The 132,782-nt window shown below is 35.8% G+C and overlaps 1 protein-coding gene across 2 annotated transcripts; it reads right to left on the minus strand.

The window, feature by feature from the left end:
* Nucleotides 1-11,212: 11,212 nt before the first annotated feature.
* LOC149577285 (uncharacterized) lies at nucleotides 11,213-121,214 on the minus strand. 2 transcript variants are annotated; one of them, XM_089830336.1, is made up of 3 exons: nucleotides 120,750-121,214; nucleotides 57,339-57,441; nucleotides 11,213-12,434 (listed from the first exon to the last, which is right to left on the minus strand). In XM_089830336.1, exons 1-3 carry the CDS (start codon nucleotides 120,978-120,980, stop codon nucleotides 11,389-11,391), a joined length of 1,380 nt encoding a protein of 459 aa, XP_089686462.1. In that variant the 5' UTR covers nucleotides 120,981-121,214; the 3' UTR covers nucleotides 11,213-11,388. The 2 variants fall into 2 exon arrangements, with proteins under 2 accessions (XP_089686462.1, XP_089686416.1); XM_089830290.1 differs by having other exon boundaries at nucleotides 11,213-12,440; nucleotides 120,750-121,168.
* Between the last annotated feature and the right edge of the window lie 11,568 nt (nucleotides 121,215-132,782).

Here is a 132,782-nt window from a genome sequence, read left to right on the forward strand (position 1 = left end):
GCAATAAGAGAAGGTCCCCAAACCAAAAAACCATAGAGGAATATCGGACGAACCAAGGAGTCAAAAAGGGACAACTTGGATGAAATATCCTGAAAATGATGCCTAAAGCATTGTCTCTCCAACAAAGCCAAGGAGCCCATACCCTTACTGACTCTGGACTGAATAGCAAGTCTCAAACTTAAACGTGGTCCTGAGAACTTCACACCAAGATACATGTAAGAGGGAGTAATCTCAACCTCCTTCCCCTAGAAAAAGAAATGGAGATGAGAGGTCTTTAAATAGTTAAAGACCATAACCTGTGTCTTAGATAAATTGACCACAAGCTGTCGCTGAGTATAGAAAGAAGCAAGACTATCAAGGAGTCTCTGTAAGCTATCGCGAGAAGAGGCCAAAAGAACGACATCATCAACAAAGAGGAGAATAGAGATCAGAACTTGATGTAAATAACACCCATCTCTTGGTTGAGAGGATTTCATAAGGAAATCCTCCAACTCATCAATATACAAGCCAAACAGTGTAGGGGAAAGAGGACAACCTTGCTTCATGCCAATGGTGCTCTGAATCGGATCAAAAAAGCCCTCTGGAGTTATGAGCCTACCAGTAACTGTCTCATAAAGTCTCAAAATAGCAATCTGTAACATATCTAAAATTCCAATCTCCTGAAGCCGCTGAAATAAAGCCAACCTAGGAATAGAATCAAAAGCCTTACAGAAGTCCACAAAACAACAATAGACCTTCTGAGAGCGGTGTCTAGCCTCCTCAATGATAGCTCGCAGTGTAAAAACATGATCCATAATCTGGTAATTTTCCTGAAAGCTAGCCTGACCTCTCGCCCTACATCCCCGTCTATCAAGCTCACTAGATAACATTGTGTTCAGAGCAGTGGCATAAAGTTTGGCAAAAGTATGACCAATCATAATAGCTTTGTAATTTCTTGGATCAGAAATAGGTCCAGACTTGTGAATAGGATAAACATGTCTAGACCAGGAATCAAGAAACCCAGTGCAAACCACTCTATTAAAGAGTGTAGGAAGGTAAGATCAAAGAATTGAAGCACCAAGTTTGAAAAGTTCTACCTAAAAACCCTCTTCATCAGCTGCTTTGCTACATCTCAAAGATCTGATGGCCTCTATAATGCTAGAATAGGTGAACAAATGGCAGTGGGGAGGTGGAGTGGAATAGAGAGGAGGTCGCCCAAGAATGTCATAAAGCATCATGATATGGGAGCTCAGAGAACGATAGTCGAGAGTGGAGGTTGGCGGGGAGCAATGAGGGAAAAGGGTACGCTAGAAGATCTGGGGATTATGGATAAGCATGGAGCAAAGGGTTCTGCACTAAAAAGAGGCAAAGGAACATTTCTTATGACGAAGAAAACACAAATAAGAAACATGCAGATGGGTAAAGGCAGGAGACTAAGCCTCAAAGGCGACACGAACAGAGCGATGGAAAGCTTTGCAGTCAGCATCAAAACATTTATTCATAGGACAGGTATTTCAACAGTTAGCTGTGAGAGAGAGAGGGGAATGATGGGGAATAGAAAGGAGAGCAGAATCCCATATGGCAAAGGCAAGCGAATCAAACATGTCTGAGGTAGCCAACGAGTCATCAAAACTAGCAGGTGACAGAAGACGCCTAAGGTGATAAGTAAAGAGCTCACCATCACTCTCAAGGTAATGGAAGCGAGTAGGAAGGGAGATGGTACTAGTCAGGCAAAGCAAGGGAAGGGAAGGATGGGGTGAAATGCAAATAGAAATGCTAAGAAGAGCATGATCGGCTAGCGAAAGACGCGAAATGGTGAAACTGCAAATGAAAGAAATGAAAGAAGGAGAGGAAATGACATAGTCAACAACACTCGCACCACCACAGTGCGGCCAACAGGTAAAGAGGTCTGATCCAGGAAGGAAGGATAAACCATTCAGGATCAACAACCCAGAAGACTCACAAAGCTAGAGGAGGTGGCAACCATAAACAAAGAATGGCCCAAGAACATCCTCCGAAGTGCGCTGCAGGCCCATAGTAGTCAGATTTAACTCAGAAATGCAGTTTGAATCAGAGCCACGATCATGTAAAGGGATTTGACGATCCTTGGTATGAGCATTGAAATCACCAAGAATAACAATATCTCCTAAAGCCTTAAATTGTGAAATACTCTCCTGAAGGTCAAAATAGGGATCGCCATCCTCCAGGTCATGAATAGCATAGGGAGAAGAGGTCGGAGGAAAATAACAAACAACAATAAAAATATCTCTTTGTCTATATTTCCGCCGACCAATCTAGACCCACATAAATCTGGCAAAGGCATCAAAGTGAACAACCGACGTAACCCTGAAAATATCATCTCGAACCAAACAAGCAACACCCCAGACCCATGGACCCCACCAGACGTCCGAACCTCATCCCTACACACTGATAACCATTGATAACCATGATAATCTGGAAGAGGATGCACAGGGCTCTCGTGAGTCTCAATAACAGCCAAAATATTTGAAGACCCCACCACATCTTGAAAAAGACCAGGTAATGACTATAAAGAGCCATTACTATTCTAGCAGTTGACAAGAAGAGAAGATCTCTTCTTGTCAGACTGCTGTCAGAACTGTCACGCCGATTTGGAGGTTGTCCTCTCTACCCAACTAGCAAGAGGAGAATCACAGACCACTGCCTTAAGATTCTAAATAACAACCCATTTTCCAGCACGTCTAACCTTTGCCACAATACCCCGAGCCTATTTAAGTTCTACAACTTGTGCCTTAGTAAGATCTTCATCCAGATAAATTTTTGAGGGGAGAGAGAGAGAACAACTTTCTCTTCGCTCTAAGGGCACGAAGCCTATCAAAAAAAGAGAAAAATATGATAAAAAAAGATGTCCCTCGTACCAAACCAACATCTATCCAAGGTGATGTCCGAGATGCCAAGTTGCTTAGAGAGAAAGGCATGCCCAACAGCAGCAGGGTCAAAAGTGGGTGAAAGACCCTGAACGCGCAAGTTGAGCTCACGTGCCCACCACACTCTCTCGTCATCAATCTTACCTTGAACAATCTTGTCTATGCTCAATCTCGGAGTAGTAGTATCAGTATTGATGCAAATTGAAGCCCATGATTTCACCTTATGTTTCGTTTCCGCAACCATTTTGGTATGTTGATCCTTGATTTTATCCAGTCCAACAAGTTGTTCTATAACTACCTCAATATTGGATTTCAACATTACTGTTTCGGAGATGAACGTATCTGCAAAATGTTTGATATTCGATTCAGTTGACTGTTTGAGATTTATGAGTTCTGTCGTCAGGTTCCCAATCTGATCTCTCAATATGATGTTGTTAGCTTCTAACTTGACCACCCTGTCACAAAGCTTAAGAGAGAGCGAAGATGCGTCAACAACAATGTCCTTTAGGGCTACATTGTCACTCTTTATTTTCTTCATGCGGTCAAGTAACTGTTGGATAGTGATTGGGTTGGGTTGGGAGTTCAAAGTGGACAGGCCAAGGTATACCATTTTGTGTTTAAATCTACCCAAAATTAATATAAATAAAGGTTTGACATTTTGTCAAACACTTCCCGTGCAATCATGATAAGATCCAGTAGTAGAGCAAATTCCCCCATTGGTTGCAAATCAATTTGGAATGCATGTGAAGCACCAAGAACCCTTCAAGGGTTTGCGTCTACAGTGTTGTGGGTTTACTGCTGGAAAGGTGAAATAGCAGCATGATGCCCTAGCGATCACCCAAAAGGAGGATCTCCAAACGCAAACGTAGATTAGAAAAACCAAAACTAAAGAACGGTACCTCTATCAAACACTTCCTGTGCAATCACGATAAGATCCAGATAGCATAGCAAATTCCCTCACGGGTTGCAGAGCGATCTGGTAGCGCCCTCTTGCATTACTCTGAAAGCTCTGGGTCTTCAGCATATGCCTGCATTCGAGTTGGTAGTGCTCTGGCGCCCTCATGTCTTGTGCCCTCCTGCCCACCTTCAATATAACATAAAGCCAACTCACATCTTATAATTTGTCAATCAGACTAAGGTATTCCTCTTGTGAAATATCAATTTCTCTACATACTCTCATTCTGATATATATATATATATATATAGAACGGTAAACGCAGACGCAGATTAGAAAAACCAAAACTAAAGAATGGTACCTCTATCAAACACTTCCTGTGCAATCACGATAAGATTCAGATAGCATAGCAAATTCCCTCACGAGTTGTAGATCGATCCAGTAGCGCCCTCTTGTGTTACTCTGAAAGCTCTGGGTCTTCAGCATATGCCTGCATTCGAGTTGGTAGTGCTCTGTCACCCTTGTGTCTTGTGCCCTCCTGCCCACGTTCAATATCACATAAAGCCAACTCACATCTTATAATTTGTCAATCAAACTAAGGTATTTCTCTTGTGAAATCTCAATTTCTCTACACACTCTCATTCTGATATATATATATATATATATATATATATATATATATATATATATATATATATAGTATCCCAGCCTCATTCTCAATTCAAGAAGTATCTAGGAAGATTAAATAAGAATGATTTAGTTGGTTTCTTATCGAGATTCCTACACGGTTTCATCCCTTTGAAATATGTTAGGATTGGGATTATTTCCAAAAACAAATGTTGGCTTAAAACATTCCTACGCTTTATTAATTTTGAGGATTAATATCACTATCCTAAGTTATATTGCTTATGAGTGACCACAATATATATGTGGAAGGAGGGCATGGATAAAACTTAAGGAAGAAAGTTATTTACTCAAAACTCAAAGAGTTTTATCATACCAAATTAGCAAATTTATGGCTAAATAATATAATTGGTGACGTTTTCAATGTCAAACTTGAGTACAAGGTTCTAATTGAAAATAAATTACATTTCTAGAATAATTTCTTGTGTATTAGCTACTTTGATGATAAATGGGTACCAATGGTCATAAGAAGATTCTATGATACTTTTTTGTGGTTAGATTGACCTCACATGATTAGCAAAGATGTGATACAAATTATTATTGGGTTAAATGAAACTAGTGCTCTTCTGGCACGAAGGTCCTAAAAAACAAGGAGGTTGAAACCATAACTAAAGTTATTTGATGGTAAGTCTTTAACAGTGCATATAATTACAATTATGGTTGGAAGGCATGCTTCTAGGAAAGTCGTAATAAAGTCTACTACTCCAACCAAGAACATTTCATTTCTCCTATTATTATCTACACTATGTATAACATGGTAGTGAATGGGATAGCCTATAACATGTGGGATCTCGTCAAAGAGCAATCTCTTGAGAATTTGAATCAATATGAGTGAAGTAAGAATGTTGTGTACCAAGTTGGAAACCTTACATTCTATTTTCTATTCAACTTCATGTAAGAGATTACTTTTGAGAAACCAGTTGCTCATCAAATTGTTGAGCAAACGAGAAGGCATGCTAACACCACTCCTCAAGAAATGGAATTCGCTTCATCGTTCTCTAGGATAGAATCACCAATTCTATAGTTGAAAAATACAAAGATGATATCACATTTATAGTCATTATTAACAAGTGTTTAATCGGAGCAACAGTTGTATCATGAACATGTTGGATACCCAAATCAGGATATGAGGCATTTAAGAACATGTTGAAAGACTTTAATTTAAAAGTTCTTTTGAAGAGTTTGGTAGATGCCTCACGAGTGACATCTGTTATAGTAGAGGAAAAGAACAAAATCAAGACAAATCCTAAATTTATAAACCATTCCACAAATAAGAAAGCAATTCATAAATAGAATAATTAAAAGGTGCTCCAATGAATTGGGAGTATCATTGCCTAAAATTGAAAAACACTTTTGAATTTGATGTCTACCATATGTAACCTTTATGTACACTCAATATGCCATTATTTGTTCAAAGTTACACTTGTACTTTGTAGTTTGAATGATAAAATAAAAGTAGCAAGAAATGAATATCTTAGTAGTAGCTATGACTACATTTTTTTTAACAAATGCATATCCATACTCTTTAATTTTCATTATTGAGTAAAATAAAAGAAAAATAGCAAAAACACGACAACTAAATGAATTTCCAATCTTAAAAAGTTTAAAAGGAGATTGTATACATCCATTAAAGAAAAAAAACTTCACATAGGTTTATACTAGCATTTGCACCAAAAGGAAGTGGAAAAGTTGAGCCAATTTATCAAATACATTTGATTCTATGACTATCTTATATACTATGTTTTGCTCTGTAAATGTTACAATTGTCCTCTCTCTTCTTAATTTCACAATTGAAACGATTAATAAATTGTAAGAAATTATTATAAACAAATACAATACAGTACTATTCCCCATTTATTAATTGATTTAAAATAATAGAACATCTCTTGAAACTTTTGTTTCACAATTTGATATATTGTTAGTTATTTTACACAAATAAAATTTAACTACTCTTTATGTAATTTTATAAGTAATTATTTATTAATTTATAAATCTATTTTAAATTTTATTCTTCACATATTTCTTTTTATTAGTCTAAAATGTAATCTAGAATATATAATCTTATATAACTCTTCATGAAAAAATTGTTAATTTGTTTTTAATATCAATATTAAAGATTAACTTTGTATCTTAAATATATATTAGATTCTATAATTATAGAAATTTTAAATCATACATATTTATAAAATCTAATATATTAAAATAACTATTATTTAATTTGTCACATAACAATAAATCTATTTCAGGTATCTTCAAAATTATTTAACTTTTTTAAAACTAAAAAGCCTTTAACTTTTTTATAACACATTAAACATTTAGATAATCTATGCATGGAACTATTTGATAGAAAAGATTTTAAAGATTTTATCCATTATCTAATTGATTGGAAAAATATTTAAAAGGAGCATAGTTTCTAGGAACATGTCCACACTTAACTATCCTAGAAGACACCATTGCATTTATTTAACATTGGTTGATAAGCTATCAACTTTTTTTATATCATCAAAACAAATTTCAATATAATATTTAACAATTTTATTTTGATTGGGATAATCAAATGACAAGCATGATGACAATCTGAAGGAACAAACAGGTCCGAAAATAATTTCTAGTTAGACATGGCATTGTACAATTATAGTTTTCGAAGAATGTGATGTCTCATACTAATAAATTTAGAGGACAGTCTAATCTCCAGACAAAATGCACTAAAGACAACAAAGTCAAACTACATTTTTTCCAGATTCACCAAAACAAAATGATTTTTTCCCAAAATTTTTGTTGTTTTCAACTACAAAATATGCAAATCATGAAATCAAATGTTGAAATGTTCGGAAAAATCCATGATGTTTTTGATTTTTTGAAAATTGGTCAATTGTACAATTTGTAGGGAGGATAGCCACATCCTAAATTTAGAGGTTTCCAAAAAAATTTGAGTGGAAAAGACAATTGAATGTTTGAAACCTAGGATACCGATTCGTGGCTCCCAGGCGTGGCATCCGCATCGGAGGTGGATAGATTCCAGAGGCGCCTGGAAGCCCTGTGGGTGCTGGCCGGAAGCCAGCTGCAGGCTACCCGATGCGCGTGGAATCTGAGGTTGGCTTTTGGCCAACACTTGCAACGCTTCTAGGCACATCCAAGAGCATCCACAGGCCCCGCGGCTTGCAAACCAAAAAGGAATAAAAAACATTATTTTATGACTTGAGTGTCTAATATGACGTGATGGAATGATTTTTTAAAGTTTTTTTTTCACTATGAAACCCTAAAATGACCCTAAAAGTCAATATTGAAGCATTCACAAGAGTCATTTTAGAACTTTGTTTGCACCTACAGCCACTCCTTCATTGTGAAGCTAAGTTCAGCATTTTTGAAGACGATTGATCGAAGAGGGAGAGATAGCTTTCTCAAAGGAGTATAAACCATTCAAGATAAGTGATCAATCCTTTTCTTGAGTATTTAGAGAAATTTTTGAGTTTTTGATGATTTATTTCAAGTTCTTGAAGATTTTTTTAAAGTTTGTTTTCAAATTATTTTTTTGAAAGATATGTAGAAGCAACTTTGGGTATCTATTTTAGTAGTTTTTCTCACTTCTTTCCACTTGTATGCATGATCATGATGTTCATAGTTGTTAGGAACTAATTAAAATTTATTTATTTTCTTATAAAACAAGTTGCAAAAAACTAGGCAAGAATGGATACCGGTGGTAGTGCTAGTCAAAGTTCAGTGGGAGACCAAGGAGGGGAAGGGACTAATAATTTCAAAATTGATGTAAGTTCTCCTTCGTGGAGACATACAACACAGATATCACAGATTTCAAGAAGTGGCTCATACTATTGGAAGTGCAATTATTGTCAAAGTAAGAAAGGAAAACCTTTCAATAGCTCATATTTTCGAGTGAAGCTTCATTTTATGGGCCCTACTGGCAAAGGATTTGGAATGTGCAAAGGCAAAAATGTTACTGGGATGACTAGTGCAGAAATACTTTCATTTGCAGGAGAACAAGAAGCTGTTGATGCATTGATCAATAGATTAAAAAAAAACTACTATCAAGGTCCTTCCTCAAAGAGCAAGCTATAGACACCCACTGAACCAATTGCATCCTCCCAACACCCATTCTAGCAAGTACCTGTGCCAGGAGAGGATGAGGAAAAAGTAGAAATTTCAACCCGCAAAAGAGGGGTCCATTGCACACTGCATTTAAAATGGAGGCAAGAGACTGTGCTGATGAAGTTATTGCACGTTGCCTCTATGTGAATGGGCTTCCTTTCAACTTGGTGAGATCGCCATATTGGAAAGAAATGGTGGCAACAATCAAAAAATCACCAACTGGCTACACAAGCCCAGGGTATGAAAAGGTGCGTACAACTCTACTGCAACAAGATAAGGCACATATAGAGAAAGACCTTCAACCAATCAAAGAATCTTAAAAAACTTTGGGTGTAACTATTGTGTCAGATGGTTGGAAGGATACAAGAAATCGGCCACTGATTAATGTGATTGCAATTTTTTTGAAGGCTATTGATTGCGAGGGGCAAGTGAAGGATTCTGAATTCATTTCTAGAATTCTCATCAAGGCCATCGAGATGGTGGGTAGTGAGAATGTGGTATAGGTGGTCACAAACAATGCCAAAAATTGTTGGGGTGTGATTGCTTTAGTTGAGTCGGTATATTTTTTAGACCCCATGCACTGTTCACTCCCTTAACTTGATCATGCAAAAGATTGGCACTAAAGTAGGTTGGATGAAGAAAATATATGAAGAGGAGGACGACGTACAAATGTTTGTGACCAACCACCACGTCACAATCCATTTTTAGAACATACTCCAAATTGGAGTTGCTAAAGGTAAATTGATTTTTTTAAATTACTAAGTTTCATGGTTTTGTAATTTAGTTAAAAATTAAAATTTATAATTATATTGTCAATTGACATTGTTAATTTGCTTGGGTTGCTAAGACCCATTTTGCATCTCATACAATTGTTATGAGACGACAACTCAAGGTAAAAGATGCATTGGGCCAAATGGTCATTGGTAATCAATGGGGTGTATGGAAGATCTCAAATTCAAAAAGAGTACAAAGGATCAGGGATTTGATTTTGAATGAGAGTTGGTGGGCTCGTGTGGCATATGTATTGTATTTCACCGAGCCCATCATGATTATGCTTTGTTTTGTTGATACAAATACACCTTGCTTGGGGGATGTGTATGATGGCACGAACACTATGGTTGAGAAGGTAAAACATTCTATACAAGCACATGAGAGTGACCCCACACAATGCGAAGCCTTATGCAAACGAGTGCAAGCAATTATCCACCATCGCTAGAATAAGATGACCACCCCATTGCACCTCCTTGCATATGCCTTATCTCCTAGGTACTATAGCGAGGAGGTAGTTGGTATGCTAGGTATAGTTGCACCATTTGCAGATGAGGAGGTTGCTGAGGGGTGCCACAAAGCTCTTACAAGACTCTTCCATTTGGAAGAATTGCATGAAAAAGTGAGGGAAGAATTTGGGTTGTTTGCTTCAAGGTTAAGGCATTCTCCATTTGCACTGAAGGACCAAAATAGAATGGGAGCTATCATATGGTGGTACATGTATGGTCAACCTTTCAAGCATCTTCAACCTCTTGCAATCAAGGTCCTATCACAAGTAAGTTTTTTATTTTGTTTTGTAAATTTGTTTTGAGCTTTTATGCTTACACTTGCATTCTATAAAATTAATTTGCTTTTCATTTGTATGTTTTGTGACAACTATATAGGTTGTTAGTTCTTCTACTGTTGAAAGGAATTGGAGTACATACTCCTCTATCCATTCAGTGAAGCGCAATCGGTTGGGCTCCAAAAAAGCTGAAGACTTGGTCTTTGTCCACACCAACTTGCGTCTTTTGTCCCGTAAGAATGATCATTACAAGGAAAGGGCAACAAAGCTTTGGGATGTAGCCCCTGAGTGTGCAGATTTGGATGCAACTCTTCATGATCTTGTTACAGTTGGAGATGGTGGTGACAATAGTGTGGCACATGGTGCATCTAGCATAAGTGGAACCATGCTTGGTTCAAATGATCTTTCAGCAGTTGGAGATGACAATGAGAATGCAAATTTTCTTGCAAATCCCTATGATTTAGAGTCAGACTCTGATTGATTGAATCTTCAGACTTCAATCATTAACTATGTTTTTAAATTTTATTTTGTTAGAATCTTGAACATGACCTATTTGAACTTGTTGTCTAAGAGTCAAGACTAAACACTGATGTTGGACAAGCACATATTGATATTGATATATCATATGAATTTTGAAATATCTTGAATTTTGATAAAGGGTTAACTGTTAAGTATCATAGATTCATAATCATATTATCAAATGATTTGTTTTTGTATATTTCTTGCATTTCTTTGCATGTGTGTGTGTGTGTGTATTTCCTCTCGCATCCACATCCAAAAAAAAAATCCCCACATCCCATATCCGCTTCAGGAATCCGCTTCGAAATCCGCATCCGAATCGGTAACTTAGTTTGAAACAGCTGGTACACAGAAGAAGGCGAACAACAATAAAAACATTGACTAGAGCGAAAGAACTTGTAGTTGCATGAATTTCCAGCATGATACAATTTAAAATGTAATTGTATACAACCACTAAATCAAATACTTCACATAGATTTATATTATAAAAGACACCTGTAAAGATACTATATAATGAACAGTACAGATAATACACATGGATTAAGAATAACTTAAGCAAATCAAGACCAACAATGCTGTCAAAATGACAAATTTAAATTATTAAGGACAGCCATTTTTTGCCTCATGGCTCAAAATGCACTATCTAGGTAACAGGTATGAAATAAGTTTAAGAAGACAAACAACAATAGTGCTGTATACATGCCAGTCCCAGAAGCATCTCTTGCAATCACAACCAATGTCAAATGTTTTCAAGACTCATTAGCAGCTTCTCCAAACCAGCGTCTTCTTAAAGCAAGTATTATATGTACCAATAAAAGTAAAACTGGAACCTCAATTAAAGGTCCAATAGTTGCAGCTAGGGCTTCCTGAGAATCTATACCAAAACTTCCAACTGCAACAGCTATTGCTAGTTCAAAGTTGTTACTTGACGCAGTGAAAGATTGCGTGACAGACTGGGGATATGGGATTTTCAGAAACCTGCAAAAAGTAACAGAGGAAAAGAAAACTATTGCGAAGTACAGTATAAGGGGTACTGCAACACGAAAAACCTCACCAATGTTGCTGATTATTTGATGTGCTTGAATAGAAAACATCACAAATATTGTATAGAGAAGCCCAATAAGTGTCCATGGTCCAATGAAAGGAATAAACTTGACTTGGTACCACTGCTTCCCAAAGATGTATTGTAAAGAGAATCTAGTAATAAACCCTGCAACAAGGGGTACTCCAAGAAAAAGTAGTACACTTTTTGCAACATCCCAAGCATTAACATGTAGGGTATGTCCCCTGGAAACTACTTTCAGATAGAAAAGGGTCACAGGAGTAAACAAGATGATTTGTAGAATAGAATTCACAGCCACAAGAACAGCACATAGTTGACTGTCCCCTTTTGCTAGTTCATTCCAGATAAGAACCATTGCAATGCATCTTGCAATACCTACTAAAATGACACCAGCACGATATCCTGGGAGGTTAGGCAGTGTTGCCCAAGCTAAACCAGTCATAAGGGCTGGGCCAATAAACCAATTCATGACCACACTTAATAATAAGTTTCTGCCCATTTCCCTGCTCGTCAACATGTTTCCAATAAGTTCATACCGAACCTTGCATAAAACAGGGTACATCATTACCCATAGACCAATGCATATAGGTAGAGACACTGAGGCAATTTCTGCCACTTGAAAAGATTCCTTTATTCCCTTTACATAGTAACCAATAATTACTGCCAGCAACATGTCTATCAGTATCCACACATAAAGGAAGCGATCAAAGAATGAGAGGCGATGGAAAAGACCTGTCTCTTGAAATAATTATTGCATAGGGTAAGCACCAAATATAAACTTGATACTACAGTAAACATAAAGGAAATTAAATTATGACCGAGTACTGCTCCAGTTTAATTAAAGAAATATATACAGTTCTAATCTCTGGAACAAAACACAAATTGCCTTGAAAATCTTGAATTCAGGTTAGCCAACCATACTTTCAAAAACGCTATTCAAAATTTTAAATCTATTTCACAAACCTGAGCATCAGAGACAAAACTAGTAACAAGCAAAATATGCATTGGTCAAAATCAGTTACATAACAATTAAAGAAATGATTATATTTATTATCTGGGAAATCAAGTAGGAACTTTAAAAAGTGTGTGATGATTCATGACACGTAAAAATTTAAGCTGACATTAATAACTATTCTTATGGCACATATGGTAGATCAGGAATTGGTAAATTTTATAGCTAGGTTTTCTTACCATTGCTATAAAATAACAGATCATGACTGCAACAACTACAGTTCTTGCTACAATATCATAATTACACGAATCAATCATAAAAATGGAATATTTCACAAAATCAGTTTCTAGTCTACTTAAAATAGCATTCCTTGATCAGGTATCAATCTTCTTCGTTCATCCGATACTCAACATGTCCTATTGTAAATGTCAAAGTCAATTTAAATAATAAGCATTTTCAAGTAACTTGTAGACCCTGAAGTTTTACCAATAAGTAATTCAAGGACAAGCTTTGCAATCAAATAAGCCATTGTTATGGCCAAAATGATTCTTCAATGTTACCAAAAGCATCTTAAAATGTATAGCAACTTAGTGGTATGCTTCAAAAAATAAATTCAAAATGGACACACTCATAAATAGAATTACTTTAAAATAAAGCAAAGTTAAAATGAATTAACACCATGGTCGCCAAGAGACAGACATTGGTACTGGTACAAGAGACTAGTATTTGGTATCAGTATTGTTTTTTTAAGAAAAATAGGAGATAGGTACTTGCAGATGCCATTTTTTTTTCATAATTTATTAATTTACTAAAATTAAAACTGAAAATATTACGACTTTAAATTCTCAAAAAAAGAGTACTGGTAAAGTATAAATTTAAACACACAAATATCAAGTCAGAGTGTTCAGACTACATATTAAATACAGAAATTCAGAAATTTGATAGTCTAAAAGGTTGATGCATACAAAAAGCCAAAAATAAAAAATAAAAGATCTATAGAACGGGTTGGGGACTGTGCTCAGATGAGGGGAGATGAGATATAGATATAGATATAGATACAGATATAGGGCCTCCCTGATATGCCCGCCATATGGATAAGGATCTATAACGTAATGAACAGGTCGAGGTGCATGCAGAAGTCCTCGTCTGAGTGCCAAGATACAGTAGGGCCATTGGTATCCTTTACATATAGATAGAACATATATACGATATACTTCTATGTCATCCATTTCTAGGTCCTGGGTTATTATGCTTTCCAAATACTCATCACTCTAAAGCTCAAGCTCCTCTATTGCTAGAGAATTTCTGGGTAAATCATTGAGGTTGTCTGCTTCAACCATTTGATCCACAAAAGCTGCAAAATTTGAACTTCTGTATCAAACCTCTAATAATTGTGGTCAGGCAGTGAAGCTTTTGTCAAGCCAATTCAACTATAAAATAATGATGCCATGTGTTATATGCCCATCATTAGCTTCATCATATCTGGAGTGTCATACATGATTGGATTAATGTTCAAATGTGTGCCTAATTGAAGAGTTATCCTCCATTAGTAGAGATCTTGAAGCCAGCCATGACAATGTGGCAAATTACTAATAGAATATGGTGCAGAATCCTTTTTCTGGGCGTGTTCCTGAAGGCATTACACCAAATGCAGCCAATTTCCACATCGACCCACCTCTTGGATTCCAAGATATCAAGGTTTTGATCTTTGTCAGACAAATCATGGAAACTATTATTTTAAAGGCTTTATTTACTCAAAATGGATTTATATTTTTGGTTTTTAGTTGTAATCACATCTTTGTCAACCTGACAAAATTTCGTGATAAATTTTTTTTACAATAAAAAATTATGGATATTTTCTATCTTGCAGCTTCAAACGATTAGCAGAAAGCTGGTTAGTGGGCATGCAAATATAAATAAAATCCTTTCAGAAGCATAGCATTTTTAATCAAATGAATGTTTTTTTCTGAGCAAGTTAGAATTTTGGCCTTTGCTACAGACATTCCCCTTCATGCTCAAGTGTTCTCAAATCCTAACTTTATAACCCCAAAAAGAATTTTGGCCTTTGCTACAGACATTCCCCTTCATGCTCAAGTGCTCTCAAATCCTAACTTTATAACCCCAAAAAGTCTCAAGTGCTCCCAAATCTTAACTTTCTAACCTTTTGATTTTTAAGCATTTAAAAAGGAGGTTAGCTCTGTTAGAAAGTAAAGTCCACCAAGATAGTTGAGAGGGGGAACGGAGGAGGGGGGCAAAAAATCAGTTGTCAAATTAAAACAACTCCCAATATCTTTATTAATTGTTAAACATATAAACAATAAGTGAAACCACCACAGAAAGATAATCATACACACTAACACCAGATATATTAACTAGGGAGACCCTTGATCAGAAAAAAAGCCTTTGTGGGGATGGTACCTGCTAAATGATATACTAATATAAAAGTTCCTTGTAAGAGGATAGAACCTGTTAGGAGATTCCAGCGCTGTTAGGAGTTGATGGAAGATAAAAGGACCCACTATCCAAACAGCTTTAGGGCAAGACCACCGAACTCACTTGTCCAACTGGCCTTAGTACTATCCTTCTCAGAAAAATACCAGTAAATAACTGTCCAAACACAACTTCTTTGCCAAATACAGTCTCTTTGTTTGCTCACCATGCCTCAACTACACCAAACACTTCTCCGATCAAAAGATATTCAATATCAGGTTCACTGGATCTTACATACAAGTTTGCCTACTCGCATTACACACTCACCATAAGGAAATAACCTTTCCTTTATACCAAGTCCTATATCTAATTATTGAGTCAGCCTTGGGGCTTTCTCAATTTACAATAATAATATAGGACCACTTTAAGATATTACATTTACACGTTATATTAAATTTTTTACATCTTTTCACAATTATATAAAATTATCGGTTTGCAGTCTTCATAACTCTTCACATGTGTCACCTTTGACTTTGCTCACTTGACAAGGCCATCTTCAACATGACTTCTTCCTCTATCTAAGTGCACTCAACCAGATTCTATCTCTTTTAGGAGATATAATCCAAACATCAGCACTTGCTCCTCCAGAACTCTGTCAGAATGCTGCCTTTACCAAAAACTTCTATAACTTGAGCCAATCTTCATATTTCCGTACAAGCACACAATTGTACCATCTAGATATTGTATAGAACATGTCCTAAATTATGCATAGCCTCATCTTCAATCCATGAGCTGCACTGAACCAATATCTATATGCTGCTCTACCAATCTTTACAAAATAACTAGTATGTTGACGTCAATGACAAACTCTGCCATGAATGCAACACACAATCTTTGAATCATGTCTCCAGTAATGCTAGGATACTCCCCCATAGGAATACCAACAACATTCATGCTACAGTCCCCCCCTTTGGCATTGATGGCAATATAGATGGAAAACATCTAAGCTCCATGAATACCAAATATATCTCTGCTACAATTGCTTCCCCATTCATGCTGCCCACGAATGTCATAATGATAAGTACATTCATCTTTTCAAATCCTCTTCATCAATCAAATCTCTATTAATCATATATCTCTATTTAATTCCTGAAATATCGACTTAAATCAAATCATTAGTCTCTTAATCACGATATTTTAGGAATTAAATAGGAGCCAATTTCGGTGCATTAGTCTCAAATCATCAATCTCTTAATCAACAAAGTCCTATTTTACTAGGCATTTTTGACCACTTGTCTCTGCTTGATCCAAGTGCCAAATTGCAAGAAAACCCTTAATTTGCAATAATCATATATCTCTATTTAATTCCTAAAATATAGACTTAAGTTGGCTAATAAACCCTTCTGATTGAATTAATTTAATTATAGGCCCTAGTGCATTTAATTAAATTAAATCACCCCTTTAGCTAAATACACATGACAAAACGAATTAATATATTTGGATTAACTGAATATCCTTATTTCAACTATGGAATTTAATTATTCAATTAATTGAGAATATTCAAATATGAGGTCATATTTAATTAATAAATCAAAAATTCTCTCCAAAATCCTCTCTTCAGTTTAAAAAAGGAAACATTGAGTTAAGTTTAATAAGAAAAGAAAACAAATCCAGTTAACTCCTCATTCACTTCAAACTCCTACAAACATGGAAACTTTCCAACTAAACTAAACTCTCATCAAATCTTCACCGTCCATCTAATTCAATCTCCACCGCTGATTGGTTTTGGGAGTCTATAAAAGGAGAACTTATGTCTCTCATTAAGAAGGATGCAATTTTGTGAGTAACAAAACTCTATCGGTTTGAGTATTCATATTTGTGCATTCAAAGCTTTCTCATATTTACTTGCTTTATTATCTCATTTTAGATTAATATGCATATATTTAGTCTAGTTTGTTCTTTCTTTCAATAGATTAAATCTGCATTTCATATAGCTTGAAGTCATATATTTGAATAGAAAATTGTAATGTTCTTTCAATCCATACAAACTACTCTTAACAATCTCTTTCTTTGATTCTGGAAGGCAGTACTAGTGGTGGCGTATGCCAACTGGAGGCCGTATGGGGTCTATATGAGAGGACGAAATGATGGAGTAGAGATGGCAAGCAGCCGTACACCCAGGATGGAAGGCCGTATGGTGTGGTGAACAGTGGAGTCCGTACGGGGGATAGGCCGTATGAGAAGAGGATACAATGGACGTACGGAGGTCGTCGTACGGTAGGAAGAGAGGGTCATACGATAGGCCTAGATGGTCGTACGATAGGACTATGTGGTTGTACGGGAGGGCTATGTGGTCGTACGGGAGGGGCTATGTGGTCGTGCGATGGCGGAGGAGCAACTGGTGCAACGGCGTATGTTGTAAGTGATGTATCGATCTGTTTAGCGATTGTTCTGGAGTGCGGAAGGATGAGGAGGTGTGTGGACGGAAGGAAACTTAATAATGCAAGCTAACTTTAGAGATCCAAATTCATCAGATAGTACCAAACAATAATGAAAAATAGAACACAAAACCTTTAATGAGATTTGCCAAAAGATGATGCTCTGATTTGCCAGATGCGAGCGAAGAGTTACATGCAACAACGGAATAGAGTGAGGGTTGAATCCCACTGAAACTGCATGAGCCAAATAGGGAAGATTTTTCACTTCTGAAATGGCGAACAATCCAAAACTCCATCAGGAATTCGCTGTACATAGAAATAATCTAAATCGCATGCATAATGACAACCTACAAGCCGTGCTTAAATACCCATTGGGGAAAACTTTTTGAGGGTGTAAAAAGATAGTTGACGACAAGACAAACTACAAAAACTAAAATAAAAATGGGTCTGAGATATATTAAATCAATCGGCCCATTAACAATAGTTTGATTAATGATTTATTTTATAACAGGAACATTACAGTCCTCCCGTCCCAAATTTTGCTTGTCCTCAAGCAAATGCAATGCCAGGTGTTGGAGAATGTGCTTGCCCTCCCACGTCGCATCGTCCAATGGAAAGTGTTTCCAACACACCAAATATTCCTTCACCATGCAGTTTCGCAGGGTCTTCTCACGTACTTCAGTGATCTCAACTGGTTCCAATATGAATTTTCCTTCTTCATTGAGCAACATAAGGTCTGTGGCTACTATGACGTTCTGCCCCACGGCCTTTTTCAGGCATGAAACATGGAAGATGTTATGAGTAGGGCTTCCCTCCGAATTTTCCAACTCGTAAGCGACTTCGCCAATGCAACGAACTATGCGATAGGGGCCATAAAATTGCGGCTTCAATTTTTCTTTTCCCTTTTCCTTCAATGAAGATTGTCGGTCTGGCTGGAGCCTGAGATAAACCAAGTCCCCTACTTCGAAACTTTTCTCCATTTGATGTTTGTCAGCGTACACCTTTTGTTGATTCTATGCTCGTTGCAAGTTTTCCTTTAGGTATCGTAGGATGTCCTCTCCCTCCTGAAGCCAATCCCTCACCCTTGGTGCACAGCTCTCTCCCAGTACTATGTCAATGCAGGAGAAGGGTTCGTACCCATACAGAGCTTTGAATGGTTTCATCCCAATGGACATGTGATATGTAGTATTGTAACAATACTCTCCTAGGTGTATCCATTTGACCCACGCACGTTGTTGTGCCAAAACATAGTTTCCACTTGTTCACAATCTGAATTTTGTCCGTCTGTCTGTCGGTGGTAACTAGTACTTGGTAACAATTTTGTCCCTTCCAATCAGAATAGTTTGTCGTCGGTAGAAGCTATGTAGCCGACGGGCTCATGTTGTCGGTAAAGATTTTGTAGCCAACGAGTAGATTAGTATTGTTATGTAGCCGACGAAACCCTTCGGGAAGGTTCGGCAGGAAGTATTTATACCCCATTTGGAATCATTATAAATCATCTTATCATCTGTATGTAATCTCTTGGCATATGCGAATAATACAAGATCTATTGTTCTTGTTCATTGTCTGTGTGCATTAATCCATTGATCTAAACCATGAATTTGGGATATGAGGCCGAACCAGGGAACATACTGGTGGGAGATAATTCGGATCTAGTACTGAAAGCAGTGGCATTCAAGATATTTTTGGAATACAAAGATGTATTCGCATGGACATACAAGGATCTAAAAGGAGTACTGTCGGAATTGTGTGTGCATCGCATCCCACTGGTCAAAAGAGCAATACCCGTACGAAAATGACCCTACAGGATGAATAAGAACTATGCGGCATGGGTTACAGAAGAGATCAATCGGATGCTGGAAGCTAATATTATTTTCAAGGTGCAGACAAGTGAATGGGTGTCACCCATAGTAATCTCATTAAAAGACACCACCCAAATCTGGGTATGCGTTGATTTCAGATGCCTTAATGCAGTCACAATCAAGGATCCCTTCCCGATTCCATTTACAAACAATATATTGGAGGAGGTCACAGGACATGAAATTTATTCCTTTATGGAAGGGTTCTTTGGATACAATCAAATTTCTATAGCAGAGGAAGACAAACTGAAAACGACATTTGTCATAGAAGATGGGGTGTACGCATACAACCAGATGCCATTCGGCCTCTGCAACGCGCTGGCTACATTCCAACAGATCATACTACACATTTTTGACAAAATGTCCATCGGCAACTTCAAGGCATTCCTGGATGATTGGTCTGTATTCAACGCCGGGGACAAACATCAGGCAGCGTTGGGCAAATGTATGGAGAGATGTCAATGGGCGCGACTAGCCCTGAATCCGAAGAAATGCAAATTCATGGTTCTGCAGGAAAGACTGCTCGGACACATAGTCTGTAAGGAGGGACTGAAAACAGATCCGGACAAAGTCAGAGTCATATTGGAAATGCGACCATCCACCAATGTGACGGAGGTAAAGTCTTTCCTGGGACACAGGCTATTACAGAAGGTTCATCAAAATTTTTGCCAAAGTATCCTACCTACTGGACAGGTTAACATGCAAAGGAGAATTGTTCAAATGGGAGAAAGAACAGGATGAAGCATTTGAAAGGCTAAAGGTACGATTGGCTACGACACCTATCTTGGCATATCTAGATTGGAACAAGGAATTCCATGTTCACGTCGACGCATCCAACTATGCGATCGGAGCAACCATGGCGTAGACAGGTGGCCACGGGTTGGATCACCCGATATACTTTTCCAGCCGACTGTTATCAAAAGCAAAACAAAACTACAGCACAACAGAACGGGAAGCATTGGACATGGTTTATGCGGTACAGAAGTTCTAACACTATTTGCTGGCGACACCGTTTGTATTCTATGTGGACCATCAAGCTTTATTGTACCTAGTAAATAAACTGATCATCCAAGGAAGAATCAATCGGTGGCTACTTTTGCTACAAGAATTCACCTTCAAAACCATTGTATGGGCCGGGAAGAAGCATGTAAATGGAGACCATCTGTCACGGATTAAAATAGGTGAACCAGCGGATGGAGGCGTGAATGATAATTTCCCTGATGCACAACTATTCCAAATTGCAGTACTACCAAAACGGTATACCAGTATTGGGGAGTACCTGTCCACGGGACAACCACTGAGGGAGATGCCAGAGAATGAAAGTCAAAAATTGGGATTAAGGAGCTGTACATTTCAATTGATTAATGGATTGTTGTACAAAATGGGGTCTAATCACATCCTCATACGATGTGTGTTGGAGGAGGAAATACCAAAAGTATTGAAAGAAGCACATGAGGGACCAGCAGGTGGACGTATGAGACCCAACAGCACAAGAAAGATACTACTGGCAGGACTACGATGGCCAACGGTGTACAACGACGCGCGGGAATGGGTCGTCGGTTGTGACACTTGCCGACGGGTCAGGAAGCTACTGAAGAGAGACTTTATGCTGCTTAACCCCTCACAAGCACAGGAACTCTTCGAAAGATGGGGATTGGATTTCATCCAATCTCTGAAGGTGAGCAAGACTAGAAGGTGTTGATACATTGTTGTCGCAACGGAGTACCTGACCAAGTGGGTGGAGGCACGCACACTACCAAATAACTTAGTGGTCAACAAAGCAAGATTTATTTATGAGCAGATCATTACCAAGTATGGGATTCCATTACAGTTAACAAGTAATAGGGGTGGACACTTTGATAACCATGTTATCAGACTGTTCACCACTACATTCAAGATTTATCATTCATTATCGAGCCTCTACTACCCAAGAGCAAACGGACAGGCCGAGGCTACAAACAAGATCCTGGTATCAATTATCTACAAGTCTTGTGCAGTTGAAGGTGAAGACTAGGAGGTAAAAATGCCCTCTACCCTTTGGGCATATCGCATGACGTACAAAGTGACAACGGGACACACTATTCCAATTGATGTTCGGACAGGAGGTAGTTGTACCAGTGGAATTCATGATATCGAGCCTAAGGATTGCACTAGAAAATAAGTTAGGCGACATGGAAAGCCTGAGGGAACAATAGCATAATCTAAATAAGCTCGAAGAAAAGCGGCTACTAGCACAATGGACCACAGAGGTGACACAGAACCGACGCAAAGCTTGGCATGATAAGCACCTGAAACTCAACAGGTTTCAGCCAGGGCAGTTGGTGTTGAAGTATGATGGACAAAATGAAATCAAACCAGGAAAGTTTAAGGTCAGATGGGTAGGGCCATACCAAATCCAGGAGGTAGGTGACAATGAAGCAATAAAACTATGGACTTTGGACAGACAAGAAGTGCCTCAAACAGTGAACGAGTCGAAGCTGAAGATGTACCATGCCAGAAAGACTTCCTCATTGTCGCAGAATGGCGAAGTTTGGAGTGAAAATTGAGTTTGTTGTAAAAAATAGAGGGAAAAAAAAGAGAGATGATTAAAAAAAAAAAAATTTTAAAAGAAAGAGAAAAAAAGAGAAAAAAAAATGTGAATGGAAACGAGAGAAGCCCCGCGGACATCTGTCCCTCAGACAGAGTGTCCCACGGACACCTGTTCCGTGGGCAATGTGTCCTGCAGGTGGGTCCACGGACAGTCTTCCACGGATGGCCTTAAATTTCCCCACAGATTGGACTTCATTTTCGCGACTTTCCTTTTTCCTTCCGCAGGCACCTATCCTTTATTCCCCCGCGTCTTGCTTTCTGCGACCTTACTCTTCTCTCCCACGGTTGTCTCTTGTTTCTCCGCAGAGCTATTTTCCTATCCCGCGAACGAAGAAAGTTCCCTAGTTCATTTGATGAGTTGGAGAGCAGTCGCTTTACCCAACGTGACAAGGTTTTGGGTTTTGTTGGACGCGGAGTTCCAACTGGGTGTATTGTTTAGGACGGCTACAATAATTGTTGGCTTTATGAAGGAGCTGTATTCCATTAACTGTGTGTGCAATTTCGAGGATCCTACTTGGGGGCAACGGGTAGAACTCCTCTTCTGCAGATAGTCCCCGCGCGCTTTTTTTTCTAACCACGGCTTGCATTTCTTATCTCCCATGGCATGTCTCTTCTTTTGTGTATGTTTCCGTGGAGGTGTTGTGAGTCTGGCAGCCCGTGGCTTATATTATAACCCCCTCTCACAAATGCATTTTTTAACTGGTGCAAGCAACAGGTGATGCGGGCAAGTGAATGCAAGTCAGTAATCTTCCAGTCGTGGTTAAAAGTTAACTATCGGGAAAGGAAAGCGGCAACAGAAAGGAGAAAATTATAGGCATATTCTCTGCGGGAAGGCAAAACCGGCAGGAACCCTATATTATAAAGGCAAGAAAGAAGCTGTTATTATGGAATCAGCAAGAAAACGGAAGCAGTGGAAGAACTAGCTGAAGACAAGTGTAGAAAAGAATGCCAAAGTTTTAGCTTCTGGAATCCGAGTTGTATGGCCAACCGCTTCCAGCAGTAAGAAACAAAAAGTAAGGGCCGAACTCACACATCTTACTGTTCAATTTGAGGGACTCATGGCAGCGAATGCCGAAAATGGTGGCAAGAAACTCTGGACTCAGAGGTAATTAAACAGATTTTGATATGAGCACAAGTGCATTGGGCCATCCAACTTCCAGTTTTTTCCATTCGATTGTTTAAATCAGTTTTGTGACTCATGATAGAAGCATATAATCAGCATAGCAGAACCAACACATTTTTGTAAAAGAAGCATCAGATGACAGTTTCTTTTAAACCTAAGGATTTCACTAGGATTTTCGACATCCCTAGCCTAGGAAGTCGAAAGGTGGAAATCAAGAACCATAAGCTGTCTCAGGAACAAAGAGAACATTGGATACGATTAGTGGGCCGCAATCTTACGCCCGAGGAGATGGAGTCAGTGGTTAAGGGGTCTAAATGCAAAGGGCTTCGATGATATCTTATTCGGGAGGGCCACTGGAGGTGCATTATGGATGTCATCAAGAGCAGGTTGATAGGGGCAAGTCGGGCTTCGGATATAGCGTTGTCATAGATTGTATTCATGAATGGCATCATGAACGGCACGATGTATGATTGGGCTACAGTTCTTGCCGACAAGATGGAGAAGTTCATGACACTTCAACACTACACATTGTTTATACCACACCATGCCATCGGCTTGTTTCTGGAGGCAGCAGTTAATTAGATACCAGTGGATGATTTTGAGGCTCCACCGCGGGGCAAGTTGGCACAAGGAGACCCTCCAATATTCTATTGGAGACATTTGGACACGAGTGGAACAACAGTGAGGTAGAAGAATTTATTGCGATGATTGGACACTTACAAGGACACGGACAGCGAACGGGAGGACACTTCAAAGAGCAGTGGGGCTGAGTACGAGGAAGAGAGTACTTCGACGAGAGTTAGCAATGAACCAGCAGTTAGCAAGCCCACATTTTTCACCCTGCCGCAATTGTCAACTTTGGCGCACTTCTCCGTCAACACTTCACACATTCCTCCGTTTGGTCAGCGTCATGCACCGGTCGTTATTACCCCACTGATGGTGGCAAATGTACAATAGCAAATGTCCCATGGGCAGTGGCTGAGGGTGTCCTACCGATGACAGATGTTGCACTAGCAAACCCTCCAGGAGTTGCTTTCTCCACGACCGTGGCAGATGTGTCTCCTATAGCTATGACCAAGGGCTTGCCTTCCCAAGATTGTACACCAAACCCTGTTGCACCAGCAAAGCCAGAGTTGATAGAGTTGCCAGCACCAGAGCCTGAACCCCAAGTTTGTTTGGATGTGATTGGTTCAAATGCTGTGGTCACTATTTCATCTTCCTTGTTGACGGAGGCACAATCAGCACAGCCAGCTCGATCAGAGCAGCCTGAGAGAATGGAGGTAATGGATAGAGCGAGCACATTTCTACGGCAGCAGTTCCAACTCATTCCTGCAGAGGTCAGACTGTCCATTTAGTCCCCGAGTCATGAAGGAGTCCCTCCAGGACCAGCAGCCATATCAGAGCCACGAGAGGTGGCAATTCCACAGTCCGAGGATGTGCCCAGGAAGGAGGCAGCACCAGATTTGGACATGGTTACCGCAGCAATGGCAGAGATAGATAGTGATGGGGAATGGATGATGGATGATGTGTCAAAGGAGGATTATGGATCAGATGAGGATAGATGCAGAGACTACCTCAGGGCTATGTGGGTTGCGCTACAGAAGGGACACAATGTGGCATTGCAAGCTATGACTCGACGGAGAGAGTGGCATTTGGTTCAGGCTTATATCAGAGGGATTTGTCCTCAACGATTCTGTTCATGTTTTTAGGATAGAGGATGGCCAACAGTTGAGACACCGTAGATGTTGGTGGATTGGGCCACCGAGCCGAAGTTAGGACCGTGCAACACTCCAATGGAGAAGCTAGCACACGAGATAGTAGGATTGTACAAAGAAGTCTACCATGCTCGCAGGCATGCGGTGGCGGACAAGGAAGCAAACAAGGTCATAGCTAAGAGGCCCCTAGTAGCAGAGAGGGAGGCTAGAGAAAAGGTAAATGCGAATTTGGCTAGCCAGCAAGCAGCATGGGCAGCTGAGCATGCAGCACTTCTACAGGATAAGGAAGCGGCTGAGCAAGAATTGTAGTTAGCAAAGACCTGGGCTATGGATGCAGCGCTTCTTCTGAAAGAAGCCGTAGATGTTAACACCCGAATTCAGATGGATTTGAGCATCAGGACGGAGCAAGTCTATGAATTGCGCCGGCAGCAACATTCTTCAGGATCACAGCCTCCTCTCTAGTGTATATTCTTTCTCTATTGTATTTTTTGGTCTCCTATTTTTGTTAGTTTTGAAGTCGCTAGGAGATGACTTTTCTTTTGGGGGGGATGATGTCGTCAGTAGAAACTGTGTAGCCGACGGACTCATGTTGTCGATAAAGATTTTGTAGCCAACGGGTAGATTAGTATTGTTATGTAGCTGACGGACCCCTTCCGGAAGGTTCGGCAGGAAGTATTTATACCCCATCTAGGATCATTGTAAATCATCTTATCATCTGTATGTAATTTCTTGGCATATGCGAATAATACAAGGAGATCTGTTGTTCTTGTTCATTGTCTGTGTGCATTAATCCATTGATCTTGCGGTAAACATAGTTCTATCCAGAAGATACTAATGAATTGCCCATCCCGATCACTGACAATGTTTCAGGGTAACCCATGCAGACGAAAGACTTTTCTAAAGAACAACTCGGCAACTTGTGCGACCTGAAAATTTGAGCGAATGGTGAAGAAATGTGCATAGTTTGTCAACCTGTCAACCACCACGAAAATACAATCCTTTCCATTCACCTTGGGAAGCCTTGTTATGAAATCCATTGAAATACTATCCCACTTATGTTTTGGAACAATAACCCGACAGGTAGAGTACGTTTGGATTTGTTTTGCTAGCAAACCGCACTCTCTTACATACTACAATACATCTCCTTTAAGTCCTTTCCATGAAAACCTCCCCCGAAGACTTATGTATTTTTTGAGGAAGCCCAAGTGTCCTGCCAAGGGTGAGTCATGTACATCCTTCAAGATTTTCTGCTTCAATTTAGATTCAGGCACTAGGAATATCCGACTCTTATAGTAATGATGTCATCTACCACTTTGTACCGATCATCCTTGGTGATGTCATCCATTAGCTCATAGGAAAATGTGTTTTTGGAATATTCTACCAACAAATGTGCTTTCCAGTCAGCTGAAATTTGGGTTAGTAAGTAGACGGCAGGTTTTCTGAACAAAGCATCTACAACGACATTGTTCTTTTCTTTTACATATTCAATGTCAAAATCAAAGGCATGAACCTTGCTTACCCATTTTTGTTGCTTCTCATTCAAATCTCGTTGCTCCAGAAAATATCTCAAACTATTGTGATTTGTGCGGACGACAAACTTGGCACCTACCAGATACTGTCAGAACTTGGTTAGTGCATGTACGATGGCCAACATCTCATTGTTGTAGATGGAATAGAGGTGTTCTGTTTGTGTAAGCTTCCTGCTCTCATAAGCTATGGGGTGTCTATCCTGCATCAGTACCACACCAATGCCTTCTCTGAACACATCGCACTCCAAAATGATTAGTCGAGTGAAGTCAGGTAATGCAAGTATGGGACAAGTGCTCATTGCCTCTTTTAGCTTATCAAAAGTAAGTTGTGCCTTTCTGTTCCACTGGAAAGACCCATTCTTTGTCAGATCTATTAAGGGTGCGCTGAGCTGAGAGAATCCTTTAACATACCTCGGGTAATAACTGCACAGCTCGAAAAGCCCTCGCAAATCCGTGAGTATTTTTTGGGAAGGCCAATCAAGGATAGTCTAAATCTTCTCCTGATGAACTTGAACTCCATATTTACTGACAACATGCCCCAAGTACAATATATCTGTCATACCAAATTCACACTTGGATTGCTTGGCGAACAGAGACTGCCCCTCCATGATCCTTAGGACTTCATCCAAATGCTTCAGGTGCTCCTCTCATGTCCTACTATAAATAAGATCATCAAAAAATACCAATAAGTACTTACGCAATTGTTTGTTGAAGATGTGATTCACGCATGATTGGAATGTAGCAAGTGCATTTGTCAATCCGAATGGCATGACCAAAAATTCATAATGCCCGTAGTGACAACGAAAGGCCATCTTTTCTACGTCTACCTCCCTCATGCGGATCTAATGGTATCCAGAACGGAGATCTATTTTCGAAAATTAGACCACGCCATGCAATTCATCCAACAACTCATCTATCCTTGGAATGGGATATGTGTTCTTTATCGTTTTTTTGTTCAACGCACGGTAGTTCACACACATGCACATCGTCCAGTCCTCCTTTTTGACCAATACTACTGACAACACGAAAGGGCTAGAACTAGGACGGATCCATCCTTTCTCTAGCAGTTCCTGAATTGTCTTTTTGATCTCATCTTTGAATTTCTTGGGATAGCGATATGGTGTGGTTATGACCGGCTTGGCCCTGTAATGAACCCGTTTTGGGGGTCATTTGTTTAGTTCAACTTTTTCTTTATTTGTATCCTTTTGCTATATTTTTTCTTGATGTATCAATATAAACTGTGCAATGAACCTCCTTCTATAGGCATCAATAAAGCTATGTGGTGCCATGTCTGATATATCGATATAGCTATGCAGTTATGAATCCACTGCTATTTCTGATATGTTAATATTGATTATGCAGCTGTGAATATGCTGTGATGTCAGATTTATTGATATGAATGTGCAATGCTGGAAGTCTACTTGCTTGTGTCCATTACACATCAGCTTGTCTTAATCTTTTATTCACCATTTTGGTAGATACTTCTATATCTTCTAATACTCCGTGAAATTTGTGAATGGTATACTGGCATCCATCCTAGCTGCTTACATTGTTTTTGCTCTTTGTAGACTGTTCAATCTGATTGGTTACCCAGGTCCTGTCACTGTTCACAGTGGATATTTATTACTGTGGTGCCAATATTACATTGTTTACATATGCTTCTTCTTAACGTTATCCTCTAGCTTAAATGCTACTGTCTGCTGGCACTTCCTCTATGCTTTTCTACTTATGTTCTTGTCATGGTGCATGAATCCCTCCTGTAGGAGCCTACATTGCACTATCTATTTTGTTGCCGATCACCCATCAAATCATTGCAACTCTTGAGAGTAAACGTTAGGTCCTTTCGTGACCATTGCTAATCATACAATCATGACGGGTTCTATTAATATCCTTTCAGTATAAATATCAATTTGTTATCTCCCTTAATGAGTCCTCTTATAGTCTTACCAACTGTTACTAAGATATGGATTACCAACAAAAAAAAATTGATCTCCTACCTAATATAATATGTTTGATCATACTCATCGATTATTATGCAATCCACTTGACTTAGTACCTCCAACCATTGTTTAATTACTTCATTATCAACCTTCACCCTTGATCAAATATTAATAGATGAGACATTAGTCTTAACCATTAATATTTACTCTATATTATTTATAATAATATTTATTTCTCATATTTTTAAATAATATATTATTCATATTTATATTACAATTATAATATTATTCTTGAATATGTTCATTTCATAATATAACCCATGTAGGTAACGTTATAAAATTATTATTGGTATTTGATATCATTTATAATCAAAGTATTTATTTGATATTAATTTTATTTAACTCATTAATATTATAATTATAATATAATATTTTACATTACAATTATGCTATAATCTTATATATTGTTTTATTTTTATATAGTCAAATATATCACTATTATATAATAGATTATAATATTATTATTCTTAATTATTATCATTGTATAATATGTTATTTGAATATTCATATATCCTTTTAATTTGGGCTCATGACAGGCTTCTGCTTCCAATTCCATTGTATGTTCAAATCCACGATGCGGTGGTCTGCCAGGAAGAATTTCAATGAAAATTTTATCATGTTTACTCAAAATATGCTGGAGATCATCATCTTGGGGAGGTGTTTGTTTCTCTTTTATAGGTTTCGCCGAGACAAAACAATGTGCAGCCCACACAATGTCGTCACGCCAAAAAAATTGCCTCCATCCTATGTGCAAAAACTTCCTTCAGACCTTCACTTGCCATTCCGTGGAGAGCAACCTTCTTTCCATCGACAACAAAAGTGAAGTCCATCTGTTTGAAACTCTAAGTGTATTCATCAAGTGTCTCCATCCACTGTATGCCTAGAATAACCTCCATATCATCAAGGTCCACTGTGAAGAAATCCTCGCTCACCGTGTGATTCGCCATTGTGATACTTAGCTGCGGAACAAGGTGTATGCAAGGCAGGAGGGTTCCTCTGGCAACATTGACTTAAAATCTTGCATGCCTCTCCGTAGGTAGACCTCTTCGTTTCACAAGACAGGAATTTGTGCACGTAGCTCTCCTATCGAGCATCACCATAACCCTTTGTTCTTGAAGGGTTTCCCATATACAAAACACTATGCACCTCAAGCTACCAGCTAGGGCGATAGTTTCTCTGCATCGTACCAATGCCGCAATCCTTTCTATACGGTTCAAACTAACCATGTTGGTGTCGTCGTGATGTTGGTTGTCTTCGGCAAGTGTTTCTTCCTGTTCGTCCTCATCATAGAATACGACCTCAATGTAGTGTATTCTCCTTTTTAGAGGCATCTGTGTCCAAGTTCCCTTGCAGTTGAAACATAATTTCTTCCTTCGGAGTTCCTGTCTGGTAGCTTCATCAAATGACAGCTTCCTGGGCGGAGATTTATTATCTTTGTCCCTCAGAAACGTCGTCGGTTTGGGGTGTGAGTAACTTCGAGAGGACGAAGTCGTTGATGATACCATGCTCTATGCCTTCTTAATAGTTTCCAACAGGGTGGTAGGATTGAACCCCTTTACCCAACCTTTTAGTGGTTCTGTCCATCCATCCATGAAGAGCACTATAAGTCTTCTTTCAGAAATGTCTGTGACCAACACGGGGATTTTCAGAAATTCCGCAATGTACTGGTTGACCGATCCAATTTGCCTCCGTTGTGTCAAATCTTTGAAATTGAGTTCTGGATCTTTACCATCAAATTGATCTATCAATCTCTCAGTGAATTCTGCGTAAGTATTTATTTGATCATGACCCAGTGTGATGGTGTCGTGATGCCACCATTCATGTGCAATTACTTCCAAGTGTAATGCCATGAATTTAATTGCTTCTTCTGGCATAGGATTCAGCTGAAGTAAGTATCAGTCTTCATTACCCATGCTTGCGCAGATATGGATTCGGATCCATCAAATGGAGATAGATTTACTTAACTTTCTTTTGAGATCATTGTTAAAACATCCTCGATTTCTGACTCCCGAATATCTCATTCTCAAATCCGCGTAATCTTTGTAGGATATATCTTCCTCCAAATTCACATTCTTTCAGTCTTCTCTCAATCGTTCTTGCATCTCTTCAAAGGTTGGTTATTTCCCTTCGTGAGGTGCCTCCGTCCATGGGGGAAAAGACGACATGGAAGATCGAGAGCGTGTTGGATGAGAGTTTGATTTACCCGATACAGTCTGCACTGTAACCATTTTGTTGTCCAAATATTTTATTGTCTGCCAACTTTTTGATAGTCTCTTCCATGAGACGCTGAGTACCAATGATCTGTCCCTGATTCTTGGCAAGTTCTCTCAGTAGTGCCACAAGTTCAGCAGCCATTAAATCAACGGAATGTGTCCTCTTTCGGCTATAAACTCTCATTCACTGTCCACAGGCTAGCAGGAACAAAGCACTCTGATACCATCGTAATGTTCTGACCCCCACAAACTACTCTTAACAATCTTTCTTCGATTCTGGAAGGCGGTACGAGTGGTGGCATTGACGTACGGATGCCAACTGGAGATCGTACGGGGTCTATATGACAGGATGGAATGATGGAGTGGAGATGGCAGGCGGTCATACACCTAGGATGGAAGGTCGTACAACATGGTGGATAGTGGAGTCCGTACAAGGAATAGGGCATATAGGAAGAGGATACAATCGGCGTACGAAGGAGGTCATACAGTAGGAAGAGAGGGTCTTACGGTAGACCTAGATGGTCATACAACGGGACTATGTGGCCATATGAGAGGGCTATGTGGTCGTACGATGGTTGTACAGTGACGGAGGAGCAACTGGTGCAACAGAGTATGTCGTAAGTGATGTATCGATCTGTTTGGCGATTGCTCTGGAGTGCAAAATGATGAAGAGGTGTGTGGACGGAAGAAAACTTAATAATACAAGCTAACTTTAGAGATCCAAATTCATTAACACAAAACCTTCAATGAGATTTGCCAAAAGATGATGCTCCGATTTGCCAGATCCGAGCGAAGAGTTACATGCAACAATGGAATAGAGTGAGGGTTGAATCCCACTGAAACTGGATGAGCCAAATAGGGAAGATCTTTCACTTCCGAAATGGCAAACAATCCAGAACTCCAATAGGAATTTGCAGTACATAGAAATAATCCAAATCGCATGCCTAATGACAACCTACAAGTCGTGCTTAAATACCTGTCGGGGAAAACTTTTCGTGGGTTTACAAAGATAGCCGACAACGAAACAAACTATGGAAACCAAAATAAAAATGGGTTCGAGATATATTAAATCAATTGGCTCATTAACAATAGTTTGATTAATGATTTATTTTATAACAAGAACAATACAAAAATCTATAAAACTCTAGATTAAGCTTGCATCTCATACTATCAAATCCTTTGTTCTAGTTGCTCTGGTTATTGGACTCTTGATTCTAAGAGCACAACTCTAAGCCTAACAAGGTCTGTCCTCTTACAAAGAACTTTTATATTAGTACATCATTTTGCGAGTACCCTCCTCACCGGAGTTTTCCCCTTGATCAAGGGTTTCCCTAGTTAACATATCTGGTGTTATTGTGTATGATTATCTTTCTATGGTTGTTGCACTAATTGTTTACATGTTTTAGAATTAATAAAGATATTGAGAGTTGTTTTAATCTGATAGTTGATTGAACACACACCCCCCCCCCCCAACTCTCAGTTATCTTGGACTCTACTTTCTAACAGTTGGTATTTGTAATTAAAGCATCAGTTGCTTGAAGGAAAAGCTTAACAACTTAAGGGATCTATGTCGAGTCATTTCAAAAAAGAAAGTCCGAAGTTTGATGGAGTTAACTATGAGAAATGAAGACACATTTTCTATTCATTTTGGTCATATTCTTGTACTGAACCTCAGAGAGACAAGTTAATTTGTAATATGCTTGCTAGAGAAACACTCTTGACAGCTCTTTCTGAAAATGAGTATAGTTAGGTAAAATCTTTCAATTTAACTCATGAAATTTAGAAAGCTTTGGAATCTACAATTGAAGGTGATAAACATGCTAGAAAGGTTAGATTGTAGAATTGGATATGTTTATTTCAAGAAGCTAAAATGATGGAAGATGAATTTGTAAGAAGTTACTTTGGTAGAATATCAGAGATTGTTGTAGGAACTAAGGCTTGTGATGGAAAGAAGGATGAAGATGAAATTATATGGAAGATCTTGAAAACTTTGACACTTGCATATAAGCAAACATCATAGATGACTGAACACGTCATATCTTGCACATAAAATTTAACAAGAGAAACTCTTCTTGGAAGATTGGAATCAGCTGAGATAGGAATGAGACAAAGTGGAGAATTGCCTAGAATTGAGATTGCCTTCAGTGCATTAAGTGTTTGACCTACATTGACAAGAAGTGCAAGTACAAGTGGAGATTATGCTAGTAATAGTCGAGGAAAAACAAAATAAGATAAAAGGATTAAGGAAGGACTTGCCCTTCTTATTAAAAGATAACCTAAAGGTATGAAAATCTTTAAATGTTGTACATGTAATGAATATGTTCATTATTCTTCTAAGTGTCTTAAGAGAATAAAAAAGTATGAAAGAAAGCCTTATAAGCCAAGAGAATGTATATTTGCTAATGGGGATGAAGAACTTGATGCATGTGTGAAAAGAATTTTCAATGAAAGTGATTATGATGAAATAGGAATTGTTGCTATTAAAGAAGAAAGCCCTGAAAAACAAGAAGTTAGAGAAGAAAGAGCATTAGTATCACAAGTTGAAAAGGAAAAAATCTGATTGGATTATAGATAGTGGTTGTTCTCATCATATGACTGGAAATATGAATAAGTTTGTTGAATTCAACAGTTAGGATGGAGGAATTGTCAAAGTTAAAAATAATACAGCTTGTCATATTAAAGGAATAAGATCTATTACACTTGATGGAAAGACTAACACTAATGATGTTTGCTTTGTGGATGGTTTGGAACATAATCTTTTGAGTGATGGACAGCTAGTTGACAAATGATATTAGTTGCACTTACAGAGAAGACATGCATTATCAAGGATAAAGATGGTAAACGAATTGGTACTGGTACAAGGACAAGAGGTAATGTTTATCAGTTGAATCCTATTGAGATGACATGAGTAGTTGCTAAGATGGATGATCGTTGGTAATGGCATAAGAGATTTTGTCATGTAAACTTTGATAATATTGTGAAAGTAAGTACTACATCTGTTGTTAGAGATTTGCCTGAGATTGTGAAGCATACTAACATGGTATGCAAAGAATGTGTTATGGCAAAGTAGACGAAAAGTTCATTTCAAAGCAAGAAATTTACTACATCTGCAAAGTTGGAGATTGTACACACAGATTTGAGTGGTCCTACAAAGACGAGCATTCTATGGTGAAAGACAACTTTCAACACCTAAGACACCTAAGCAAAATGGTATGGTAGGGAGAAGAAATAGATATGTAATAGAGGCAACAAGAGCTATGATGTTTGAGAATAATGTGGGGAAGATATTTTGGAGAGAAGAAATAAATACAATAGTATACACTATGAATAGAGTACAAATTAGACAAGGTATTAAATAAGGCTTCCTATGAACTATGGTTTGGACATGCACCATCAGTTAAATATTTCAAAATCTTTGGAAGTAAGTGTTACATTAAAAGGGATGATGACATTGGTAAGTTTGATTCAAGGAGTGATGAAGATATGTTCCTTGTTTATTCATTGAAAAGCAAAGCTTATAGATGTTTCAATAAGAGAACTAAAACTATTGTTGAGAGTGCAAATGTTAGAGTGAAAGAAACGTTTAGAATTTAGGAAAGAATGCTTAATTATAATTCTGATGAAAAGACTAATTCAAGAACTAATCAAGAGAATGTTGGGTTGTTTTATGAGTCTAATACTGAATTGCAGGATGAAGTTCAAGTAGTGGAATAGAGAGAAGAACCTAGGACTGAACCTAGAGCAGAAGTTAAGAGTTGAGACAGTGACATAGAACAAGAATTTGACAAACAATCACCCTACTGATCAAATAATTGGAAGCAAGGACAAAGGAGTTATGAAAGTGCTGATGAAGCTAGTAAAGATGACTTTTGGATTAAAGCTATGAAAGAAGTACTAGATCAGATTGAAAAGAATAACACACATGGGAACTGGTTCCTAGACTTAAGGATAAAAATGTTATTGGAACTAAGTGGGTTTTCAGAAATAAGAGGAATGAACAAGGTGAGGTTGTCAGAAACAAAGCAAAATTGGTGTTGGTTCCCAAAACCACAAATTGGAAATCTAAGAACTTGCCACTTCTTCGATAGGATTTCTCAATCAGTTCTGGCCAAAGAATGAGAATCACCTTGATTCCCCTTCACTACAAGGTTCGCTACACCTAGGCGGGTAAACCTTCACTCCAAACTTGATCATTTGATATGAAGCTTTTCTACAACAAAATTAAGCTTTGTGAGTTTGCCAACTGGCAAGGACTTCAAAATCGATCAAAATGAGATTGATTTTTTAGAAATAAGAGGAATGAACAAGGTGAGGTTGTTAGAAAAAAAAAACAAGACTAGTGTTGGTTCCCAAAACCATAGATTGGAAATCCAAGAGTTTGTCACTTCTTCAATAGGATTTCTCAATCAATTCTGGCCAAAGAACGAGAATCACCTTGATTCCCCTTCACTGCAAGGTTCGCTACACCTAGGCGGATAAACTTGATCCCTTGATCTGAAGCTTTTCTACAATGAAATTAAGCTTTTCGAGTTCACCAATTGGCACGAACTTCAAACTCGATCAAAATGAGATTGATTGCTGAATGTTTGAATTGAATGAATGTTTTTGTATAATATTTTTCAATAATGGATTTGATGCTTGTAAGGAAGATATACATTTTCTAATTTCAAATATAAATCCAATAATAATACTTGAATGATTCAAAAAATTAGTGCCTTTGCTTATTCGGGCAACATAGTCAACTGTAATGAAGATTACCACATACAACTTTATAAAGTTCTATGCATTTAAACTAGAAATAATTTAATAATTCAAACATGACAGATCAAGTATATATATGCAATTTTAAACTAGTCTAGATTGCACTTTAACTCCTAAGGTAGGGAGATAAACTGAACATAGATATGGAAACAATTTAATATTTCACTATATCTAGTATGATCGAGCTTAAAATGTCATAAATGACCCAGTCCACTTATCTGACATTCAAATGGCTCACAAAATTTAAAGATGATTATAAAGGCCTAATCAACTATAGTTTAAATCTTCATGCCTTAAATATAAACAAATGGCTTTTTATTTATCATTAAAATATTATATTTGAATTTTGTATTACAAGGCCATATTTTTGCTCCTTATTCCTCCTTACAAGTGAATGTAAAATACTTTTTCTTGTCTTGTAAAATACTTTTTCTTCATTACCCAACTTTAGAAAAGATTATTTCGATGATATTCATAATTAGTCAATAAATTTTCTTCATTACCCAACTTTAGTATTAACGATTCATGTCTTATTTTGTTTGAACTAGTGTTACCAGCCTCCAACTCGGCTCGGACTCGATTAGGCCAAAAATGGGCTCAAACTCGGTCTCGACAGTCGGACTCAGCAAATTAAAAACCCCATGAAATTCAAAATTTTTTAAGGATTTTAAGTCTTTTTCATGTATCATTTAGCCAATTAACATCAAATACCACAATAATTGAGATAAATAGAAGCTACTTTGCACACATACAACTTTTCATAAATCATGTAAAGTATAAATGCAAAGTTTTGAAAGAAATTACATAAAGTTAAATTGAATAACATAATATAAATCTGAAATATAGTGTAACTATCAAATATCTACAATATGTCAATATCCATGGAATCAAAAGTTCAAAATAGATATCAAAAGAAAGGCTCATAACAGCCTATGTCTCCCTACAAGTACGCTTAGTGCCTAAGATAGGTCATGGAAGCCTCTATAGCCATCCTCTCTTCCTAGATTAAGAAATGTATCAATATGGATTTCTATGAAATTTGTGTGTATGGAAAACAAAAGAGAGTTAATTTTGTGAAGAGTGGGAAGGAAAAGAAAAATAAGAAATTAGAGCTTGTGCATATAGATGTATGGGGACAAGCTTAGGTATCTTCCCTTAGTGGCTCTCATCATTATGTTACATTTGTTGATGATGCAATTAGAAAAGTATGGGTTTATTTCCTTACACAAAAAATATGATGAATTTGTAACTTTTAAGAAATGGAAATGTTTTGTTAAGAATGGGACTAGTAAAAAGCTAAAATGTTTCATATCTGATAATAGAGTGAGCATTGCAGCAATTAATTTGAAGATTATTGCTTCAATAACGATATTCGTACACTAGAAAAATTGTTCCGAGGACTCCACAAGAAAATGGAGTGGTCAAACGCATGAACATGACAATAATGGAGTGTGCATGGAGTATGAGGTTGCATGCTAGGCTACCTTAAACATATGAGCTAAGATTGTCAATACTACTGTATATTTGATCAATAGAAGTCCCTCTACCCCTTTGAGTTATTGTATTCCAGATGAAGCATAGACTGGTAAGAAGGTGAGTTATTCTTTTCTCATAACCTTTGATTGTGAAGCATTTGCACACATTGATTTCGAAAATAGAACCAAGCTAGAAGCTAAGTAAAAGAAATGTGTTTTTGTTGGATATGACATTGATGAATTTGGTTATAAGCTTTGAGATTTTGAAAATTGTAAAATTGTTAAAAGCAGGAATGTCATATTCAATGAGAAAATGTTGTACAAAGATCTGTTGCAACAACATGAGAAAAGAAAAAATGATTATGTAGTGTTAGATGATACTCCAAAAGATAATGTTCCAGCAGTTCCTCATGTTCCGGAACAACAAATACCACACACCCTAGTGAATGTTAGACCATCAACAAGGCTAAGTAGACCTCCATAAAGATTTTCTCCCTATTTGTATTCTATTTTATTAAAAGATGTTGGTGAACCTGAACGTTATGATGAAATTGTGCAAGTAGATACAAAGATTCAATATGAGTTTGTAATGAAAGAAGAAATGGACTCCTTGCTCAAAAAATCAGACATGAGATTTATGCAAGTTGCTTGCAAGTAAAATGGCTTTACAAAATAAATGGGTTTATAGGTTGAAAGAAGAGGATGGAGGTAAGAAAAGATTCAACGCTAGGTTAGTGGTAAAAGGATTTGCACAGAAAAAAGGCATTGGTTTTGATGAAATATTTTCTCGTGTTGTTTAAATGACTTATATTCTGTAATGAGAGAAGAAATGGACTCCTTGCTAAAAAAATCAGACATGAGATTTATGCAAGTTGCTTGCAGGTAAAATGGCTTTACAAAATAAATGGGTTTACAGGTTGAAAGAAGAGGATGGAGGTAAGAAAAGATTTGAAAGAAGAGGATGGAGGTAAGAAAAGATTCAAAGCTAGGTTAGTCGTAAAAAGATTTGCACAAAAAAAGGGCATTGATTTTGATGAGATATTTTCTCGTGTTGTTTAAATGACTTCTATTTATACTATTTTAAATATTGTGGCTACTGGAGAAGCTTGATATTAAAAAAGTTTTTCTTCATGGTGATTTGGATAAAGAAATATATATGGTACAACCACAAGGATTCGAGGTCAAATGTAAGAAGAGTTTAGTGTGCAGATTACAAAAAGTTTATATGGCTTAAAGCAAGCACCTCGACAATGGTATATTAAATTTGATAGTTTTATGAATGAGCATGGTTATACTTAATGTCATTCTGACCATTGTGTTCATTTTAAGAGGTTAGATGACAGATACATTATTTTATGTTTATATGTTGATGATATACTTGTACTTGGGTCTAACATGGATCACATGAAGGAATTAAAAGAACAGTTTGCACCTAATTTTTTAAAGAAATTATATAATCTTAAACTGAATATGAAAAATAGTGGAATTGTCAAATATCTACAATATGCCAATATCCATAGAATCGAAAGTTCCTATGTCTTCCTATGAGTACACGTAAGATAGGTCATGGAAGCCTCTAGAGTCATCCTCTATCCCTGTATCTAAGGTTGAACCACAATGACATGATCATCCTCCTCATCCTCATAATCTTGATCATCAGAGTCAGATCCATCACTCTTGGCATCAAGGTCAAGCACTGGGTCTCCTCATGCTCTAGCCTCCTCCACTGCCACTACCTCTGCCTCTACTCTCGGTCAAACTGATCAACCCACTCCAAGTCTTCATCACTAAAGACATGATCATCAACCTCTATGTTCCACTCTGCTTGTATATCAACCTTCTCTAATACAATGGGAGATGTGTTTGTGCCCAAAATTTGTTTGTGGCGGAAGCGAAGGTTGTAGTGAACAAAAACAAGATCAATCAACTTTTTTGTTAAGTCAACCTGTTGCACCTCTTCGACTATATATGCTCGAACATACTCCAATTGTGTTTGCATCCTAAAGCACTAGATGACTGGCTTAAGATATGAACTACAATCCTCTATAGATTTGGCACCTTACTGCCAAATATCCCCCACCATACATCCAAAACAAAAGAATTTTAAGTCAATTCTATAAATTTGACTTTATCAATCTAGATTCTAGATTCTAAAGTGGTCATAAAACAAAATTTTAGAATTTGAAAACATATAATTTTACTAGGCATCAGTTTTGTTTGTTTTTTCTTGCAAAAGTCTCATGAAAATAGGTCTCCTAATGCTTTCTTATACATCTCTATCTCACAAACTATAATTGTTCCAACAATTGTATCAGACATAGTTCAACTTCTCGCCGATTTTGGGGGCTGAGATTTTGCACTTCTCGCGGCAAGAAGTTGGCTAGAAATCGGCGATATATCGCCAATTTCTCACGATAAATTGCAAACTTCCTGCAGGCGGCGTCTAGTAAATACCTACACACAAAAAACGTCATTTTATTGTTTTGTTTGCTGTTGTGTTTAGCATCTTGGGTGGAGAAGGGTTTCGAAGCAACACCTAAGAGTTTGGAATTGATTTGTACTTGTAGTGATTTCAAGTGGATTAGGAGCGGAACTTTAACTACTGGGATGGGGAAGAGGAAGATGTAGATTAGTTCCATATTGAACTTGACATTTGTATTTGCTTATATTTTGGCAAAGACAATTCGATATTTACTATTTGTAGCTTGTTTCAGAGTTCAAAGTCTATGACTACATCAACATTCCACATGAGCATGCGATTTTGTTACTTATTTCATTTATATATATCTAAATCAGCTTGTTTGGTTTATTTACTCATTTACTGATTCAATACATGCATCTACTTATTGAATTTTGTGAAAAAAATGCATTTTTAATTAAATTAAAGTCATTTTTAAAATTCTCAATATTTTCTCGAGAAGTTGCCGATTTTTCTCCAATATTTGCCTAGAAATTGTTTTTTGGCCTCACCAAGAAGTGGCAGAGAACGAGAAGTTAAACTATGGTATCAGGTGACATTCTCTCTATAACATCATCGAGACCACTCAACACCTCTTCATCAGCCTTAAAATTTGGGTTGAATTGGTATGCTGGATTAAGAAAGTGGACAATTGCATGTATAGGCCTATGAAGTAGATTGTGCCATCTCTTATCAATGGCATCCCATATGGGACCATATTTTTCATGATTCCTTGCATAAAAAGCTTGAATGGCCTCTTTTGTACTATCCATGACCTCATAAATGTAACCCGTTGAGGGATTCTCTCCATCAACAATCCGTAGGATAACAATAAGAGGCTCTATGAATTGCAATTATTGTGAAAAACAAAACATTAAGCTTTAAGTTTTCCGTTTAAAAATGAACAATGTGAAAGTCAATAAACATAAACAAGTGTTTAAGACTTTAACAAAAATAGTGAAATGAAATGGAAGTGAGCACAAAAATAAAAATTATCTCCACAATGTCCTTGGTGGGTTTCCAAAAGCCTCTATCATCTGAAACTCGATCAACCACCTCAATTGCTGCATTGAGCTTTGAATATGATGAATTTGTCCACTCCTTACGTACAAACATACCTTTCAAATCAGCCTTTGCGTTAAGAAAAGATTTCAGCATAAGAAAGTTTGTTGCAAATCTAGTGACCGTTGGTCAAAACAACTTTTTATTCTTTGTGTGTCACCTCATAAGGTTGAGGAAACAAGCATGATTATATATAAACTTGCAAATATTCTTTGCTTTCTCTACACATTTTTTAGTCCAAGTAATTTTACCTAGAGGTGTAATGTCCCTGCTCAAATCTGATTGAAAACTTCTAATATTTGGCCTTGGTAATTTTCTCAAACACTTCACATACAAGGGTCATATGACTAATATAGTATTTCAATTTGCTTTAATGACTCTCTCTTCAATTTGCATCAATGAGAATCTTTTGCTAGAAGACTCAAAATTGACTACACAATGACTTAACATGAATGTGCAACTTATTTTGACAATATTCAATGCATATATGTACTAAAAACTACTTGCAATATGCTGTTACAGCAAATAGTAATTATGACAAACACTTTGGATGCAACCTATGATGGTGTTAATGCACTTATAGCCAAGTGGCATTAATACAAACACTTGGTATGCAGAATTATAACATTATTTATGCTAAAAAGAGAACCGACAGCCAACTGACATTTTGTCAAACAATTGGCATGCAAACTAATAAGCTGATCATGAATGATAAATACATATTCAAGTACACTATATCAGACCAGCAACTTATGTCTCCTTTATTGCACATAAAATGTCAACTACAATGCTAGTATGAAATGGCCAAAACTCTTGGCTTACATCCGCAAGAATAATGCTTAAATCTGTTACAAACTTTCACCTACAGCCTTACCCTCTAATATGCATCTAAATGATAAGAAAAATGCATGAAATATCCAAAGAAACCTGATTGTAGATGGCTGTAATAATTTTCACCAATGCTGCATTTCCGCTTTGCTTTTTCAGATCTGCTTTTCCGCTTTGCTTTTTCAGATTTACTTTTTTAGATTGCTTTTTCAGATTGCTTTTTCGGATCTATTTTTTCGGACTGCTTTTTCGAAACTGTTTTTTTCTCAATGTAGCACAAATAGAAGATTTAAGTATCTTCCTCCCAACTGCAATAATTCAAGTGATATTTCACACCCTCAAAATTGCTATCAATAGGAAGTTTTCGTTTCCTATGACAAAGAAGTAATCTACAGAAACCCTAGGCTCCACAAAGTGAAACAACAACAACAACATCAAATCTGCCCTTGTGAGAATAAAGCCCAAGATGCCTATTTATTCTTTTTCCCCACTTTCTTCATAAACTTCTAGAACATTATTTTATTTTATTTATTAAGTGACTATATAAGATATTTTATAATTCAAGTCACTTTATTAAATTAATTAAATATAAAGTTACATTTTAATATTTATTTATTTGATAACTTTATAAATAATTAACTTAATACCACTTATTTATTTAATTAAAATAATTAATAGTCATCCTCATAAATATTTATTATTTTGGACAACTTAATTAATTAAATTAATTAAATCAAAATACTTCCAAAACGGGGACATTACAAGATCCTCCAACATGAGGTCAAGGCAATGGGCAACACAAGGGGTCCAATACAAGTGGCGGTGCCTCTCCATAAGAAGTTTACCAACAGCAAAATAATTTGCTGCATTATCTATCACTATCTGCACCACATTCTCCTCACCCACCTCCTTCCAACACTTCTTCCATCACGTCATAAAGATACTCAAACATTTTTGGTCTTCCCTGAGTCATCAACTGATTTCAAAAACACTATGGAACTTGAAAAAAAATAAAGAAATTTAGTACAATCACAATGATCAATCAATTTACTACTAAATTATTAAATCCTAACTTTCTAAGTATAATATTGAATTACTTGATGAGGAGACAAAAAAATTAGCAATGTTCTATTTCTTCTATTAGTCCAACCATCAGTCGTGATGGTGCAACCCTTTGCAACCCATAATTTACGTTGCTCCTCAATTTCAACTTTTACATCAGCAATGCAATGGGTCAAAATAGGACCTTTTAGCTCCTTATCATTAGGGCCTTTGAGTCTCGGACCACAAATAGTAATGACATCTTTGGCAATTTGCCAATAAATAGACTTAAAACAAATTAAATAAACAATATAAGTATACTTCAGTACCTTGCTGCATTAAATGGAAGGTTATTCTAGAAGAAGAAATCTCCAAGTGCCAACATTACTTGCTCATGCTTCCCCTTATTCCAAGCCATGCTCTCAAGCGATTGTTGTGCACTTTGAGTTGTGCATGGAACAAAGATGGAATCAAGTGAGGATCTTTGCTTATGTACCCAGGTCCCAATGCTCACAGCCTCATATGTAGTAGTAGAAGGCGAAATTTGAGGGTGACTGTGTCCATGATAACTTGAAGAGCCCTCTACACTTCTAGTTCCAACTAATTGTGCCATCTCTTTGTGTTTCTTTTTTCTTAATTCTTTCTTCTCTAAAGATTCCTCTAAGAGAGCTTGTATATCACACATAACATCTTGAAGTACCTCCTAGCACTTTTTGACATCATGCTTTGGTATATGTACAAGGTGATATTTCAATCTATTAATGCCTCCCCCATTATATGTTATCATACAATGCCAACATGTCACAACTCCTTTCTTATGCCTAGGAATAGCATGTTTCCAAGCTCTATCCCTCGCTACTGCACTAGGGTCAGCACCGGGTTAAGTATTAGGCCCAGTTCCACTACCCTCAGGTTGAGACATGATGTTGTTGCTGCAGCAATATACCATAAATAAAAAGAGTAACCATTTAGAATATAGAAAATCCAATTTACAAACACTAGGGCTCCATACTTTCAAGTTTTCCATCACCATAAAATGGAACAAATCTAAAGAGTCCAAACATGTGCAAATGAAAAAAATTCATGAATGTAATTTTTTTTGCAAAATAATAAGAAAAAATGTATCTTGCCGCTTCAAATTTTCTCTAGAAATGGAAATGTAACTCAAGTTTGAAGAAGCCTCCTCCAAATGCTTCTTTTAACTCCTCTCAATGCGTATATGCAAGCTACAAATTGGCACAAACAATCAGCGACAGATAGATGAGAGCCAACTGATTTGCTAATTTATCTCCCAAAACCCCAATACTCTTCTCTCAACTCTTCTTTCTCTATTATTTGTGTTTGCAAGTGATAGAATAACTGTTTTAGGTCTAACTTATGCTTTAGAATGTTAACATGCGCGGGAAAAAAAAAAATTGTCCTTTTTGGACGTTGACTGTCGGCCAAGTCTGCCTGACGGGACTTGGCAAGTCAAGGTTGACTCGACCAGGACTCGGCCGAGTATGAGGCAAGAGGCCATTGGCCTCGTTTTGCCTAGCTCGCCTTGCGACTTGCCAAATCTGGCAAGAACTCGTCAAGTCCTGTAACACTGGTTGGAACCTCATATATTGAACTTATATCCCGTTGGCAGATTGATGTTTTAATTGTATTGCATATGGAAAACTTCTGATGGTTTAGAGAATTTGCCTGCATCACTCCTGCTGGACAATGAATCCACCATCTACAACAATGAATTGCCATGTCTGAAACAACTCTCCTCTTCTATCTAATTCTGTCATGGCGTATCAAGCTTTATAGACTAATGATTAACCTTTAATATCATTTGATAATATTTGGAATTTACACATCCATAGACTTATCGTGTGATAAATACAAGGCATTTATAATAGTTGCTAGGATGGGCATCTGATGCGGGAGCATCCTAGGTGTGAGGGCAATCTTGCATTACCCAAAAATATTTTATTTTCAGTCTTTTCTATTTTAATAAGGACTAGTAGACAGAGTGGTTACTAATTATGGGAACTTGCTATTTTTAGTAATATGAACTTGGAATGTTCTCATTTTCTACAGGAAGGTTCATTTTAGAGATATAAGCCTACCATAAAAATCTCATTGCTCCGGCTTGAGTATCAGAGAAGTTATTACGAATTTTTCGTGGAAAAATTTGCCGAAAAATCTTCACGCTCACCATTGGAGGCTTTAGAGTGCCCGGATGAGGTTCGAAAACTCAATGGAAAGACACTAGCACAATTCAAGGCATGTAGATCAAGATCTGGCATTTCTGAAAAGTGGTTATAATAGCCAATCGGAGCAATGGTTCGTGAGTTATGGCCTTCCGAAGTTGGGCTACCCGAAATTCTTCAAATAAATGTCAAAAATGTATTTGGCCGACTATATATGTAATGTTAGGGTTTGTCGGCCATAGGTATTAAGTTTGAGCATCTAGAACCTTCTCAGGCAACATCAAATTGCCTATTTAAGAAAGGCCTGAACATTGTCTAGGACAGCTCTGGGTGATAGTTCGCAACTTGTCTTGCAGATTAATGTAACGAAGGTGCCCATGTGGGTTAGAATATTGTACTTGTGAATTTTGTAATACCGCATTTGCAGTGCAAATAAAAAGTCCATACTTTGTTCTCGCATTTTTTGTTGTTTTCTTTGCTTCTGTTATGAGTTTATGGTATTAAGGGGAGTACCCTGCATCAACATCATTTCTAGAATAGTTTTGTCCTTATATCATCATTGCCAATCATGGTCAATTTGCTTTCTCTGTAATTTGTCTTCTCTTCCACAAGACGAGTCGCCCTTCAACCGGTCTGTGTATACATATTTCTTGTCATCATTTGTATCACTGATTAAGATAGGTTCCTCCATATATTATTGTATTTATATTTGATGGAAAGTCAAATATTGAATCCCCGTCACTTGTATTATGGAAGTCGTATTTGGTCTGAACTTGGATGCATGTGTTCTCATAACATCTTTCCCTTTACAGACATCAGACAAGGGATTTATGGTTGTTGTCTATCAAAGTGTTGTCTTTATTTGCAACACTCTTCATGCTCAGTAGCATGAACATAATGAATGGTTCAGTAAACCTTTCATTCATATGTCAACCAAATTTTCCATTCCATTCACCCTCTATGGGTTTGTTACCTCTATCTTGTGTTTCCCGCATTATATCTTTGCGTTCATTCTTCCCATCTTATAGTCCCAAGATCACTATACATATGACATTTAAGCTATTGGCTGAAGGTGTTATGTCCCTTTGGTCCAAAAGTAAACTGTCCACCAATCCCAAGAATGTCCATTTATCTTTACTTAGTATAAAGCATTGTTGATTGTATAATAGTGTCTCATATTCTGTCCAATTGGTTCGTTTGAGTCAACATCTATCCTCAATCCATGCCTTAGGAAAAAAGTAGGTCTATTATATACTACTCCAACCCTATCCTCAATGGTTCTGTTTGGCATATACCGTGCAACTCGTAGAGTTAAAGATTTTTTCACTAGTTTTGTTGTCACTCCATTTGAACTATACTTGAGAAGTGAAATACAATAATGTTGTTTTCTAATCTTTGATTTTCTTTATGATTTCCGTTGCTTTCATCTATGTAAGAGTCTTCTTTTGTCGATTCCCCATCAGCAAGCTTTAACAGTAACCTAGACCATATTTTTATATCAACCCAAAGAAGTTTAAGCCAATCCAATAACATTGCAATGTTTAAATAAAGTCATGATTATACTAGATAAGCTTTCTAGCCCAATCCTCCCTGCTCATGGATGCAATGGCTTTTAGTGTAGGTCCAATTCCAACCAATGAAGATCAATCCTTTGTCAAAAGACTCTTAGGTTTTTGTGTGACTCCTGCACTTGCTTTGCCTTGGCTTTTGTTGTAGTAAGACCTCCTTTAGTCCGATCGCATTCTTGTAATTATGAGTTTTTGTGTTTTGAAGCATATTGTTTGAATATAAGTAGTGGGTAAGATTGAAAATGGCTTCCTATTTGTTGAAGTGTTTGTGGATGACATAACTTTTGGAGGTGCTGATGAAGCAAGTCAAGCATTTGCAACATTAATGAAGAAGGAATTTGAAATGAGCATGATCAATGAGATGAAGTGTTTATAGGGATTACAGATTGTGCGGAATGATAATGGTATTTTCATATCACAAGCTAAGTATTTGAAAGATTTGTTGAAAATATTTGGTTTGGAAAGTTGTAAACCTGTTGGAACACCTATGGTTACTGGTCACAAACTTTCTATCAAAGATGAAACAGTTATTGTTGAACAAAAAAATTATAGGTCCATGATTGGAGGATTGCAATATCTAACACACAAGATCTGATATAGCTAATTCAAGGTGATCATAAAGAGTCATATTATGCAACAGTGAAAATAATTTTTGAATATTTGAAGGGTACACTTGATTTTGGATTATGGTATGACAGATCAAATGACTTTACCTTATGTGCATATACTGATGCGAATTGGGTAGGTGGTGTGGATGACAGAAAAAGTACAAGTGTTGAAGCATTTTTCCTAGGAAGTAAATCGGTTTCTTTGCTAAGCAAGAAACAAGTATGTATTCCACAGAGTACACTACAAACAAAGTATGTAGCAGCAACAAACAGTTGTAATCAGATCATTTGGATGAAATGAATGTTTAAGGACATTGGATTTGAGTTTGCATAACTTGTTATCATACACTGTGATAACATAAGTACAATGAGTATATCTAAGAATCTAGTGTTACATTTAAAAAAAAACAAAGCATATATTTGTTAAGTACCATTTTTTGAGAGAAAGTTGCAAAGAAAGAGATTAGATTAGAGTATCTTAGCACAAAGAAGAAGATAGAAGACATGTTTACAAAACCTTTGGCTAAGGATATGTTTGAATACTTGAGAGGTATGCTTGGGGTTATGCTCCAACCTACTTTTGAGTAGTTGATGTAGAGATTGGATTAGTGCAGTGGTAGCAAAGCACTACTTTATTATTTGGACTACATGATTGATGCTTACTCTATGGGGGAGTATCTGTGTTTGAGCTGAGTCATGAGGACTCTTGGTGCTAATATTCAACAATGTCTTTAGACACTTGAGCTTATTGAAGATCTTCGCCAGAAATGTGAGTGCTAAATGTGGGCCTCTAATTCAACAACACACTTCAACATAATCATTCCATGATGGGTTTCATCTGAGAATGAACATTAGATTGTTCATCCTGAAGGACCCAATCATTGTTGACCTTATAGTCAAATCATTTGTCAATTAGTGCCTAAACACTTAATCATTTGTCAATTACATTGCTACCGAGCTTCACAGAGTCTATCGAGCTTCATAGAGTCTACCAAGCTTCACAAGCAAAAAGTAGTGTAAGCTGAGCTTCACAGAGTCTACTGAGCTTCACAGTATAAACCAAGCAGGAAGTAGTGTTAACCAAGCTAACATTGATAAGTAGGAGATAATTTCCACAGCTAGTCAAATTGTGATATGAATATCAGGATTTAACTGTGTGATTCATGTTGAATCACTACTCATGAAACATGGGTCATCGAGTTTGACTCAAAATCACACAGTTAAATCCTGATATTCATATCACAAGCTAACATTGTTAACCAAGCGGAATGAAGGTAGTGTTGATCGATCTATTGTGTCAACCGAGCCCTTCAATGTAAACTGAGTTCTTCAGTATTCACTGAGTCATCAGTGTTAACTGAGTTCTCACCTACTCCTAAGTGATCAATGTGGACCATGCACTAGAGTCAACCAAGCAGAAAGAAGGTAGTGTTGACTGAGCTATCGTGTCAACCAAGCCCTTCAATGTAAACTGAGTTCTTCAGTATTCGCCGAGTCATCAATGTTAATCGAGTTCTCACCTACTCCTGAGTGATCAATGTGGACCGTGCACTAGTGTCAACCGAGTGCCAGAGTTTGCCAAGTTCACTATGTTGCTAAGTGTCAGAATATCACCCAAGTGGTTTTCAGAATCCGAGTATCAACAATGAGTCGACTTGGTGAAGATTGTTGAAATTGGTATTGTAGTCGACCTTAGAAGGTAATTATTTGGATTGGTATATATGGAAGATATCTTGTCATATCCAAAGATGAGTAGAATATCAAGTATGAATGCGAACTGAAGAGTAAAAGGCTACAAGTAGTATAAGGAAAAGAAGAGTCTCATCCATCACAACAAAGTGATCATTTTACATCAAAGGAATCTCATTCAGCAAACCGAGTTGCAAAGCAGAGATCAACTACTAGTTCATCATAACAAGTGCATCAGTCAAATCCTCTAACAAAGTAGACTTAATAGTCTTATGTAAAATCTCCTAAGTACATACTTAATTGTCTTGTATAAATTCTTTTACAAGGTGGACCTAATAGTCTTTATTGCTCCTAACAGGGTAAATCATCAGAAGTGATCAATTGTAAGCTTTAACGGGCCAACTTTATACTACAATACTAAAGCTTGTGAGTATCATCCCCAACCCAGTTTTACTTTCTATTTGGAAGGTTTCTAGGTTACTAAATATTGTGTCAAGTGTTATGAATGTTTTATTGCTTTCCGTCTTTCATGCATGCAATTAGCTCAAATTAGTTAATGAAAGATTAATTGGTGAATTGAAGTAAAAAGTTTATTGGTTCCTGATTCACCCCTCCCCTCTCAGTCACCTAGCCTATTCTACATTTCCAATAATCATATTGATGAAGGGTGCTTCCCTTAATACCATAAACCATAACAAAAAACAAAGAAACAACAACAAATGCGAGAACAAAATATGGACTTCTTATTTCTGCCGCAAATGCGGTGCTCCCCTTAATACCATAAACCATAACCAAAAACAAAGAAACAAATAGCAAATGCGAGAACAAAAAATGGACTTCTTATTTGCGCCGCAAATACGGAATTACAAAATTCACAAGTGCAATATGCTAACCCACATGGGCACCTTCATAACAATAATTTGCAAGACAAGCTGCAAATTATCACCCAGAGTTGTTCTAGACAATGTTTGGGTCTTTCTTAAATAGGCAATTTTATGCCGCTCAGGAAGGTTCTAGACAATGAAACTTAATACCTAGGGCCAGACAGACCCTAACAATCCATATAAAGTTGGCCAAATACATCATTGACAATTATTTTAGATATTTCAGGTAGCTCAACTTCAGAAGGCCATTACTCTTGAACCGTTGCTCTGATTGGCTATTATAACAACTTTTCGAAAATGCCAACTCCTAATCTACAAGCTCAAAACCGCGCAAGCGCCCTTACACAAAGTTTTTGAAACTCATCCGAGCACTCTAAGGCCTCCAACAGTGAACCTGAAGATTTTTACCGAAAATCTACAATAACTTCTCCAATACTTAAGCTAGAGTAATGAGATTTTTATGGTAGACTTATAACTCTAAAATGAACCTTCATGTAGAAAATGAGAACATTCTGAGCTCATATGACAAACTTACTGAAAATAGCTAGCTCCCATAAATAGTAACCACCCTGTCTACTAGTCTTTATTAAAATAGAAAAGACTGAAAAGAAAATATTTTTAGGTGATGCAAGATTGCTCTTACACCCAGGATGCTGCATCACATATCAACCTATTTCCTTCTATCTAGAGGGGGCATCAATGAAATACATTAAGTACATATTCAGTCCCTGTTAGGAGACTTTGAATCCCTTTTAGGAGTTGTGCCAAGCCTGTGAAGAGTTTATGTTAGACAGAAGGACCCATTGTCCAAACAACTTTAGGGCAAGACCATTGAACTCACTGTCCAAATGGCCTTAATACTATCCTTCTTAGAATAATACTAGTAAAAAGCTATCCATCAGCAACTTCTTTGCCAAACATAGTCTCTCTATTTGCTCATTGTGCCTCAACTAGACCAAATGCTTCTCAGATCAAAAGATATTCAATATCGAGTTCATGGATCTTATATACAAGTTTGCATACTCACATTACACACTTGACCGCCACACTTACTATAAGGAAATAACCTTTCCTTTATACCAAGTCCCAAAACTAATTATTGAGTTGGCTTTGGGGCTTTATCAATTTACAATAACATAGGACCACTTTAGATATTACATTTACACAGTCTTCATAACTCTTCACACGTGTCACTTCTGACTTTGCTCACTTAACCAAGCCATCTTCAACATGTCTTCTTCCTCTGTCTAAGTGTGCTCAACTAGATTCTATCTCTGTTAGGGGATATAATCCAAATATTAGCAAATGCTTTTCAGGAACTCTGCACCTCGAGCTAGCCTTCATATTTCCACACATAGTTGTACCATCTAGACATTAAGTAGAACATAGTCCTCAACCACGCATGGCCTCATCTTCAACCCACAAATTGCATTGAACCAATCTTTTTTTGTTTCCTTGCTAGTCTTCATCTAATAACCATTATGTTTGACATCAATGACAAACCCTGTCATGAATGCAACACACAATCTTTGAATCATGTCTCCAACAATGCTAGGATACTCCCTCATAGGACTAAAAACAAGATTCATGCTAACAAGCTCTCCTAACTGCACGTGAAAAGTTGAAACTAGTATTAGAAATGTTGTGTCAAACATAAATGCAACATCATGCTCAACATCATAATCCTTGTTCTATCCTTCTTGACTACAATACCTGTTTTGGAGCAGTGTATAGACATGCATCAAAGCATTTTTGAAAGCAATGTTCATTGAAACATTGTAATTGCAATAACTCTAGACAAGACATAGCCAAGTCATGGGAACCAATGTTGACTTACTAACAAATTACTCACTATTACTCGCAAAAAATGTCACCATAAAACTCGCAGATTTTTGGCAAAAACTCCCCATGTGCAAGGATAAAGGCCTTGTGTGGCAAAGAAAACCCATTTCGTATAACAAGCTCCTCTTCTTGGCTTTCCATGACAAAAAACCCTCCCCAAAAGAAACCATGTCATTTGCAACAATTTTCCATCGAGGAGAGAAAGAAGCTTGAAAGAGACTTTTTGGACAATTTTGAATGCAAATTGTAAGCACACGTAGGTTTATCTATTTTTCATTTTCTTTGTATTTTTTTTAACATTTTACTTCATTTTGCCTACATGGAGGTTGGAAAATATTCATCAATGCTAATACTACGTAGACTGATTTAGATTCCACAAAATATACTCATCATCATTTTTTTCTGATATTTTCACTATTTCATGGTTTTTTCATACCCAACTATTTTTTATGTTAATCCTTTTTTTTTAATAATGTTTAGAATCTTTGGACTAGACTAAAATTTTACTAGTTTAAACTAATATTATTCAATTTTTTAGTGATTTAGGTAAGAGTCTTTTGTCTTTTTTTGGTATTAAAAACCATTAGGATTAACCACAAACAGAAATAACAATTACATGCAAATATAACCAATAACAGAAAATAATAAATATCACAAATGAGAACACAAGACATGAAGATTTAACGTGTTTCACCCAATCCCTAGGCTACATCCACCAACAGCGAATCCAATATAATTATTATCCAGTGATTACAATCAGCAATCCCTTACAGCTCAATACTACTGCAAGAAGCTACAATATCATCATACATTATAAAATCCCTAACACTAAGCCATTTTATACAAGCTTTTGCCACTTAAAACATTAGCGCTAAAATAAGTCATCCAATAGAAAAATATCAGCTGACGCCTTTTACAATAGTAGATTTGTTTTTGGCTTTAGGGGTGCTACCCCTGAAAACCCCCCGCGAGGGCGTTGCCCTCAACCCCACCCTATACTGCGATCTGCCCCACGGACCTCGCTAGGGGCACTGCCCCTTGACCCATCTTGGGGGCGTTGCTCCCAAACCCCCCAAGTAATAGTTTGGAGGGGAACAACACCGAATGAAGTGAGAAAAATAGTGGGCTCTCTTCGTGGTCCACATTTGACACAGATCCACCCCTTCAACTTCATGTACTTCTAGTATGACAGTAGCAGTGCCTACACACATTCAACATTAACAATTTGTGCCTGGTAGAAATACACACAGAGCACAACTATCATTTGAAGCTATTGGGTGGAACAAGGATGTGCATGAAATGTAGATATTGCATGTGTTTATTTTTTGTACTTTAACAACATTCCTTTCAATATCACAAGTAGTCCTTAATCAAGACAATTTTGTTACTAGACTAACAGTTGTTGGAAAAGGCTACAAGGTGTCTTCTCGCACAAATTTGAGTGTGGGGTTGGATTAAATTATATGCTAATTTATAGTAGTTTATGTTTAAATTAGACTAGATTTATGTTCTTTAAATTATTGTACTTATTGTTGAAATTAGGATTTTCTATTAAAAAATTACAATTGTGTACTTAGTTTCGCTTTGTACTTGTAGGTTTCATAAAAAGTTGTGATTGAAAAACAAAAAACAAAATGAAAAAAATATGGCTGCACTATTCTTTCTGATGGATGGAAGGATGGCAAACACCACATCATTATTAATAATTTTTTGGTAACTTAAATGGTCAAGTTGTTTTCTTGAACTCAGTGGATGGCTCCAACAAAGTAAAAATGCAAAAACATTGTCTTTAATGTCACAGTAACATGTCATGGAAGTGGGTATATAAAGTATGGTGCAAATAATAACTAATGGTGTAGCAACATATGTAGTGGCTGAGAGAATCTTCCAAGACAAACAGATGACACATTTTTCAGTCATCTTGTGTAGCATGTGTCCTTGACCTTCCTTTAAGAACAAAAACAAACTTAATTGGGTGACACTAATTTAAGATATAATGCAAGGAGCATCAGAGAATTTATCTACAATCACCCATCGAGTTCTTCATTTGACAAGAGATCACATTCAAGAGAAAAGAGTTGAAAAGATTGAGTTCCCCAATGTTTCCAACAATTTTATTAATGTTGCAATGCATTATCGGTTCACTAATAGCTTACAAACAAATGTTTGCGATCAAACATGGCTAGGGTTATCTTATTCAAAGAAATTGAAGGATAGGGTTACAATCATAGTCTTTGACAATCTTTTTGCACAAAGAAATTTTGAGATTTTGAAGTTAACTTCAAAGCTTTGGATTTGAGTTCAAATTGAACATTTTTTTTTAAATTTAAGTATTACATTACAAATTTGTAACTTTAATCCTTTTGTATTTTTAAATTGTAGGTGTTAGACCTTGGTTAGAGTTATCAATTTAGAATATGGGGATCAAGACCCTATTGGATATATTTATGAGGTCATGGATAGGGCCAAAGAGTCCAAAATTATTATAAGGGAGAACCACCTTGGTTTTGAGCTAATATGGGAGATTAATGATAAGTGGAACAATCAACTCCACCAACCCATCCATGTAGCAGGGTACTTCCTCAACCTCCACTTTTCCTACTTGAAACCTTATTAGATCCAAATGGAGAGGTTATGGAGAGCCTTGCTACATGCTTTCAAAGGATGGCACTCCAAGTTGAGGCGTGAGACCTTATTATTAATGAATTGCAAAATTACAAGGAAACAGGGGGTAGGCTATTTTTTTAGAACTAGCTAAGCAAGGAAGAACCACTCAAACACCAGGTAAACAATTTAGAGTCTTCCACATGTATCTTACAAGTTACAAATTACAAACCTACAAGTTTACAAAAAATGATCATTTGATAAAATATGTTCTGACTTTACTTTCTAAGTTTATAGTGTTTTATTTTGAGTCTTGATGAACAAATTGATTAGAGATACCCGAAATCTTCAAAGATTCTCCTACTGCATCTTATGCCAACTTTATAATGCATCCATCTACGATCACAGTTGAAGCTTGGTTGAGAGTCTTCATATATCATCTGTTGTTTATTGTCTCTCTTCTATAATAAACGTCCTTCACATCTTGTATAGTCATTAAGATCTTAAGATATTGCAAGACCTTTGGATATTGATATTGTATATATCTTATCCAGATGGCAGTAGCTTATCAAAAATACTTAAAGATAGCACTAGAACTACAATCTAGATAGTGACTCTCTACTTCAGCTCTCCTTGGTTGTTGTAGCATTTATGTGATTAGTCTACTAATTGTTGACTTCTATTCATATTCTCCAAGTTGCATTATATGGTATTTGCATTGGATAAACTAGACACTCTTCTTAAGATCATTATCTATTGGGTTCAATCTTCTTCCTTCCATTATTGCTTACTATATTATAAGCTCATATTCTCTGTCTTTGATGTAGACATCCTTATAATGGAAAACTTTGCGACTCAACACGTTTGAGCTTTGATTCATCGTATGAGCTATTGATGCAAGGAGGTATTGTTGATATGATGGTTTTTTGTGTGATGCATCATACATAACTTTCCTTTAAAATAGAGAAACTTTTAATTGATACACAAAAAAAATATGCATTGTTGCTATTTACTCGATTACTAATCCATGCTCATCCCTTTTTCACCAAGATGTAGATATATATTTATCTTTGATTGTGTCATAGATCAGCTTTCAGCTTTATAATCAATTCTTGTAACTTTAGCTCTTTAATTTAAACTTAATCGCATACCCTTAAAGTCTGAATTGGGAACATTACAAGAAGTTAACAAGTGAAGCAAGGGTATCACAAACTTGAATTTACTTCAGACCTCCAAGTTCAATTGGAATGGTTCAACTACATCCCTCCAACAAGAGTGGGATCGAGTCAAGATTCCAAGCACGAGCCAATACAAGCAAGTTCAAGACATTTTAATGAGAAGATTTCTAAGAGGTTGAGAAAGTTATTGAAGATAAAACAAATCGGAAATATGAGTCATCACTATCAGTCCAAGGTTGGAAAATATTGAATATCAAGAGATATTGATGAAATGTAAAAGATAAGAATGTTAAGGTGGCTCTCACATATCTTCAACCATTCAGGAAATTACAGATCCGTATGTCCAAGATCAACCAATCATATCATGTCAAGTCTACATGTGGAGTCCACCTAATGACATTACCTAACCAATTTTCTCATTGGTTCTCAAAAGAAATGTAATGTTTTCATTGCCCCACAAGCTGGTGTCTTTATGTGATTGGATAAGCATTTAATGCTTAAAGAGGTAAGTTATCTTAGAGCTTTGTTGGCTTAATCTTGGTTATTGATTCCAAATCAATCAAAGTCATCTGTCATACTAAAGCTCGCTATAAAAGACAAGGCCTTCTCATTTGTAAAAGGGGAGATTGTTGAAAACAGTATCTAATATACTGCCAAAATTTCTCCATATTCACTATTGTCTTTGCATGGTGAATACTTGTGAGCTTTTGGAGTATTGCATGCTTTCTTGCATGGCTCACTTTAGTTTAGAATTTTCTTAGTTGAGTAAAAATTTAGAATAGTTAAAGTTGTTGGAAGGATGAAACAATGAAAGATTTTGTTGCTGAAGAATGTATGGTGAAACAAGTGTCCATACCTTTTGGAATTTGTTCATTGCAAACAACAGCACAAAGTTAGTAAGGGCCTAATTGCAAGGACTTTACTTCAACTACTTGATCATTTTTATGGTTTTGATGGGCATTGGTAATTTGAACATTATACTTGAATCTGTTGAATAATACACCCTTCTTAGCATGGTTGACTAGGCAAAGCTAGGACTGGTTCATTCCATAGTCTTGCATTAGTACAAGTAACTTAGATTTCTAAATAAGCGTCTCATTTGCAATTTATTTCAAAACAGAAGTTGGTAGTTATTTCACTCATATTGCCATATCATTTGCATTTGCAAAGTTGATAGCCATTGAATGAATAGTGTAAGTCCCCAAGAGATACCCAGCATATCACATCTAACAATTGAGTTAAATTTGTGATTAGAAGGAACATTGAGGTTGTCTTAGTTGGTCGCACAATCATACACATTGTTTACCATCTATATTTTCTTGATCAAGAGAGGATTTGATATTTGGTGTTGCATCCTGGAATACTAAGTATTAGATCCTACATGTTGAAGTGGTCACAAAACTTGCATCAACACTTGGCATATCACTAAACCTCTCAAATATTTTCCTCAAGCTTCAAAAACCTAACTACAAAAGCTTGCATACAATCTATGAAAATCATTCAGTCTTCAATATGTTAAAATCTTATGCATGTAACCGGAAACCTCTCTCACTTCCTACCTCCTGCTCACAAATTCTTTGGAAATGCAGCTTAACCATGGAGGTACCAACTTCTAAAAAATGTAAAACAAAAGAATGTCCCAGTCTTAACCCACATTAACCAAGTTGACTGGTTTAATGAGGATGCAACATATGAATATCAACCCATTTAACTCACATCAACTATAACCTTATTATAATGCATTAAATGAGAATAGATAAGTATTAGAAGCAAATCAATAGGCATTTGTAGTGGAAGAAAGCACATGACCTCATCACAAAGTATTTGTATAGAGTGGAGAAGGTGCTTATGATGCAAGGGAATTGCTGAATAAAATGACCAAGTACTGCTAAAATATAGGACTGACAGAGCTCAGGGAACTTAAAGCAATTCATTCAGCTTTAAAAAGCAATTCCTTATGCACCACCCCACTAAACTTGGCAAGGATGTTTTCAAAATGCATTCTCCCCACCCATACATCTGCAAACCCTTATGAATCGAATACAGCAAAGTAAATAGCTGGAAATGTTTTGCATAGGGTCATCTCAGGTTCTGCAAATGAAGGTCATCTACAGCTCTGAGCATACATACTAATACATCAAAAATGGAACTCTCTGTGGCAGATTTCAAAGTCCCTGTGGTTCCAGCAACACCTGATAATTAGAGGGTGGATGATTCATCTAGAGATAGTCTAAGTATTTTGAAGTTGAGTAAGCAACAGCTTGTAAAGGGTAAATATCTGTTTAAACTTTTTAAGTTGAAAATAGAAATTGCTTTTGGGCTTTTTTTTTGGCATCATGGGTCGAACACGACCTGGATGCCCGCGGATGCCCACAGAGAGCACCCGCCTCCGCATCAGCACCACAAAGCATCCACATCCACATCTGGGGGATCCAGGACACTATTTGTCAATGTAGCTTCCAACCAATTCAGCTGATTAAAACTGGTCAATATAGTCAGAAAAATCATATGACAAAAGCAATGACAACATATTTTCTTAACTGGCATCTGTTGTAGAAAACATTTTTCATACCAATTGATTATAAAGGTAGTTATATTTATTATTACCTTCCTTTTCATGCTTGCAGATACCAGAAATAACTTCAGCCTTGCATATAAACTCTTCACCTGTAGGGAGCACAATAGTGACTCTTTCTTTTTTGTCCAGATTCTGCAAGCATAAGAGAGCAATTGTCACTCATTTCATTTTAACTGTGAAATACTGACATCATTATAAAATTCAACACTAACATCTTCAGAATATCCTATTACAAAAGCTGAAATCTTATGTCATTATCTAGACAGAATGCACATTACAATTGTGTTTATTACAAAGTTGCTCCTATGAGCAAAGAGATCTTATCACCGGGTCCTTAAAACGCATGAAAGAGACCTCAGAAAGATAATGTATTTCTCACATCATAATATCTGCTTTGCCAATTTATAGACACCCATATGGCTAGTGTTTTCAACTCCTATGACCCTTCTTAATAGTTTTTCCACCTTAGATGGTTGAAGAAGGAAGAGTTAATAATCTGCAATCTCCAAGGATATCTTCACTCACCCCTCCCAGCCCAAGCCCCTCCTTTGCTGACAATTCAACTCCTGCATTTTGATCTACTTAGTGGTTGAGGATTCTATAGGCTCTCTTTCTGCCACAAATATTTCTAATTAGTACATATTTTGGACATATGGAATGTATTTGTGGCGTGGGTGGTTTTCAATAGCTCGCTCTTGTTAGAAATTTTGGATTATACATTATTTATAAACAAATGCTCATTTATTCTCATGGTTGTTTCAACTACTTTTTTTGTTTTTTAAACAATAAAGTGAATATTCTTTTTAAATCCCATGTCTGAAGCATATGATCAAGTTGAACATTGCAGCCCTAATTAGATGTTGAAAACGCACTTGCTTTCTTTCTTTCTAGAAGAAATTAAAATACTGTTCAATAATCAAGTTATATGTTCAAAAGAATAATCAGTATATGTGCAGACCTATCAAGGTAAAATTACGGAATTTCAAACTCAAATTTTGAGTTACGGAGAAGCACTGCAAAATAATGAATGTGAATTTTATAATGATGAAATTTGGAGGTCCCTAGTAGCTGCTATGTAATGTCCCTTTCAAGAACATTTTTTTTTTCCTGAAAACAATAACTTAGATTCTAAAATGATGATTGCAACTAGATTTATAAATATAACTTAAATAAGAGCTGTGAAGTTATTATAATATTCAAATGATTTTGAAAATGATCTTATCTTGATTCTCTACTATGTTTCTTCTTGCAAATTGCAGCCAATTTCTTTAAGTGCTGGTCCTTGATAAGTAGACAAGTTATGGGCTTTTGTCCAACAACTTGATAGGAGAAATCAACGGTTTTCATCTTTCAACCTCTTGATTCTTCCTTGGAGGGTTTTCATCTTCTTTGGCTGTAATAATTACTTGCAAACACACATGATATCCATTTCCAATTGATTGATATCCTCTCCACAATGAAATGATCTCCCTGTATATCTCATTATTGAGTGAATCACAATCTATCACATACAACAACTCCCCTTTGAAGAAGTCACAACATATTCAACCACTACTCTTATAGTTTAATTTTAATTTACTCAGAATAAAGAGTATGAAAACTAGTGTAACCTTATTAGCAATATCTTTGGTGCCCCTTTTTTTATTGCCTAGTTGCCATGCCGGCTGTGATCGGTAGTGATTTGGCAGGGCCATGACAGTCCTCCTTTAATATAAAAAATTGGCCTCAAGCAATGTGACGAGTGAAGGTGGTTATTGGACTACTGATATCATATTTCACAACAGGAGGTTCTACGAAAATGTAAACACCAATCTACAACCAGGGAGAATACCAAGTCATACTTCATACCCAATTAGGCCTGTCTGCTAGTAGCCCTCCTACAAGAAAATTCCGGGCATAACTTTTCACACAAAGGTCATAACCCAAATCTGGGAGCATCTTAGAATACCCTTCCCACCATTTGAAAATACATCTAATTTACAAGTACCGTTGCATTAGACCAAATGGCTCAACATTTGACTGGCAATCTGAAACTAGGCCTTAAATGAAGCAGCAAATCATGTATTTTGGTCATGATATTTGTTGTAGAACCGACCTAGACAATCCGAGACCACTTTTGGATATTCATTTGGGCTTTATGCAACATTTATCAAAATCAGGGGAGGTGGTTGTGTAGGGAATCCCTTAAAAATGGACTGCTACTCTGCTACAAGTCTAAATTAGGCTTGTTTCACTAGGTCTCAACAAAGTTTTCACAGTTCAGGGCCCAAACCTTCATACAAATGACTCAGACCCGTCCCAAATGGTCTACCCAAACATTTCCAACTATTACAAATCTATTCCTGGTAGCTTTTCTACCAAACCTAGTTCCTATGCTCTTTCTATGCCCAAAAACATGAGGCTTTCAAGCAAAGGCATCACGTATTCTTCCCCAAATCTTATCCCCTACCCCTGCAAACTTCATAAACACAACACACAACCTGATACTTCCACTCCATCGGTTCTCAAACCATTTCACGGGTAGAATGGCTCAAAACTTCGTTTTTCTCTATCAAACTCTCAAAACTGAGATCTAAGACTGTTTCTAGTAAAAATGCAATGAAATCCTTCAATTCTAATGAAAACAAGTCAAACCAATTGCAATGAGAGAATGCTCATAGGTTCATCAATTCTGATGCATGAGAGATCACCTACAGGCCGTACATATCCCTACAAGTGTGTAGAACAGAAAATAAAGTCTGAAAATGTAGGAAAACAGAGCGATTTCATTGAGTTTATTTTCAAACTTACATCTCTCTCCTTGGATTCGACCATACAATGTCTTTTAAACCATAAATAACCTTTTCCCACCAAAACTGGCTTTTTGGATTATAACCATTCAACTTACAGAACGAGACAACTTGCATAATACAAAACATGTTGCATTGCAACTGTTTGACAACTTGACAAATTTTTAAAAATCTTCACTAATTGACCTCTAGAGACTTACACAGCTCAAATTGACTCAAATACCTAGAAAATGACCTTAGAAGGTCTTATTCAAAGTAACGAGACTCAGACCCAGCTCGGACTCAGCAAGGGTAACTCGACTCGTGACCCAGCTCGGACTCGGCAGTGACTTGGCAAAGTGATAAAACCCTTGAAATTTAGAGAATTTTTAGGATTTAAATTTATTCCATGCACCCATTATTTTATAAATCTTAAAGACACAATAACATCATAAAATAGAAGGTAATTTGATCACATACATAACATACATTGATTACGTAAGTACAAAGACAAATTTTAGATGAATTAAGAAAATTTTGAAAACAAAAATTAAAAATCAGCCTAGTCAACTAGGCGAGTCAGCTCAATTGACCCGCCGAGTCAGGGTCACGAGTCATTTTGACCCAGCTGAGGTAACTTGACTCGCTGACTCGAACGACTTGCCTGACACGCGGCAAGTCTCGTTACTATGGTCTTATTACAATTTTACAAAGATAAAATGCCCAAATTTGCCTCGTGGAACTTAGCTAGAAACCGGGTGCCCCTGCACCACAATGTCAATTTTAGTCTATTAAACTAAACCATTTTTTCCAATGCCATGCTCCCAAATTAACTTTGGAGATTCAGAATCCCTAGATCCTCCTTGTGAGGTGATTAGCTTCTATTTTGATACTTTATTATAATTAGGAATAGAAAACTCTACACCAAGTGATGTTTCTCTCATTGTCTTGGTTATGTCCAACTCTTTACCACAGTAGCATCCCTGAAGAGTTGTTAACATACTTGTCAAACTACCCATATAGTCCTTTAATATCATAAGGTTGATACCATCATCTAAAGTGTGAGGGCAATTTGTTGCCCGATATTCTTAAGGCTCATATACTTCTATTTCCAAGTAACTCTCAACACAAAACCAAGAGTTGATAACAAGCCAGGTTCATAATTTAAGACAAGTTTCGTTTCATCTTCACAGAGATGCAACAAAAAGACATCATGCAGTTCTATGATTCTTCCTTCCAACTCCACCTTACAAACATTGAACAAAAGACCATTTTTAATCATTTTCTTTTTAGTTCTTTATTTATTTCATTACTCTTATCAAATATGTTTTCCTTGAGGCTCATATACTTCTATTTCCAAGTAACTCTCAACACAAAACCAAGAGTTGATAACAAGCCAGGTTCATAATTTAAGACAAGTTTTGTTTCATCTTCACAGAGATGCAACAAAAAGACATCATGCAGTTCTATGATTCTTCCCTCCAACTCCACCTTACAAACATTGAACAGAAGACCATTTTCAATCATTTTCTCTTTAGTTCTTTATTTATTTCATTACTCTTATCAATATGTTTTCCGATTCAATTTAGCTTTGTGCATATTTCTTCATGTCTCTGGCTCAATACTCATGTTTCATTAAGCTTAGTTTATAGTTCCACATTTTTTTCTTCTAAATCCACCCGAGTAGAATCCCATATTCTTTGATTCCTCAACCATCTTTGCTTTTAATTTCTTAGACCCTTTATTGAATTTTCTTAACTCACTCTTATCATAGCTTCTAGGCAATTAATACAAACTCTTGATTGGCATTGCTGATATCCAAAATGATAGCAAAATGGTGCATCTTCCATCATGATGAATTATAGGAGTGTTGTGAATACCAAGATCCCACTCCTTTGTGCAAAGCCAATTTGGTATATCAGAAAAGGTATCAAGGTGTCATTTACTACAGGTTATATCTTTCACTCAATGAGTATCAAGCTCCCTAAGGTAAATAGTATCCATTTTGACTTCAAAAGTTATGGATGACAATGTGGTGAACACATTCATTGTTCTTCAATGTTCATGTTAGTCTCTCCAAGAGGTAAACCAAAAGTTTCATTTTCATGACTACAAACTAACACATAACAAGTTCATTGGTCTTGGAACAACGGAGTTCAAATGTCCCCTAATTAAATACCATGTCAACAATACCTATAATCTTGGAATTTTCTTGATAAACATGCAATTCCTCATGGGGATCAGTCTTAGAAAAATTATTCATCACAACTGCATAAAATATATCTTGCACATCATCATCATCCTGTGGTCTAATTGTTTCCATAACTTGCAAATCATCTTTACATGGATCAATTACTTCCATTCCTGCAAACTGGATGGATTTTTCTTGCACCAAATTTATAATTATTGACATGTCCTTGAACATGGTATTGACACCACTTCTTCTTTTCTTTTAGCAACTTCTTGTGTTTTTTATTCTAACTTGCTGCTATCAATGATTCTCATGGATCTCCTCATTGACCATTTTTATTATGTATTCATATAGATCCCTTTTTTTGGGATAATCATTCCCAAGTGCTTCCAAGTACTCATCAAGGGGGTCAATAGCTTTAAAAAATCTTCCAACAACTGTTCACATGTCAATAGTTTTGGGGACCTCAAGTTTCTACAATGTTGATCCAAGATTTTACACTTAGGAAGGTAATAACCCTTTGAAAAATCTTTGCATATGGGGGACCTAATGTGTTATGCAGAGAAACCTCCAAGATTTTGAAGTCAGCTCTTTATATTTAAAGGGTATGAAAAGGAAGGGTATGGAAAGGAGAAGGAAAGTAAAACATTAAAAGCACATCAACTAAGGAGATGTGTTGAAACTTTGACAAAATTCTGAATTCCCCTTCAAAAATAAAAGGAACAAGTGACCCTAAATAAATTAGCACAGACTGCTACAGACTCTTCATTGGTGGGAAGATAAAAGATGCTGAAGTCAAACAGACAGCAAAATATTCAGATCTTTCCGTGACAGCACTCACTAAGGCTCACTTGAGATCTTCCTACTACCTCACCAAAACAATTATTTTTTACAAATTTTGCTCACCAAATGGCATACAATAACCCCAATTCACAAACTATTACAGATGATTTAGAGAGTATAAAACATGATTCAATGACTTAAGCATCTATGATAATATTCTAAAACCAAACTGTAACAAGTAATAATTACACTTAACTAAAATCGACACAAAGGTTTAAAATCATTCACAAAACCAAAGTAAACACACAACAAACGCAAACTAGGCACAATCTGATATGTTTTCTACTATGTGGCTTCCTCCAATCTGCAGCTAATTCCTTAAATGTTGGTCCTTGATAACTAAAGTTATAGGTTTTCATTGAATAGCTTGTTGGGAGAGATTAAGGGTGTTCGTCCTTAAACTTATTGATATATCCTTGATTTTCATCCTCTTTCATTGGCATAATAACTTGCAAAGCCACATATACTCATTACCAAATAATTGAATTAAATTGTAACAAGCTAAATCTAACTACCAAATTAATTAACAAGCAACAAACAATTGATCGAAATTAAAACTTTTTTCATTTAACCAACAAACATTTTCCCTATTCACATGAACATGATAACTTCTACAATTTGTTAAACCAACTTCAAAATAAAAGATAATAAAACATATATATTTAACTTCACATGACAATGAATTAATTAACAATAAAAAATGATTAATCTGACAAGCAAATAACTTAATAACTGAATTAACTAACAATATGTGATATTAAAGAACTTGAAAAGGTGGAGTGTTTGTTATTGTTCCCAATTGTCATCCAGGAGAGGAGAGCGTCATCAAAGGTTTTGTTGAATGATAGTGACGGGAGTAATCCCATAACACTTACGAGAGACAAGGTTATGTCTCAAGTGATGAATCATCTCCTTTTATAATAATTGCCTCCTTTGATTTGATTATTATCTAAATTAACTAAGACAAACCAGTGAACAAGCAAAACTATTTGTTAATCTTAACTAATCATATGTATTCTGTAATTAATCTATTTACGGATGGGCATATCCATTCATTGTGATATAAAAATTCATGATGAAGATCGATCAGCAAGATAAGAAAGTCATATCGAATCGAAACTTACTATTATTCAGGCGGGATTTACAGATCGTGGATCAATTCCAGTACACCTTGCGAAGACAACCATATTTGTTACTCATCACTTCCAGCAAAGGAGAGCACACTTTTGATATTCATTAGTGATAATATATATATATATATATATATAAAATCTACAGATCGGGGCCAAGATTTATTCTAATCAAAATTGTTCAAATCGCTGCACAAACTATCAAAGAGGATAGCAGTGTATACTATTGCGGAGGATATATATCAAGATCATAGTGACTGTCATATATCACAGAGGAAACAATTAGATATATTTTGTAATAACCCCAATAGGTTATAACTCCTTCAAACACCAAAAATCTTTATACTTCAGTTGTTTGACATTTCGTCAAACACTTTGCAAGCAAGCTCTAATACCACTATAATAATCCTACTCAATTCCGACCTTAAAATGCTGGTTAAAGGCTCGAAGAATTTTGTCAAACACTTTGCATACAAGGGGTCATATGACTGATATAACTTTTCAGATTGCTGCAATGACTCTTGCTACGATTTGCATCAAAGAGAATGCTTACAAAAAAAACTCCAGATTGTCTAAACAATGACCTAACATGAATGTACAACTAATTTTGACAATATTCAATACAAATATGAGACTTAACTACTTGCAATATGCAGCTACAGCAACTAGTGATTATGACAAATACTTTGGATGCAACCTAAGATGACATTAATGCACTTACAACCAAGTGGCATTAATATAAACACTTAGTATGCAAAATTATAACATTATTTATGCCAAAAAGAGAACTTACAGCCAATTGACATTTTGTCAAACAATTGGCATGCAAACTAATAAGCTAATCATCAAACTCTAGGTTTGCAATATAGATAGTCTAAAAATTACAATGCTCTTTCAATTGCAAAATCCTAGCCTTCCTTTGATACCAATAATGCCAAATGGCAAACAAAGACAAGTACAATATGAAAATAGTGAAGTGCTGAAGCTATATTTTGTACTCAGCTGAAAACCTACATTTCTCAGAAAATATGCCAAATGAGAAGTGAAGAACCTGATTGTAGATGATTGTAATAATTTTCTTCAATGCTGCCCCTTCTGCTTTTCTTTTTTTCGATCTGCTTTTTCCACTTGCTTTTTCTGGATTTGCTTTTTTCATTTTACTTTTTCGAACTGCTTTTTTCAGATCCGCTTTTTTTTCGAACTGCTTTTTCGGATCCACTTTTTCGAATTGCTTTTTCGGATTGCTTTTTTCGGAGCTGTTTTTTCAGACTGCTTTTTCGGCCTGCTTTTTTTTCGAATCTGCTTTTTTGGCCTGCTTTTTTGGAATGCTTTAAAATGGCTTCCTATAATTTCGGACCTGCTAGAAATGACTTGCAATAAATTCGGCCCTGCTAAAAATGCCTCTTGAAATGTTGAAATGCTGAAAATGGCCTTAAGCCCAATGATGCCCTAGCTGAAGTGACTGAAGTATCAACTCCAAATGTGCAACCCTTAAAAAGATATTTCACTTCCTCAGTTATGCAAATCCAAGGGAGTTTTCGTTCCCAAAGATCAACTGACTATCTGAAACCGCTTGGCTCCACAATAGACTATGTGACTGAATCACAATTTGATGTCAAGAGAGAAATAAACAACTGGATGATTAGAATGAAGCCCGGGGTGCCTATTTATTCTTTTTCTCCACTTTCTCCAGAAACTTCTAAAACATTATTTTATTTTATCTATTAAGTGACTTTATAAAAAATATTTTATAATTCAAGTCACTTTATTAAATTAATTAAATATAAAGTTACCTTTTAATATTTGTTTATTTGATAACTTTATAAATAATTAACTTAATACCACTTATTTATTTAATTAAAATAATTAATTAGTCATCCTCATAAAATATTCATTATTTTGGACAACCTAATTAATTAAATTAATTAAATCAAAAAATTGCCACCAAAATGGGGACATGACATATTTTATCAGAGGATAATATTAATCAAGTTCAGTTCATTGATAAGATAACAGGGAGATTATTATATTGAAGCAACTTGATTATATAAGCAGAGTGTTATTAGTGATATCTATGCATTGTTAATGATCTTAAATCAGATCATATTGTAAACTCTTAATTCTATTCATATTAAGATATTTGGTGCTGGGTTTTTTTCACCTTCAAGAGGAAGGTTTTCCCAAGGTACTTGTGTTTTGTGTTCAAAGTGTCATTGCTATCAGTCTGATTAAAAATTTAACACGGTATCCAAGCGGGTTTGAGGATCATAATCAGATTTGCGTAGCAAAAAGAGCAGTCTTTTCTCCCTCATATTCAAAGAACTACATCAAATCCTCAAAATGGTGAACAAGTTTAAAGTAGAAGACAGGCTTGAAGGAGCCTCAAATTTCAACTCATGGAAAGTGAGTCCTCCTTACACTTGAGGAAAATGCTCTACTTCAATTTGTGGAGGAAAATCAATCTGAATCTCATGATCAAGCAGAGAAATTAACATTGAAGAAGAATTCTCTCAATGCAAAGAAGCTTTTTACTGACTCCATAGAAGACCATCTAGTACCTATCATTTCAAAACTGTCTAATGCAAGAGATATGTTCACATCATTGGAAAGCCTATATGAAATCAACAATACAACTAGGGCTCTTGCATTAAGACAACAATTACACAAAGTAAAAATGACTAAAGGAGAATCTGTCATGTCCTCCTCTATGAAGATTCCAGAATTAAGAGATCAACTTAGTGCTATTGGAGATCAAGCTATAAAAACAGACCTTGTAATGTTAACCTTAAATAGACTTCCTCAATCTTGGGAACCATTTATCCAGAATCCAAGTTGATTGCAAGAGGATTAATTGGAAACATACAAAATGAAGACGCTCATGTTCTTACAACTCAATCCACTAAAAAGAAAGGAAGGAATTGGAAGAAAGGAAACTTCAAGAGGAAATGAGAGCAAAAATCAAGTGTTGTGCCTAATTCCAAGAGAAAGAGAGATCTCTCCCTTCGTTTGGAGTCTTCTAGCACCTTTATAGATATACAAATCACTGTGAACAGATTTCTTCATATTTTACATGTCGTATATCCACAACTAAAACCCATATCTCTAGGACTCATTCAACAAATCAGATAGGTTAAAAATGGAGGTGGTAATGGAAATACTTCTAGAGCGTAACCGACTCGAAGACCCAAAAAAATGGAGCTCTTGTATTGCTTTGTATTGAAATGGAATCTACCTAAATGTAACTAGCTTACACCATGCCGCCTCCTCAAATGTAAACATAGTCTTTGCCGAAACCATACAATTGATTGTTTTTCATTCAATGCTTCAAATGCAAAAAAAATTGGTCATCTTGCAAAATATTGTTGTACAAAGCCTAAGCCACAAGGTGCAAATCTTAATGAAGTCACAACTCAAAAGGATGCAACAAATAACACCAATGGATTCTTATTCACATCAGCTTTATCAAGCAATGTTCCCACAGAAAATGAAAGTTGGTTAATTGATAGTGGAGCTTCTCAACAAATCACGGGTTATCGAGAACATCTCTCAGATTTGATGGAGAATGAGTCTCGTCTTCAAGTAATCATTTGAGATATATAGCCGCGCACGGCTCGAAATTCAATTTTTAAAACTAACGCCTCATGGACTTAATAAACTACTAAAGTTTTAATGAAAAGTTGGAACAGCTAACTAATAAAAAAGGAAAGATTATATTGGCCTATGGCCCCTCAACCCTATCTAACTACTAACTATGTTAACTAAGTCCCTATTATGCTCTTGGCTCACCGGTAGGCCTCCACCTGCATCTTTCCATAGCTTGTGAGCTGCCATGAAATCGATTAGCTCCTTTTGATGGGGTGCGCCTAGTCGTGCCATCCTTAACTTCCACATGACCATTATCTTGCGAACATGCCCCATCTTTCCTTCATGTGCTTCCAAATGATCCCTACCAATGATCATCATAGAGTCTGCTCAAGCTATAGTGGTAAAATATTTAACCGTGAGCTAATTGATCTCTTTCATGATTTTCATCCTATCTTGAAAAGAAGACACCACTTCACTCAACTTTTTGTTTGATCGATCTTCATTCTCCATGATTATGATGTCAATGCATTTAATGTCATTTTCACAATCTGTGTGAGACATTCTAGCTCTTTTAGGAGCTCTGAGCATTCCTCTAGACATTGTTCAATTACCACATTTCGCCATTCTAAGTTTGCTCTGGACACAAGCAGTAAATCGGCATCTATATCGGCATTGGGTTTCTCAGTTAGGAATTTGTCTAAACCGTATGCTTGGACTTCACTAATGTGGATGATGAACTCATCCCATTTCACCTTTTTTGCTTCCCAGGCATTTAGTTTTGATTCTAGCGCAGCCATGCATTTATTCGCTCTTGTTTTTACCTTAGTAAAATTTGAATGTAATTAACTCTATTAGAAGCTACTGAATCCACCTAGTCATTGAAAACACGAGCCATTGACCTATCTCTTTTCATCTAGTCTAGGAGCTTTTGATTTTCTAGAGAACTGACATCAACTACGAAGGTGGCGTCACAAAGCTAGGGCATCGAGGTTTTGCAAAGTATGAATTTACGCGGCCATCAACCATAGTAGGGCATCAAGATTTTGCAGAGTATGAGTTTACTCGGCCATCAACCGTAGTAGGGCATCAAGATTTTGCAGATTATGAATTTACTCGACCATCAACCGTAGAAACTGCATCAAATCAATTTTTGTCTTTCCAGTCCTTCCAGATTCTGTTGGCAATCCTTGAATTGCTAGCTTGGAAGATCTTCATATCTACAACCCTTGTTGCAGGTCTGGCATGCGTCCTTTCAAGAGTACAATATTGTGGCATTAAATCATCACAATCCTTACCTCAGCAGGATTATACACATTAGCGACCCAACGCCTTGTTTTCTCATCCAGTTCAAGCATAGTTTCCACCTTGGGTTTCTTGCTTCTGGGGTGTCTTGCCTAAGCATTTACTTACCATGTAGTTTCCCAGCATAGTCACCGGAACTATACTGTTTTTACTGACCAATAGGTCAAACCAATTGGGTGCAGAGGAATAACCTTCAAATGGTGGGGTTTAGAAAACTGCAATGTTTCCACTAGCTAACAAGCACAGGATATTTGCACCATCAACCACCTGCTAGGTGTTCTGGTCCATGGCTTTCCCTGGAGTCTTTGCAACGAATTCCATTACTAGCTCGCTTTCACTTAGCTCCTTGTCTAGATCAAAAAATATTGTTTGTTGAACCTTTTTCTTCTTGCTACACAAGCAACTCTAGATGAATGTTTAACTTGAACTTATCTCTGAATGGGGGGGTTCAACTTCAAATTTGCATTCTACATTTCCTACAAGGTTACATGTGACAGTTTGATCAATGTGAGGAAGGGGCAGATTTGAACTAGAACTAGCTGAGCCTTTTTGAGGACTTTGCCCAGTTTGTCCCAATTTTGATTTCTTCTTCTCAGTGAACCATTTCTCAGTCCTATCAAAAACAAGGAAAATCTTAGTCCACAAGTCATCTTGCTTTGGCCTATCCCAATCCAATTCAAGTATAGGGAAAGTTTCAACTTTTTCAATAAATAAAGGGGCAACAACTTCTTCGTTTTCCTCTTCTTCAACACAGGTGACATCCATTTGCAAATTGAATTCTTGAATCTTCTTCAAGGTGAACATAGATAGTCAACTTCACAATTCACCTGAAAATCTTCTAATTGTGGCACATGAGTGAAAGGGGGACATAGGTCGAATTGAACTTGTACAAAATCCTTGCTATCAAATTTAGCTCGAGCAACATAAGGAGACAAGTTCATAGTTTGTAGTTTGGATTCAAGACCAAAAGTATCTTGGATGCTCTTACAACGATAATGGCCAAGTTTGACTAGGAAAACATAGCCAGAACCTCTTCTTGCTTTACAACTTTTTCCACCTCTACTACTTGTCTACATCCTTCAATTAGCACATAACGGTCAAAGCAATATCTGGGCAACTTTAAGGGTTCGTCTTTGTAGCCTCCGACTCTCAAATATGTAAATTTAGGGAACTAGATGAAAAAGCTACAATAGATTGTAATGAGTTGAATCGCTTCTTCTGATAACCTCTTATTTTCCTTACCCTATAATTGAAAGACTAATTTTGCTAAGAAAGTGTTGTCCTGCATTTTGTCACCAAAAATGTAGGTAATAGTACGAATCTTTTCCAACTTTGTTTCAAATTTCTCTGAGTTAGTTCATTAATTAATTGTATAACATTAATCAACCAATCGACTCCAATTTATATAATAAATCCTTTTACTTAAGGAACTCAAGGCTTTTGTCAAGTCTTTTTAGTTTTTTCTATTTGTTGAGCTTATGCTTGATTTTTGAAGCCTTCAATGTCCTTTTTCTCCTTTATAAGTGTGTTTGTTAGCTTTTGGTTATTTGGTTTCGCTCAAATCATTGCTTTGAGTTTTTTCTTCGATTTAGTCTATCTTAGAGCTTAATCGGAGTTGGCAATCAAAAGATATGACAATTTTAGTGCCCAAAAGGTGGACTCTCCAGATGCAATTGCATAATTTAAAATATCATGCTATATTTAATGTTGACATTCACTTTTTGAAAAATATAACATTAAATAACTTTATGTTATGTTATTAAGTTACTTTATCATTTGAATTTATCACTTGAAGTAACTAGAGCACTTTATTATTTTTTTTAGTTGAGCTGTTTTTTTAATTTTTCATTTAAGTGACTATATTAACTATATAGTTTGATTTATTTTTGAGTAACTTTATGTTTTATTTGAAACATCTAAGTTAAATATTACTTTCTGAAATTGCTCATAACATGTTAATTCTATTATGCAAATGTTATTTTTGACCCAATTAAGTGATATTTCCTCAAAAATCAATTAGACATGTGCTTTATTGATCACTTAAGTTGTTCAATTACATGTCTTTCAACCCATTTACATGTAGATATGCAAATGCCTCTAGAGACCACAATTTTGCACTAAAAAGGCATGTTAAAACACTTAAAACATGCAAATGCATGCATTTCAAAATGTGCAATGGGTCTCCAAGAGTGTGATTTGGATTTTAGAGCCTTTTTAAAATATATTGTGACCCTTGGAGAGTGTGATTTTGCACTAAAGGCTTATTTTGACAAGTTTTTAAAATAAGCAAAGGCACTTTTAGAGTGTGATTTGCATACGAGACCAAGTCTTATGCATTTTAAAACCTGCAAATGCCCTTCTAAAGTGTGATTTGCACTAAAACAAGTAAATATGCAAATGCATGTATAGAGTCTGATTTTAAACATGTAAATGCATACTTGAAATATGTCATAGACTTCTAAGAGTTCATTTACACGTAAATGCACTTCCAACCAATGGATTTTATATGTAATGTTTCTTGGAGAATCCGATTTTGATTTCATGTTATGTATCTGGTGGATTATGTTGTTTAGATATCTGGATTCATCTTGGAAATATGTTGTTGTACATTAGATTCATTTTGATATGTTGTTTAATGTTTTACCTACTTGATGTGAGTGTTGTGGCATTTGAGATGTCGCGTTATGGAGTTTATGCATAGGTGGCTTAGTAGATATGTTCTACATGGATATCTATGCTGATTCTACATGTTGCTTCAGCTTTGATATTTGTACCATTGCACTTGATAGGTTGTGTAAAGTGTGTAGAATTTCTAGCGTCAACAATGACATGGAGGATAGTGATTTGATGATTCCCTTGAACCAATGTTGCCTCCAGTATGGGCAATGTATCTTTCTTTTTGTAGATTAGATTATCTTCTGGTTCTCAAAGATAACTCAATTTTCCTTGTGTTTGGACCAGCCGTCAAGATTATGTTCGTGTTTCTAGATTTGCTTAGGATCTCTACATTTATGTCTTTGCGGGCTTTCTGCTTGATTTAACCTTTTTGGTTTTTGGCCAGTTGGTTGTGGATGGATTTTCCAAGTCTTTTGGATCATTCAGATTTTTGGGATTTTCGGGTCTTAATTAAATAAATATTATTTTTAATTAATTAATTTATTATTTTATTTTAGTGAGTAGATGGTTTATTCATCTACACAGTTTTGACTGCGGGATCCAATTCATCTATCTTCAATCACTTAAGTCTGTTTGGCGAACTTCAATGATGGGTTTAAATAAAGTTTTTAATTTTTAGAAATTATATTAAATTTCCCCAAATTCTATCCTTTTGGGCAAATTTTCTCTATAAAGAAAAATTTTGCCTTTGTAAATTTTATTATGCATACTTGGGTGAATTTTATTTTTGGAGAGCAACTTTGGAGATTTTTGAAACCCTCTTCCTGAGGATTACTGTTTTGCTGGATCTGGGAGTTCTGCCCAACAGAATTCAGCAAGATCTGTTGCAAAGTGTTGGCAGTGGTTTGGCCGTTGTTTGCTGAGCCTATTGGCAAATTCAGCAACGTGTTTGTTTTTCTTCCTCTCTTCTTTAGTTTCTTGGAGTTGCTCATTCATTTGTGAGGTAGGGTTTGCGTTTAAAATTCTGTTTTGAAGGTTTTAGTTTCAATTCTTGCTTGATTAGGCTTAGAGCTTGTTTTTGTTCAGTGGGTTATTCTGGTTGGGATTCCACATGCATTTTCCTGTTTTTTGAGGGTTTTAAATGCAAGTTTATGAACAGAAATGCTGGTCGTTTTTCTGGGTTTTCCCAGAAGTCATTTTTTATTGGATTTATGTTTGTTTGAGCCTATTCGCTCAACGGGTTTTCAATCTTATAGCTTTTTGTTAAACTTTGGTTTTGGGCGGAAATTTACTTCACTGAAATTTTTAGCGTTGTCCAAATTTTGGACATTTTAAGCACCGAATGTTGTTGGAGTTGGTTAATTGTTTAATTACCCAATCCAATCTCTTTTGTCTTTCTGTTTCACCCTTGAGTCTTTGCTTTCTCATCCAACCCTAGTTCTATATTCGTGATCATGACGTGCCCTGTCACGTGCACAATTCCTTTATACATGCCTACTGAATCTTGAGAGATTCTTACCACCGAGACGTGCTCCGGTGAGTGTTGGTTTATCATGAGGGTAGGGGTGGGAAATTGCATGTCTTTGAACACTCATCACTTGGTGAGATAGTTAGGATGTATGGTAAAGATGTGGAGTGGCCTTTGCTGCAGGAACCAGCACAAAGCGGCTAGGACGACTGCATACATGAGTTTGTTACTTAATAAGATCAAACTAAATAAAATATGGTCACTTAATCAACACACAATATATTTGGGATGTTTGGATTGTCGTTTGACGTGTTACTGTGCCCAGGGAGGTTCGGAGCGTTGTTTGGCGTGTTACATGCCCACACCCCACTACAGCCCCATAATAGTATCTTAGAGGTTTTGACCAAGACCTGATCTATGTATTATCTCAGACTGTTTTCAGTCCTTGTTACTGCTTGGCGTATGTGTAAGCCATTTGTGACTGTTCTCTACTTGGTCGGATCTCTATCCCTTCAGCACGCAGTTATCTTCATTATTGCATTGGACCGATGTACAAGTTTTCTTTGGTGTTGTTTCTTCACTTGACACTTTGTGTTTAGGCACTATGAGTTCTCTCGTGATTGTTGCTTATCTACTTGGTTGCATGTGGTTTCTTGCTTAGTAGATGCTACTTGTTCTACGTGATGCACTACTTGAGAGGTGTGTCATAGGAGTATGTTTCATTATGATGTATGTTACACCGTAGTGATATTGTACGCACACTTCAATAGATGCTTCTGTATTATTTTAGTATATTAGACCTTTAGGGTTCTTTTGATTACTACATTAGTACAATGAGAATTCCAGCTTAGGTCACAGATTGGGTGGTATGGAATAACACGTGGAGGCCGACTGAGGACCTGATGTCTTATGAAGCTGTGACTGTGTTGGGTGGAAACGTGCACTTAGATAGGTTGTGTGGATTACCTGTTAGTTCATGTTATATATCATTGCAATGTTATTTTAGTGTTGTTGCTTATGCTCTTATTGGTTTATAAATGCACATATGTAGATGTTGAGATTAGATGTTTTACTTCAGTGATTTAGTCCTGTTAGTTATATCTTGGATGCATTTATGCTTACGAGTGTCTTAGCCTCGTCATTATTATTCTAGTACTCCCCAGTGTAGAGGTTAATGTTTCAGTATTCCTTTATGCTCATAATGAAGTTTAGTCTTTTGTCATTTCAGTATGTGTAGGAATTAATCTTGTGCTTTTTAAATGAATCTCGTAATCTGATGTTAGAGATGAAATGAACATTGCAAGTTAAGCACACTTAGTTTAAGTTTCGATAATTGAGCGTGTTTGTTAGTTATGACGCTTGGGGTTCTTGGTATAATTGTATGTTGTTAGTCATCCGTTGCTTATGTTGTCGCATATTGATGTTATTGTACTTTACTTTAACAAAAAAAAATATGTTGGACTTGTTTAATCCTTGTTTTTCCAAGGATCGTCGGGCAAGTCATTACAACATGCACATGCTGGTTATCACGTTTTTGCCATTTCTTGCCAAAAACGACTTATTTATGTGCATTTGGAGGGCACATTTTTTCCCTAAAACGTCTCAATAGATGCATTTCATCAAAAACATTTTGCATTTGGAGGGTTTAAAGATCATATTTTTGGCATACAAAAGCGTTTCACGTAATGCTCATCAATATCCATCACATGCAAGATTGGAAGAGTCAAGTTAGTTGTTTGTGGATCCGGATTTGGAGGAGAATTGGTCTTCAAGTCTATAAATCTTGCTATTTTGGTTCTTTGATCTCCAAGTAAGTGGACATTTAAAATCTTGTTCATTAATTCATGCTTATCTTGCTATTTTGTTGCATATTATGTCTTTTTTTGCACATTTGTCCAAAGACGTGCCATGAAAAGTGCATTTTTCCTTTAAATAATATGAAAACATTCATTTTCACATGCTTGGAGTTTTCCAAATTTCGAATTTTGAAATATCATATGGAGAGCAACTTGATATTTTGTCAAGTTCGAGTCGAAGCAAGGGATGTGTTTTTCTTTTGCTCGTTTGTTTGCACGCTTGTTTTGGAAGAAAGTTGAAGAATTTTCTCCAAGAATGCAAGTGCATATTGCATCCATTTCACTTTCCACCCTTCCATGCAAATGCATCACATCTTTCTATATTCCACCAATACATGTAAAACATATTTACATCAATTACTTTCATATGCAATTACATGTAATCTCACTCTTCATCCATTTGGTTTGCATGCTTGTTTTGGAAGAAAATTGATTAATTTTTCCCAAGAATGCAAGTGCATATTGCATCCATTTCACTTTCCACCTTTCCATGCAGATGCATCACATAGATATTTCACTTGTACAAAAACCCTTGTGGGATTTGTTTTTTTCTTCATTTGGCTTCAAAAATTTCATCAAACCTGTGAAGGTTCTTATCTGCTGGGTATGGAAATTCCGTAGCTTGTGACTTGGTTTCTCTGTGATCTGGATACCATTAGAAAGGAAAATGAAGTTTTTCATTTTCAGCTATTATTATGGCTGCCACAACTTTACTCTTTGAGATATTGGATATGGATATTCTTCCCCTAGAAACTTGTTGATAAGAGTTTCAATCTTCATGTCGTGACTGATTTTTGATGTATATCTACTTCCATTTTCTTGAGAGTAGTTGTTGAAGCCATTTCTTTCGATGGAGCTGAACTGAATAAGCCTTATGTTTTTTATAGTGTCAAGTTCACAGCTTTCTGATGCTACTGTTCCAGTCCCTCCATTGAGAGTCCTCTTCATACTGTCACTTCTGTGTGATTATCATGCATGTATTTGACCATGCTGTTATAGGGTTCTCAGAGTCCAATGAATAATAACAAAAATTTCATCTGGGTTTTACATATACTTATAGATATGAACCCTATTCTCCCTTGTTCACATATTCCATGAACATCTTGACAGTAATAACAGGTATATACAGTCCATTTACACTTGTTGATCAAACAACAAATATCCATCCATTTAGTTTTTAATAGAATTTGTCACAGGTTCTATCTCACAACAAATATCTATCAAAAGACTCGCTCTCTGTTCTTTTCAATTCTTTGCAATTTTGTAGCTTACATAACTGTTTTGTTATTTCTGAACGTACATCTTCCCATTAGTCAGCATTGTTATAATATTCATTTACAGTTGTAGTGTTACTCCTCACTTGATAATAAAACACCTTTTGATATATCTTGCTGATTACTGTCTGATAGATTTCCATTTAGCCTTTGTGAAGGTAAACTCCTTTGCCATTATTAACTATTGCCCTTACTCATACTTTTTCCTCCTTCCTGAGTTTGCATTTTGTTATCATTTGATGTCTTTGTGATTACAATTTACATTTCTCTCCATCTTCATATTGCTGTAGCTTACTTGAGTATTTTGTAGAGGTAAAAATGTGAATTAACTCATGCTTCCACCATTATGTTCCAGTTCAATACGTTTTAGCACTTAGTCTCACTTAATGATGTTATTACTATTTGAACAGTCATTTGAATCATATTTAACCATCCTGTTACTGAAATCTTCTTGTTTACTAGTAGCTTTTGTTATTCCCTGAAACACACTCTTTGGCTATTGCTGTTTTTTTTTAAAACTTGTTTCAATCAGCTTCATAGGTCTTGTTTCTAGTGGGTACACCGGGATCAATAACCCTTGTGGGAGCCTATTGTTATATCCGCGAACCCGTTAAAAACAGGACTCTACACAGGAAACAAACATATTAGTAGTAAAGCATTTTGTGATTGTTTTCCTTTCTTCGCTGATATATATTTTTATTTTGTGAAGATGAATCGCGTGATAGGAATATGAATGAGGTGAAATGAGACACTTTGCATTGCTTAGATCCATTGGATCTAACAATCTTCCTATGAATACAAGGTTCGGATGCGTGGATGGAACACAGCTCGAGGCAGCGAATGGATGGAAGCAAATGGATGCATGTCAACCAGTCATTACAGGCAATGACTGGTGCCCATGACTTTCTCCTCTCTCCTTTTCTTTTCATGTTATTTACTTTTGCAAAATAGGAATATATATCAGCAATTTAGGGACTACTCTCACGGTCACTTGTGTGAGAGGATTTTACTTTCAGCATTCTTTGATTATTACAGTTCTTTTGTAAATATCAGTTGTATATTCAGAATGAATAATACAAGGACATCTATTATTCTTTCAATGTGAATGAAAAGTGTTTTCTGCAAATTTGAATATAAGCTGAAAATGATAAATATGAACACTTTACTTTATTTGTTCTTGTTCGAAACTGAATTTTAACATGAGTTGAAATTAAGCAATAGACCTATCAGAATATCAACATATGATATTCACCAAATATACTTTTGATATTATATGGATCAATTAGAGTACTAGCCTATCAAAATATCAACTGAATGATATTCACCAAATACTCAATGTGGTAATGGCCTATTAGAATATCAAGGAAGGATATTCACCAAGAGCCGAAAAAATCCTTCTATACAAACAACTTATAGATAGTCAATTGAATGAAATCTAACACCTAGTCGTTGATTTATAAGATAAAGCATTTTCATGATCTATTTCAACATTTACACAGATTGCATATCATGATACAAGTTATTGTAAGATCATCCAAGTACAAGTGAAAAATCATTTGAAATTCGTCACTTCCTAATGATAGAGACAAGTTTCATAAATCCACAACATTTCTAATATAGATAATATACAATAATCAATTATTCTGAGACATTTTCTCAGAATTTACAATCATACCAAGTCCCTTACGAAAGTGTTCCACCTTTGTCTTAGCAAGTGATTTGGTAAGATTGTCTGCAATTTAATTCTTTGTATGATATTTCTCAACTCAATCACATTCTTCTCCACCATGTCTCGAATATAGAGATATGGTATCTCAATGTGTTTTTGATTTGTTATGAAACACTAGATTCAAGGAGAGTTTGATGCAATTAGGTTATCACAATAGATAATAGTAGGTGGTAGAGGCTTCACAAATAATTCAACTAGAAGCTTCCTTAACCATGCGGCTTCCTGTGCTCCCATGAATACAGCTATGTGTTCGGCCTCCGTGGAATTTTGAGCTACTAATGACCATTTTCTACTAAACCATGATATCATGGTTGATCCCAAGGTAAAACATCCTAAAGTGCTCTTTTGATTGGTACAATTTCCTGCCCAATCAAAGTCTAACAATCCACTTAGATTCAATTCAGTATTAGTGTATCTTAAACCAACTATACTACGAACATATCTGAGAATGTGTTTTGCTGCTACTAAATGAACTTGTTTCGGTTCACACATGAACTGACTAAGAGCATTTACCGCATAACATATGTCGGATCTTGTATTCACTAAATACATTAGAGATCCATTAGCTGCTTGTCCATCATGCCAAATCTTTTTAGTATATCTAGTGTGTACTTCCCTTGATTTAAAAGATCCCATTGTCATGTTGCCATACTTCTAGTTCCAAGAAATAGTACGGTAGTCCCAAATCCTTCATGTCAAATTCGGATGCAAAATCTTGTTTACATTTGTCAATCAGGTGATCTTCTCCTATAATCAAAAGGTCATCAATATATAAAACCATAATCAACATATCTGCTTGTAGTACTTTAAGTACAAATTAGGGTTTGCATTATTTTTAGTGAAACCAAGTTTAGTTAAGTGATGATCTCTTCGTTCATAACAAGCACGGGGACCTTGTTTTAGTCCATATAATGCCTTCTTTAATTTACATATACGTGACTGTTTATTGTTCACTACAAATCCTTCAGGTTGTTCAAGATAAACTTCATCTTCTATTACACCTTTCAAAAATGCAATCTTGACATCCATTTGATGAAATTTCCATCCCTTGGATGCAACAATGGCTATAACAATTCTGACTAAAGTATATCTGCCTACTAGAGCAAAAGTTTCCTCATAGTCGATTCCTTCCTTTTGAGAAAAAACCTATTGCAACAAACCTCGCTTTGTATTTCTCACTACTTCCATTTGCAGCATGTTTGATCGTAAATAACCATTTAGAGACAACAGATTTCTTTTTAGGGCTAGGAACAATATCCCAAACATCATTTTTAAGAATGGAATTATATTCTTCCGTCATAGCATCTTTCCAAAAAAAAAAATTCATGACTTCTTTTACATCACCAGGTTCAAACTTAGATATTTCACTCATCGATGCAATGTAACTAGAAAATATATTTGGTCGTTTTCTTTCTCTAATGGATTCAAGAGGGATGGAATTGTTTTCTTCAACTAGCTTTCTAGCCCATAGTGGTCTTTTCTTTTCCTCAGAAATGTGAGTAAAATCCATAGCTTCAGCAAAGTTATATTCTTCCATTACGATCTCCCACTCAATATCAAGACCTAGTTCTTCTAGTGTTTTTGTTGAATTTTACTCATTCTCATCTTTGGAACTTTTGAAGGCAATGTCTTCATCAAATATTACATCTCTACTTAATTCAATGTTCCTCTGACCAGGGATGTAGATGTGATAAGCCTTAGATGTTCCACTGTATCCTACGAAGATTCCCCTTTTCCCTAAAAAAATAGCTTTGTTCTTTTCTCCTTAGGAATGTGAATGTAGTTAGGGCACCCAAATATTTTTAAGTGTTTAAGATCAAGTTTCTTCACAGAAAATGCTTCTTCAGGAGTTTTCAGGTCAAGGTGAGAGTGAGGAATGAAAACAACAATATTAGAGGCTTCTCCCCAAAGGAAGGTTTCAGGATTTTGATTACGAAGCATAGCTTTAGCAGCTTCAACTATAGTTCTTTTCTTTCTTTTTGCTACTTCATTTTGTTGGCAATTGTAAGCGATTAAACACTCCCTCTTGATCCCAACAGTTTTACAATAATTTATAAAGATCTCAGAAATGTATTCTTTGTCGTTATCAGTTCTTAAAATTTTGATTTTCTTTCCAGACAAGTTTTCTACAAGGGCTTTGAATTCTTTAAATTTTGTCAAAATTTCTTCAAACTCTTTACATTTGAGAAAACATCCACAAATATGATGTAGCATAAGCAACCCCCAAGAGAAGAAACTAACATGGGCCCACATAAATTGGAGTGAATAATTTCTAATACCTCTTTGGTTTTGCTTTTACTGTTATGAAAAGTATGTTCTTCCCTAGGACACAATCTTTACATGTTCCCTCATGGTTAGGATGAAGTTTAAATAAGCCAGTTACCATTTTCTCTATAGAGGTAATCCTCAAAAATGAAGATGCCCTAGTCTCCTATGGCAAATTTCATTCTCTTTGTAGGTATCATGAAAAAGAGTTGAATGAGATAAGATCATAATATTAATGTCCACAAAAAACCAACAAGGTTTATGGGACTGAGCACACAAACAGAAGAGCGGGCCAAAGCAGAAGCACCAAACGATGACTAAGAAGAAACAAAAGCAAAATACAAACAAGAAAGAAGACAAGGTAAGGATTAAGGGTCCTTCCTTGCCACAAAAAAATCAATAATAGAGGGGTAGGCCCGTGAACGATCCCTAGTCTGAGAATGCCATGTAGAACCCCTATAGGACTGTCGCTACCTAGAGAGACTAATGCAGTGTCTAACTGATCTGAGATGAGAAGTACTAGAAGATCTTCAAACCCCGTGGAGGAGATAAGGGAGAGAAAAAGGCCATAATGAGCTGGTCTAAAGTACACACCTGAGGTATAAACACTGCAGGGTAATCTCTTGAAGATGGGTGGCCTCCTGAAGAAGATGGTGGCCTCCTGAAGATAAAGTGCAAGACATCGCTAATCAATATAGCTAAAGAACATCGAAAGAGAAGAACAGTCTCTGAAAAGGAAGTAAAATCTCCCTCTGATCTAATAATAAAGAGGATGTCAAAATATGAAGTGAATCTCAGTCTCAACCTCAACCAAAGTACATAACTGACTTATTCTATCAACTCGATCCATATGGTGATCGGTCCAAGCCCAAGGCAGTGAGAACCAACTTTGAATGAGCCTATAGAAAACTATAAGGCATGATTCCAACGCCGATAGAGATAAGCATGGCGAACAATAATACCATCCTGAATCTCAAGAAAATGCTCAGCATAGAAGGCCATCCTAGGTTGCAGACCTCCCGAGGGATTATACAGGTAGTGGTAATGTACTGTCTGTAAATATCCTGTTTGACATGCTCGTTCAACTCCTGGCATGAGGGGAGAAGATAAGCAGGAGCATCAAATGAAAACTGGTAAGGAGGAAGACAATCTATCTCAATACCAATCAAACCCAACAAACAGGTGGCCTGGGCGTACCAACAACAAGACCTAGTAGAGGTGTTAGATCTCAAAATCTCAACAAAAGAACAGTATGCCAGATGAGAGTATCTGTGCTGGTCAACACTTGATACCATAAAACCACGAAGCCGATGAAGAAACCAAAATAAGTCAAAAATGGAGGCAAGTTTGAAAGGATGAGCTCCAAACTCATCTAAGACAATGCTGTGAGGGGTGAATCTATGACATCTTATGATACGCCATAACATCAACGTCTGAACCCTCTCTATAGAAACCCAATCAGAAGCAATAAGAGAAGGCCCCCAAACCACTGAGCCATAGAGAACTGTCGGACAAACCAAGGAGTCCAAAAGGGACAACTTGGATGAAATATCCTAAAAATGATGCCTGAAGCATTGTCTTTTCAGCAAAGCTAGGGAACCCATGCCCTTACTAACTCTACACTGAATAACTAGCCTCAAGGTAAAGCACGGTCTCGAGAACTTCACACCAAGGTACATATAAGAGGAAGTAATCTCAACCTCCTGACCCTGAAAGAAGAAATGAAGATGAGAGGTCTTTAAACATTTAAAGACCATAACCCGAGTCTTAGACAGATTGACCACAAGCTGCTGTTGAACGCAAAAAAAAGCTAGACCATCCAAGAGTCTCTGCAAGTTGTCGAGAGAAGAGGCCAAGATAACCACATCATCAGCAAAAAGGAGAATGGAAATCAAAACCTGATGCAAATAGCACCTGTCTCCCACTTGAGAAGAATTCACAAAGAAATCCTCCAACTCATCAATATACAAACCAAATAGTGTCGGAGAAAGGGGACAGCCCTGCTTCACCCCAATAGTGCTCTAAACCGGATCCGAAAAGCCATCCGAAGTCCTAAGCCTACCAATTACCCTCTCATAAAGCCTCATAATAGTAATCTATAATATATCTGAGATCCCAATCTCTTGAAGGTCTCTAAAATAAGGCCAACCTAGGAACAGAATCGAAAGCCTTATGGAAGTCTACAAAACAACAATAGACCTTCTAAGAGCGGTGCCTACCCTCCTCAATGATAGCCTACAACGTGAAAACATGATCCATAATTTGATAGTTTGCCCGAAAACCAGTTTGCCCTTTGGCTCTACAACCTCTTCCATCAAGCTCACTAGATAACATGGTGTTCAGAGTAGTGGCATTCAGTTTGGCAAAAGTATGTCCAATCATAATAGTTCTATAGTTACCTGGATCGGAAGCAGGCCCAAACTTGTGAATAGGGTAAACCACATGTCTAGACCAGGACTCAGGAAAACCAGTGCAAACCACTCTATTAAAGAGTGTAGGAAGGTAAGATCCAAGAACCGAAGCACCAAGTTTGAAAAGTTCTACCTAGAAACCCTCTTCATCTGCTGCTCTGCTGCGTCTCAAAGATCTAATGGCTTCAATAATATTGGAGTAGGTGAACAAATGGCAATAAGGAGGTGAAGTGGAGTGAAGAGGTGGCTGCCAAGGAATGTCATAAAGCGTAATGATATGGGAGGTCAGAGAGTGGTAGTCGAGAGTGAAGGACGAGGGGAGCACCGAGGAAAAAGGGTACGCCAGAAGATATGGAGATTTTGAATAAGCGCGAAGCAAAGGGTTCTGCATTGAAGAGAGGCAAAATAATGCTTCTTATGGCGAAGTAAACAGAGGTATAAAAGGCACAGATGGGTGAAGGTAGGAGACAGAGTCTCAAAGGTGATGCGAACAGAGCGATGGAAAGCTTTGCAATCAGTATCAAACCATTTATTCATAGGACAAGTATTCCGACGCTTAGCTCTAAGAGAGGGAGGGGAACGGTGAGGAATTGAAAGGAGAGCAGAATCCCAAGTGGCAGAGGCAAGTGAATGAAATATGTCAAAGGCAAGAGGTGACTCACTAAAACTAGCAGGTGCGAAAAATCTCCTAAGTTGATAAGTAAAAAGCTCACCATCACTCTCAGGGTAACGAAAGCGAGTAGGAAAGGAGACGGTGTCAGCCGAGCAGTGAGAAGATTGTAAGGAGTGCGACAGGTGGGATGAAGTGCAAATAGAAATGCTAAGAAGAGCATGATCGGCCAAGGGGAGACACGAAATGGTGAAACTGTGAATAGAAGAAATGAAGGAATGAGAGGAAATGACATAGTCAACAACACTCGCACCACCATAGTGCGGCCAACAGGTAAAGAGGTCCGATCCAGGAAGAAAGGATAAACCGTTCAGAATCAGTAATCCAAAAGACTCACAGAGCTAGAGGAGGTGACGACCATAAACTGAGAGTGGTCCAAGAACATCCTCCAAGGTGCACTGCAAGCCCATACTAGTCTAGAACCAATTTTGTGAGCATTTTTTATATTTAAATTCTTAGGCCAAGCTAAGACTTTTCCCTCCATAAATGTGACTTTGTATCCTTCATCTTCAAGTGCGGATATAGAGACCAAGTTTCTCTTTATGCCTGGTAAATATAATACCTTAGTGAGTCCAATTGAAATTCCTGATAAGCCTTCTACTAGATAGTTGGTGTCATCTCCAATAGTTACTTCATCAACATAATCTTCGCTTGAATCTAACTATTCTTTGAAGCCAGTAATATGTCGAGAGGCTCCACTATCGATTACCCAAGTATTTGATCTGTTTGATGCTTTACTAGATAGGGCTGAATAGAAGGCATTGTTTTCAGAATTTCCATTAGGATTGTTGACATTTGCAAATGAGTCTTGTTGCTTGAGTCTTTTCAAGACATTTAGATGTTGAATGACCAAACTTATTGCATCTAAAACATTGCAATTTGGAATAGTCTAGTTGCTTCAGCTTTTCTTTGAATTTTTGTTTCCTCTTCTTATTCACTTGTGTAGAAAGAACTTGCTTATCTTCTTTTGAGGTAGAGATTTTCAAGCTTCGAGATATTTGCATACATTCTTCTTATATACAATCAGCTTTGAGTTTTCCAAATTTTGAAAATCTAGTTCGAGAGCACACTCCTTGTCTAAAGGTATCCCATGATGGTAAAAGTCCTTTTAGGGCCATTATAGTTGGCTCTTTTCGATCACAAATATGACTTGATAGTTGATTTCTTAACTTTGTTATTCTCATAAAATATGAGGAAATTGTCTATCCTTTATTCATCTTGATATTTGAGAGTTTGTCTCTTAAAGTGATTATTCAAACAGTATTGTTGACTTCAAACATATTTTCAAGAGCTTTGTACATCTCATGTGCAGTGTCTAGCTCTGAGATGATTGGAAGTAAATGAGTTTTAACACCATCCACAATTAGCTTCATAGCTTTGTTGTTGTCACTTTCCCATTTTTCCAGTTCATCATTTCCTTTGGGTGGTGGTTCAGATTTCTCAATAAATTTATTTAAACCAATTTCTTTCAAGGTTAACTTTATCCGCAGTTTCCATCCTGCAGAGTCTGAATCACCTTCAAGTCTGTCTTCTAGTCTCTTTGTTGTTCACCATTTTGAAAAATATGAAATTTTCATAAAGCTGTGTGTATTCTGGGTGAGTCTGATCAGGATCGCCTCTTAGACCTGCTCTGATACCATGTTAAAATTTTCAGACTTGATGTCAAGAAAAATACTTCTTTTATTCTGAAACTAATAGTTATTTATAAATTAACACAATGATAAAATAACTTACTATTCAGTAAGTTCACTGAATTATATCACAATAGAACCTTGTATATTTTCCAAGGTAATGTAGAGTAACTGTCATTCAAAGCAAAGTGAACTGATAGTCTAAGAATTACACAATGACTGAACTTCATATATACTGTCGCTGATATTAATGAAAGAAGACTATATTAATTATTGTGTTCGATATCATTTTATCAGCAACCAAAACATATAAATAAACATGACTCCTCGAAGGAGTCACTTCCCATCGGGAACGTGACTCTACAAGTCACGTAGTACCGATAACAAACAGATAATTAAATTGATAATCCAATTGCTGAATAAGTCGAACAACTTGTGATGCATTAGTCAATGGTAATATTAAAAGGTTTTTCATTATAATTTATCATTGTTTATATATATATTATAATCTAATATATATACATATCTGAAAAGCAACATTTAATTGTGTTAAATATTATGACAATCATATAGATTTGATCCTGATTGAACTAAATCATTAACATGTGGATAGGGTTAAATCTAGCATTTGTATCAGGCATTAATAGTTTGAGCTTTTGGTGCAACGACAAATAATTCCAACAAACTTAACATCCACTTAATAAAAATCCCAATAAAACTTAGTAGCAATTGCAATCGTAAGTCTTATAGTGTTCATTTTATCTACTCGTGCAGAAGAATCTTCGTGATCAATTCCTTCCTTTTGTGAGCACTGTTTTGCAACTAATCTAGCTTTGAATTTATCAATAGCACCATCAGCATTCAACTTTGTTTTGAACAACCATTTAGAGCCTATTGGAATTTTACTTGCAGGCAGTTCAGTTGATTCCTAAGTGTTATTGTTCATAATTGAACATATTCTTCTTGCCTTACATTCATCCATTCTTTATAATTTTTAGCTTCTCCAAGATTTTGAAGATCGTCTACACTCATCACTTGACCCATTTCCTTGTTGATATTCTTACTGCTTCATTGTTTATTGGAGTAAATTCACTTTGACTAGTTTCATGACCACTTTGCTCGTGAATTTTTCGATCTGCAATATATTAACTTTCATTGTCTTCTTCGAGTAGCTTCCATGAAAAAGCATTGTCCACCTTTTCTTCCTCTTGAATATTATCTGCAAATTCATAAAATATAACATCTCTGCTAGCAAATACCTTATGATTTAGAAGAATTATACATCTTGTAGGCTTTACGATCTATAAAAATAACCAACAAAAATACATTTGATTGACTTTGCATCAAGTTTCTTCTATTCTCTTTTGGAATATGACATAATGCCTTCCAAAGATTCTCGAATGACTAACAACAGACTTAGTGCCAATGAGAATGCAATAAGGAGTTTTATTTGTAATGTCTCCAACTAAGTTTATCTCATTATAGATAAATCTATGTTTCGTTGATATTAAATAAACTCATTTTGTACCATAAAGATAACAATTATAAATGTATTAGCAAATTGACTATATGAAGTTAGGGATGTTTTCCCTCTAGTTATTACACTAAGGACAGTGAAATGCAACCAAGTTGCTTGGACACCAAATTCAACAGCTTCCCTCAAAGCTTTATAGATCCAAGACCTTAAACCTTTTTTGGACGTGTCCTCAAGGCGCTCGGGGAGGCTGATCTTATCCTATCTTGGAAATGTCCTGTTGGTTGGATTTACACATGCCTCTCCCTTATTGCATCCTGAATTATCCTTTTCTAGTTAAGAAATAGCAACAAGTTGGAGCATATGGATTCAATTAAGAATAGTATTCAGATATTATTATCACAGTTAGAATGTTTCCAGACACTGGAGTCTCTATCTGACATGCATGTTTAATAGCAGACCCAACTATAGTGTATGAATTATACTCCAGGGAAGTGTTTATGTTACATTGTATTCAGAATCTTACTCCTGTGCTAATGACAACCTTTCTTACTGCTATAACAAATAATAATCTATTTCCTTTTTAATTGGTTGAGTATACCTTTGCAGATGGTACGGTAAATATTATTGTTTTTCTTCAATGCCTTCTAATGCCCAACGTTCCTACTTTAATATCTATTTTTTGGCCTTTAGACGCAATGGAGGAGTTGCAACAGTCCATAAGCAACATGTAGCTTTGTCAACATTTCTTAGTTATCAGGCTGTTCAATCGAATTTCAATTATCGCTACCGTGGATGGAGACTTCCTTGTCCAGTCGGATGGTCAAATATTAATGATTGTATGGCATTCGTCCGCAGGATTAATGCATATTATTAGTGTCACTGCATTAATTTGTTTATTTAGTTAAATGTTAATAAATAATATTAAGATGATGAAACTTATTTATTTGTTCATTTATTATTTAAATATTGATAAGCAATATTTTAAAATAATGGAATTCATTTATTTATTTATTTATTTAGACGCAATGGAGGAGTTGCAACAGTCCATAAGCAACATGTAGCTTTGTCAACATTTCTGAGTTATCAGGCTGTTCAATCGAATTTCAATTATCGCTACCGTGGATGAAGACTTCCTTGTCCAGTCGGATGGTCAAATATTAATGATTGTATGGCATTCGTCCGCAGGATTAATGCATATTATTAGTGTCACTGCATTAATTTGTTTATTTAGTTAAATGTTAATAAATAATATTAAGATGATGAAACTTATTTATTTGTTCATTTATTATTTAAATATTGATAAGCAATATTTTAAAATAATGGAATGCCTTCTAATGCCCAGCGTTCCTACTTTAATATCTATTTTTTGGCCTTTAGACGCAATGGAGGAGTTGCAACAGTCCATAAGCAACATGTAGCTTTGTCAACATTTCTTAGTTATCAGGCTGTTCAATCGAATTTCAATTATCGCTACCGTGGATGAAGACTTCCTTGTCCAGTCGGATGGTCAAATATTAATGATTGTATGGCATTCGTCCGCAGGATTAATGCATATTATTAGTGTCACTGCATTAATTTGTTTATTTAGTTAAATGTTAATAAATAATATTAAGATGATGAAACTTATTTATTTGTTCATTTATTATTTAAATATTGATAAGCAATATTTTAAAATAATGGAATTCATTTATTTATTTATCCACCAAATAATATTTCAGGTAGGGGATATCACAGTCCACCCCTCCTAATTTTGCTTGTCCACAAGCAACTTAAGGTTCAGATGCTCAAAAATCTTGGCTCCTTCCCAAGTTTCATCTTCTTCTAGCAGACCTTTCTATTAAATTAGATATTCGGGAAAGGCCTAGACCCATGACAATTGAACAAATAAAGGAGAAGTGGGAGCACAATCAAATGATGATGGACCTAGCATCTTCCCTATGTTATGCTGAATTTGATGATATGAAGGAATGCACTACTGCAAAGCAAAGGTGGGATAAGTTGGCAAAAAAGTCGTGGAGGTGACAAAAATGTGGTAAGGGATAAAGCAGAAAGTATGAGAGGAAGTTTGATGACATGAGACACAAAGAAGGTGAAATTGTTGCACAGTATTGTGGCCAAATCAAAGAAGTAGTAAATGAAATTGTTGCTCAAGGAGACATATCTAATGAGACTGTGATAAAAAAGGTATTGAGAACTTTACTTCCTATTTATGCTATTAGAGTTTCTGCAAAAGTACACTTGATAATGATCTGACCTTGGATAGTCTAATTGGTAGACTTACTGCATTTGAATTGTCAGATTTTGATGATTATACACCTACTATTGTTGAATCTGCTTTCAAATCTCAACTAACCCTTGATGGATCTAGAAGAAAGAAAAGGACTAAATTTGTTGACAGTGATAGTGAATCAGATGATGATCTAGATGATCTTGAAGCATTATTGCCTAGAAGGCTACTACGAGGAACAGGCAAATACAAAGGTAAACTTCTTATAATCTATTTTACATGTAACAAAATTGGTCATATTGCTGCAAGATGTCCTGGCAAAGATGACAAAGAGGAAAAGAAAGACAACAAATATCAAGGAAGGAGAGACAACAGAGACAACCGAGGTAACAAAGACTACAAGGGAAAAGGTAAGAAATTTTGTTATATTATTGAAGAAAATGGTTCTGATAATGATTTTGATGATCATGATGAAGAAGTGGTTTATATTGCAATCAAAGGTGAAGTTGATGAAGATGAGAAAACTACTCTAATTTCACATATGAGTAAGAATGATAAACGGATAATTGGTAGTGGTTTCTCACATCATATGACTGGTGATACAAGTAAGTTTGAAAAGCTAGAACATTATAATGGAAGTAGTGCTAAGTTTGGAAATGATGCACCATCTTATGTGAAAGGTAAAGAATCGATTATATTAAATGATAAGATCAGATGTGACAATGCATATTGGGTTGATGGTTTGAAATATAATCTGTCGAGTGTGGCACAGTTGAACAGTTCAGGCTACTGAGTTGAATTCCAAAACAAAAAGGCAAAGATCTATGATGCTACTAGTGAACTAATTAGAAGTGGAGGGCAAACAAGAGGAAACTTGTTCTATCTAGACCTATTTGATGATACATGTCTATTTGCACAATTTCAAGATGTTTGGTTGTGGCATAAGAGGTTGTGTCATATGAATTCTGATAATTTGTTGAACATTAGTAAGATGAAAAGAGTTAAGAGGTTTACCAAGATTGAGAAAACCTGATAAAATGATGTGCAAACAATGTCAAATGGGAAAAATGACAAAGTCTAGTTTCAAGAGCAAGACCTATTCTTCTGATGATATTTTCGAGTTGGTACATACTGATTTATGTGGTCCTATTGGAGTGCAAAGTTATTGTGGTGACAAGTATTTTATCTTATTTGTTGAAGATTTCTCTAAAATGATGAGTGGGATGTTTTTTAAAGAGAAATTTGATGCTTTTCAAATGTTTAAATGGTATTTGGCTAGAGTTGAAAAGGAAACGGGTAAAAGTCTTAAATGTTTGAGATTAGATAGAGGAGTTGAATTCATGTCAAATGAGTTCAACATATTCTGTAATGATAAAAGAATTAAGAGACAAATGCCTACACCAAGGACTCAACTACAGAATGGGATAGTTGAAAGAAGAAATAGATCAATTGTAGACTGTTATTTATACACTGATGATGGAAAAGATTGTTTCACAAAAGTATTGGAGAGAAGCTATAAGTACTATTATTTATACACTGAAACGATTCAATTCAAGAGAGGTACAAACAAAACCCCTTTTGAACTATGGTATGGTTGTGCACCTATGTCAATTATTTCAAAGAAAATGGAAGCAAGTGTTATATATTGAATGATTCAAGGCATGGAAAACTTGATGCAAAGGGTGGTGAAGATATATTCTTAGAATATTCCACTAAAAGCAAGGCATATAAGTGTCTAAATTCTAACACTAACAAAATTGTGGAAAGTGCAAATGTTAGAGTTGATGAATTTGCAGAAAAGAATAAAAAAGCATACAAGAAAGAACTTGAAGATTATAGAAACTTTTTCTACATCTATGAAGAAGAACCTAGTACATTAGCTAAACCAGAGATAGTGACTGTTGAACATCAGCAAAATGGCACTGTTGAGTTACAATAGATAAGCTCTACCAAGTCTCAGCATGTTGCTGAGCATCAAACTATAAGAGTCGAGTCACTCAGAGAGAAGGCCAAACACCAGATAGAGAATGTCGAATTACAACAGTAGTTACCAGAAGGAGATGAATAAGTTGAACCAAGTGAATTACCACAAGAAGAGAGAAGATCTAAACCTGTCTTAGCAAAATATGTGAGAAGACACCATAAACCTGATCAAATCATTGGAGACAAAGATTCGGGAGTCATGACAAAAAACAAATTGAAGAATGATACATGTTTACTACATCAATTTGAGCCAAGAACAGTCAAAGTTGCATTCGAGAATAAAGATTGGATTAAAGCAATGAATGAAGAGATTGATCAAATAGAGAAGAACAAGACATGAACACAAGTACCTAGACCAAAAGACAAGAATGTATGAACCCAAGTGGGTATTCAGAAACAAGTTGAATGAGAAAGGTGAAGTCACAAGAAACAAAGCAAGACTAGTTTGTAAGGGATATACACAAGAAGAAGGAAATGGTTATGGAGAGACATTTGCTCCAGTTGCAAGGTTGGAATGAGTAAAAATATTACTTGCATATGTTACTTACAAAACTTTCAAGGTATATCAAATAGATGTCAAATCTGCATTTTTTAATGGAATTTTATAAGAAGTCTACACTAAAAAACTAGAAGGATTTGTTGACCCTAGCAAGAAGAACATGATATGTAAGTTACACAGCATTATATGGTTTGAAACAAACTCCTAGAGCATGGTATGAGAGATTAAATGAAGATTTGGTAAGAATTGGTTTTGCAAGAACTAATGATAACAACAATCTGTACTTGAAAAGTGAATCTGACAATAGGATATTGTTAGCTGAATTTTTTGTTGATGGTATCATATTTGGAGGTCAAGACTTTATGTGCAAATCATTTGCTAATGAAATGAAAAAATAATTTGAGATGTCAATGTTTAGAGAGATTAAAAAAATTGTTGGTTTGCAAGTTTATCAAATGAAGAGAAGTATCTACATTACACAATCAAAGTATATCAAGGAGATATTGAAGACATTTGGAATGGAAGATTCAAGACCAATTGGAACACCTATGATCACTTGACATAATCTTTCAAAGAATGGTGATTCTACAGAAGTAAATCAGACATTGTATAGATCAATGATTGGAAAATTGCAATATGTTGTTCATAGCAGACCTAACATTGCATTAGTTGTTGATATTGTTGAAAGATTTTCTACTAATCCTAGGGAAAATCATTGATGGTTGTGAAAAGGATATTGAGATATCTGAAAGGTATAGAAGACTATGGCTTATGATATAAGAAGAGTGACAAATTTGAGCTGAAAGTTTATATAAATGTTGATTGGACTGGAAATGTTGATGATAGAAAGAGTACAAGTGGAGGCACTTTCTTTCTAGGCAAGAGATTGATTTCATGGACAAGCAAGAAGCAAAATTGTATTTTCCAATCTACAACAGAGGTTGAATATGTTGCAGCAATAGTTAATTGTTCAAAGATTGTGTGGATCAAGCAATTGTTGAAAAGTATGAAGGAAGAGAATACTAAACTTGTGGTAAAAATCTTGTGATGCACACAAAGACTAAACACATTGCTATCAAGTATCATTACTTGAGAGAGCTAATACAAGACAAAGAAGTCAGACTGGAGTATGTAAACACAAAGGAACATATAATTGTTATATTCACTAAGGCATTACTTAAGGATGCTTATGTGTCTCTAAGAGGTAAGTTATGGGTCATTCCCTATCTGAAGCAAACTAAAAAGAGATGCAATATTGCATCAATTGTTATGCACAGAATATCTTACAGATTGATGCAAAAAGTCACACTTTAGGAGCTCCCTAAGGTGTGAAAAAAATGTGAACAAAGGACAGAAGCATGAGTAGATAAGGCTACAAGTAGGCACATGATGATAGAGAGAGATAATTCAAAGATCAGTTAGAAAGTGATGTGTATAGAGGATGATGTATTTGCCATTATTGTCAAAGAGGGAGAAATGTATGACAATTAGCATGAAAAATCCTAAGATGTGGTAGGGAGAAGTATGTCAAGCTACATGGAGCTATATGAAAGAGGAAGTCATTACAGTTGGAGTCAGGATGAAGAATCATAATTGGTATCATAGAGGGAGTACTATGAAGGAAGCAAAGAGAGAGCATATTAGTGATCCATATGATTGCATGGATGAGAATCAAAATAAAACTAAGAAGATGAGAATCAGAATGAAACTAAGGATATTGATGAAGATTTGATATAGTGAACACAAAGGGAGCTGCAAGTGAAAAATCATGAGAAAGATTTTAGCATTGTATGGTAACTAAAGGTGTTTCCATCAATGCCAAAAAAGGAGATAGTTGAAAACTACAATTGGAACAATTGTTACGTTGTCATTGATGTCAAACCTTACTGGTAAGACATTTACTAACAATGTAGAGTATCATATCTATTAATTGATGATGAAGATTTGAAAAGAAGAGATAGTAAGGTGAGCTAGTAGAGTTGGTGAGTAAAGAGGAGTAAGTATAATGGAATTACTATTTGCACTTGATCAGTTAGTCTTTGACAAGATAATGTATTTTTTGATCATTATATTAAGCAAAGAAGACAGATGAGTTGATGTGTAGAAGAGTTGATTGATTAAAGACAAGAAGTTGAGTAAAACACTAGGTCAATTAAGGAGTTGAAGCAGAAGATTAAGGAACTTAGACATAGCCGAGCAGAATAGTATAAGGTGAGTGATAGTTATGACTGAATAAGATAAAGGTGAAATGGAGAAGTGACCGAGCATAGTGAAGACCGAACAAGCCAATGTAAGTCGAGCAAGACAAAATCAGTAGAGACCAAGCTACACTATGATGATTAAGCTGAAGAACCTAGTGATGATCGAGTGTCAGTAAATTACCAGTTTGTGGAAGCATCTAGATTTGAGGCCGACATAGTTGAATTTTCGAATTGATCAAAACACGTGAATGATAAGGATTGATGGACTGACGTATTTAATGCATGAATTAGGTTTCTTAAGCAATCAAGGCAAGGATTTAATGTGAAGTTTCAAAGAAGGAAGTAGAAAGACATAACAATGGATAGATAATTGAATTTGATCAAACCCTAAGATATGTTAATTTTGTGGATCTCTGATAAACAAAACAATTACAATAATAATAACTCTAGAGATGTCCATTATACACATATAATCTCTACTTGCACTTAAGCAATGTCTAGAGATGTCCATGACACATTCATGATCTCTACTTGCACTTAAGCAATGTCTAGAGATGTTCATGATACACATATAATCTCTACTTGCACTTAAGCAATGTCTAGAGATGTCCATGATACACTCAAGTCTATTATTTAAAAGATCGTCACCTTGTAAATAATTTCTTTCTAATGAATATGTCCATGAAAGATCGTCACCTTTTATTACATATCAAATGCTACTAAGTAATCAAATAGAAGCATAAACTCAAATGAAATAAACATTTTATTTCAAATTTCATTATTACAATTAATCATACCAAGTTTTTCTCTGAAGTATTTCAACTTCACTTTAGCAAGAGGCTTGGTAAAGATATCAGCGATTTGCTCATTTGTACATATATATTCTAGTTGAATAACTCCTCGATTCACCATGTCTCTGATGTAATAAAACGGAATTTCAATATGTTTGGAGCGACTGTGAAATACTAGAATTGATGCAAGTTTAATGCAACTTTGATTATCACAATAAATCACAGTGGGCTTCAAATGTCTTTTGAATAGATCTGACAACAACTTTCGTAGCCATACTGCTTCTCTAGCACCCAAGTAAGATGCAATGTATTTAGCTTCGGTGGAAATTAACGCTACTGAAGTTTGCTTCTGACTAGAGCAAGAAACCATCCCAAAAGCAATATCCTGAAGTACTCTTTCGTTCAATAGAGCTTCCAGCCCAATCAGAATCTAAATATCCAAGAAGTTCAATGTTGACTTTATCATATTTGATTCTCATTCCAATAGTGCCCTTTAAATATCTCAAAATATATTTAGTTGCATGTAGATGTATCTTCTTAGGTGCACACATAAACTGACTCAAGGTATGAGTAGCGTAGCATATGTCAGGACGAGCATTTACTAAATACATTAGGGATCCAATAATCTATCTGTAGTAAGATAGATCTGCAGGTTCAAATTTGTTCATATCATCTTTCAATTTGTGTAGATTTATTTCCATAGGAGTAGCAACTAGTTTACATTCCATCATCCCAAATTTGGTTAAAATATCAATTGTATATTTCCCTGATTTAGAGTAATACAGTTGTCTTGTTGCCAGACTTCTAATCTCAGAAAGTAGTGAAGTAGCCCTAAGTCTTTCATTTCAAATTCTGTTGTGAGTTCTTGTTTACATTTCTTTATGAGATGTTCCTCACCTATTATTAGCAAATCATCAACATATAATACAAGGATAATCATATCATCAACATCAGTTTTGAAATATAGATTTGGGTCAGCTTCATTTTTGGAATATCCTAAATTCAATAGGTGGTTATCTATTCTTTCATACCAAGCTCTGGGAGCCTGTTTGAGTCCATAAAGTGCTTTCTTTAATTTACAAACATGAGTTTTGTTGTCATAAGTATTGAACCCTTCTAGTTGTTCAATATAGACTACTTCTTCAATCTTGCCATTGAGAAATGTTGTTTTGACATCCATCTGATGTACCTTCCATCCTTTGGATGCTGCAATTGCTAAGATGGTTCTGACTGAAGTGTACCTGGCAACTGGAGCAAATGTTTCTTCATAGTCAATGCCTTCTTTCTGAGAGAATCCTCCAGCTACAAATCTGCCTTGTATTTTTCAATACTGCCATTTGATGCATGTTTAATTTTGAATAAACATTTGGAAGAGACAACTGATTTGTTCTTAGGTCTTGGTACAACATCCTATACATCATTCTTAAATATAGAGTTATATTCCTCAATCATTGCTTCTTTTCATGACTGATGTGAGAATGCTTCTTCAACATTAGCAGGCTCTGTTTTTATGAGTTCAGATAGCAATGCAACATAACATGATTGATTTCTAGTTCTTTTGCTTTCTCGAATTACTTCATCTGGTTCGAATTGATTTTCTTCTATCACTTTCCTAGCCCAAAGAGGTCTCTTTTTATTATTATTATTGATGTTTTCAGACTCTCTATGATTAGATATGGAAGAAGGATCAAAATCATCCTCCCTCCCAATTTCTGTAGGTTGATCTTCTTCAAATATGGATTTTGTAATGGATTCATCACTATTACTAGAAATTTTAAAGATTGCGTCTTCTTCAAATTTCACATCTCTGCTAATTTTAATTGTTCTTTGCCCAGGAATGTAGATCTTGTATCCTTTTGTAGTTTCACTATATCCAATGAATATTCCCTTCTTCCTAGAAGGCTCTAATTTCGTTCTTTTCTCTTTTGGTATGTGAATATAAATTGGACATCCAAATATTCTTAGGTGACTTAGATCACGTTTAATGCCTGTGAATACTTCCTCTGAGGTGGTATTCTCTAATACGGAGTGAGGGCATCAATTTTGAATGTAGACTGTTGTATTAGATGCTTCAGCCCAAAATGAATAATTAAGATTTTGATCATGCAACATAGCTCTGGCTGATTCAACTATAGATCTTATTTTCCTTTCATCTATTCCATTCTGTTGAGGATTATAAGGTACAGAAAACTCTCTTAATCCCAACAGTAATGCATAAGTTCTTAAAGATATCAAATATGTATTCACCCCCATTGTTTGACCTTAGGGTTTTGATCTTTTGACCTGATTGGTTTTCCACTAAGGCTTTAAATTCTTTGAATTTGGATAAGACCTCATGTTGGTGTTTGAAACTACTAAGCAACAAAATGCTCAATACTAGAGTGAAAGTGCTCAAATAATCTAAAGATTAGCCAATTCTTACAATCAATTACACAAGTAGATCATCTAGACCCAACTTCGACGAAACCGAGGATGGTTTCCTACTCTTTAGGCTCTGCTAAACCAAGGTGGGTATACCATACCCTAGGGATGATTCTAATGCAAACTGTTGTATGAAATTATCTTAATTTCATTCTGATTTTCATCTTCTACCCTTAGCCACATACACAGTTTATCAATTTCTTTAAAGCTCTCACATCTATATGCATCCCCTATAAGCAGATCCGATCATAAATCTCCTATAGTTTACAAATGTTCCTGGAAATAGCAGCTATCTAAGACTTAGAAAACTATATATAAACGAGTGGTGACCAGCATTACAACCTTGAACAAAAATAGAATAAGAATGATTTTAAATTTATAATAGTTTTAACATGTAGAGGCAGAATTTATTCTCAATCATCTCTAATTTATAAGAACAGTACCTTATCCATTGGGCAATAGAGTCACTTATTGGTAGGAGACCTTGTTCAATTAACTTGTAATTGAATCTGTCAACTACAATCACCTATTTCCATTCTTACATGATATCCTTTTCATAAACTCACGAATTCTACTAATTTATTGAAGCATTTACATAATTCATTGAATTAAAAGCAACAACATAACCAATACACACCCCATCCAGAATGCATTCAATCAAATGAACACTATCCAAATGATCTCAAAACTGATAAACTCATGAAGAGGAGACAGAAAATAGTGACACAGATTTTGTATAAATACCCCTTTGTATTATCCTTTTTGTTGACTAATACAACAACCAATAGGAACTCAGTAAAGAACCCAAAAGATCATAATGGTTCTACATTTCTATGTCATCAAAAAAGTACATCATTGAAAATAAACTCAAAACAACTACATATGACTGGACCGAATCTATTTTCTTGAAAGACTGAAAACATACAAAATTTTCGGACCATCAGAATGCCTTGAAAACTCATGTATATAGGCATGAGCTGCAACAAGCAAAAGGCAAATGTGATTTACAGGTTTCCTTTACACAAGAGATTCAATACACCTATCAGAAAAGACAAAACTGTAATTAACAAAAAGACATGTAGATCAAATATTCCTTTGCGGGTCCCTTTCTGTTACATTTCTACATTCTGATTTGGCTGCTACTCTGATTCCTTCGTGTATGCAACTGCTAAGCCCACCAATGATGAAATATGTTCTAATGATTGCAAACTAACCTCAACCCGTGGGTTTCATCATTATTATACTATACTATGAGAGTCACTTTTACCTATCACTATTCCTCGGTTATATCAGTATCCTAGGGTTATGGGATTATCACTTAATATGAAGCACCCGAGCTTGGAGGCAATGTGGCTGTCAAATATAACAAAATGGGCATTTTTTGCTTCCTCCACGGTATCTACATTCAAAACCATTCCTCTACCAAAATATGTCCCTCTTTTGAAAAGGAAAACGTGCATTAACAAAAAGTAAGAGTAATTATACACATGAAACTCATGGGTATAAAATCTTCTTCACCCTCTCCAAAAACTCTGCACAGGGCTCTATATATCTCTACTGCCCTGGTATTGTAATATACTTTCTTGGAAAATTCTTTAGAGAACGATGTTATTGCTGATAGGGTACTAATTTTGCCAAAGTCTCAAGAAGATCATAATCCATAAAAAACCCTAGGACTACTAGTCTTCCTCGATCAAAATTCCATATACTAGCATGTGGAGCAAACAACTTCCTCTCTACAAACCATCTTTTGAAAAAATTTGAATCAATTTGCAAGGTATCAGCATCCTAGATCCAATTACCTTCATTAAGCAATCCCTCTGCTATCCACAACCTAGGACTTGATGAGTCCACTGGAGGCATTTTTTGACTATATCTTGTAGGACTGGAGCACAACAGAAATTACAATATAGTTACTTAATTGAAGTTCTTTCTCATTCCTTTCTGTAATTTTGTAACTTCTCCACGAACAAATTGCTTCACACACTTGCCAAATACAATCTTCTCATTAATTGCTTCTGCTCAGAAAAGGCTTGAAATCTTTATTCGCACAAGATGGGACTGAGAAAATCTTCTGTGTTATACTCTGTTTTTTACACATGCGAAGCTTTCATATCTAATAAATACATAGAGTGGCACCACCTTTTGTGTTTAAATCTGCGTCGTCGATCTTTAAAAATCCTGCGATCAAAGGATGCGGAAAAAGGTGACAAGCATTCCACTTGACAACTTGGCCAGTCAACCCAATGAGAACTAACTACATATACAACGCCTTCTTTGATGGTACTTCCATCTGGACCCACTTGGCAACTGAGGATACGTGTTGACAGGTCGCTACCTCGCTATGCATGAAGTACGAGCACCTTGCCATAGCAAAGTAGCGACAGTCGTTGATTTGATCTTGATCTGAGGATGACACGTTACTGCATTACTTAGAAGAACAGTGGTGGGCCCCATATTCGCTATCTCACTATACATATTCTTCAAGCAACTCTTCATAGCGAGATAGCGAGAATCGTTGATCTTATCTTGATCTAACAGTCAGAATCCCTCCTGCGTCTTATGAATGGGGCGTGGGTCCAGAACACTGATGACGTGATAGATTCTGCACAGCGAGCGAAATAAAAACCATATTCTAATCCCAGTCACCTCTCCATGTCACTTGGGTCCTACTGTATGCTCATTTCATGACAACTGGCTATGTCGCTAACAATGAAATGCCTATATTTTTCGATAGCGTGATAACGAGCTCCAGTGACTTAACAAAAACTCAGCATCGAAAAGTAAAAGCATGTCACATCATAATTACCCACTTCGTGGTTCTAATACGGCAATGATATCATCATTTATGAGGCCACTTAGCGCTCTTCATGACCACCGGGAAGTTTGACGTCTACCGTGGGTTTTCAGGTTGGTCGCTACTTCGCCATCAGCAAGAAACTTGATTTTCCCGACAGCAAGGATGCAACTACCGATGCCTAAAATATTTCTGGGATCCCTGGTTACTTTTCCAGCTCAATGAAAATGTGATTAAAAGACCAACGCAAAACTTTTCCGGTCACTGCCTCTATTTGTCTGGGCACCGCAGCTTAGTTTAACGGCAGTCGCTATATCGCGATGGTTATTTCACTCACATCTTATCATAACAACAAAGCGACAGCCCTCGATCTTGTCATGATCGGGCGGTGCTCCTTAAAAGGAAAAGTGATGCAGGGCGCAAAAGCTAAAGAACATAAGGAATATTCAAAAACTTTAAAATGTTCATGCCCGAGTTCAAAATAAATAAAGGAGACCTAGGATTTTTCATACTTAGGGTATTTTAGTGGCTATGTTGAGAGACAAACCTTGAGAATTTAATAGATTTCAACAACACATGAATCAGGGCACGACTAGGGTAACCCTAAAATTATGGAAGTTATGAGGAATGAAAACCTGATTTTTCACTCAAATTTTAGACCTTTTTCTGTACTGTGAAAAATCAGACCAACACCTCAGATGACTCTTTTTGTTTTAGAAAATCTCCTAGAGTAATCATCAATAAAAATTATATAGAAAAGACACCCATTAAGAGAGGGAACTGACATAGGGCAACAAAGATCTGTGTGAATAAGTTCAAGAATGGATTTGGATTTATGATCACTTTTAGGGAAGGAATGTTTAGTATTTTTACCTAATGCACATCCTTTACAAATACTTAAATGATCAACTTTCAAATTAGGTAGACCTTTTACAATTTTCCCTATAGACAATAAAGCCCGATAGTTAAGATGACCTAGTCTCCTATGCCAAATTTCAAAGGAATTCAAATGATCATGACTAAGAGCTAAATTTAGGTTAGGATTTTGAATATTACAAAGCTTATAAAGACTCCCATCTCTGACTCCAATGGAGATGACTTTCTTAATAGTTGAGTTCTTGGGCCAAGATAGAACTCTATCTTTTTGAAATGCAATTTTGTATCCTTGATCAGCAAGTTCGAAGATAGAGACAAAGTTTCTCTTGATTCCTAGTACATATAAAACATTCTTGAGTTGAAGTGTAATTCCAGAATTTAGTTGTATAGAACAGGAACCAATTCCTTTAATAGGATGAGAGGAGTTATCTCCAATGGTTACTTCTTCTGATGCATGATTAACGAAAGTTTCAAACTTATCCTTAAATCCAGTGATGTGACGAGAAGCTCCACTGTCTATGATCCAAGTATTGTGGTTAGAGTTTAATTCACTTGAAAGGGCTAAGAAAAATGCATAATTTTCTTTTTCTACTTTCTCAACATTTTCATCTTTAACTTCCACTAATGCTGCTTGAATTTTCTGCTTCTCTAGACATACATAATAAGAGTGACCAATTTTGTCACATTTAAAACATCTAACTTTGGACTAGTCATGTTGTTTGTGAGATTTGTGATTTTTGTTGAATTCCTTCTTGTTATGTTTAAACTTTCTTTTCTTGTTTGATTTAGTATAAAGTGTTTGGATGTCTCCCTCTTGATTTGTACTTAGTCCTCTTGAAGCTAGTCTGGATTCTTCTTGAGTACATTCATTCTTTAACTGATCAAATTTAAAAAGTTTGGGTCGTGAACTTAAACCTCGAATGAAGGTTTCCCGTAAAAGAGGAAGACCTCTAAGAGCAATCATGCTTAGCTCCTTGTCATCAACTTGATTATTCATAGTTGCGAGTTGCTCTTTTAATTCAGTAATCCTTAAGAAATACGAGCTTATAGATTCTCCATTTTTCATCTTTGCATATAGTAGATCTTGTTTTAGAGTTAATAATCTACTAGTGTTGTTGATTTCAAATGTATTTTGAATAGAGGAGAACATTTCAAATGCAGTCTGAAGATTAGTTATAGATGGAAGAATATGATCTTTTACTGAATCTATAATGATCTTCATTGCTTTATTATTATGCTTTTTTTCCAAGTTACTTTTTTTGATTCATTTTCAGGCATGGGTAAATTTGATTCAATATATTTCTCTAATTCCATTTCTATTAATACTATTAATAATCTGATTTTCCAGGAGGAGAAATTTGATGCCCCTTCTAGCCTATCTTCTATTCTCACATGATTCGCCATTTTAATAATATGTTTTTAATCTCTTTCTTTTAGCTTTTGAAGTGTCAGATTGAATAGATACTATGTAATAGTTTTCCTATCAGTATAGCTCTGATACCATGTTAATTTTGTGGATCTCTGATAGACAAAACAATTACAATAATAATAACTGCAAAGAATGTCCTTACTTGAATAGTTCCAGTGCTGAAAGTATGTTCTCCTTTATAGCTTTGCCAGTGATTACATGAAAGATCCCTGATGGATCTCCTCTACTAATTTGCTGTAATTTTATATTTTTAAATCTATTTTCCTGTTTATTTATGTTTTCTTGCAGAACTAGACAGAAGTGCAGAAAGGTTTGTTTGTTTTTTATGGTTTTATAATATAGCAATAGGGAACAACAACCATGAAACAAGACTGAAATAAATAAGGTATTCAGTAAAAATCAGAATTATTGCAAACCATACCAGGCAAATTTGTCTAAATTATAGAGCCAAGCAATAAATCCAATACATTTCCCAAAGCTCACATACAAATTTGATGTCAAACTGGAAGGTGAAGATTGTTCTTGAATCCAACATACATTTGGAGGTGAATACAAGTAATAGTCTATACACCACGTGGTGTATCTGCTGCAAATGGCGTCCCACAAGCTGCAATGAACCACGTCCTAACTGGAAAGATGATATGTCACGCTGAAACCCCAATGAGAATTGATGCCTCTGTCCTTAATCATCACAAACAATGCCTAAGAGATTCGGTGCCAAAGATTGTTGAGGGCTACGTCCCAGCCAATCACTAACCTAGGGTTTGCGTCCCAGACTAGAAATCACCCATTCAAAGCAAATTCATAAACATGTCAAATATGCAAAAAGATAATCATAGAATGAAGCTTCCATCTCCTTATAACCCCTCTCAATTGCAAATCGAACCCTAAGTGTCTCCAAGTGGCGTTGTGTACTGAAAGTGTTATAATTTCTTATTTTAAAGTGGTCATGTTACTAGAAAATGACCTTTTTCCTCATAGATAGAATTATGTGCACTGAATTGCCCTGAGACCAAAGGGAAAGATTTAGAGAATTTTGAGACCTTTCCAATGAGCTATCACACCATAGGATGTGCATCCAGATGAGGCCAAAAACCCCTTATTACTCCAAAATGGCTAATAACTTAGCCTTATTTAATTATTAAACGCTAACTTAGGAAATATTAAAAATATAACCCAAATAGCCACAAAATGCTCAACTGACATCACAAACCATAAAAATCATCCTGTCACCTATATGTCACTAAAGTGGGAAATCAAGGATCCATTGGCAGTCTCATCCCTAAAATCTAGGGATGCTCCTAAGATTTACGAAACAAGCCCTATCCCTCTGAAACTGAACCCTAATCTCATGGAGACCCAACCCTGGGCAAGATCATACCTTCGAAAAAGTAGGAATTGCCTCCTAAAAACAAGGAACGTCTCCCCACTGATCAATAACTGCTAGAACATCAAGTCCCCAACACTAAATAACCATATTGAGTCTCTATCCAACCCTGTCAGCCTACAAAACCCCATAATAAGCTGACTCACATGTCTCTGCTAGACTGAGCTAAAAGAGGGGACATGACATTACAATTGGTCCTCCTTCGACTGTATATTGAAATGAATGGAAGTAATATATATTTGATGTGAATTTCTCTGCAAAGTAACCTATTAAACAATATCTATACTCTGAGTGCAGATACTGGAAATGCTGTGAATTGATTACCTTTGTTGCGATTAGAGCGGCATATATGTCATTTCATAACCAAACAAAATTACGTGCTTAATTACAAGCCCGACAATCATAAGTCCGATAACATATAATGATGCACAATCAATATATATCTGCTGATAACAGTATGGAGCCCGATCACAGTATATTAAATAGCTGCCGATAATCAAATTCAATATATACACTACTACACGTACATAGGTATGTATATGTATATGTGTGTGTGTGTGTGTGCGCGCGTGCGCTTATATACATGTAGTTAATATAATCAGCAGCAATTTAATTCACTTATCGATATATCAAATAATCCATGTTTTACTTCTTCTGACGCTAAAACATTAACAAGATCTACAATGATGTTTAAGCGGCAAAAGATCAAAGCTACCAATTTAAGGAGACATATGAGATGTTTTAGTTTGGTAGGGTGGCTGGAGAATTTATGAGTAAGTGAAGAATAGAGTTGCAGAGGAGAAGTGAAAAGTCATTGATTGCGAGATTACTTGAAGGGTTGCCAAGCAAATCAAAGATGGAGAACATGATTAAGTTCAGTCAATGAACCAGGATTGAGCTAAATAGAGATCTAAATTTGCAAAGTGAGTTGTATTTTATCAGATCAACCTAGTTGTTACTTTCTAACCATTGCGGCAATAAAATCCTTTAATCGGGGTGACATTCTTATGGAATGATTTAAATTACTCTAACCAAGCCACTCCTAACAGGGTGATTTAAATCCTTTAACAGGATCACACCTAACGATGCGTTTTGTAACCTTTAACAGGGTTGGCCCTTAACCGAGCTCATTTCAGAAGAATGAAAAATGATAGCATGTTACTTTGTGGTATTTCTCAAATTGGGTTTCCACGTTATATACTGGTGTTATTAATATGTGAATGTTTTCATGTTTCATGCTATTTACTATTTCAGACATATACTAAACAGAGAACTAAGTGTTGAAATGAATAAGTTGATTTACAGTTAAGTTGCTATATTGGCCGCGTGGATTTACAAGTTTGCATAAGCTGTTTGAAGTTGTTAAATATTGAATTGGTACATCTAGACCTGAGGATAACTGATTCACCTCCACACCCCCCCCCCCCCAGTTATTCCAATTATTCTAATAGTAGGGCCCATAGACTCATGGTTTTAATTTCTCTACTCCACTAGTTTTCATCGATCCTTGTTTCTGGTTGTAATCTCAAGAAAACCCAGTCCCCGACTTCAGATGCCCACTTAGTTTGGTTCTGGTCAACATAAATCTTTTTTTGATTTTGTGCATGGTGGAAATTATCCTTGAGTGTTCTCATAATGTCCATGTTTTGTTGTACAAGATCCTTAGCTCCTAGTACCTTGCTTTTTGGAAGGATCAAGTTTCCAAATGAAGTGGCTTCATATCCATATAGTGCTTTAAATGGACTCATTCCAATGGATAAATGATGAGTGTATTGAAACAATAATCACCGAAGTGTAACCATTTCAACCATGTGTTTTGTTGCCCTATGACATAATTCCTCAAATATCCTTCTACCTATTTATTTACAATTTCTGTTTGGGCGTCAATTTGTGGATGATAACTAGTACTGGGTGTTAATTCAGTGCCTGCTAGATGAAAGAGCTCTTGCCGAAACATGCTCAAAAATCTACCATCTCTGTTGCTGACCAATCTATCTAATTCCTTGGGATTGGATTTTAAAAAATCGACAGTAGATATAGTAACAGAAGAAGATTTACAAAACTGAACTATATCAAAGAAAGAAGAATTTGAATTTACAACATTCTTTTTTAGGAAAAGTGTTTTTAATACCTTTAGGGGTGTCTTTATTAGATTGGGATGAATCTTTTGTCTTTGCACCTTGTGAACTTGAACTTGCTCCGAGGGTGAACTTCGAAGTTCTTTGACTTCTTGACAATACAGAACAGGATGGATCATTCGTGGCTAATAAGATATCCCTTCATTTGTCAAAATCATAATCATATTTGAGAAAGAAAGCTGCTGAGGTACTTGCATCAGATGGACCAAATTCTTCTTCAATAACAATCCCATGCTAACCTTCAGTTTCTTTCATTTGCAAATATCTCAACCAGTGAGTGCATGTTTCACCATCATGATCTGTGGCAAGGTGAAAAGAGCACATCATCTCCTTCCCAGGAGGAGCTTCTATTTGTAACTTATTTTGTGGGCCAAGCAACTGATAAGCACCTCTACCTTGTTGTGTAGGGAAGTTATTTTACCCAGCTTGATTTTGGTATTTGTTTGGATAAACATTAGTTCTACCCTCTTGTCTCTTTAGGGTGATAACATCATTGACTAACCTTTAAACCACGCGATCCGTGTTCGTAGAGACTTGAGAACCACAAGTTTGAACGTCTTTCCTCCACTTCCCTGCAATTATTAGATCATCCTCTAATTCAATAGCTAATCTTTGAGCGGTAGCTAAATCAGCAAGTACATTTCTCCTCATTTGAAAAGAAATATTGGGGGGCATTGCACCTAGGAAGAATCCTTTTTTATTCTCGACATGGGGCCTCGAGGCTACAAGGATTCTTTCTAAAAGTTTATTGTATTCAGCCACGAATTCCCTCATAGGTTTGTGCATTTCTTTTCTAAGTTGTGCCAATTGAATGAGAAGGGAATTTCCATAACTAGGGGTTTTGAAACAGGCTTCAAATGGATGTCATGGTATCCCAATCTGTTATGGAGGCATGCGGAAGATGATTAAACCAATCGGCTGTAGAATCAATAAAAGTCTGAACAAAGAGTCAGACTGCAACATCCTTAGTAGGAACATCAATAGTTCTGCATGCTGCTTTGAAAGAACTCAGATGGTCTTCAGCTAGGGTTTTGTTGTCTCCATTAAACTTAGGCAAGAAATCCCTAGTGCCCTTAGGCATGGCTCCAAGATTTGCTCTGATGCGAAGAGGTCCATTTTGCTGACCCCAAAAGGCCATGTTTGGATTGACAGTATTCAAAGATTGAATATTTAGGAAGGTAGGAGCTACAGTACTAGGAATAACAAAAGCTTGTAAAACAAGGGAAGGTTGTGCTGAAGGTGGTGGGGATGTAGGTCTACTAACTGACTGAATTTTCTTTTTCCTTCTTAGAGTGTGATCAGGTTTGAAATTGATCAATCTCAAAGCTTCAAAGTCGTCATCAATTAAACCCATATCCTTGCATGTCCTTGTGTATCTTCTCTCTACCAGCTTTCTCAATCTTTCCTATTCAATGTCTCACTAGTTATTGGGCTAATCTATTTACCACAACAACTTCTTGAACTACAAGAACCCCTCTAAGTCGTTCACCAATTTCTTCTTCCTTGTCTAGGATTCTAGTAACTTGCGAGTATTGTTTATTACTTACTCTCTCTCTCCAAGCTACTACATTCAAGTCAGATACGATATCTTCTGGGTATTATTAAAGCCAATATTGGGTTGTAGAACGGGAAAAACAACATAATGTGGGAGTACCATGTTGGAGCATGATACATGCTTTAATTTTAATGAAACACTAGATCTTCTCTACTCGACTCCCCAGTAGTCCCCAAAAATTTGTTGGTATACGGATTTGTCTTTTTAAGAAAATAAACAATTAAAATTCTTTATGCCCAATCTCTCAAGACAAGCACAACTTTCCAACAGTTGAAGAATTATTGCTCTTTAATTCTTCTCTAAATTTTACTAAGGTGCAGCTCCCTTATCAGATATTCAACGGAAACACTCTCTAATATGAATTACTTTTAACCAGAAAGCAATAAGGCATCCTATCTATTCTTAGATAGGGGGAAAGATTAGATAAAAATGAATGAAATATTACGAACCACAGATATAACAATGGAAATACACAATTTTTCCATCAACGCATGCACTCAAGAGGAACAATAATGAATCAGCTAAATATTAAAAATATGCGCCATATTTGTATCTAGTAACAGAGAAAAGCTCCACAATTTAAAACTGATTCAAAAATAAACCAACCCAGAATAACTCAAAGCACAAAGTCTTCGAATGGTTTATGAAACCTTCATTCATCCAAAAATCATTTTTGTGTGTTATTGACGATTCAAAATGCTTGCAGAAAGTTTAAAAAGAAAAGAAACTAAACTAAAGTGTTCAGTTTTGATATCAATCAAAAACTGCCAACCCTTACTACTACCGAGCTTCATGCATAAATAGAGCTATGCCTAAGAATCTCCATTAAAGCTCAATTCTTCGACAGTTTTAAGAAAGTAGTTGTATAACCAATCCACAGGTCGCAGACCCAAAAACTAACTACTAAGAGTTTATCTCAAATCATAAAGCAATAAACTTCTAAAACTAAGTATCCTCTTGCTTCTTGAGTGACTCCTCTTCATCCTCATCATCCTCTGCGTTGATTGGTCCTCATGCCAGTTTCCATCTCCTGAATGCGCTCATGAATTCAAACATTGCAGCTGTATTCAGACTCTTTATGCTCTGAAGCCAGTTCTTCCACGTGTCTTTATCCTGTTTTATCTTAGTGATAATGTCAAGGTATTCAAGAAGTTTTTGATTACATGTCTATCATTGCTTCAACTTTGGCTACCTTTATAAGATCAAAGGTGGTAAGATCTGCACTGTTTTTAATCAGGTTCAGGTGTCCTTCATATTGCTTAATCAATGTCTCAATATCAAGGCCTCCTTCTTTGAACGGGGTAGAATGAGGTGCATTGATTGTCTGAAACTCTTTATTCACACTCTCCAAGGCAGCCTTGGACTCCTCAAAAGATTGCATGCGAGAGATGGCTGAACCATAATTTGACACTCTCCAAGCTATGTTTTTCCACAGCACATGAATCAACCCCACATCAACATGTTGTAATGGATTCTCTTCTAGGAACTTGTTTGAACTGTAATCTTCTACTTCTACCGAGTGACCATGGCCGACAATTGTTCAACCTCTGCTTTCCAAATCGTCACTTGAAAGCAAGATTCATTAAGCACAACCTCAGCCAAAGTGAAGATTTTATGTAAATCTCTCATGAGCTTAGCAACCGGGCTTACCACTTCAGCAATCCAGTTATAGACAACGACGGTCATAGCTTTTTCCTTTTTCAAATCATCCATCAACTGTTAATTCTCAAGTGCTTGGATCAAATGCAAGTCATGACTGATCATTAGTTGAACTCTGTCCTTTCAATGCACTTATATACTCAGTCATCGCACCTATATTTGCCTTCAACTTTTTCTTCTCAATTCCATCCTTTTGAGATTGCAAAACAATCTATTTAGTTGATGCTTCCACCCAATGCTCTTTAGTTTCACGATTAATCACTCCCAGGTCCGTGCAGGTAACTTCAAAGTAACTCAAATCAAGTTCATCAGTACCTTCCTTGTGCTTATATGTAGCTACTTCAGCTATACTTGTACCTGTCACGTTTTCAAACACTATCCTGGCTGTGCTCTTAGTTCTCTTAGGTTTTGGACTCCTAGTAGTGTACTTGCTCACAATACAATCTACCGGAAAACAAACAGGTACCAAGCTTTTCTTTTTATTCACTAAAGCAACTAACCAATTTGGGGTGGAAGCGGCAGCTTTCTAAGGTTCATTGCCCTTGGCTAGGGTATTCAGAACTTCAATCCTCTGAGGAGATATGCCTACTGTCATTTGAACTCGTTGGCAGTTGTTAATGAGTTCACCAACCTATTCTTTATCACATTCACTATCAACCTGAATAGCTTCATTAGATCCTGTTGGTATTGACATTTTGGTTTTGCCCTTGGAATGGGTTTTGCGTACTGAGGAAGTATCAGTGCGCTTCACATTGCTAGCTCTTGAAGATCTCCTTACTACCTGAAAATTTAAGGGTAGCATTAGACATGTAGGAACATGCTTGAACTTTCTCATTTTTAGCCAAGAATTTGTTCTTTCGAAAACAACTTTTGTCCTTTCAAGGACATTATCTTCCTCTTCAGAATCCCAATTTATGACGTGTTTGGAAACTAGGGACTCAGCTACTTGAGTGTCAATGAGATCTAACTTATCTTCTTCACCTCCTGAGATGTCCTCGTCCATATTCAATTGTTACAGCTTAATCTTGGAAATGGTAAATCTGGAGGAATCTCTTTCTCAAAATACCAATTCATTTGTACAATCTTCCTAAAAGTCCTCAACATTATGTGCAAGCACAAACTTTGCATTGGTTCCGAACAAGCTATGAAATATCCCCTTATTATCAAAATCACATCTAGCATGGTAGAAGCCAAAACAGAAGTTAACTAAGTCTGAACTTATACATATGGTATCTTCCATACTTCTATAGGTTAATTTGCCCAATTTGAGTGGGAAGATAATGTCTAAGGCTTCTTTAGTGGAAAACTTGTTTATGACAGCAACTAGTTGTCAAGACACTTCTGCTAAGATAAAACAATCAAAAGCATATTTGGGGAGTCAAATGGGTTCATCATCGAAGCCTCCTATCCTTAAATAAGTAAACTTAGGATATTGAATGTATATGCTCCCATAGGATTGAACAAGTTTCTGAGAATCGTGAGAGAATCTACAATGAGGAGGACCCTTCATTTCAAAGCATAGCTTCCCAAAGAAAATATCATGGACTTTCCTAAAATTTTCCATGGCTTTGTCTTTATGCAACACAGGGCAATAATTGTACACAGTGATACCTTCGGTCCAAGGTTCATGAGGTAAATGTTGCAAATATTGGGTACTGGCTAACATGTACATCAAATATGCACACATATAAAAATCTTTCTTTGAGTTCAAAGTCCATTTGAGCTGATTTCTTAAAGAGCTAGCAATTAACTCCGCCCAGTCCAAAACCTGCGACCCTTCCAACACTATCTGAATATAGAAATACATCCAATCTTCAAAAAGACTCACATTCGGAGAACCACATATCCTGTGTAGAAAAACTATTATGTCATGAATTCATGGGAACATATGATCCTTCTTAAGGGTTTTCGGAAACCTAAAACCACCTCTGTAAAATGACATAGTCCAGCTTCTTGCAATGGCATTCCTATAGAAATCTACAATTGCTGAAAACTTCACCAAGGGCGATGTAGGGGTCATGTTGGCAAACTCTTGTTCTTCAAGATGGAACAAATTGGATACGGATTCTATGTTAATACTTAACAACACACTTCCATCCTTTTTCAAAATATTATTGTTGGGTACGTCATACATTTGGATACATTCTTGGATCAATTCCAGACAAGGATAGACAGGTGGGAAAGTAGAGGCCATAAGAAAATTACAACCCAAGACTTTTGTAATGTCCCCTTTTTAGCATTCATAGCATGATGTTGTCGTTAGCCTATTTCCCCACGGTCCCGTAGGCTAACCAGGACATTAAAGGGGCTTAGAGGCCATTTGGCCTAGATAGTTTCAGTTACAGGTCTTTCTAGGGGTTTTGAGGCAACTTTGGGCATACTTACTATTTATAGTAAGTCATCTTGGGCATGGGTGGACATCCAGTGGCAACGGTATGTCGATGGTAATTGTTTAAAATCGGCAAGAAGACTTGTTTATCATTGATAAGATTTGTTTTGCATTGATAAAGCTATCTTATAAAGTTAAATTTAAATATTTAACTTTATTAATGCATAGACTATAGTTTGTGGAAAATATTTAAATTAAAAGAGTCCCTTTTATTTTATAACACATTGGGGACATAAGTTACATAAAGGGAGTTATGTTTTATCCCACATTGAGAAAACAAAGGATGGAGCTCTTGTGAGAACACTATAAAAGAAATAGAAGAGCTTTTTTTAAGCATGCTTGGAAATATCAAAGAAATTGGGAAATTTTTTGGAGATTATGTCTTAATAGTTTGGAGGACGAAATCCCTTCAAGCTGAAAATCTTGACGCCATTGAAAGACATGGTCTTGAGATTCAACATAGTAGCAGTCCGAAAAAGCGAAACCGAAAAAGCAGGTTGAAAAAGCGGGTAGGAAAAAGCAGTCCGAAAAAAGCGGAACCGAAAAAGCAGGCTGAAAAAGCGGGTACAAAAAAGCAGTCTGAAAAAGCAGAACCGAAAAAAGCAGATAGAAAAAGTAGTTCGAAAAAAGCAAAGTAGAAGGGGCAGCATAGAAGGAAATTATTACAGCCATCTACAACCAGGTTCTTTTGTTATATTGTTTTTTAGGGTGTTATAAGCTTTCAGCTGTAAGTGTGCATTATACCAGCATTATCATTTTGTAATCCATGTAAATGCCAAAGTCTTGGCCATATTTCATGAGCACTGTAATTTTCATTACAATTAAGAAGATAATAGTTGCTGGTGTCATTTAAGCAATTTAATATCATTATTTATCAGCTAGTTAGTTTGCATACCAACTGTTTGTAAAAATGTCAGTTGGCTATAGGTGTTCATTTTTCATGCTTAGATCATATATATGCATTGAATATTGTCAAAATTAGTAGCACACTCATGTTAAGTCATTGTGTAGTCCATTGTAGTCTTCTAGCACAAGATTCTCATTGATGCAAATTGAAGAAAAAGTCATTTGAAGCTAGCTGAAATACTATATCAGTCATACGTCCCTTGCATGTGAATTGTTTGATGAAATTCCTTGAGCTTTCATCAGCATTTTTGAGGGCAGATTTGAGGAGGGTTATTACAGTGGTATCAGAGCTTGCTTGCAAAGTGTTTGACGAAATGTCAAACAACTGAAGTATAAAGATTTTTGGTGTTTGAAGAAGTTATAACCTATTAGGGTTATTACAGTGGTATCAGAGCTATAAGTCCTGCCATCCTGTGGAGGTCTTATAGGGAATTTGGAATAGCCAGAGAGAGAGAAAAATGTTTGACAAAATGAATGCCGGTCCAGATCAGGGAAAGGAAAGATTCTTACAATTATTAGACGCCTTAACACAAGGACAACGATCAGCAGAGCAAAGAGCACAAGAACAGAGTCAAAGATTTGAGCTTATGATGCAGATGATGGCTTGTCAAATGGGGTTGAATGCTAATGTGGGTGGAGGAAATAATCAGAATGGTAATAATCAGGATGGGGCACATAATGGAGGCGAACAAGTTGGGAACAATTTCGGTCATGCACCCCAGCAAACTAGGACAGTGAGTTCATGGCCCATGATTCCCATATTTCCTCCTAGAGCTCCAGAGCAGCCCATACCAGAGCCCCAGATCACTGATATACAAGACCAGCTGAGGAGAGATTGGGAAGCCGGAGGTCCAGATTTTATTGCTGCAATCACCTTTAGGGAGTATATAGATGTGCGGATGAAGCATATGCCACGTGGACATGACAGGAACCAGAGCTATGAGCTACAGAAGAAAGTAGGAAAACTTCAGTTACCATATTATGATGGCTCGGGGAAGTCTACAGCAAGAGCTTGGGTTCAAAAGCTTGACACATACTTTCAAATGAACCCTATGCCTGAGGAAGAAGCCATTAAGTATGCAGCAATTCACCTGGATGGGTTAGCACACGAGTGGTGGCATCATGGTATGGTCACTATGGGTCATGCACACATTACCTCCTATGTGGAGTTTAAGGAGAGATTGATTGAACGTTTTGATAGGCCTAAGGATCGTACCTTCCCTATGACAGGCAGAAACTTGTATGAGGAGTTTAACAGACATGCTGATTCAATACAGGGAGACATTAGCACATCTTCAGGTAATGGTTTATCTGCATTATCTTCACAGGTAGAAGGGGTTACAGACGTTGTGCAGGTTGAGCCAGAAGGTGATATCACAGGCACACCGGATTGTGCGATTGACACAGATAGTGATTCCAATACAGTTGGGTTGGATGAAGTTACAGCAGTTGAGGATACTATCATGTTTGAGGATAGTACAGTTGATCAGAAAGTGAGCATTCAGGACCTTGCAAAAAATGAGTATCAAGCACAGTTGGATGCTTCTTCACATGAGATAGAGGCTAGTAGCTCTTCACTTGGTTTGGCAAGTCAGCTGAAGACAGGGGACAAGAATATTGTCACAGCTTTATCTCATCATGACAGGATACATGGATTCATTGAGAATCACATTTGGATGATTCAACTGCAGGAGAGACAGAAAGGAGTCACAACAGGTTCTTCTTGTGACGACTTACAACAGATCAAGGAAGATGCAGTGAAGAAGGAGGAGGAGGTTGATCGGCTTTTTTATGAGCTGGAGGATACTCGAAATTCCTTGGTGTGTACTCGGTTGGCTCTCCAGGATTCTAAGAGACATGTGGACGAGCTTTGTCTTGAGGTGAGTCCAGTTCAAGAGTTAGCGCGTATAGCAGGGACTCAGTTTTCTTTTATAGTCGAGTCAAATGATGATGATATGAGTATGTCTAGCATTCACACTTCGGATTCAAAGATTGTAGACAGGTGCGTGAAGTTAGTTGGTATTGTTCACATTACTCAGGTGAGAAGTTTACTTGAATTGCCAGCTGGTTTCTGTTCATGGATTAGATGTTGGGATCCTTATCTTAGTACTTGGGATCATTTTGACCAGAGATATCTATCATTCCTTGGTAGTAGTATCTATTGCACCATCATGGACTTGATTAGTAGTTTGCCAAGTGTAGTTCTCATCCATGCCGGCAACTTGTTTAATGCTGGAATTAGTTTTTACACACCTGTGTTGGGCATTGTTCATATATCCAGTCGACCATTCTTGTTGGAATGGGTTGATGATCTCTCAGATATGATAGAGTTTACAGAAGAGTCCCAGGATCTAAGTATTAGAGATGATAGCTATTCCGAGGTTACTCCTTTGGACAATGTACCAGGGATAGAGTATAGGAGTTCGACCAATCGGCACAATCATGTGTCTAGTCAACTGAGAGTTGGCGATCGAGACATTTCTATCGCCTGCGGGCATTTCGATGCTACTCGTCAGTTGTTAGCAGTTTATGTATGGGGTTCTCCTGCTAGCGATGAGCAGGGAGGCAATTATCTTTCCTTCACAGAGATCCACTCTTTATGGGAGGCTATCCAGATTCTGAGACAAAATTATATGCAGTTGGTAGCCGACAGAGATTATCTTATGGAGTGGGGGAGTACAACATACGATGCATTATTGGCCAAGGAAGATGAGGTGAGTGAGCTTACTCAGCAGCTCGAGGTGACTTCTGAGATTCTTGAGAGTACGCAGTTGGCTTTCGAGGAGTCACAGTTTCATTTGGCTAAGGTGACCATGGAGTTAGAGTGACTTCAGTCTTTACCAGATTCTGTACAATCACGGACCATGGTGTCTGGTGATCCGCGGATGTCCATGGTCGAGGTTGATAGAGGTAGTGGAGATGAGGATATATCTGTCCACGACACTACTATTGGCATATTTGGTCCATTTCCACTGGAGGCAGGTTCAACTGAGTTGGGCGCTGCAGCTGAGCATTGTGATATGTTTGACTTGGAGGGCACAGAGACTAGTGATGTTGTTGTTGATTCTGCACTCTTGGCTATATCATCCTCTAACTTAGCTGATGGTCAGTCACAATTGGTCATATCACGTCTGCAGGATGAGTCTTTGACTGAGATTGGTTCTTTTTGATAAGTAGGAGATGATTTCCACAGCTAGTCAAATTGTGATGTGAATATCAAGATTTAACTGTGTGATTTTTGAGTCAAACTCATGAGAGATGGATTCATGTTGAATCACTACTCATGAAACATGGGTCATCGAGTTTGACTCAAAAATCAAACAATTAAATCCTGATATTCACATCACAATTGGTTCTTTTTACCGGCATTATACTAAAGGATATGTTCATCGGTTTGCTTTTGATCCATGTGTTGAGGAGTTGATGGCAGACAGGTTTGGACTGGGCTCTCATTTTTGCTATCTACCGTGTAATGACTATTCTTTGGACTGGGCTCTCATTTTTGCTATCTACCGTGTAATGACTATTCACCATCAGCAGTGCATGGGTGTTATGGTTATGAGACAGTGGTCGGTAATCTGCAGAGTTGTGTTAATTGCAGCAGATGTACAGTGTGTGGATTCTTTGTATTTGGTGCAATTTCATGTGGGAGTGGTCACTATTGTAGCAAAGTTGGAGTGTGCATTCCACATAACATGGTGGGTTGTATGGATGGTGTTTATTATGTTGACAGTTTGGGTGATCTACTCTACTTGGGATCTAATATTTTGAAAGTTTGTGCCTCGTGGGTTCCTGATTGTGGCAGTAGTGGATTTGGAGTTCAATTGCACCATGATTCACGATTCATTTATGGATTCCTCTTGGTTAATTTTCACAGGTTGTTGCAGGAGCCTATGTTGACTGACAGCAGTATAGTTCATGACTACATTTGGGACCCAGGTGGATTGATTGGGTTGTTGTTCGGGCATTGCTTGGGGACAAGCAATTTTGGGAAGGGCGGACTGTAATGTCCCCTTTTTAGCATTCATAGCATGATGTTGTCGTTAGCCTATTTCCCCATGGTCCCGTAGGCTAACCAAGACATTAAAGGGGCTTAGAGGCCATTTGGCCTAGATAGTTTCAGTTGCAGGTCTTTCTGAGGGGTTTTGAGGCAACTTTGGGCATACTTACTATTTATAGTAAGTCATCTTGGGCATGGGTGGACATCCAGTGGCAACAGTATGTCGATGGTAATTGTTTAAAATCGGCAAGAATACTTGTTTATCATTGATAAGATTTGTTTTGCATTGATAAAGCTATCTTATAAAGTTAAATTTAAATATTTAACTTTATTAATGCATAGACTATAGTTTGTGAAAAATATTTAAATTAAAAGAGTCCCTTTTATTTTATAACACATTAGAGACATAAGTTACATAAAGGGAGTTATGTTTTATCCCACATTGAGAAAACGAAGGATGGAGCTCTTGTGAGAACACTATAAAAGAAATGGAAGAGCTTCTTTTAAGCATGCTTGGAAATATCAAAGAAATTGAAAAATTTTCTGGAGATTATGTCTTAATAGTTTGGAGGACGAAATCCCTTCAAACTGAAAATCTTGACGCCATTGAAAGACATGGTCTTGAGATTCAACATAGTAGCAGTCCGAAAAAGCGGAACCGAAAAAGCAGGTTGAAAAAGCGGGTAGGAAAAAGCAGTCCGAAAAAAGAGAAACCGAAAAAGCAGGCTGAAAAAGCGGGTACAAAAAAGCAGTCCGAAAAAGCAGACAGAAAAAGTAGTTCGAAAAAAGCAAAGTAGAAGGGGCAGCATAGAAGGAAATTATTACAGCCATCTACAACCAGGTTCTTTTGTTAGTATTGTTTTTTAGGGTGTTATAAGCTTTTAGCTGTAAGTGTGCATTATACCAACATTATCATTTTGTAATCCATGTAAATGCCAAAGTCTTGGCCATATTTCATGAGCACTGTAATTTTCATTGCAATTAAGAAGATAATAGTTGCTGGTGTCATTTAAGCAATTTAATATCATTATTTATCAGCTAGTTAGTTTGCATACCAACTGTTTGTAAAAATGTCAGTTGGCTATAGGTGTTCATTTCTCATGCTTAGATCATATATATGCATTGAATATTGTCAAAATTAGTAGCACACTCATGTTAAGTCATTGTGTAGTCCATTGTAGTCTTCTAGCACAAGATTCTCATTGATGCAAATTGAAAAAAAAGTCATTTGAAGCTAGCTGAAATACTATATCAGTCATACGTCCCTTGCATGTGAATTGTTTGATGGAGTTCCTTGAGCTTTCATCAGCATTTTTGAGGGCAGATTTGAGGAGGGTTATTACAGTGGTATCAGAGCTTACTTGCAAAGTGTTTGACGAAATGTCAAACAACTGAAGTATAAAGATTTTTGGTGTTTGAAGAAGTTATAACCTATTGGGGTTAGTACAACTTTAGTGGAAAAAGGTTCTGAAAGTCTTTCGCACAGCCTTTCTGTTGTTCCCTCTAAATTAACCCCCAGGAGGTTTGTATCCGATATGATGGGTGATTTACTATACAGACTGCTTGTATTCCCAAAAAATGCAGAGGGAACCTCATGACTCAGAACCTCGCTTTCTTGGAAAATAAAAGAAGCAATCACTACCCTATTTATCAAAAGACAAAATGCAGGAATGGAAAATATGAAAGTTACCTGGTGAACAACTATGGCAACTATGAAAGTTGATTCTATTTCCTGACTCCTGCAACTAGCGTTTAAATTACCTGATGAAACTCATGCATCTTTTTGTAGGGAATGATTTACTTCATATAAACTTCAAGACAAGGACAAGGCATTAATTATGAGACAAGTATAATAAATCTTTACATGCCGTGAAAAAAGGGAGATGGGACTATTACGGCATCTGGCATTAATTACCAAGCAAGGAACCCAAATGATATTTTCTTTCACATGTGCCAAATCTTACTTTTAGTCCACAAATCAATATCTCGATGTGATTATTAATGATGACCCTATCTCAAAATATTAGCCATCTATCACCTTTCCATAAATGATTAGATTGCACGCGAGTGTGTCAATTCCAGAATGGCATCCAGTTGTAGCGCAACTTCTCCTTGAACTTCGCATCGCATCCAGCTAGGACCCACCAAAAAGTGTCCTATGAGAATCACAAACAAGTTGGACTGAAGGAACGGTCAAACTATTGAACCTAATACAAGGGTTACAAAGAGGTTCAGGACTCCTTTGTAACATTCGAGAGTAGTACAAAGTGGTTCAATATTACTTAAAGAAACTTTGAACCTCTTGGCTTGATAGCAACAATATACTTGGCGTTGAGGTTTCATGGGTCAAACTTGGTCAACAATAGGCAAAGAAAGAGAGAAAAGTACTCTTAGGATAAGGTCTATAAATGAGCTACTGAAAATTATTTATTGCATCTCAATTTAAAAGACCGGCAAGAAGCAAAACCAATGGTTCAAAAATAAAAATTTAAGTAGGAACGAATCAAAAAAATATATATCAAAAGAAATGGCGACTTTGAAAAATCCCAAACTAAAGCTACCATGGTTTTCAACTCTATGAAATATTCAAATAAATCACTCTTATTTATTAAGAAATACACCCACGTATATCTAGTGTAATCATCAACAAATATGAGAAAGTGAGATGTCCCCCTAAGTGACTCAGTTTACATAGGACCACATATGTTTGAATGCATTGATTCAAGAAAATTCCTTTTCTTTTCATCAGTCCTTATTGGAAATTCATTTCTATGTTGTTTGCCCAATGCACAACCATCACAACTAATTTGTTCATACTTATATGAGATCCTTAAGGTTTAAATGACCATACCTCCTATACAATACGTCTTCAACAAATACACATATAAAAACCATTGCTTGATGACTTTCCATTTTGACATCAAGTTTATACAAACCTCCTATCAAAATTCCTTCAGCAATCACATTATTGTGATTTACCATATCTATATTTAACTTCGCAACCCATCTTCAAGAACTCAACTTTTAGACCTTGATCATTAATAGTTGAAACAAATATGAAATTTTTCTTAATTCTCGGAACCTGCATGACATTAAAAATATATTTTACATTTCCATTAGGTAGGTGTACACTAATATCACCATATCCTTATATCATGATACCTGTCATCTCCTAAAAGGATCTTACTACCGTCATTTTTCTTCTGAAAATTTCTGAATTGATTCCCTTGAGTGTATAAACCAATTATTTATACACTAGATAAATTTCAGACTTGGCTCTGATATGAAATTCGAAAATCAAAGCCACAAAACATATACAAAATAGAAAATGAAAAGAAAAAAACAAGAGACGCAATGCGTCAAAGTTCCTGCCAATAATTAGAAGGAAAATAAAGATTTATACATAGAAAGGAAGGATATGAAGAGAGCTAAAAGAGAGAATGATATGTTGTTATAAGGACAAGTAAAGGTAGAATGGTAGAAAGAGTTGAAAGGAATTTTAAAAATATTAATAATTATATTATTTTAAGAAATATATAAATAACAATAAAAATTATATTATATAAATGAACTACTTATTTCTACCAATTCAATTATAAGTTGAAATATTTAATTTAAAAAAATAAATTGTTGATTACTTAATTCAAACTACCAAAATATCTAGTAAGTTTGAGGGCCAATATTAGTTTTACAATTTGTAAAATAATAGAAATAAAAATTTGAGCAAGATTGTAAAATAGTAGATAGTAAAACATAGTGTAAACTTAAAGAAATAAAATTTTACAATTGAAAAAAATAAACATCAATGTAAAACTAATAAATATATTTAAAATAAGAAATATAAAACGTTTAACTCTATATTTGAACTTGGTAAGAAAAATAGATTGTGATAATTAATATTGATTAGACATTCATTTTTGTCTATAGTGGTGTGAGGTGGAAAATAAAATGATTATTTTTTTGAAAAATCTAATCAACTTGTCATAAATGTGGAAAGGATAAGAGTTGTAATTAATGCATGATAGACTTGTTAAAAAATATTTGTATTTTTGTTAAAGAAAATTGAATTTTCTCCTTACCAAAAATAGTATGGTCCAATAAAATGAATGAAAAATGTGATTTATAAAATAATGAAAAATCATAAAAAGATATAAAAATTTGAAGTTTGTTTTAATCTTTTAAATTACATGGGTTGATTGATCAATTGAATTGAAAAATTGAACTGAATGCAATAGTATCCTACCTTTGGCAAGAACTAATAAGTAAGACTACAACTTGCTTACTCATCAGCAAAATTACAGCTGTTGTATGTTCAATCATCTTCCAGTAACTCAGATAACAAATTTGACAACTCGCTAAACCAAAACTTGATCATGATAGACATGTAACCGTACTCTTGACAACTAACTGGATCTGAGGAACACATCATTAGTTAATTATTATTTTTAATTAAACTCCTGACACGTACATGTATAGCTCATGGAACATAGTTCTGTTTTGGCTTATTCTAGCAATAAGATGGGTCATACCGTAGCTTCTTCCCAAAACATAAAGATATATTGTCTAGTCCAGTCAATCAAGACTCTTTGATTTAAAGAAGTACACTTATATTTTATTTTTGGTGCGCAATTTTCAGGCTTTCGGTCATCCCACTGTAAATCAGTGCAAACCAAATCCCAAAGCCTGTAACTGCACACCATAAAGTGTGTTACAAATCATTTCTACTATATGGAAGATAAATCATTTTGTCTTCCAATTTGAAAGAAAAATCATATATGTACGAAACATAATTGCGTGCGCACAGAAACTTGAAATGTCTTTAATCCAATGCAAAGAAAAAACAAGCAGAATATTACAGTGGTAGACAAATCATAAGCTTAAATGAATATGAAAAATAACACAGGCAAACGTTTCACACAATTTCTTGAAGTCTCTAATTTATATTTTGGTGCAGGGGAGTACACACCTGGGGTTTACAAAGGCACTGAAAAGAAGGATCATTTTCCACACGCTGCCCTGCCAGATCGACATAGTCTGTGGAATTTATGTAAAATCTGCAGCGGAGGCCTTCCTCGTCTCCCATTAACAACGAACCGAGGCGCTCCGTGTTGAGAGGGGTGCAGCTCCAGCTTTCACAGTCATCTGCATTGCTTGGACGACCCGAACCCTCGTCTATCAGGGCCTCTTCAATATCCATCCCTCGTCACTCTCACACTTCTCTTCCAACGCCCTCCCTCTTTAACAAATTTGCATCTTCTCAGTCTCTTTCTGTACGTGTTCACTGTGTATTTAGTGCTGGTTTACTCTGAAACGAGCCTGGTTACCTACGCCACCCCCAACAGTCCCGGGTTTCCAACGTTCATATTAGAAGATATTCATTTATTTCTACCGAACAAACGTCAAGTAGGTGAAGATATTTATTACTAACAATACCCAAAAGCGCTAATTTCTTGTAATTTTGTGTATTTTTTATGAACCTCGCTTTGAGTCGGTAGGCTGTATTTTTCTATTTTATAAATAGGATTGGTAATTTTTTTTAGTTTTTGTCAAAGCACGATCATTCAATTCAATTTTTAAATTGAATCGATCATTTAATTCAGTCGATTTAAAAGATTAAAAAAATTCAAATGTTTATATCTTTTTCTAATTTGTCATTATTTTATAAATCACTTTTTTCATTCACTCTATTAGACCATTCTATTTTTTGTAGAAAGAAAATTTCAACAAAAATACAAATATTTTCTAACAATTCTATCATGCATTAATGAATGTATTAATTACAATTTTATTTTTTCCACATTTGTGACAAGTTTATTAAATTTCGAAAAAAAAAAAAGAAAAAATTATTTTCCACCTCACACCACTTCGAAAAAAAATGAATGTGTAATCAATATTAACTATCACAATTTATTTTTCTTACCAAGTTCAAATATAGAGTTAAATATTTTTTATTTTTTAGTTTAAATATATTTATTATTAGTTTTACATTGATGTTTATTTTTGTCAGTTGTAAAATGTTATTTCTTTAAGTTCACACTATGTTTTATTAGGTATTATTTTACAATTTTGCTCTTTTTCTTCTATACCATTTTACAAATTGTTGAACTAATACTACCCCTCAAACTTACTAGATATTTTGGCAGTTTGAATTGAGTAACAAACAATTTATTTTTTAAAATTAAATATTTCGACTTATAATTGAATTGGTAGAAATGAGTAGTTCATTCATATAATATAATTTCAATTGTTATCTATATATTTCTTAAAATAATATAATTGTTAATATTTTTTAAATTCCCTTTAATTTTCTCTGTCATTTTACCTTTCCTTGTCCTTATAATAACATATCATTCTCTCTTTTAGCTTCATCTTTCTATCTTTCCTTTCTATTTATAAATCTTTATTTTCTTTCTTTTCCAATTATTGGTAGGAACTGTGATGCATTGTGTGTCTTGTTTTAAATTAGTAGTTGTGGAGGAATTAATAGTCAATCATGTATTCCTACCATTTGTACTCAAAGCAATAGTTATGTCAATAGAGACATAGACAAATGGAGGCGGCTACAAATTGTACACGTGACCAAATTTCAAAAAAATCAAAAATATTATGGATTTTTCTGAAAATTTCAATATTTGATCGTCATGATTTGCATAGCTTGTAGTTGAAAACAACAACAAAATTGGAAAAAAATCACAACAATTTCATGAATTTGGAAAAAAAAAAAATTTGACTTTGTTTTGTCTTTAGTGCATTTTGTCTAGAGATTAGCTAGTACCTATACAAATGAGCTTATCTTGTACCGTCATGAAACATTGTAACATGTATAAATAAGAGATGGTTATTTATTTTATTTTCTTGGTGTTAAATGCATATTAGTAGCTACATAGAAGGGATGACTTCTTTCGATGCCTTCATCAATGTCTTTAACCATCATATTTTTTGAGGAATTTTATTTTCTATCTTTTATCCAAGTCATTTGTACTTTTGATCATGTGATCATTAATGGAGATGAGAACATAAAATTGGTACCCTTGTTTTGTAATTAACATAATTCTAGAGTCCTCCAAAAGAATGGAAATTTATAAATTTTGTAACATGCATTCAAAGTGCCCAAAAAAATGAAACAATAGCTCAACTTTAATAATTGGATGTTATATTTCTAGCTTTTCAATTCTTGCTCCAATAGTGACACTTTCTAACTTTTTGTGTCAGCAAGCATGTTCTTTGACACCATAAAGACCACGTACTCTCCCACCCATAATATAGATGAGATGATCATTTTCATTTTCATATGTTTCTACCACACTTGGTAAGATCCAAGAGCGAAAGCTTTATTATGGAATTTCCTCGTGCTCTGTATAATAATGTGTCAACGGGCATTATGAAAACTTTTATGTACACAGCATCATTATTTTATAGTGGTTATTGGTTGATGAACTTATGTGCTTCATTTTAATGCCCAATGTGGTAATGCAATTGAAAGCAACTATAATGCTTTATTGAGGGATATTTATATATTAATATATTGTTTCCTTCAACCAAACCTCACTAGATCATAATAGCAACATGTTGGCTAATCAAAAACCAATGCACATCCTACATCCTTTGTTAGAAATGCAGAAATTACTAAGTCAAATCTATTGACAAACTATTGGCCCTCCTGTACTCTTGAGGAGAAGTGACACTTCTCATCTTGTTTTGATCTAGTAATGGCCAAAATTTAAAACTTAATACAACACTTTGCATCATACTCCTTATAACAAATAGAAGGTCCTAGTTTAAAGCCTTTTCAACAAATATATTAAATGACCATCTTCAACAATTCTTTCTTCTCACAACACAACTCCAGTATTTTCTAAAATTCCATATACTTGCACTCTTTTTCGAAGTCACCATATTGTCATAGGCATAGAAGATACATGAAAGTATGCATATTTCAAGTACACAATTGTTAATTGAATTTTATTGAAGTTTTCAAAACTTTTCCTTTTGTCAACATGATTTCTACCGCTACTTCTCTATCAAACATATTGTCGAACAATTTTCTTTAATCATCCATACTCCTTACATATCTGCCAAACGTCGTCACAAATGCCATAAATCCAAGTTAATCTTTGCATTATCTTGTACCGTCATGAAATGTTATAACATGTATAAATGGAAAATGGTTATTTATTTATTTTCTCGGTGTTAAATGCATATTCGTAGGTACATGAAAGAGATGATTGCTTTCAATATCTTCATCAATGTCTTTAACCAACTTCTCATTCTTTGACACCATCAATACCACATGCTCTTCCACCCATAATGTCGATGAGATAATCCTTTTCATTTTAACATGTTTCTATCATACTTGATAAGATCTAAGAGCCAAAACATCTATTTTGGAATTTCCCCTTGCTTGGTATTATATAATATTACAATAGGCATCAAGAAAACTTTTCTACACAACATCATTAATTTATACAGGTAATTGTTTGATCAAGTTATGTGCTTCATTTAAATGCCCAATATGGTAATGCAATTGAAAGCAACTATAATGCTTCATTGAGGGATATTTGTGTGTGAATATATTAATATATTCTTTCCTTAGCGAAACCTCACTTGATCAACATAGCAACTTTTTGGTTAATCAAAAACTAATGCACTTGCATCTTCTTTGTTTGAAATACAAAAAATATTTAAGTCAAAGCTATTGGTGAACTATTGGCCCTCCTACACTCTTGAGGAGAAGTGACATTTCTCATATTATTTTGATAGTAATGGCCAAAATTTAAAAATTAATCCAACACTTTGCATCATACTCCTTAAAACAAATAGAAGGTCCTAGTTTTAAAGCCTTTTTAACAAATCTATTTAATGCCCATCTTGAACAATTTTTTCTTCTCACAATACAACTCCACTATTTTATGAAATTTTTTATGCTTTGATGTATACTTGCACTCTATTTCAAAGTCACCATGTTGTCACTGGCATAGATGATACACCAAAGTTTGTGTATTTCAATTACACAATTGTTAATTGAATTTTATTAAACATTTTTTTAAAAAAATTGCTACCATGATTTCAACCACTTGTTCTCTACTAGATATATTGTCAAACAAATTTCTTTAATTGTCCATACTCTACACATCTACCAAATGTCCTCACAAATAAGTTTGTGTGTGGGTTGAATCAAATAGTACAACAACAACATTTGTACTTATTTGATTGCTATAGGATAGTTATATTAATTATCATTTATTGTTGTTAAGCAAGTTTATTTATTATTTACAATTGTTGTCTTAGCAACATTGTATATTGTTGAGCCTAGAATGTTGCTCATATTACTCAATGTATGTAGATTTCTCATATTACTTTATAATGTGTCTTACTTTCTTTCTTGTATTGAATTTGGTGTCTACGTACATTTATAATAATATATAATATAAAAATATTTTTTAAAGGATGGAATATAACTTTTTTTATCTTTAATTATATAATATATTCCATTTCATGGGTGCAAAAGGTGAAGCACAAGGGACATTCATTTAAAGTCCTTGACATGTAACATTATATTTTCAAATAACTTGATTTGGCCTTTCTTTACTTACCAAATGCCACGTAGACATATATTTAATGAAGTAACCAACTTAGTATATCTATAACTAACATAGTAAGATTAATGTGTAGATTAACTGGTAGTATATTAGATTTTTTTTTAAATGTTAGATATTACGTACATTTCATTAAAAAATAATTATATAATCTTAATAATAATAGAAAAATTAATAATTTTAGTTTTAAAACTTCCATATACTATAAATCAAATTATATAAATTTTACTTCAATAAAGAATCATAGTAAATATACTTAAATTGAAAATATATAATTATTTGTAAAACATGCAAATTTTGAACTAAATCAATCAATCATGGATAACTCTAGCTCCTAGCATAGTGGACAATGAACAAAAATAAATAAAAAATAATCTTCTAACATATATAAAAAGAGTTACAGAGTATGTGGAGTATGTAATTTCTCTTTCAATCTCACTATCAAGTTCAAGGATATACAATCATGCATACAAAGTTGGGTTTTCTAAAATCCCAAATCTAATGCCACTACAAGTTGAGCCTTGAGAATAAGTCTGTGAAAGCTATTCCTCTTTCAATCTCACTATCAAGTTCAAGGATATACAAACATGCACATAGAGTTGGGTTTTCTAAAATCCCAAATCCAATGCTACTACAAGTTGAAGATAAGTCTGGGAAAGCTATGTGCATGAAGCAATATAAGAGGCTTGTAAAACATGTCCAGGAGGCCATTTGTGTGGTTAGATTTATTTTAAAGATATACAAACATACCTTTGGATAATTTAATGTATTTTACACTCTACGTAAAGCTCAGATCTTTCCTCAATAATGACAAGTTATTGTGAAACCAAATCAAATGTAAAACCCTTAAACAAATGGTTTGACATCTCATTGAACTCCCTTCTTTGATAATAATGCACACAAACTATCTTATTGAATGAGTGGTGTTCAATCTCATTACTGAAACCCCGTCCTCTACAAGCAATGTACACTATCTAACCATCATAATTAAATTTTAATTCTATGGTATTACTATACATCATATAGCAACCTCGTAAGTGTCAATTTTGTTTTGCTTGAAATTTTCTAAAGTCTTATATAAACAAATGTATTATGCAAATATTTTATTCTAGACATCTCTTGAGTACTCTTTTCCTAGAGGTGTTCTGTTAAATAGTCCACATGCCCTTTGCATGCTTCCACATTTTATGCACTCACAATCATGGTATTTTGCAAGATGATGTCTCTTAGACATTCTGTCAAATAGTTTGATTGCCTTCTCTATGATTCCACATTTTTTTGCATACATCTAGAAGGAGAATTACAATTATAACATCTGAAAAAAAAATTCCTTCAACCCTTCTCCTTCGAAAAATAACTATAACTTATTCCAAAGCTCCCATTTTTCGCACCATGAGGGAGGATGTTGGCATAGCTTGTGGAGTCCAGCATTACACTTGCCAAATGCATTTTCTTGAAAGTTTAGAAGGCCTTTTAAACAATTTCATTTTGTGTGCATCCTTTCATCATGAAATTCCATGATGCTAAATTTCTTTGAGGTATTCACTTAAACTGCAGGCATTTTCCAAACTTCTACAACATGGTAATATCATTCCCTTTTTCTAAAGAATCAAGCATGCCCTTAACCTAAGTTCATAAAGCGGTTGTAAAGGACAATTTATACAGTGGATACTTTGCTCTAAATTATTTTAAGGGAATCAATTTGCTTAGAAATGACATCCACCATAGAGAAATGTTATTGTTTGTACCTTGTTATTCATTGTCATTGTAAAGAAAACCTATACAACTTAATTATGTGATTCACGACCATTGTTAAGAAAAATCTTGTGAGAATGAAAAATATGCCAAGAACTATGCACCACATCCTGAACATGATAGAGGATGAAAATAAGCTTCAAAGGCCTACACATAGATATGTGCACTAGTGGATGATATTTATATGCAGTTTTTACAAATTCCAATTTTGGTGAAGTCAAAACACAACCTCTACAAAATACTAAAAGAGAATTGAAGAAATTAGAACAAAGCATACCATTCAAGGGAGACTACATGAGTAGAAGTAGTGGTAGAGGGGATTATGAGGTCCTTACTAGAGTGGCTATCCCAATCGTCAGTTGAGAAAAATCTAGTGGGGGGTCAAGTATGACATAAAACCTCAACTGTCAAAGAAACCAATCTGAAATGTGCATCCACATTAACTTTATTTTCTTCTACTACAAAAACACATTTTAAGGGTAAAAACACAACCCTTTGTCATCCTTTTATAAAGGAAAAGGCTAACAAAAGTATATGTGTTCAACTTCAATGACATAAAACTAATATTATTATTTAGAATTAAAAAATGAAGTAGACTAATAAAATGTATAGAAATATATCACATTTATGATTATTATTTGGAATAAGATTTGATATATTTTCTAGGAAATAGCCTATAATGCATCGGTAAATTGCAAGCCTCTTATGGGAGAGGGCTTGTGTTCGAATCTTCTCAAGATTAACATATGATAATAGTAATTAATTTTAACAATAATAATAAAATGAATAATAAATAATCTAGGCTTTGGTCAATTACCTATCCAAAAAAAAAATTGTCATATTTTCCTAACTTTTAAGGATGGTTTTTTAGTTCCTGAAAAAATGTTTAAAATTAGGGGTCTAGCTCCCACCACAAACTATATGGAAATAAACTTTTTTCCCTTTAATCTTAGACTATGGTATAAATTACATAAATAGCTAAATCAATAAAAAATAAAAATTGGCTTTTGACCTATATTTTCTCTTTTATAACAATTCAAATTTCAACTCACTTGAAATCGATAGTTTTCTATCTCCCACCACATTTTTCAAAACAAATCTATTATAACCAAAAGAATTTTTTTACATTTTGGAAGAAGAATCTCTCCTCTAGAACATCATAATCTTTTATAAAATAAAATAAAATTATGACTTACTATTTTTCACTTTCTCAAAAACAACATCTTCTCAAGTGTTAAAATATGTACTTGCAGCATTTTTTAATTAAAATATAGTATATCTAATTAAAACAAATTATAAAATCTATATGAGAATATTCTTGTCTTTGAGATCTATAAAATGGTGTTTATATAATATTAAAAAAATATCATTAAAAAGAGTAAGAGTTATTGAAACATCAGTTTTCTGAAATAATTTTATTTCTTTAGCATTTGGACACAAATTAGTATAACTTGCATGTATTTAATAGACGTTTCCAATTGGAAAAATGTGAGAACATATATAAGTTGACTAGAATGAATTTAGCTAGATCATACATTTGAATAAAATTGATATTTAGACAAAAATGCTCAAATTCAATCTTTTGATAAGTTAGCCTGAAAGGTGACACAACTTTGTACTTTACCCAAGGGCATTTTTCCACACCCAACACTTCCCTTCATCATAGGTCCCTTCTTCAACCATTGAATACATAAATCTCAATGGTGTGACCAACATTGCAAACAACAGAATATAAATCAACTGACTTAGTCTCCTATGGCCCTTTCCTAAGCCATTCTAATTTTCTTGGCCTCCATTTTAACACAGATTTTAGTGTACCTCTCACTAGACCCATTTCTCAAACCTAATCCTTCCACCATTTACACAATTACTGAATTTTATTTAGAGTCAGCACATACATAACCATTATTAAAGGCAGCTTCAAGTGATGATTTACGAGATGTTTTCATTCGTCATGTTAGTTGAACCGAGTAAAAAACAATCAGAGTCAATCTGATCTTACCATGTTTTGAACTAAATTTCTTCATTTACTACTTCCTGGAAAAATTTTAGTCGACAATATTGTTTTAACGGGTAAGACAATTTGCAAATGGATCAAAGCTTTACACATATATTAGCCTCTCAACTAATTATCTAGTGTTAACACACATTTTTACTAGGGGAAGAGATCTATTTGTCATTACAGGCTCAATTACTGTGATAAAGTAGATTTCACAATACCTCCTAATAACCTATCACACATTTACTAATAACCGATCATTTTAAAGCTTCTTTTGTTGGTGATTGACCTTTTTGTACATCACTACTAAGACATTTCATAATTAATATTGGGACATTTTTACCAAGAGTACTGATGTTTTTGGTGTTTTTTGGTGAGCGACTATTGGGGGGGGGGGGGGGGGGGGGTAAACATAACAGGTATTTGACAAGTGTTTTAAAATGACATTTGTTACCACTTCGTACTTCACAGTTTCTACAAAGAGATTTGTAAATGCCCAAATGTTGAAACCTTAGCTTTAAGCTCTTGAGTCATCTACGAAGGTACACCAAAAAAAATCACATAATTTGACTTACAATTTAGGAGATCTAAGTGCACGAAGTTAGCATGGGTGGCACCTAGGTCTCTTCCCCTATATATTGTAATTAAATAATTCACATGTAAAAAAAAAACATAAAAATGGACCAATACTTAAAAAATAATGTACTCACTTCATAAAATAGAATGTTCGCTTAAACAAATATTGTTATCTTATATTAAGAAAATGAGGATTCAATTTTTTGGGCCTTTGCATTTTATAGTAATTATTCAGTTAAGGTTGGGTACATGGCTCTCAGTAGAGTACTGGGTTCTAGAATCAAAAGTAGGGGATTCTGATTTTGTTGGAATGATTGCACATTACCTAAAGCCAGATGTTTCTCTTGGCTAGCCCTCTAAAAGAGACCACTCATTAGTGATAGGCTAGAAAAAATTTAGTATTTCTCAGAGGTTTAGATGTCTCCTCTACCAACAAGATCTTGAAGATGTAGATCATGTTTTTCTACAATGTGAGTTTGCACAGGAATGCTCAAAATTTGTTCTTAATAAGTTGAATTTTGTTATGCCTTGTTATGCCACTCCCTAATACCCTTTGGGATTTATTTGAATCTTGGCCTACATTGTATACTAAGTCTCTCCTTGCATCTATCTAGATATGTTCTCCTTATCTAATCATTTGGTCATTATGGTGGGAGAGAAACAAGCGTATGTTTAGGCAATCCCCGTCCACAGTGGATGTTGTGAAGATTACTATTGAGAAGTCTATATTAGAACTAGTTCCAGCCAATATTAAGAATAATTCCTCACACATCCTATTCTCTAATTGGGATGATGCTACAATCATGGAGTGGAAATATATTTCTCTCCCAACTTTCCTTACTTTTAATAGGCCATCAAGAGGAATAGATAGGACAAAGGTTAAATGGTCCCCACCAAAACATGAAGTTATTAAGGTTAATTTTGATGGAGCCTCACGTGGGAACCTGAGTAAGTCAAGCATCGAGGTTTGCTTGAGAAATCATCTTGGAGTTCCTATTTCATTATATTCATCGCTCATCCCATAGGGTACAAATAATGTGGCAGAAGCTTCTGCATTATTACAGGGGTTAGTGATTGCCAGTTCTTTGGGGTGCACTTGTATCCATGTTGAAGGAGATTCCATAATTTCTATTCATGCCTGTATTAACAGAAAAATTGTTAACAAAAACTTGGCCTATATTTATAAGAAAATTTGGAGGCCTATTGGCTCTTTGATTCATGCACAATTTCTCATATATACTAGGAAGGTAATTCAGTTGTTGATCATCTTTTGAACTTGGGTTGTCATGATATTTTGATTATAGACCATGACATGGATAAGGTACTTTATCTACATCCCACACTAGCAGCCATCATATTTGAGGAGCAAGCTAGGATTTGATTTCATCAATTTCTTATATTATTCGTTTAGTTAGTATGAATTTTGGGGAAGTCCAATATGTCCTTTAACTTTGTACTCAATATCGTAATTATATATACATATATTGTAATGGGGTTGAGAAGCGAGGTTTTCTTCCTAGTTCTTTCCCCGTGGAGACTTTGAACTAGGTTTTATCTTTATACACACATGCACATATATATATATATATATATATATATATATATATATATATATATATATATATATATATATATATATATATATATATATATATATATATATATATATATATATATATATAGTAGCTTCGTCTACTTCGATTTTAAAAAATAAAATTAGATTATGATAAAAGCAAGTTTTGAAGGGACCCGAAACCCTTGTAAAAATAGAAAGATAAATAATAAAGCTCCACAAGGTTTTACAATGACCTGAAACCTAAAGTTTTAAAAAATAAAACTAGGTTTTACAGGGACTTGGAACCAAAAGTTTAAACCATAAAAATGACTAGGTTTTACAAGGACATGGAATCTAGAGTTTAAACAAGCTAGAAAGCAAAAAAGAAAAGACTAGAAAGACCACCCAAACTAGCAACTAGCACACCTGCTCCATAGCCAATACCTATAATAGCTCTTTGATAATGTTTTCCACCTCTTTAATTGCTTTTGCAGTACTTTGGATAATGTCAACCAGAGAAAGAACAAAAGCCTCAAGAGCCTCAACAACCTTTTTCCTTGTCCTCTGCCTGGTTCTCTTACTAGGCCCACTTGGACTCCCCATCCCTGCATTACTAGAAGACATTATCTCCTCATTACTCTTCTTACCCAAACTTATCGCCATGGCACATACACTAGAAGTGACCTATTCCATTTTTTGATCACTTTCCTTTATAAGGTGATGATGATCCTTCTCATATTATTTAAGCTTCTCAAGGATGTTACCAATTTGCACTTCCATTCAGTTTCTCCTAGCACGTTCAATATCCAAGTCTTTCTGCATAACACCCATTTTCTTCTTGACAATGATTATTTTGTTATATAACCAAGAATCATCCTGATGAGAAGTCTCTGCTTTAAGCTTAGTAGTGTGAAGAAAGGAAAGTTTAGCATCCTAAAAATCATTCCTTCCATCAACCACATTCCTAGGCTCAGAAGTGGTCACAGTATTGGTCTGGGTATCAGTATTAATGTCTAGATTCTTCGTCATTTCCTCATTTTCTTCTTTACTCTGGGTATTATCCTTACCTATAGGGCCTTTATCTTATATCTCCTTACCTATATCCTCCTCCATTTTCTCCTCACTGGCATTTTGAGAAAGGTGATCACTTTGTTTATCATCATCCTCCCTGAAGGCTTCCGACCCCACATTTGAGTCTGTATTTATATCCTTACTTTCCTCCTCATTATTTTTACCAATAAACACCCCTTTACTCTTAGAGTAACCATCCAGGTTAGAACTAAGATCCCCCATTTCTGTTTTCTCATCATTGTCTAAATTCTCAGATTCAATAATTTCCTCAACATGTTTCTTAGTTATCTCCCTTTTGGAAGCCTTCTTGCTAACACTAGCCCCTTCTTCTACCTTAATTCTCCTAGAGTGGGGCTCAGTACTAGACCCTTTTATTTTCTCAAGAACCAGAGAGGGCTTTATAGCCTTATTTTTACAAAAAAAATCAGTAAGTAAAATTAAACCTTC

This window comes from Cupressus sempervirens, chromosome 1, assembly GCF_028749045.1.
Source record: "Cupressus sempervirens isolate cs-2001-9-10 chromosome 1, ASM2874904v1, whole genome shotgun sequence".
NCBI lineage: Eukaryota > Viridiplantae > Streptophyta > Pinopsida > Cupressales > Cupressaceae > Cupressus > Cupressus sempervirens.

Coding starts and splice junctions, on each gene's coding strand:
- LOC149577285 (XM_089830290.1), bottom strand. CDS start 120,980: ATGGATATTGAAGAGGCCCTGATAGACGAGGGTTCGGGTCGTCCAAGC. Junction 57,442..120,749: donor AGTGCCTTTGTAAACCCCAG/GTGTGTACTCCC, acceptor TTATGCTTGCAG/AATCTGGACAAAAAAGAAAG. Junction 12,441..57,338: donor CTGCAAGCATGAAAAGGAAG/GTAATAATAAAT, acceptor AATTATTTCAAG/AGACAGGTCTTTTCCATCGC.